The sequence below is a fragment of the Cynocephalus volans genome, chromosome X (assembly GCF_027409185.1).
Source record: "Cynocephalus volans isolate mCynVol1 chromosome X, mCynVol1.pri, whole genome shotgun sequence".
In the NCBI taxonomy this organism is placed as follows: domain Eukaryota; kingdom Metazoa; phylum Chordata; class Mammalia; order Dermoptera; family Cynocephalidae; genus Cynocephalus; species Cynocephalus volans.
Window position 1 is genome coordinate 102941806 of NC_084478.1, and position 144179 is coordinate 103085984.

At 37.0% G+C, this 144179-nt stretch overlaps 1 protein-coding gene across 1 annotated transcript; it reads right to left on the bottom strand.

Annotated features, from left to right (window-relative positions):
* Window positions 1–41440: 41440 nt before the first annotated feature.
* On the bottom strand, window positions 41441–93152 carry LOC134368150 (vigilin-like). Its single transcript, XM_063084700.1, is given in 6 exon segments — window positions 41441–41561; window positions 47650–47785; window positions 60007–62159; window positions 62161–62995; window positions 62998–63738; window positions 93149–93152. Coding segments are annotated over 6 exon segments (3990 nt in total).
* Between the last annotated feature and the right edge of the window lie 51027 nt (window positions 93153–144179).

Below are 144179 nucleotides of genomic sequence, written 5' to 3' on the forward strand. Positions count from 1 at the left end.
ACATGCCCCATGGCGCCAGCACACAAGCTAGCAGAAAGGCCTCACCACTGCAAGGCCTTATCCCCAGCATGGCTGAGTGCACACTGACCAGAGATGCACCTCCCCAGAGAGGCCCAAGACCTGAGGTGACCACGTGCCTGAAGCACCAATAGGTGACCGAGCAGACACTGAGTCAGCTGTGTCAAATTGCCAGCCCCAGAAGCATCCTAGCCAGATAATAGCATCAAAATAGTGAACTGTGAAATCCCTTGCCGTAATGACTAAACAACAAAGGAAAGATACAAGAAATATGAAAAATCAAGAAAGTACACCACCAAAGGGTAATAACTCTCAAGCTCTAGATCGTATAGAACAAGAAACTCTTGAAATATCTGACAAGGAATTTCAAGTGATAATTCTAAGGAAACAAAACGAGATACAGGCAAACTCAGCTAGACAGCACAATGAAACAAGGAAAAGTATACAGGACCTGAAAGAAGAAATGTACAAGAAAATCAACGCCATGAAAAAGAATGTAGCAGAGCTTGCTGAGCTGAAGAATTCATTCAATGGTATAAAAAACACAACAGAGAGTTTAACCAGCAGGCTTGCAGAAGCAGAAGAGAGAACTTCTGATCTTGAAGATGGGCTGTTTGAAATAACACAGGCAGACAAAAAAAAAAAAAGAAAGAAAGAAAGAAAAAGGAATTAAAAACATTGAAGAAAATCTAAGAGAGATATCAGACAACCTTCACCACTCAAATAGCTGAGTCTTGGGTATTTCAGAAGGGGAGGAAAAAGGAGATTGCATTGAAAACATATTCAACAAAATAGTGGCAGAAAACTTCCCAGGTATAGGAAAAGACACATATCTTCAGATTCAGGGAGCTCAAAGATACCCAACTGTATTCAACCCAAAAAGGTCTTCTCCAAGACATGTTATAGTCAAATTGGCAAAACACAAAGACAAAGAATCTTAAAAGCTGCAAGAGAGAAGTGTCAAATCACCTATAAGGGAGCCCCAATGAGACTAACATCAGACTTTTCATCACAAACCCTAAAATCCAGAAAGGAATAGGATGATATATTCAAAATACTAAAAGACAGAGATTGCCAGCCAAGAATACTCTACCCTGCAAGGCTATCCTTCTGAAATGAAGGGCAAATACTATATTTCTCAGACAAACAAAAACCGTGGGAGTTCACTACCACATGACCACCCTTACAAGAAATTCTCAAGGGAGTACTGGATTTTGTACCTGTAAAATAAGTACCACTGCCATAAAAACTGAAGAAAAATCAAAACCCACTAGTAAAATAAAAATGCCAACAATGAAGAGAGAAAAAAAAAAGTTTATCTACAACCCAAGAAACCAACAAATACAGAAGATAAACAGTAAATCAGAAAGAAAGAAACAAAAGACACTTAAGATATCCGAAAAAATCAATAAAATGCAAGGAGTAAATCAACACTTTTCAATAACAACTCGATGTAAAAGTATTAAATTCGCAATCAAAAGACACAGACTGGCTGACTGGATTAAAATGGAAGACGCAACTATATGCTGCCTTCCAGAGACCGACTTAACCTTTAAATACTCACATAGACTAAGAGTGAAAAGATGGAAAAAAGATTTACCATGCAAACAGAAGAAAAAATGAGCTTGGGTAGCTATTCTACTTGACAAAATAGACTTTAAACTAAAATCCATAAAAAGAGATAATAAGGACTGCTACATAATGACAAAAGAATTCATCCATCAAGAAGACATGACAATCATAAATATATATGAACCCAATGTCACGGCACAAAGATTTACAAAGCAAACTCTATTAGACCTAAAGAAGGAAATAGACACTAATATCATAATACAGGGGAACAGAACACTCCACTATCAATATTGGACAGATCATCTAGGAAAAGAATCATCAGAGAAACACAAGATCTAAACAACACTCTAGACCAGTTGGACTAGGCAGATATCTACAGAACATTCCATCCAACAACATCAGAATATTCATTCTTCTCATCAGCAGATGGATCATTCTCCAGGATAGATCACATATCAGGTCACAAATCAAATTGGAATTATCCCAGGTATTTTCTCAGACCACAATGGATTAAAATTAGAAAACAATAACAAATGAAATTCTGGAAACTATACAAACACATGGAAATTAAACAGCATTCTACTTAATGACATATGGGTCCAAGAAGAAATCAAACAGGAAATCAAAAAATTTATTGAAACTAATGAAAATAATGATACATCATACCAAAACCTGTGGGATACTGCAAAAGCAGTACTAAGGGGGGAATTTATTGCATTAAATGCTTACTTCAGAAGAATGGAAAGATGGAAAGTGAACAACCTAACACTTCACCTTAAAGAACTAGAAAAACAAAAACAATCCAAACCCAAAGTTAGCAGACAGAAAGAAATCATTAAGATCACAGCAGAACTTAATGAAATTGAAATCCCAAAAAACAATACAAAAGATCAATGAATCCAAAAGTTGGTTTTTTGAAAAGATAAATAAAATTGACAAACCATTAGCACGGCTAACTAAAAAAAAAGAAGAGAGTAGATCCAGATAACACAAATTAGAAATTAAAAAGGTGATATTACAACTGATACCTCTGAAGTACAAGGAATCATTCAAGACTACTACAAACAACTATACGGCAACAAATTTGAAAATCTGGAGGAAATGGATAAATTTCTGGACACACACAAGCTCCCAAAACTGAGCCAAGAAGACGTAGAAAATCTGAACAGACCAATAACAATAAAGGAGATTGAAGCTGTTATCAAAAGGCTACCAACAAAGAGAAGCCCAGGACCAGATGGATTCACAGCAGAATTCCACCAAACATTCAAAGAGGAATTGACACCAATTCTCTACAAACTATTCCAAAAGATTGAAACAGAGGCAATTCTCCCAAACTCATTCTATGAAGCAAACATCACCCTGATACCAAAACTAGGTAAAGATACAACAAAAAAAGAAAACTAATGGCCAATATCCTTCATGAATATAGACAAAAAATCCTCAATAAAATACTAGCTAACAGAATACAGCAACAGAAATGCAAAATTATACACCATGATAAAATGGGATTCAACCCAGTGATGCAAGGTTGGTTCATCATATGCAAATCAATACATGTGATACACCACATCAATAAAATCAAAGACAAAGACCATACAATCATCACTATAGATGCTAAAAACGTGTTTGATAAAATTCAACATTCGTTCATGATAAAGACCCTCTACAAGTTAGGTATAGATAGGAAGTATCTCAACATTATTAAAGGCGTAAATGATAAACCCACCACCAATATCACCTTGAATGGGACAAAGCTCAAAGTTTTTCCTTTAAGAACAGGAACTAGACAAGGATGCACACTCTCACCACTCCTATTCAACAGAGCACTGGAAGTACTAGCCAGAACAATCAGAGAAAAGAAGGAAATAAAAGGCATCCAGATTGGAAAACATGAAGTCAAAATCTCCGTTTTCAGATGACATGATCCTATATATTGAACAGCCTAAAGTCTCTACAAAATACCTCATGGAGTTGATAAATGATTTCAGCAAAGTTGCAGGATACAAAATCAACACACAAAAATCAGTAGCATTTCTATTCTCCAATAGTGAACATGCAGAAAGAGAAATCAAGAAAGCTAGCCTATTTACAAAAGCCACCAAAAAAATAAAATACTTAGGAATAGAGTTAATCAAGGTTGTGAAAAATTGCTATAATGAGGACTACAAACCACTGCTGAGAGAAATTAAAGAGGACACAAGAAGATGGAAAGATATCCCATGCTCTTGGATTGGAAGAATCAACATTGTGAAAATGTCCATACTACTCAAAGTGATATACCTATTCAATGCAATCCCCATCAAAATTCCAGTGACATTTTTCTCAGAAATGGAAAAAACTATCCAGACATTTATATGGAACAATAAAAGACCACACATAGCCAAAGCAATGCTGAGCAAAAAAAATAAAGCTGGAGGCATAACACTACCTGACTTTAAACTATACTACAAAGCTATAATAACCAAAACAGCATGGTACTGGCATAAAAACAGACATACTGATCAATGGAATAGAATAGAGAATCCATAAATCAACCCACACACCTACAGCCATCTGATCTTTGACAATGGCACCAAGCCTATACACTGGGGAAGAGACTGCCTCTTCAGCAAATGGTGCTGGGATAACTGGATATCCATATGCAGGAGAATGAAACTTGACCCATATCTCTCACCATATGCTAAAATCAACTCAAAATGGATTAAAGATTTAAGTATGCACCCTGAAACAATAAAACTTCTTAAAGAAAACATAGGAGAAACACTTCAGAAAGTAGGACTGGGCACTGATTTCATTAATATGACCCCAAAAGCATGGGAAACCAAAGGAAACATAGACAAATAAGATTATATCAAACTAAAAAGCTTCTGCACAGCAAAAGAAACAATTAACAGAGTTAAAAGACAGCCAACAGAGTGGGAGAAAATATTTGCAAAATAAACATCTGACAAAGGATTAATATCCAGAATATACAAGGAACTGACACAACTTTACACCAAAAGCAAGTAACCCAATTTAAAAAATGGGCTAAATAGCTAAATAGGCACTTCTCAAAGGAAGATATATGAATGGCCAACAGACATATGAAAAAATGCTCAACATCACTCAGCATTCGGGAAATGCAAATCAAAACCACACTGAGATACCATCTCACCCCTGTTAGGATGGCTAATATCCAGAAGACTGTGAATGAGAAATGCTGGCAAGGTTGCAGAGGAAAAGGAACTCTCATACATTGTTGGTGGGACTGCAAAATGGTGCAGCTTCCATGGGAAATAGTCTGGAGGTTCCTGAAGCAATTGCAGATAGATCTACCATACGACCCAGCTATCCCACTGCTGGGAATATGCCCAGAAGAACAGAAATCATCAAGTCGAAGGTATACCTGTTCCCCAATGTTCATTGCTGCACTCTTTACAATAGCTAAGAGTTGGAACCAGCCCAAATGTCCATTATCAGATGAGTGGATAAGGAAAATGTGGTACATCTACACAATGGAATACTACTCTGCTATAAAAAAGAATGAAATACTGCCATTTGCAATAACATGGATGGACCTAGAGAGAATTATATTAAGTGAAATGAGTCAGGCACAGAAAGAGAAATATCACATGTTCTCACTTATTTGTGGGAGCTAAAATAAATAAATAAATACACAAATAACCTGGGGGGAGAGGGAAGAAGAGACAATAATTACAATTCCTTGAAGTTGACACAACAAGCAAACAGATATGAGGTTGTTGGGAGGGAGGTGGGAGAGGCAGGAGGGAGGGAGGTTTCGGACATGGGCCTCAATAATCAACCACATTGTATATTGACAAAATTAAATTTAAAAAAATTCCAAATTTTCCACTTGTCATCTATGTTCGTCTATAAAAGCATTTCTCAACATATAATCAGAAGGACACTAATTCCTTGAAATGGTCTGAAAATGGAGAGGGAGAGGTAGATTCAAATACATTTGGAAAATTGAATAATATATACACATTTTGAAGATTAGAATGAACATTAGGATGTTAAATTTTCTTTGAAGATGAGAAATAGAGAAACCTGTGTAACTTTCCACTCTCACAAGTTATCAGATCACAGAACCTCTTTCTGTGTTACTGTTATTAGCATCCGAGGAACTAGCATTTCTGGAAATGCACTTTGTGCAATGCTGGGAAAAAGTAGCACTTCACAGTAATACTTACATTTACTTAGGGTGGCCTTTAAGAACTCAGTAATACATGGGAAAATGGCATGAAAGGAAAAAGAAATTCATTGTAAGTCATCACCTAGCTTAAGAACTTTTTTCTAAATAAGCACAAGCAACTTCACATGGCTCTACATGTAATTCTTTTTACGACCATTATTATTATAAGACCTACAATGAATGACCCAGTTATGACCACTTATTAACTGAGTATGATAGAAGAATTATATCAATTTCATAGGCAACACAAAGGTGTAATGCACAAAGTTCTTGCTAAAAATGTTGGATTTTGAAAATCATATTTACAAGAGCTTATAATGAGGATCCTATGAAAAAGAAAGATTAAAGGACCTATAAAGCAGAGTTGCCTTGTAAATTATTCCTCCTCCAAAATTGTCATTCAAATAATATCAGTTATTCACTGATATCTAAAATGGATGATCCCGATATCAAATGCACTTTTAAAGTCCTTGTGCAATCAAGAATGCCTGTGATTGCTTCAGGGCAAGAAGAAATCTTCTAACATTAGAATCTTATTTTCAAAAGCCTCAGTCAGTCAGAAAATAAATTTAGGAACGGAGAAGCTAAGATAAAAGCACTGGTTGTTACATTATTTCTACCCTTTCAGAGTTGGTTCTCAGTTGTTTCTAAACTTAAAAAAAAGTAGTAAAAAAGAAAATATAACAATTCCAACATTTTACAGATACTCATAATTTTTCGTAAGTTTAAAGAGGCCTCTTAGGAAACAGTACATGCTGTAATAACAAACCATATATCTTAAATTAGTCAAATAATTCAGTTACATATCATTTATTCGGCTATGCTTTTTTCAAAAATAAAAATAGATAAAATACTTTTGGGAAAAAAGCAGCTTTATAATTTGACTTAATTTAAAAATATTTCTATCTGGCTATCTCAGTAGTTTTTAACTGCATATATTAATAAAAGGATGCCTGGATGCATGTTTACAAATTTCAACATGCTAATTTCCAGGTGATGAAAATGCATTGTTGTATTATTTTAGCTATTTATTATAAGCATACATTATTTTTGCAGTTATAATTTTAAATAATTGTTTTTTTCAATGATAGTTACAGGTGCACATAGTTTTAAAATTCAAGAGGTTTACTAGGCTTCTTAAGAACAATAACATTTCTCTCATCTACACCTACATTTCCTGCTACCTAGAAATTCCCATTTTTCATACTTTGGCCATTTAATACAATATATTTAGAAAATATACAGGTATTGTTACCACTTTATGTTTCAGATTTAGGAAATAGTGATTACCTTCTAATTAGAGAAGATGAAGATTTAGCTATTTTTCACAGGTACCCTACTCCCACCCTGCCAAACTACAGATACACATACTTCCTCTTTTCCTTATCTTCTCCTCATATTTATATTGTAATTTATTGTAATTATTATCATTATGATTATGTGCTGGTATTAATATTAATTTTTGAAAGCATTCATTTGCATGAATTCATTTATCCGAAAATGTATTTATTTTACGCTCACATTTGATTGTGAATTTAGCCAGGTATAGAAGCCTAATTTGGAAATCTTTTGCCTTCACATTTTGAATGCATCACTCCACTGTCTTCTATCTTCCTCTGTTGTGTTAAGATATCTGAAACCATTCTAATTCCTGCTATACATATATATATATATGAACATGTGATATTTTTTCTCTCTGTTTCTGAAACTTTATAGGACCTCCTCTTTTCCCTAGTCTTCTGAAGCTTTACAATGATTTATGTTGGTTTGGGTCTATTTCTGTCCATTTGCTGGGTATGTACTAAGCCTTCTCTGTCTGCAAATTTATACCCTTCATTTCACGAAAAGTTCTGTGAATTATTTCTTCTATTCAACTTGTTTTTCTGTTCTCTCTCTTTCTCTATCTCTTTTTTTCTTCTCTCCTAGAACTTCTACTAGAACTCTGATTTCATAGCCTTTCATCTGTTTTTCACCTCTTTGTCTTATTGCTTTCCTTGAGAGGAAATTTTCTCTATTTTAACACTTAGAAAAAGTTCTCAAGGTTGCTTTTTTTTCCCCTAAGTGTTCCTTTCATGATTGCATCCTATTTTTATTCCCTGCATATAAACTTCTCTTGCATCTTCTCAGATATGAATGAAAAGTTTTGTTTTGTTTTAATTGTGGAAGAGCCAGGGATTCTTTTACATTGCATAAACTATCTTTCCCCTGAGTTAGTGTTCCTATTTTGGTCTTTGTCTTTCCTATAAGAGGTTTTCTTCACAAGTCTAGTAATTCTTGGCCATATGCCTTTCTTTTAAAATGATGCACTAGTAAATACAAAACTAACATAGAGAAATCAAGAATTTTCATACACACAAACAATAACTAGTTAGAAAAATAATGAAGGACCAGACATCATTGATAAATACCAAAATGTATGAGAAAATAACTAGACATAAACTTAAGAAACATATAAAACTTGCATGAGAAAAATTATAAAATGTTCCTAAACAACACAAAAGTAATATTGAATGATTATAAAGAAATACTTGTTATTATGTGGAATGAATAAACCTAATGAATTTATGAATTTATAAATTTAATGCAATCCCAAGAAAAATGTCATTAATTTTTTTTTTAATGCTAAAAGCATTGGTTGTCAAGTTTATTTGAAAGAATAAATAAGCAGAAATATCTAGGAAAATGCTCTGAAAGAGGAGCTAAAAGGAGGTAGATTTTGTGACTCGATATTGAAACATGAAGAATCTGTAGGTAAAAGATCATGTATTGGTGCAATACAAATGGAAATACACAGCAAATGCTAGAAATAGACTCTGGCACATATAAAAATTTAGTAGTTGGTAAAAGTAAAATCTCTAGTAAGTGAGAAAAAATACTACCTTTTTGATAAGTCATGTTGGGACAATTAAATAGACATATAAAAAAGATTAAAATTTAATAAATTCCGTACACCATTCTCTACAGTAAATTCTAAAAATATCAGAGAACAAAAGTAAATATGAAACTGTACATGTACAGAAGAATAATAGGTCAATACCTTTATAACCTGTGAGTAAACAAATTTTTTTCTAAATATGAAATCCAGACTCATTAACAAAAAGGATTGACAAATTCAACTAAGTTTTTTTAAACTTGCATAAAAGAACCATAAGCAAAGTAAAAAGACAAATTAAACACTGGAAAGTACTTGTATCTTATATTACAGTAAAAGGACTAATGTTTATAATACAAATACAGTCCACCCTTGAACAACATGCGTTTGAACTGCAGGGGTCCACTTATACAGAGCTTTGCATCTGCAGAATAATTAACTGCAAGTCCAAAATACAGTATCGGTGAGACACTGAACCCACATATACAGCAGGCCTGACTTCGTATATGTGGGTTCTGCAGGGCCAACTACAGGACTTGAGCTTACACAGCTTTGGGAATATGCCGGGGTCCTGCAACCAATACCCTGAGGATACTGTGGGATGACTGTATACATACACGTGCATTTGTGTGTGTATGTATGTATATATGTACGTGTGTGTATTTGTATATGTTTATATCATAATATAGAGACACGAGCACACTAAAAGACAGACTTAATCATAAGCCTGTAAAATGCTTGCTGTCCTCAGTCCTTGCCACCACCCCAATAAAGCTCTAGTACAGTAGTCCCCCATTATCTGTGATTTCATTTTCTGTGGTTTCAGTTACCTGCAGTCAACCACAGTCTGAAAATATTACATTGAAAATTCTAGAAATAAACAATTTGTAAGTTTTAAAATGCCTGCCATTCTGAGTAGCACGATGAAATCTTGTGCTGTTCTGCTTCATCCTGCTGGGGAAGTGAATTATCCCTTTGTCCAGAGAATCCACACTGTATAAAGTGCCCACCTGTTAGTCACTTAGCTATCTCAGTTATCAGATTAAAATATATATAATATATATAGGGTTTAGTACTATCTGCTATTTCAGGCATCTACTGGGGCTCTTGGAACATATCCCCCACAAATAAGCGAGGACTACAGGGTAATAAAAATGGGTTAAAGATGAAAGAGCTGCAAGACTCAGGCTCTGTTTAAAAATACTTCTCAAGAAAGCCCAGAGACAACAGGGAAGGGAAAAACAAGGATATGAGATAAATCTGGAGTTCTTGCTAACTACAGGTATAACAAAGATTAAACACAGCCCAATTGTTAGCTAGATTAACTAAAACCTCACACTAACGGCCAACTTACCTAAGCTCCTATTGCCCAATATACAATGTTTGCCTTTCAAAAAAATTAAAAAGCATATTAAAGGGCAAGATAAATCACACTCTGAATAGACAAAACAAGCACTGGCATCAGACTCAGATATGATGTAAATTTGGGGATTACCAGACAAAGAATTTAAAATTACTAGGATTAATACGTTAAGGCCTCTAGTGCAAAAAGTATGCAATATGTAAGAACAGATAGGTGATGAAAACTGCAAGAAACAATGAAAAAGAAACGCTATAAATCTAAAACATTGTAACAAAATGAAGGACTCATCAGTTGATACAGCCAAGGAAGGAATCAGTGAACTTAAAGACAGATCAGTATAAACTTCCCAAGCTGAAACACAAAAAGAAAAAAAAAAAAAGAGTAAAAACACCAGAACACAATTTCTTGAAACTATGGGACAGTTTCAAGAGTTGTAACATCTTTATATAGGGAATACTAGAAGTGAAAAGAGAGAATGAAGCAGAAAAAATATTTGAACTAAAAATGGCTGCAAATTTAACAAAACTAAGGGCAGACACCAAACCACAGATCCAGAAACTCAGAAAACTCCAAGAAAGATTAATTTGGAAAAAAAAAATACATCTAGGTGTATCATAGTCAAATTTCAGAAAGCAAAGACAAAGACTAGGTGTTAAAAGAAGCCAGCATGGGGGTGAGAAATCTAACCTATAGAGGAAGAAAGTATAAAAATTAGAGTGGGTTTTTCATCAGAAACCATGCAAGCAAGAAGAGAGTGAAATAAAATATTTAAACTGTTGAAAATCAAACCACCAACGTAGAATTTTTATAGGCTGTGAAATTGTCCTTCAAAAGTGAAGAAGAAATAAAGACTCTCAGACAAAAACCTAGGGAATTCATTGCCAGAAAGCCTGCCCTGTAAAAAATGTTAAAAGAAGATCTTTGAAGAGAAGAAATATGATATACTTCAGAAACAGGGTCTACATAAAGAAAGGAAAAACCTCAGAGAAAGAATAAATGAAGATAAAATTTTTTAATGCTTTTATTGTGAATTAATCAAATAGACAGATGTTTATTAAAAGCAATAATAGTAACAATGTATTGTTTGATTATACCACAGACAATGAAAGAGAGAACATAGCTACTGATGACATGAACTTCAAAAGGATAATAAGAAATACTATAAACACAACTCTGTACTAGACTGAGTAATGGCCATCCAAAGACATGTTAATACCTGGAACTATACTTTCTATGGTAAAGTTTTTGCAGGTGTAATTAAATTAAGGAACTTGAAAAAAGAAGATTATCCTGGATTACCCTGGATGCTCCCTAAATGCCATCACAAGTATCCTTACATGTGAGAGGAAGTGAGAGTTAACACAAATAAGAGGAGAAAGCAACAGGATCCTGGAACAGAACAAGACATTTGGTAAAAAAAAATGAGGAGAGTGACATCATCAAGATGGCAGAATAGATGATTCCCTGCATCTTGACCTCCCCAAAGTAACTATTTTACAATGATTAAAAAGCAAAGACTTTCAATCTCAAACTTCTGGAGCTAGGGGAAGAGAAAAGAAACATGTAACATTCAACAGAGCCCTACTACCTCTCTCACCATATTTCTCAGTAAAAACCTTACAGGCCAAAAGAGAATGGGATGATATATTCAAGATACCAAAGGAAACAGACGGTCAGCTAAGAATTCCCTATCCAGCAAAACTAACCTTCAAATACGAAGGAGAAATAAAGTCTTTCTCAGACAAGCAAAAGCTAAGGGAATTCAGTAACACTAGACCTGCCTTACAAGAAACGCTAAAGGGAGTTCCTCAGTCTGAAGGAAGACAATGCTAAAGAGCAGCAAGAAAACATTTGAAGGTACGTAACGCATTAGTAAGTTAAATTCAAAGACAAACAGACAACCCTAGAATACATCAGTGTCATAAAGGTGGTGAATAAACCACTTACATACCTAGTATGAAGAATAAAGGACAAACCAAACAAGACACTAACATCTACAGCAACCATATATGAGAAAGGCAATATCAAAAGGTGTGTCTTGTAACAACAACTGTCAAAAGGTGGGGGGGAGAATGATGCCAAAGCATAGAGTTGGCTTTTTTTTTTCATTTTTCTTAGATATCAAAGTTATTAGTCTAAAATAATTGCTTATAACTATAACATGTTTTTTGTAAGCCTCATTATAACCATAACACAAAAACTTAGAAGAGACACACTAAAAATAAACAGCAAGAAAGCAAAATGGAAAGCTGGAGAAAACCATTCAACCACAAAGGAAGATGGTAAAACCAGAAATAAAAAAAATAGGATCCACAAAACAACCAGAAAAAAATAGCAAAATGGCAGTAATGAGTCCCTATATATCAATAATAACCCTAAATGTAAATGGATTAAATACCCCAATTAAAAGACACAGAGTGGCTGAATGGATTAGAAAACAAGAACCAATAATATGCTGCCTACAAGAAACTCACTTCACCTATAAAGACACACACCAGCAGAAAGTAAAGGGATGGCAAAAGATATTTCATGCAAATGGAAATCAAAAAGAGCAGGAGTAGCTATACTTATATCAGGTAAAATACACTTCAAGCCAAAACAAGCCTCAAAAAAACTTAAAAAGTCAAAATCATGTCAACTACCTTATCCAACCACAATGGACTAAAACATGAAATCAAATACAAAAGGGACAATAGAAACCATACATAAACATGGAAATTAAGCAGTATGCTCCTAAACAGCAAATGGGTCAAAGAAGAAATCAAGAAGGAAATTAAAGAATTCCTGGAGACAAATGAAAATGAAAACAGACTATATCAGAATCTATGGAATACAGTGAAAGCAGTTCTAAGAGGCAAGTTTATAGCAATAAATGCCCACACTGAAAAACAAGAAAGACTCCAAATAAGAAACTAATGTTACACCTGAAGGATCTGGAAAAAAAAAAAAAAACAAGAACAAATTAAACTAAACCAAAAATAGTGGAAGGAGAGAATAATAAAGATTAGAGCAGAAATACATGCATTAGAGATTAAAAAAAGAGAAAATATCGATGAAACGAAGAGTTGGCTTTTCCAAAAGATGAACAAAATCAATAAAACATTAGCTAAACTAACAATGAAAAAAGAGAGAAGATTCAAATAAACAAAATAGAAATGAAAAAGGGGACATTGGAGCTGATAACACAGAAATACAAAGGATCATAAGAGACTACTACATAAAACGATAGGTGAACAGACTGGAATACCTAGAAGAAATGAATAAATTCCTGGACACATACAACTCTCACCAAACTTAAATCATGAAGAAATGGAAAACTTAAACAGATCAATAACAAATAATGAGATTAAGTACTAATGAAAAGCCTTCCGACAAAGAAAACCCCAGACCAGATGGTTTCACTGATGAATTCTACCAAACATTTGAAGAAGAACTAACACAAATTTTTCTCAAACCCTTTCAGAAAATTGAAGAGGAGGGAATACTTCCAAATTCATTCTATGATGCCAGCCTTACCCTCATACCCAAAATGGAAAACAACACAACAAAAAAAGAAAACTACAGACAAATATCCCCAATGAACACAGACATGAAAATCCTCAATGAAGTACTAGCAAACAGAATCCAGCAACACATTAAAAAGATCATAAACCATGATCAAGTGAGATTCATCCCAGTGATACCAGGATGGTTCAACATATGCAAATCTGTAAATATATATCACATCAATAGAATGAAGGAAAAAAACAAACCATATGATCGTTTCAGTAGACACAGAAAAAGCATTTGATAAAATCCAACACATCTTCATGATAAAAACACTCAACAAATTAGATAAAGGAGAAATGTACTTCAACACAGTAAAGGCCTTATGTGACAAACCCACGGCCGACATCATACAGAATAGAGAAAAATTCAAGGCTTTTTCTCTAAGAACAAGACAAAGATGCCCACTTTCTCCACTCTTCCTCAACATAGTGCTAGAAGTTCTAGCCTGTGCCATAAGGCTACTTTTGTATCTATTAGTGAAAAATAACAATAATTTAGTATTTAATTTTAGGAAGACTGTACGTGTTATTCTAGGTCTTTTGACTACATCAACATTTGCTTTCGTGTAGGAAGAGAAAAATTCACACTTCCAGATCTGATCACTAAGCTTAACAGAAATATTATTTGCATTTACAGCTGTTTAGATTTCAGTTACATCAAACTGCTTGGCTATTTGTTTTCCTTTCACTTTAAGTGATGCTATAGCAGAGTATGCAATAAATTTTTTTTTTGGTGCTCATGATATCCCCGATTTATTGCTTCTGGAAAAAGCAAAATTATTTTGCATCTGACATCACCTGTAAGTGTATGAAGCTAAAACTTTTCTACATCTTTCATTTTGTTGGTACGGTTTCAAAATTATAACTTTATTGACTTCCTTATGTAACAAGCATATAGTTAGGCAGCTACAGAAATACTAATGATAAATAAATGGAAGATAAGAGAAATAGTTTCCCCCAACTGTTCCTGTATCTAATGAGTGATGATACACATTAACTTTCATTCAATTGCTCTGTTTTGCCTTGATATTTCTGTACTACCAGACTGTCGTTATACTGTGAACATGTTCTAGTCCACTGGCATTATTGTTTAAATCAGTATTACTGGAAAGCATTTGATGTTTTTCTATATATGGGCTTGCATGGTTCAGAAGAGTGTGAAGGGACTGGAAAATAAGGAAATGAGAAATAAGATAGGATTAAGATCACGATCATTTTTCTCTAAAATATCTCAATCCTTGATGAACCTGTAACCCAAATGGGATCCGTTTGCTTGTTGTACAGAAAAAAACCCAAATGCTGAGACACCGGCTTTGCAGAAGAGAAAAGGTTTATTGCTGGGCACCAAGCATCGAGACAGGAGATATCTTTTTCAAAGCGGCCTTCCTGCTGGAGTGATGAACAGGATATTCATGGGAGAATTGTTAGGGGTGATGTAGGGTGTGAGGGAGGGTGATCTGTTAAAGAGCTTCAGGAAGTCTTTTATTCATCTGCCCAAGAGCAAAGCCTCTTCAAAACTTCATGTCTCTTCATGGGTCACATGTGCAGAAAACGATGGCATTAGCATGATCTGAGGGAGGAATTTAGGGCCCTCTGATGTCAAAAGTTCACCTATAGGTCACTGGTGCAGGCACAATCTCCAGGTAGGGGGTAATAGCTGGTTACAGCCAGTTTTGTCCACTCCAGCCTGGGTCCTTTGCCTCCTAAGAAAACAACTTCAAGACTCAGAGTCAAACTTAAGTTAGTCAGGTTAACTCTTTGGGGATTGATTTCAAACCTTATACTAAAGTGTCTTTATTCACTATGAACTCTGAGCTTAAATAAGAGGACCCACCCTACACACCTCAGGATAATACAACTAAACCATAAACTTGAAACTCTAAGGTCAAAATAGAGTTACAGGCAGAATTGGGGATATAGAAGCTACAGAGCTTGCACTGGCATAAATATGGTCTTGGAACTCCCAGAGTGTTTGTTATATTTATAATAGTAAGGCCTTTCCAATGTCCTGGGGAATGGGGTAAATAATCTTAATAATCCTATGGTTAGTGCTGGGAATAGACCACTGTAGTCAAGGTTGGTAAATTCAATGGTTAATGGGCAGTGTGCCTATCTCTGGCTTTATCACCTTTTATAATAAAACTGTGGTAGCATCTAGTCTTTTATTTGCGGGGCCAGGGGGCCGTTGTCAAGGATGTATTCTATAAAAGAAGTTACATAGGCAAAGCTTTATATTTGCTGAGTGATTTAATTCTTATGTTTGTACATGAAGAAATTGGCCATGGGCCAATAGTAACATGATGGAAAAGCCCTACTAGTGCAGTCTCACAACCAAACTTCCCAACTCCATTCTATATTTTTAAAAAGAGATGAGAGAGAGAGAGAGAGAGAGAAAGTACCTCCTTTCCTGCTTTAAAATCTACCCAGGAAAAAGTGAAGCATGTTATCTATGCTCAGTCACCTGCTTTCTCAGGATTCATGAAATCACTCATGGAATTTTTTTTTTTTTTTTTTTTTTTTAAACCAGGAACTAAGGAACAGATTCTCCAGGGAGAAAAATGCCTGCTTAAATCAGTCTGAGTGCCCAGAGCAGAATTATGAAGGGAAAGCCACCTCAAAGGAACAGCTGCTAGCTTGGGAATACTGGTTATATTATGGCTATGGGATTTTTTATTTAATTTATTTATTATAATTTTTTTGCATTCTAAGATTTTGCAGAGCAGTTGTAGGGGACAGGTAGAGGGGAAGGGGGAAGGAAATAGGGTGGGAGGAGTAGGAAGGAGGGGGGGGCTTGGTAGAGACCTGTGGCACGCCCTTTATTCCAGCAGGAGAGACCAGGAAGGTTCCACTGGCGACTAGGTGGTCATCACTGGGCTGGTTGTGGATGTTGGGGTGTGTGGCTGAGGCCGTCACCCCCACCACCACCCTGGCTCAGGAACCTGGGGAGCATCCTGTGGTGGCTCAGTGGTTGTCACTGGGTAGTCGTGGATGTCAGTGGGGGAAAGCTGAGGTCCTTGCCCCCTCCGCCCTGGCTCAGAAGCCCGGGTGCTTCCTGTGGCAGCTTGGTGGTCATTGCTCAGCTGCTTGAGGATGTCAGGGGGTGCATGGCTGAGGCCCTTGGCTCCCCACTGCCCCATCTCAGAAGCCCAGGATGCTTCCAGCAGTGGCCTAGTAGTCATCCCTGGGCTGGGCATGGTCACCAGGGGATTGTGGCTGAGGACCACAACCCTCCCCTCTCCCTGGCTTGGGAGCCCAGAGGGCTTCTGGTCCTTCTAGGTTTTATAGGTGTTCTTTGGTGGTGTTAGACCTTTACTTGCTAATATCAGACTTTGTCTCTGATCTGTGGGTATTTTGTTTTTTCTTTCAGTTCTGTCTTGGATTATTCACTGTTCCAACCACTTAAACTCTGCACTGGAACTAATTTGTTGTCCTTTGCTTACTTCTAAAATGGGGGAACTTCCTGTGGGGACCAGCACTTGAGCCCTGCAGTTGAGCTAAATTGTTGCTTTGCTGCTGATTCCTGGGGGAAGAATTTTTGTGCAGCTCAGGTTTTAATTGTTGAACTTGTATGTACTTCTGGGTCTTGTGAGGTCCAGTACACCTGGGTTGTGTGCAAATTCTTGTCTGGGCTAGAGTCTTTTCAGCAAACTGCGCCCCCTGTGGTTCTATATTCCTGACCAGTCTCCAATAAGTGGTCCTGTGCTGATTGGGGGGCCTAGCAGCTGTCCATGCTGTGCCCCATTGTTCCCCTGAGGGGCCCGTCTTCCCACTGCCCATGCTCCAAACACTTCCCATAGGACGGGCCTTGCGTCGGTCCCTTGCAATGACTCACCGGCCTCTGAGTGGCTCCATTTTCAGCTGTCTGTGGCTTCTTGCTCCTATGTGGGTCCATGAGAACCCTGTTAGTGATCTTGCTAGTCTGGAGGCCACCAAGGCCCTCTTCTCCCCTGCCACCTCCAAGCAACTTCATACAAAGGGCACCGCTGCGGCTTTTGCGAGCTCTTGCTCCTGTGCTCACCAACTCAAGGCTTGAAGCAGCTGGGGCTTGAAATGGTGGGAGTGATCTTTTCTGTCTCTCATTCTGGCTTCTCCTGCCTTCATGAACTCCACAGGTCTCTCCTCTTCTTCCAGTGAGCTCTAGTGACCCCAGGTTGGCTGTCGTTGCTTTTTAATAGTTGTAAATGGTTGATTTGTGGGAGAGAGTGATACCAGGGACTTTCTGTTCCATGAACTGTTCTATGAACTCTAAATTTTGGAACTAAGTAGTAAGGAAAGGGATTTTTTTAAATGTAGGGCTAGCGGAATATGTTTTAACAGAAAGCAGAAGGGGTATATCAAATTAATATTTTTAAGATTAGGTTATTACAACTATTCCAGTGAATTAAACTGGATGGTTATAAAAGCAAATTATGAGACAACATTGTTTTTATTTCAGATATAATAGAATGATATTAGCTTAGGCAAGTGAAAGATAGTTATATAAGTAGATAGGTTGACAGGTAGACAAGCCAGCAGACAAATGAATAAGCAGATCTCTCTAACAAGCTCCAAATGAGTATTTCAAATGGTCTCTTGCACATCTGTACCTGGATATCTCACAGAATCTCAAACATCATGCCCAAACCTGGACTTAATATATTCCATCCTCCCATATTAACTCCTTATTTTATATTCCCCTTCTCATTTAATGAGAAAAATATCCCTTTAACCTACAGTATGGAACCTTTAGTCACCCTTGTCGGCTTCTCTTTTTCAATCCCATATTCCTACACTGATTTCTGTCAGTTTGACTTCAGAAGTGTATCTCAAATGTGTCATTTTACTTTCACTTCCTACTACTACTACTTTTATTGAAATCACCATCATCTATTATCTAAATTACTGTACGAGCCTCCTAACTGATTTCCCTGCCTTCAATTTTTTTCCTGTCTCATGCCATACTCCAGTCTACTTCCAGATCAATCTTTCTGAGTGGAAATCTGATCCTATCATCAACTTGCTTAAAAACCTTTAATGTCTCTTTATAGCTTTCAGGATATAGTTCAAATTTTTTAGCATTGCTATATAAGGCCCTGATGATTTGCCCCCAGGCAAGTCATTTTCTTAGTTTTGCACCGTTCCAACACAATCATATACCGTGTTCCACCCACAATTGCATGCAACTTGCTAATTCATGCCTCTGTACTTTTGCATATACTACTCTATCTGCCTTGGATATTTCTCCCCTTGTGGCTTAGCTCAATATTACATCCTTTGGGGCTGGCCAGTTAGCTAAGTTTCTTTTTCTTTCTTTCTTTTTTTTTTAAAAATAGATGACCAGTAAGGGGATCTTAACCCTTGACTTGGTATTGTCAGCACCACGCTCTCCCGAGTAAGCTAATTGGCTATCCCTATATAGGGATCCAAACCCATGGCCTTGTTGTTATCAGCACCACACTCTCCCAAGTGAGCCACGGGCCAGCCCTGGTTAGCTAAGTTTCTTAGAGTGCAGCCTTATAACAGCAACGTCATGGGTTCGGGTTCCTGTACCAGCCAGACCCCCCCCAAAAATATATATATTACATCCTTCATGAAAATTTTCATGCCTCCTTTTGGTATGCATTTCTTTCCGTGTAATTCTGTAGCATATTGTTTATTCACTCATTTACTCATTCATTCATTCAACAAATATACATATAAGTGCTTATTATATTTTAGATACTGTATTGGGCACATGGGAAACAAGATTCAATTCCATATCATAAGGAAACAAAAGCCTGCATGACAGACCTAAAATTACAAGGCAATGTGATGATAAGTGCTATAATATAGATAACAATAAGATTTTATAAATACCCATAGGCATGACACCTATCCAATATTTGGTGTGGGAGTGGGAGATTATACGTCAAAAGAGTTTCCTTGAAAAGGTGATGGATGAGCTAAGCTTGAAAGAATAAATAGAAACTTCCTTTTAAAATTGTCCCTTTGTCTGGATAATGAGTAGATTTTGATGCCATTTACTGAGCTAAAGACCATGGGGAATGAATCAGGTATAGGTGTGTTTGGGGAGGCTGAAGTGATCATGTGTTTGCTTGAGAAAGATGACATAGATATATCCAGGTGGTGATGTCAGGTGGGTCTAAAATTTAAAAGCATAATCTGAGCTAGAAATACAACCTGTGAATTTTATGTGTTTGGGGAGGCTGAAGTGATCATGTGTTTGCTTGAGAAAGATGACATAGATATATCCAGGTGGTGATGTCAGGTGGGTCTAAAATTTAAAAGCATAATCTGAGCTAGAAATACAACCTGTGAATTTATAACCATGTAAATGATAATTGAATCCATGGGAAAAGATGAACTATCAAGGGAGAGTGTGTGGAGTGAGAATCAACTGTGAGTAACACTACCATATCAGAGATGTGTCATTCAGATGCCCCTTCAAGAAAAGATCTGCTGTCCAGATGCAAGGAATGAGGTTAGCTTCCTCATTGTTCACTTTAGTTTTTGATACATAGTCATGCTATCATCAGTGTGCCTCACTGGCCAATGACTAAGCAATATGGTAGTTCAAATACCTTGTAATTTCTCCTCAAAGTGGGACTTCTCTAATGAGCAATGCTTTTTTTGCAGCTCCCCATTGGACTGTCAGAAACCCTGTGACACTGGCATTATGAACTGACAGTTCTGCCTGCCTAACCCTACTCTTTCCCTTTTTCATTCATAGGTCTTACTCACAAATCCACCTTTTGCACTCCTAATCCCTCATACCATGCTCTTTCTGAAGAACCCAGTCTGCAGAATGGAGGCAAGTAAAAGAACAGTGAGTCATTGAAGCAGACTGAGAAGGATGAGCCAGAGATGTAGAAAGAAAAGCAAGAAAAAGTGGTAGAGTGAAAGGCAAGGAAAAAGTTTTTTAGACAGAAAGAAATGTTAATTAGTATTTATTGCTGAAGATGTAAGTTAAAATAAAGTCTGAAAATATATCCATATAATTTACCAACTAAGAGACCGTTCATCAACGACAGTGACAAAGTCATATTCGGTGGAGTAATGGTTGTAGCAAAACGAATGATGTGGATCCAGGAGTGGATGGATGGAGAGAAAGAAAATGTAGTGAGTAGTGAGTAGAATGCTAGTGAGTGGTAGCGCTAAGCTGTCTGATCTGTCTGCTGATATGCATTCATTAAAATCTTTCCCAGTAGAATATCTGACAATGTGTCAAATAAAAATTAAAAAGCATGGGTTAATTTTTTAAAATATTATTCCTCCTGTATATGACAGAGAGCTTGATGATCATCAGATCCATTTTAAGGACAACTCTTCCAAAGGATGTCAGTATATGTGTCTCCCTGAGAAAAAGGAGAATCAGGACATCTCCAAATGAACTTAAACTTGAATTGAAAATAACAATGAATTGGCCATAGCTTCCTCAGGTTTTCACTTCTGTCTTCTTGAAATAATTCATATAATCAGATTTTGAGACTGTGGATCTGTATATAGAGGACTTTTTTTTTGAAGCAGCACTTACATATGTATTATCAAGACACAACATAAACTGCTACAATTGTTTAGAACTTAGAGGAACAAGAGATTTGTTTAGGGAAGAGTATTTTATCCCTGACATGGTTTAGAATTGCTGAGTGCATGGCGATGATAAAACGCAAACCAACTTTTAGTAAGTTTAATTGTTTTTAAATTTTCTGATGTGTATCACCTTATTGCAGGCACCCAGCATGAACTACTCCCACCACCCTCAACACTGCCCCACCTTGCCCTTAGGATAAGTCTGCTTTTTTCTGAAGTTTAGTCCTTGCTGCAGATTTATTGAATCATGTCCCCCAAAGTTCATATACTGGAAGCTTAATTCCTACTGTAACTGTTGAGGGTAGGAAATCCTCTACCAGTAATTGAAACATGGGGCCTTGACGAGGTGATTAGATTTTAGGACCATGTTGTAGTGAATGGTCATGGGCATGATTCTGAGGACTTTAAGAGGACAGCACATGAGGAGCTCTCTCTCTCTCTGCTCTGACATTTTCTGCCATGTGAGATCCCTGCATTGCTGTAAAGCCATCACCAAAGAAGACCCTCAGCAGATGTGTTCCCTGGACTTTGGACTTCCCAGCCTCAGAAGCTGTAAGAAATGAATTTTGATTTCTTACAAATTACCCAGTTCTGTATATCTTGTTATAAGGTGTCAGGAACCAGATACAAATATCATCAAAAAATGATAATTTTTTGCATTGTGATTATGTATTTAAATATGTCTTACCAACTAGACTCATAGTGAGTTCCTATCATACACAAAGCTCTGGGCTAAGCACTTTATTCATGCAATCTCATTGGAGTTTCTACAAAAAAAACCCTGAGTTAAGTACTATTATTTGTCCCCATTTTACAGATGAGGAAACCAAAGATGAGGGAGACTAAATTACTTAGCTCAGTTCACATAACTAATGAGTGGTAGAGATGAGCTGTCTAATCTGTCTTCTGATATGCACTCATTAATTAATTGCTGAATAAATCAATGATCTAGACTTCTGAAAGTCCATAGTTTTCATGGTGATTTTTGTTCTATACCTGGCAAGTGTGTGTGTGTGCGCATGTGCATCTTTATCAGTTTAGTCAGATTTAACAGGCTTAAAACTTATGTTAAGGAAGATAAGTACTCAGCAAATAAAGGAATAAACAAGAGAATCTCAGCCCTCAAATCATTTTCATACCCTCCCCATATGTATTTAGAACTCAGTTTCAAAATGTTGAGTTTTGCCATGATAAAAGAAATTGTCCGGAACAAGTAGCTTTTTGTCTGACTGTTATAATTAAAATCCTACTTTGCTTTAAATTTTGCTACCACATAACCTCCAAATCCATGCAAACAGATAACACAGCAAGAAAATTTTAAAATGGAACACACTTCTAGAAATGTTTCTTTCACATTGAATCGGATTTATAGTCATTTACATTGTTGTCCTGATTGGATCAAATTGTACCCAACACTCTTCTTGCAACTTCAATTATGAACAAAGAGAGTGTAATCAAATTACAGCTGTGAATTTAAAACACACGCACGCACACACACACACGCGCGCACGCACACACACACACACACAAAAAAAAAAAAACCTCATGATATGCATCTGGCTTGAGGCTGAATTTTGAAAAATGTCTGGCTTGGGTTTCTGATCTTCTTCCATATGAATATGAGGTTCCTGAGAAGTTCCTCATATAGCACATAATTAGGCAAAGTAGGGAGAATGTATAATATTTCAGCCTCTGAGAAATCCAACAAAATAATCACCTAAATCTAAAATTCAGCAGGTATAAAATTTTAACATTAATTATATAATTTTAATCTTAAAAAGCAGCTATAAACTCAGGGAAGGTGAATATATAACTGAACTTCTGTGTAGGTGGGGAAAAAATGTTTTTATATCCATCTGTGAATCAAAATAAGAGGCAACATGCTGTTCTTTTAATTACCACAGTTGTTATGTTTGCTCCTTTAATGATTTATTTTGCCAAAAACTTCCATAACATGTTTGTCATGTTATGTTAATAACATTGACTGTCTTCCCCATTGATTTAGGATCTCTAGGCATGCAAATAATTAACATCATACTTAGTGTTTTAGTCAGGGTTCTATAGGAGATATATATAGAAATGTGAGAGGGGACTTATTAGGAAAATTGGTTCACATGAATATGAAGGCTGGGAAATCCCACAATAGGTCATTTACAAACTGGAGACCCTAAGATGCTAGTGGTGTGGCTCAGTCCAAGTTCAAACACCTCAGAACCAAGGAAGCTGATGGTGTAATTTTCAGTCTGAGGTTAAAGGCCTTAGAACCTGGAAGTGCTGCTGGTGTTAAGTCCTGGAATCCAAAGGCTGAAGAGCCTGGAATTCACATGTCCATGGACAGGAGAGTGTTTTCTAGCTCCAGCAAAGAGAGAGAGATCCTCCTTTTTCTCTGTTTTTGTTCTCTATGGGATCCCAGCAGATTGGATGGTGCCACCCATACGGAGGGTGGATCTTTCCCACCCAGTCCATTCAGGCTCAAACATTAGTGTTCTCTGGAAACTCCCTCACGAACACATCCAAACATAATGCTTTACTAGATTTCTAGGTATTTTTTAGTCGAGTTGAAACCTAAAATGAACCATCATACTTAGTAGGAGTAGAAATGCACTTTTTTAAGATAAAATTTTAGCACTGATATCAACACCACCAATGACTTAACCCTTAGAATTAGCGTAGCAATACTATTATGTAAATCAAGGCTCATTGACTTTGAAAAATGTTAGAATAAAAATGATTTTTCATAATACTAATGCTAATATCAATTGTGCTGTTAGTCACAGGGTTGCTAGCAGCACTAAACTTATATTACATTCTGATATGTGCAAATATTTCTGTCTACAAATGCATATATCCTAGAAGGTAAAATATTTGCCTATTCTTCTAGATCAGGAGCTTGCAAACTTTTTCTGGAAAGGGCCAGATAGTAAATATTTTAGGTTTTGCAGGCTATCAGTTATGTCACAATCACTTAACTCTGAAATTATAGCACAAAAGCAATGAGCAAACACATAAAGGTGGTTGTATTTTGACAAAACTTTATGTACAAAAACAGGCAATGTGCTGGGTTTGGAACTCAGGCTATAGTCCACTGACCCATGTTCTATATTATTTACACTGCTCTCTTTTCTCTTCTGATTAGTGACTCATTAATTTATCTAAATGTATTTGCCTTTGTGAAAGAGTAGATACATTTTAAATTCTCAAAACAGTTTTATAGTACATCTGTGAGCATGTGTGTATGTGTAATGTTTACTATTTCAGCAGAAGTAGCATCATCTAAATATTGATTTTGAGACTGAAGCCTCTGAGTTATGATTTCACATTGGCCAATGACTCTATTATATATTTATAAGAAGTGATAGCCTTTTAAAATAATGTTAAAAATCCACCAAATTATTGTACAATGTTGAGATCTAACTTGTATCATTTCACCACAAAAAAAAGAAAGAGCTCATCATAGTTCCTAAAATTGCATTTTTATATTTGAGACAAGAAATTGAGAAAAGTTTGTTTGACCTATGTTTATGGTACTTGCTGTTGTACCTGCACTGTGGCAAGTATAGGCAAGGGATTCATAAAGGGTGATAGAATCTATCAAATATTCAGTCTTGTTGGGAAAATAGAATAGTTTAATCCGATCTCCTTGCATCAGGTCTAGTTGGGTGTAGTGCAGCACATTCTTTGTAAACAAATTGTGTAGGGGGGGTGGAGTTAGTGCACATGCATGCCAATGTATCTTTTTAATTTTGTTGCTATTCCGGTATGTTCTCAGGAGTTGTGTAGAGCAGCAGCCCTGAACTGCTGGCCGACAGAGAGCTTGTATCTAAAAAGAGAGCATGTTTACTTTGCTGGCAGCTGCTCAGTTTTTCTTTGGACTTTGCTGGTAGCAGTTGAGTTTCTGAGTTTCTCTTTGGACTACCTAGCTCTGAGATGTGTGTGTGTACAGAAAAAAAAAAGACTACTCTTTTTTTCAACCAAGGCTCCAAGGACCTTTCTTCTGGCTACCTTCATAGACCTGCATGTGAAGGGTTTGTGACTCAGTCTGGACAACGGGCTTGAGGGGTCTGTGAGTTCCAGACCCAGCCCTAGCTCTACAAGTCTTCTGTACCAAGGAATGATATGGTATAGAGTTCTTTAGCAAAGATGTCTCCACAGAACCCACAAAAGGACTCCAGGAAAAAGAGAGCAAACATTTGGGCACCTAAAACAACAGAGGGCAAGGAGAATTGAAAACTATACTAGCCAAATCAAAAGCCTTTTGCTTCATTACCATCTACGCTTCTCAATACCAAAGCAGCAGAAATAGAGGGGGGAAAGAGGAGAAAAATGAACAAAGGAACAGAACATGCCCCTCCATCCTACATGCTAGACCCTGGGCAGCAAGTCAGAAAAATTGGTAGGAAAAGACTACGAATCACACAAAAGATAATAATTTTGGTGTCATATTGCACTATATTTTTGTTAAAACTTGAAAATTTCACTGTTAATATCTGAAAGTGACCTAAAAAACTGTGTGACCTCCCCAAGTTGCCATCAAGAAGCAAATAAGATAAATTGGACCGACTGTGTTTGAAAGCACTAGTGAATCAAGCTGTTACTTGATTTTATCCCATGGAAGTTAGCCTGTTTAATAAACAAGTGAAAAATGGATATTATTTTTTTCCAGCAATCCAACTCTTTAATATCTATCCTCTAACTGTCCTTCACATACTCCTTCATAATATTTTGCTTGTAAAACTTCCAGAGAGAGAAAATATTTAAAATTAAGTAGATAAAATGATAAAACCAATTATACAAGAAACTTTTCACAAATAAAATGAAACATGATTCTTAAATTTAAAAGGTGCTCTAATGGAAAGCAATATGGATAACTAGAAATATAATTGTAAAATTTCAGAGGAGAGAGAGAAAAGGAAAGAGCTTCACCTGCTTTTTGACTTCTGGGGTTCTTGTTTGTTTGTTTGTTTGTTTTTGACTTCCTATAAGCAACACTGGATTCCAGAAGAAAATGGAAAAGTTTCTTCAGAGATCTGAGGGAAAATGATTTTCGTCTTACAATATTATCCTATAATATCAAGTAAAAGAACAGAATAAGAGCATGTCAGAAAGAACAGTTACCTCTTATAAACCTATTGAGAAGAAACTTGAGGCTGTTTCTGAAATACAGAATGTAAACCCACAAACGGGAAAATATGGAATCCAGAAACAAGTAAATCTAACCCAGGAAAGAACTGCAGGCTTAGATATCAACTAGTTCAGTATGGGGAAGGAAGACACAGGGTTCCAGAAGGAAGTTATCTATGAAAAAACAAGATTCCATAGAAAGGATAATATGCTTGAGACATTGGAAGAATTTACTGATAAGATAAAATACAAAAATGCATGAAAACTAGAAATATCAGTAGATAACTCCTGCAAAGAAAAAAGTGTACAAGAGAGTAAATGAAACAAAACAGACTATCTGGCTATGAAACAGAGTTTGCCATGATTATGTGAACTATTAATTTCAGGGTTTTTTTGTTTTGAGTCAACCTGTAGATATATGATTACAGATTATAATATAAATGTAACCAGGTTTTAAATTAAGAAGCCTAATTTTTTTCAACTTGTTGAGGCCTAAACACAAAACGAAATTTATTGTTTTTTTTTTTTTTTTTTTTTTTTCCAATGACTGCTCCTGAGTAATCTTCCAGTTGTACTATATTTTTTTGTTTTTCAATTGTACTGTATTGAAACTCAGGATCCTGCTGGATATCAGTTATCTTAATAACATCTGGGTAGATTCTATAACTTTGTGTTCACTTTAATCAGCTTAAATATTCTCTTGTTTATATTAACATTTCAGTTCTACTCATTTGAAAGCTATATTCTCAAACTGACTTCAAAGTATTTATCCTACCACCAACCTCTAACGAACTAGTCTGGTCCAAACTTCAAGTGACTTGTAATGGCAAAGAAGTAAATTGTACTTTATACACGTATTCTTTTTCCTCTCAAACTATTTTCACCCTCCTATCTTCAGATTCTATGCTGCCAAATGCTTCTTACTTGACAATTAATAGTGAGGTTAGAAGGGAGGCCACACAACACCTTTGGAAGTGCAACAAACTTCCAAATGGGTAACAAGATGTTAATGGACATTTACTTCAGGCATTTCTAATCATTATGAAAAGTTCACTTGAATTGCCACCGTCATCTGACTGGCTGCAAAAACTGGAATGCACCCTTTCCTCTCCTCTATGATGGTTGGACGTGAGGTGGGGGAGGTGGGTAACTGGAGAATGTAGGCTAGTTATAGAACTTTCAGTAAGCTCTGTGGGGAGAAACTGGTCCTAAAATGTATTTGCAGCTGATGCCTTTGTAGCAGGACTTTGAACTTAGAATGAGAGATATTTAATGCATTTTGTGCTCAGTTTTACCTATAGTCAACATTTCCGCACAACAGGAAAAAACATTAATCAGTATCCTTTTTTGACTGTTATTAGTGATTTACAAAAGTGAAAATAGAGAAGACAGAAACTGTAGGTAGACAAGAAAAGGAAAAGAGTAGGATTGCTAAAATAATTATCTTAGAGCTGGGAGCAGTGGCATGCGCCTGTGGTCCCAACTACTCGGGAGGCTGAGGCTAGAGGATGACTTGAGCCCAAGAATTCTGGGCTGTAGTGCACTATGCCAATCAGACGTCCGCACTAAGTTTAGCATCAATATGGTGAACCTCCAGGAGCAGGGGACCACCAGGTTGCCTAAGAAGAGATGAACAGACCCAGGTTGGAAACAGAGTGGGTCAAAACTCCTGTGCTCATCAGTAGTGGGACTGAAACTGAATAGCCACTGCACCCAGCCAGGATCATGTAGCGATACCCCATTTCCAAAATAAAAAATCGAATAAAAAAAAATTATCTTAAAAAGTGCAGGGTCTAAAAATACAGATTTAAGTACATTATAAGTCTTAAAGGCTATAAATAAATTGACTAATATTAATAATTTAATTATCTTTGGAAGGGAGGTTGGGAGGAAATGTGGAGATATGTACATGAACTAAATCCTCATCCATTACAATGGAAAATAAATGGATCATGTTTCTGACGATGAACTAGGTAATATTGACATTAATATATTTTTAGAGTTATGAAATAACGTACCAAAGAAGCTAAAACACAAATAATTAAAAGTGGTTCTTTTTGCCCAAAAGTAGGACTTGTGGTGAAGAGGAGTGAGGTAGCTTTATTGCTTTTTATTGCAATCTTTTCTATATTGTTTCTGTAAGCCATATGTGCAAATATATTTTATTTAAATCCCAGGGTATATTCATCTTGGCAATGAGTTTATAACTCAGACACCATCATGCACTGATTTGGAAGTATATTATATTGGTATTACTTTGGGGAATTCTTTTTGTAATTTATCTAGAACTTTAAACATTTAACTCCTAGGAATAATTTCTTAAGTATAAATAAATAAATAGATAGATAGATAGATAGATAGATAGACAGACAGACAGATAGATAAATAAATAAATAAATAAATAAATAAATAAATAAATAAATAAATAAATAAATAAGATAGAGCACAGTGACATTTACAGTAGAAAAAACCTGAATAAATCCTAAAGAAAAATAATAAATGCAGGAAAACTGAGGTAATTGGGAGGTCCTAGTTTTATTCCTGTCTGTTACATTTGTTAAATGTTTCTCTCTTTTGAATTCCTAGATAAAAATTCCTGGACAAAACAATTAGTATCTCTTTGTCTCTGTTTGATGATCTTTGTGTTTAAGGACCTTCAGATTAACCTGATTCTCTCTGGGAATTTCTTCCAAATTGGACTTGACTTTAAGACAAATTTATTCTCAATTAGTCCCTTAGATCTGACCAGGTGAATGTACATATGGGAAGGGAAAGGAATTGCATTAAATCAGCATCACTGGTATCATTCTGTTTCAGAATCTTACTTGGTTTGATGAAAAAAAACAAGGATAAGCATTGAGGGGGTGCTCTACAAAAATAAAGTCCAAAGTAACTTTGAAGAATATGTTACATCTATATTCTAATGGTTACACAGTAGTAAACTCTATTACTTTCCAGGGTCCAAGAGTAAGTAATTGTTAGTGTAGGATCGGAGCTATTAATAAAATGACTTATTTATAAATTTGCCCACATTTTAATGAATTTAAATATACACCACAATATTCAAAAACTGAATAAGTACTATGTAATCAAGTTTTATGCAGACATTCAAAGAAATAGTATCACAGAAGCAAATATTTTTCAAATTTAGCACAGTATTTTCTTTATTTTATTTTTTTTTAAATTTTATTTTATTTTGTCAATATACGTTGTGGTTGATTATTGTGGCCAATTACCAATAACCTCCCTCCTTCCTCCCTCTCCCCCCTCCCTCCCAACAAGCTCATATCTCTTTGCTTCTCATATCAACTTCAAGGAATTGTAATTGTTGTGTCTCTTCCCTCTGCCCCCCCCCCACATTATTTGTGTATTTATTTATTTATTTTAGCTCCCACAGGTAAGTGAGAGCATGTGATATTTCTCTTTCTGTGCCTGACTTGTTTCACTTAATATAATTCCCTCTGGGTTCATCCATGTTGTTGCAAATGGCAGTATTTCATTCTTTTTTATAGCTGAGTAGTATTCCATTGTGTAGATATACCACATTTTCCGTATCCACTCATCTGATGATGGACATTTGGGCTGGTTCCAACTCTTAGCTATTGTAAAAACTGCTGCGATGAACATTGGGGAACAGGTATACCTTCGACTTGATGATTTCCATTCCTCCGGGTATATTCCCAACAGTGGGATAGCTGGGTCATATTGTAGATCTATCTGAAATTGTTTGAGGAACCTCCATACCATTTTCCATAGAGGCTGCACCATTTTGCAGTCCCACCAACAATGTATGAGAGTTCCTTTTTCTCTGCAACCTCGCCAACATTTATCATTCACAGTCTTTTGGATATTAGCCATCCTAACTGGACTGAGATGGTATCTCAGTGCGGTTTTGGTTTGCATTTCCCGAATGCTGAGTGATGTTGAACATTTTTTCATGTATCTGTTGTGCATTCATATATTTTCCTTTGAGAAATGCCTATTTAGCTCTTTTGCCCATTTTTTAACTGAGTTACTTGTTTTTTTCATGTAAAGTTATTTCAGTTCCATGTATATTCTGGATACTAATCCTTTGTCAGATGTATATTTGGCAAATATTTTCTCCCATTCTGTTGGTTGTCTTTTAACTCTGTTAATTGTTTCTTTTGCTGTGCAGAAGCTTTTTAGTTCGATATAATCCCATTTGTTTATTTTTCCTTTGGTTGCCTGTGCTTTGGGGGTCATATTCATGAAGTCTGTGCTCAGTCCTATTTCCTGAAGTGTTTCTCCTATGTTTTCTTTAAGAAGTTTTATTGTTTCAGGTGTATAATTAATTCTTTAATCCATTTTGAGTTGATTTTAGTGTATGGTGAGACGTATGGGTCAAGTTTCATTCTCCTGCATATTGATATCCAGTTATCCCAGCACCATTTGCTGAAGAGGCAGTCTCTTCCCCAGTGTATAGGCTTGGTGCCTTTTTCAAAGGTCAGACGGCTGTAGGTGTGTGCTTTGATTTCTGGATTCTCTATTCTATTCCTGTGATTGGTGTGTTTGTTTTTATGCCAGTACCATGCTGTTTTGGCTATTATAGCTTCATAGTATAGTTTAAAGTCAGGCAGTGTTATGCCTCCAGCTTTATTTTCTTTGCTCAGAATTGCTTTGGCTATGTGTGGCATTTTGTTATTCCATATAAATGTGTGGATAGATTTTTCCATTTATGAGAAAAATGTCATTGGAATTTTGATGGGGATTGCATTGAATTTGTATATCACTTTGGGTAGTATGGACATTTTCAAATTGTTGATTCTTCCAATCCAAGAGCATGGGGTATCTTTCCATTTTCTTGTGTCCTTTATAATTTCTTTCAGCAGTGCTTTGTAGTCCTCATTATAGAGATTTTTCACATCCTTGGTTAACTCTATTCCTAAGTATTTTATTTTTTTGGTGGCTATTGTAAATGGGCAAGCTTTCTTGATTTCTCTTTCTGCATGTTCACTATTGGAGAATAGAAGTGCTACTGATTTTTGTGTGTTAATTTTGTATCCTGCAACTATGCTGAAATCATTTATCAACTCCAAGAGGTTTTTTTTAGAGGTTTTAGGCTGCTTGATATATAGGATCATGTCATCTACAAACAGGGACAGCTTAAATTCATCTTTTCCAATCTGGATGCCCTTTATTTCCTTCTCTTCTCTTATTGCTCTGGTTAGAACTTCCAACACTCTGTTGAATAGGAGTGGTGAGAGTGGGCATCCTTGTCTAGTTCCGGTTCTTAAAGGAAAAGCTTTCAGGTATTCCCCATGTACGATGATACTGCCAGTTGGTTTATCATATATGACTTTAAATATGTTGAGATACTTTCCAACTATACCTAACTTTAGGAGAGTCTTTATGATGAATGAGTGTTGAATTTTATTATATGCTTTTTCAGCGACGATAGAGATGTTAATATGGTCCTTGTGTTTGATTTTATTAATATGGTGTATCACATTTATTGATTTGCATATGTTGAACAAACCTTGCATCCCTGGGATGAATCCCACTTGATCATGGTGCACAATTTTGTATACGTGTTGCTGTATTCTGTTAGCAAGTATTTTACTGAGGATTTTTGCATCTATATTCATGAAGGATATTGGCCTGTAGTTTTCTTTTTTAATTGTATCTTTACCTGGTTTTGGTATCAGGGTGATGTTTGCTTCATAGAATGAGTTTGGGAGAATTGCCTCTGTTTCAATTTTTTGGAATAGTTTGTAGAGAATTTGTGTCAATTCCTCTTTAAATGTTTGGCAGAATTCTGCCGTGAATCTATCTGGTCCTTGGCTTTTTTTTCATAGGGAGCCTTCTGTTAACAACTTCAATCTTTTTTTCTGTTATTGGTCTCTTCAGATTTTCTACATCTTCTTGGCTCAGTTTTGGTAGCTTGTGTGTGTCCAGAAATTTATCCATTTCCTCCAGATTTTCAAATTTGTTGGCATATAGTTGTTCATAGTAGTCTCTAATGATTCCTTGTATTTCAGAGGTATTAGTTGAAATATCACCTTTTTTCATTTCTAATTTTTGTTATTTGGGTCTTCTCTCTTCTTTTTTTAGTTAGCCAGGCTAATGGTTTGTCAATTTTATTTATCTTTTCAAAATAACAATTTTTTGATTCATTGATCTTTTGTATCATTTTTGGGTTTCAATTTCATTAAGTTCTGCTCTGATCTTAATGATTTCTTTCTGTCTGCTAAATTTGGGTTTGGATTGTTCTTGTTTTTCTCGTTCTTTAAGGTAAAGTACTAGGTTGTTCACTTGCCATCTTTACATTCTTCTGAAGTAAGCATTTAATGTAATAAATTTCCCCCTTAGTACTGCTTTTGCAGTATCCCACAAGTTTTGGTATGATGCATCATTGTTTTCATTAGTTTCAATAAATTTTTTGATTTCCTATTTGATTTTTTCTAGGACCCATATGTCATTAAGTAGAATGCTATCTAATTTCCATTTGTTTGTATAGTTTCCAGAATTTCGTTTGTTATTGATGTCTAATTTTATTCCATTGTGATCTGAAAAAATAGCTGGGATAATTCCAATTTTTTGAATTTGTTGAGACTTGATTTGTGAAATAACATGCGATCTGTCCTGGAGAATGATCCATGTGCTGATGAAAAGAACGAATATTCTGAGATTGTTGGATGGAATGTTCTGTAGTTATCAGCCATTCCAAACGGTCCAGAGTGTTGTTTAGATCTTGTGTTTCTCTGCTGATTCTTTGCCTAGATGATCTGTCCAATATTGACACCGGGGTGTTCAGGTCCCCTACTATTATGGTATTAGTGTCTATTTCCTTCTTAGGTCTAATAGAGTTTGCTTTATAAATGTGGCTGCTCTGACATTGGGTGCACATATATTCATGATTGCTATGTCTTCTTGATGGATCAATCCTTTTATCATTATGTAGTGGCCCTCATTATCTCTTTTTGTGGTGTTTAGTTTAAAGTCTATTTTATCAGATGTAAGAATAGCTACTCCAGCTCTTTTTCTTTTCTGTCTGCATGGTAAATCTTTTTCCATTCTTTCACTCTTAGTCTATGTGAGTCTTTATGGGTGAGGTGGGTCTCCTGAAGGCAGCATATAGTTGGGTCCTCCTTTTTAATGCAGTCAGCCATACTGTGTCTTTTTGGGGGGAATTTAATACTTTTACATTGAGTTGTTATTGAAAAGTGTTTATTTAATCCTAGCATTTTATTGATTTTTGTTTGGATGTTTTAAGTGTCTTTTGTTTCTCTCTTTCTGATTTACTGTTTGTCTTTTGTATTTGTTGGCTCCTTGGGTTGTAGATAAACTTTTTTTTCTCTTTATTGTTGCCATTTTTATTTTACTAGTGGGTTTTGATTTTTCTTCAGTTTTTATGGCAGTGGTACTTATTTTTCAGGTACAAAACCCAGTATTCCCTTGAGAATTTCTTGTAAGGGTCGTCATGTTGTAGTGAACTCCAGCGGTTTTTGTTTGTCTGAGAAATATACTATTCGCCCTTCATTTCAGAAGGATAGCCTTGCAGGGTAGAGTATTCTTGGCTGGCAATCTCTGTCTTTTAGTATTTTGAATATATCATCCCATTCCTTTCTGGATTTTAGGGTTTGTGATGAAAAGTCTGATGTTAGTCTGATTGGGGCTCCCTTATAGGTGATTTGACACTTCTCTCTTGCAGCTTTTAAGATTCTCTCTTTGTCTTTGTGTTTTGCCAATTTGACTATAACATGTCTTGGAGAAGACCTTTTTGGGTTTAATACAGTTGGGTATCTTTGAGCTCCCTGAATCTGAAGATATGTGTCTTTTCCTATACCTGGGAAGTTTTCTGCCACTATTTTGTTGACTATGTTTTCAATGCAATCTCCTTTTTCCTCCCCTTCTGGAATACCCATGACTCGTATCTTTGAGTGCTTAAGGCTGTCTGGTATCTCTCTTAGATTTTCTTCAATGTTTTTAATTCATTTTTTCTTTTTTCTTTTTCTTTGTCTGCCTGTGTTATTTCAAACAGCCCATCTTCAAGGTCAGAAGTTCTCTCTTCTGCTTCTGCAAGCCTGCTGGTTAAACTTGTTGTGTGTTTTATATCATTGAATGAATTCTTCAACTCAGCAAGCTCTGCTATTTTTCAGGGCATTGATTTCCCTGTACATTTCTTCTTTCAGGTCCTGTGTACTTTTCCTTGTTTCATTGTGTTGTCTAGCTGAGTTTTCTTGTATCTCATTTAGTTTCCTTAGAATTTTCACTTGAAATTCCTTGTCATTCATTTCATGGGCTTCTTGTTCTATAATTTTGGGAGCTTGAGAGTTATTACCCTTTGGTGGTGTACTTTCTTTATTTTTCATATTTCTGGTATCTTTCCTTTATGTTTAGTCATTGTGGCAGGGGATTTCACGGTCCACTGGTTCGACACTATTGTCTGGCTAGGATGCTCCTGGGGCTGCCAGTTGGGCATAGCTGCCTCAGTTTCTGCTTCGTTGCCCACAGGTGCCTCTAGTGCACAGTTGCCTTGGGTCTCAGGCCTGTCTGGGGAGGTGCCTCTCTAGTCACCACACCCTTGGATGGGCTGGGGATGGATTTTGGTGGCAGCAGCAAGGCCTACCTGCTGGGTCGTGTGCTGGCACTGCAGGGCATGTGGTCTCCATGGACCCTGGGCCCCTCCGGCTAGGTGCCTGTTCGATCGGTGCACACTCAGCCAGGCTGGGGATGGAGTCACACAGTGGCAGTGAGGCCTACCTGCTGGGTCCCATGCTGGCACTGCAGGGTGCATGTTCTGCAGGGTGTGGTGGTCTCTGTGGATCCTGGGCCCCTCCAGCTTGGTTCCTCTCTGATTAGCATGCACTCCTAGAACAGTCTTTATTAACAGTTCTAAAATAATACTACTATTTCCATTTAGTTGGAAATAAATATAAATATTGATACTCAATATTGCTTTATAATATTTAGAGAAGTAATTTTTAAATAAATGATCATAATAATGTTTTACAATATGAATTTATCAGGTCATGACTAGAGAGTTTTTTAAACATTGAAATTGAAAAAATAAAATGATAAAAATATTAGGGTTCACTTGCAAGCTTCACAAATGTTATTTCAGTAAGGTATATAAACACACATGCATATGTATATGATGAGTCATAGTATAAACTCTATTGTATCTGTGAGTCCCAGTCAAAACAGTGGAAACCTCCATATATAGAGGACAATGGTCTTTCAAATTTTGTGCAGGATCATGGTTTCTTTGTGTGTGCATGTTCACCAACATCTTTCAAGGAATCTATGCATGAAAATAATAAGAATATATACACCTTTGTTCTAAGAAAAATGTCCCCCAATACATACGACCAGCCTCCAGTCTATATAAAAATCCATAAACATTTTGTGGAGAATTCCATTTGATATTTGTTTTTGAATGCATAGCAGATGCCTTTTTGCTGGTTGCTGTGTGCCTGCCAGTGTACCATGTGGTGATTATTACACTTCATGCTGAGCATGCAGTCAGCTGGAGAAAAATGGCAAGGTAATGGGTACTTCATGAATAAGCATTTGCTTAAAGATTACATTATGTGTGACCACTTTTTGCAACTGCTGTGGTTAGTCCTTCATCATAAACTGAAACAAAACCAATGTGAAAAATGCAAGATCATTTTAGTGTTCATAGATGCTGAAATTTATGTAGCCTTTGGACATATTTGTACGGATAGTGTTATCAGAATACACTGTGATGGGAATGATATTGCATTCCTCTCAGATTTTTAGCTGCCTATCTTGGTTTCTAGGTCAAATTCTCAGGTGACAAATGCCAGAGAATTAAAAAGGAAAGGATAAATGAAAAGAAAAAAGTCAATGATAAAGCTATGGCTATCCTAAAACACTTCTACTCTGGAAGAGGTTTCTGAAGTTTAATTCTTGCTGGCAAGAGAACTGCTTTGGATTGCATTCATTTTGAGCGACTTTCAGCAAAGTAAAACATATAGATGCTCGCTGTTAAAGGAAAGTATAGTTTAGGACAACACAAAAAATGAGTGCATTTATATTCATGAATAAATTCATTTTTTCCTTCATATAATGGAAATTTTGATTATTTTTTCAATAACAGATGAGCTGGTATTATGGGCATGAGGAAGTATTACAAAAATGGCTTGAAATTTTGCATGCGACATCTCACTGTAATTTCTAGATACACTCAATTTCAGCTTTTACTACTGATTATTATATTTTTAAGTTCTCTTTAATCCAATGTTCACATCGGGCTGGGTTACAGACCCCACTGCTCCATCCTGTGCAGGTCCTGAGTCAGGTAAGTGAGAGAAAAACCAAATAGCCATAAGCAACGTGGATATGCTTTATTCTTCAGATGTGAGTTCCACCGACCAGCGGTTCAGAGCTGCTGCCTTCCGTAGGGAAAGTACACAATAGTGGTAATGAGCCAAGGGGTACACGGGTGTGCATGCGCACTAACTCTACTCTTACGTAACTTGTTTACAACGGATGTGCTGACTCATACCCAGCTGGATATGAGGCTACAGGGCCTGACTAAACTAACTCCATTTTCCTCACAGTTCACAATCTTAATCTTTTTTTCTTTCCTTTTGTTTCAATTTTGAGAAAAATTCCATTAGAGAGAAAATACGGTGATTTTAGTTCCCTTTTTCCTCTGCTTTATAAACATACTCACATAGCATCATTTTATTCTTCAGTACTAATAAATATGGATTTTCTAAGAATACCTCATATACAAATATTCTACTTGAAGAATAAAAAGCCGAAAAGGAAGTGTAGAAGAATGAGCATTTTTTTAAAGAAAATATTAATTGCAATATTATTATGTGTCGGTCCGCCACTGGCCGACCCGAACAGCTCTAGCCTCGTTATCAGTCTCTCTGTTGGTGTGCGAGCGAATTGACTGGATTCCTCTTTCCCTCCGGTCCATGTTGGGAGGAGACAGGGGAAGAAAGCTATGAGGAGAGGTGAGCACAGCTGCCGGCCCCAACCAGCCCATTAAAGGACACTCAGATGTGGCAGGGGTTCTGTCGAGCAGTTCCGTTTATTATCACACAAGCAAATGGGGAAGGGAGGTTTTTTACATCCTCCAATCAGCTTAAAGTTTACGAGAGCATGCATCCTGTCTCAATGCCTAGCTATTGCAATCATGCAGTGTTCACGAGCGTGGAAGCGCGCATTTGGCCAATAAGGGCTAAGGCAAGGTTCCTGCAGACACCCCCACCCTACTTCCTCCTGGTGCCGTGTTAGGCTGCCACATTAATACGCCCTTGTGGGCCCATAATGGCGCCGCTTGTAATGTCACTTAAGGTGGCGTTAGTTTTTAAGGCCCGACATCTCCCCGTTTTTGTTTTAATAAGGCAGGTGGAGGTGGCTAACCTTCCCAGCCTCGCCTCCATTCCCTCTGGAGGCTGTGCCTGTCTTAGGTTGTTTCTCTCTGGAAATCTTACCCGTCATTGACTATCCAGCCAAGTGGGGGCAGGGCAGAGCCTTACAGATTGGCATTGATTTTTTAAAGGGCCATATGGACCCAAGGGCTGTCAGGGCTTTCATTATGGGCCACCTCCTCTACCACCTGGGTGAGCATTACGAGAGAAGTTGTGCTGCGCCTTATAAGGGACACAACCTGGCATAAGGCCCCAAGATGATTAAGACAAGGAAAATGGCTAGGGGGCCCACCAGGGAGGACAGCAGGGTGGTGAGCCATGGGGAACTTGAAAGCCAGCCTTGGAACCAATTACTATTGGCTTCTCGCTCTTTTTTTCCCACTTTTCTAGCCCTTCTATAAGCTTAGCTAGGGAATCTTTGGCCACTCCAGAGTAGTCGGCATAGAAGCAGAACTCTTCTTTGAGGGCAGCGCATAATCCTCCTTGCTGTAAGAACAACAGGTCTAGTCCACGTCGATTCTGTAAAAGAACTTCAAAAAGTGATGTTAGCGATTTTTTAAAATGTGATACAAACACCTCCAAGGGGCCAAGATCTATGTCCACTGCCTCCCTAAGGGAAGCTACCTGTTGATGTGCCAAGGCTATTCCAGCGGTCCCAGTACATGCTCCAATAACTCCCAAGAGGGAGCTGATGGCCACTGCAGCTGCCCCTGCGGCCCCCTTGTTTCAGGTCTGCTTATTTCGGGTTTTGGGGGCAGTGAGATTTGCCACAGTGCTGCAAAAGGGTTTGTTGTCACCTACGCAGGAACCTTTGCCAAGGACCCGTGGGAAGGTGAGTCCGGGGTTGGTTTTATTGTGGTTACGTACACATTGGCTAGCGTTTACACCTAGCAGAGTGGCATTAGGCAACGCTACTGCTTGATTTATCTCTGCCTGCACATGGCACTCTTCTTTAAAGAAGGTGCAGAACTTGAAAAACAAGTTTGGAGGGAGGACAGCCTTACAGAGCATTTTCCACGGGCTGCAGATGGCTGGGGGTTCCCAGCGAGCCATAACAGGAAAAACCTGTGGCTCTGCCGGGGGATGTTTTTAAAGGTGGACTAGCCTCCTCCACTTCTTCAGGTGCCGCTTTCTCTCCTTCGGCTAAACTTTGGCAGGGTGAGTATGCCGGGATAGGAGGGTACAGGGTAGGGGCATAGGTATCACTCAATGGCTCAGGGCCTTGCATTGGCAGCTTTGTTTCCTTTTTTCTCTCCTCATCGAACTGCGCCCAATCCCTTTCTTCCCCTTCCTGATGCTCGGGATGGAAGCAAAGCTTTAGGGCAGAGATGGTTGGATAGAACCCTAAGGGGGGGGTCTAGCCCGTGACTAATCTCATTCTTTCTGGCCAGGGTCTGATCCCGGTCCCAAGTCTCATACGAGGACAAGTTGGACGAAGATGCCCAAGGGGCCACCGTCACCACATGACACCAGGCATTGGTGACCATGGAGTCAGATATTTCTAGGCCCCTGCTTTTTAACATGTACTTTAGAGCCTTGCAGGCTGTCTCATCATTCTTTACACTCACACCTCCCATATTGCCCCATGAGGAAGTGACAAAGGGAGCAACAGGGCAGAGAAGTGCAGGGACTTCCCCCTGTTATGGTACTCACCCTGACACACAGGCGGATTACTTCACAGTGACTACTGTGGTAGTGGGGGCCACTCCGTTGGTTGATCACCCTTCATTGACCTTCTTTCAGGACCAAGCAGCCGGGGACCTCACTCGCTCACCTTTCACCCAAGAGTTTTAAAAAATGCCTCACATGGGGTACCACTCTATCGGGTCTGCAGCCGGCCGACCCGAACAGCCCTAGAAAAAATCGCCTTGTTATCAGTCTTTCCCTAGGTGGGTGAGAGAATTGCCCAGATTCCTCTTTTCCTCTGATCCCCTTGGAAGGAGACGGGGGAAGAGAGCTGTGAAGAGAGGTGAGCACAGCCGCCGGCCCCAACCAGCCCGTTAAAGGACACTCAGACATGGCGGGGGTTCTGTTGAGCAGTTCCGTTTATTATCACACAAGCACTTGCTTTTAAAGACAAATGGGGAAGGAAGGTTTTTTACATCCTCCAATCACCTTAAAGGTTATGAGAGCATGCATCCTGTCTCAGTGCCTAACTATTGCAATCATGCAGTGTTCACAAGTGCAGAAGCACGTATTTGGCCAATAAGGACTAAGGCAAGGTTCCTGCAGACACTCCCACCCTACTTCCTCCCAGCGCCATCTTAGTCTGCCACATTAATACGCCCTTGTGGGCCCATAATGGCCCCGCTTGTAATGTCACTTAAGGTGACATTCGTTTTTAAGACCCAACAATTATGAACATGATTAATAAGTTCTGTAGGTTAAATAACCCAATTTTATTTAAATCATGAAGAAAGTCAATTTTCTCTTTAAATCAAGAAAAATCATATTATGAATAAGAGCATAAAACAAATCGTATTTAACATATGCTAGGCACATTTTTGAAAAATAAATACGAATACAAAATTATCAAGAAATGTCTGAATGACCCAGTCAAAATAAAACATGTTTAACATGAAAAAAATCTGAGAAGCATAGGATAGAATACAAGTTATTTTTTCTTTATATATATGTATATATAAAAACAGACATATATACACATATATCCAAATATTTGGTTTACTGTAGAGTTAAATTAAAATTTAAATAACACAGTCAAGTTAGTATATATTACTAAAAGAAACAAAAGTAAAAATGCCTCAATGAAATTCATTAGTAGCTAACTGAATTCCCAAATTGGTTAAAACACTAAGTTTCAACACTAGATTAAACTATATTAAATGGCAATGGTATCACTGGCATAAAACTTGTCAGATGTCCTTATTCTACAGGTTGTAGGTATGAAAGTTTAGATTTAAAATATTGAGATGGCAAGATATATGTATTTAAGACAGAATTCTGAAAGTGTGTATGGAGCTTCGCCTAATGATTTTTTTTTTCATGTAACTGTGTTGGTCTGAAAGAAAAAAAAACTAAATAAAATGTGTTTTTACTGATATGTACAATTCAAAAAAGGGCAATGCATTAGTAATTTCCTAGTTGTTTAAATAACAAGCACAATGTGTCACTTGTAAATTTTGATTTATGTACGTAAAGATATACTACTTCCATGACCACAAATATATGGAGTTTAGTTTTTCATAGTGTGGTTGGTTAGACTAGGTTCCCTAACTGACTTTCTTGCTAAAAACAAATCAAAATACTAGATACATTATTTTAAATGTGTGTGTGTGTGTGTGTGTGTGTGTGTGTGCACGTGTGCGTGTGTGTATATATACACATATATAAAATCTGGTAAGTTAGTAAGAAATAGAGGCCAAAAAGTAAATTAAAGCCTGAATCTAGTGAGATAATCAGAGCACTAAACCATCTTTAGACAAGAAAGATTTTGCTGAACCTAGTTGAACTTAGTGAATTAAAGCTTTCATCTTTGAGATCTCAAGCAACTCTGAGGATAATAAGAAAAGCTCTGGGTCTTTCCAAAGTGACACAGGAAATATCAACTCCACCATCACATGCATTTCAAGCTAGAGGATGATACACCCAGAGTGAAAGGGAATAGTAGAAATACACCTGCTCTCCTGATGGATTACAAGAAAAATTGTCTTCCTTGAGTTTGGGCAATGGGGCAGGGAGTAGGGGTTGGTGAAGAATTTCTTAAGAATGTTTCATCACACACTGGCCCAAATACTAGTTTGCAACCAAAATTTACATGACACAAGTGATCCAAAAACGTCTTTATGCAAGAATAATTTTAAAGTGTTTCCAAGCTGATAATGCTCCTGTATTCGTAGAAAAAGTAAGCACAAACTCTCTCTGAATGAATCCACCTTCCACAAAAGCCTGCTTAAATGATTTTCTGAAAACAAAATACAAAGAAATGTTATCTTAACATTCAAAAATTACAAAATTAACAAGGTGAAGTCGCTATGAATGGCAACCACTAAAAACAAAAGAGAGCACAATCAGACTTCATAATACTTCACAAATGGATTTACTAAATGCAGAATATATAATACATATGTTTGATATCTTCAGAAAAACAAAACATGTAAAAATATAAACAAATTTAAAAATATAATAAATCTCAATTGAGTTTTAAAGAATCACGTACAACTTATAAAATTAATTATAAAAAATTTTTACACTTAATGGATCGGTTTAGATTATAATAGGATGTGTTGACAGATTTTGATAGCCCAATGAATGCCCAGCAAAATAAATAAAGCTAAAATAATTAAAGTAAAATCCACATATTGAGATACCATCAGGATATTGTGGAACACAAAGGACAAAGATAAAAATTTTTAAGGGACTAAGAGGGAAAAGATAGACTACTTTCAAAAGAATAACAGTCACATGGAGAGCTGATTTACCAGCATCAACGATGGAACCCAGAAGCCAATAGATGCACTTTCAATGAACCGAGAGAAGATACTTGTCAATTTAAAATCCTATACTAAGTGAAAATATGTATCAATGTAATATGGTACAATTAATTTTAAAAACAGTTGACCTCACCTAATAAAATTTAATATACATTCATTGTACATTGTCAAGCACACCAAGACAGTAGGCAAGGTGAAGCAAAGCCAAAGCCTGACTGATTTGACCAATAATTATGAAAGAGCTACTTTAGATTCAGACCATTTATTATTTATATGTCAAAAGAAAGAGTAGCCAGATGTGGCAGATTCCCAAGGTCCTTGTCACACACCAAACAGAACACTGAAACAAAGGGGGTAGATGACTACCCTTTTCACTGAGGAGCCCATTCTAGATTGCAGCAAAGTAATTTTATAGTCTCCAAATCTATTCTGAGGTAGGCACGGCAGAGTGCCAAAAGTCTAATCAGAACCTGGGGGGTGATGGGAAACTGTCATACAAAACCTTCCCAGGGGAAATAAGGAGGTGAGTGAGAGATGGACTCAAGGCAACCCCTCCCCAGTCTCTTGCCTTCTGGTGTTCTTTGAGGATCACAAGTTGTTCTGCCAAGACTCAGATTAGCTGTGGTTTAAGCTTTTGCTTCTTGGTCCATGTGGATAGGTGTAAGGTAGTCGGGTATCTTGTTCCCCTACACAAACAATCCATTAATTTCACTCCTCATGTGTAGCCCAGAGAAATTTGCTAGCAAATACCAGGAGACATGTACAAGAATGATGACTGTATTATTATTTGTCATATAGCAACAAATTGGAAGCAATTCAAATGTCCATCAATAATAGAATGGGTAAATACATTGCAGTATATTCATACAAAGGAGTTCTACATAGAAAATAAAATGAAGATACAATAGTTACCTAGAATGTTATAAATGAATCTCAGAAACATAAAATAAAGAATAACAACAACAAAAGAAAACAAAAGATCTCATAGAATAGTGTACAGAGATATGTTCCATTTATAGAGTTCAAAACATGTAAAATTTAAGAATGCATTTGTTAGGGATAGAAATATATGTAATAAATCCATCATGAAAAACTAGAAAATTATAATAAAAATTTTAGGATAATGTTTACCACTGAGGGAATTGGGAATGAGATAGGACTGGTGAGAGCACACAGAAAATTTCTAAGCTAATGGGCAATATTTATTTCTTTTAACTGGGTATATGAATACATGTGTGTTTGTTGTATTATTGCTCATAGCATGCATAAATCTTAATCAATTATTACATTGGTGACTCAAAAATGTTGATTTTCAAATTTCATAATTTCCTCTGTATTTATTAGCTGCATTCTTCTGAAAGAACAGTTTTTTATCTTCTACCCTCCCTGCTTTTTAAGTATTACTGATGGACTCATGGATTCTTTTCTTAGTCAATGTGTTATGAACCATGACCATCATTCTTTTTTTTTTAACTTTTTAAAATATGCTTTAACTTTTAATTTGGAAATAATTTAAACTTACAAAGGAGTTGTAAAGGTAGCACAAAGGAGGACAATATATGCTTCATCCAGATTTCCCAAATATTAGCATCTATATAACCATAGTACTATTCTCAGAAATAAAATTAAAATTGATGAAGGAGTATTAACTAACCTACAAACCTCTTTCAAATATTGCCAGTTGTTCAACTTATGTTGTGGAGCCACGACTACTGTACAGAATCCTGTCAACATCACCAATTGAGCACTCTTATCCCGTTTGTGATGCCAATTGTAAAGCTACTCGACCATGCCAGTTATCGGGCTCTTTTACCTGCCAATAATCCTGCACCGACTGGGCTGACAGTTGACCTAAGGCTGGGTCTGGAGCCACAGACCCCTCAAGCCCATTCACAGACTGGGTCATAAACCCTTCACATGCCAGGCTGGGTCCTTCACACACCAGGCTGGGTCACCAGACCCCTTACATGCAGGTCTGTGAGCTAGGTAACTGACCAAAAGGTCCTTGGAAGCCATAGGTTGGAAAGCATGGCTGCACTGGGCTAATGCCCGAGGCAGATGCTTGCCCGCCTGCTTCACTAAAACTCCTCTCTTCTCTCTCTCTCTCTCTGAAGAAGAACACAAGAATAGCAATAAAACTAAAAAAATTAATTGGCACACATGCACACTAACTCCACACACACACTAAATCCACACACACACACACACACACACACACACACACACACACACACACACACACACACACAATTTGCTTACAATGGAAGTGCTGAACCACACCCAATGGGACCCAAAGCAAGGGCCCTGAACAAACTATTCTATTTTCCCAACATATGTCCTTTTATTCTTCTTCTTTTAGATGCTCAATTTTTTTTTTCACATTTTGCTAGTCAGAGCCTCTTCAAGCTTGCTGATATGTTCTTTCAGCATATTGCTATTAGTCTTTGAGCACTTCTTTGCTTTCCAAGCCATCAAGATGATCAAGGTTCATCTTGTACTTTACTTGCCCTAGACCTGGAATCAATTGTTTCTCCAATAAACCATACTTCTTTTTGATGGATGTAAAATTGAAAACAAAAATCTGAGTGCTAGTGATAGGTGTGCTCAATGATATTCGTATTTGTGGTAATGGCTTAATAATGCCATCCCCCCATCCGGCAAAAAAAGGTATCCTGTCCTAATCCTTGGAACCTGTGAATATTATCTTATATGGAAAAAGGGTGAATATTATCTTACATGGCAAAACATGTGATTAAGTTGAACTTGAGCTGAAAGATTATTTTGAATTATCCTTGAGCTCTAGCAGACCCAGCTTGGCTGTCTTTGCTTATTAATAGTTGTAAATTGGTTGATTTATGGGAGAGGGTGATGCTGGGGACTGTCTATTCTGCCATCCTGACCAGAAGCCTAGTTTCCATAACTTTTTTGCATGTCATAAATTAATTTGCAAAAAAAAAAAAAAAAGGAAATCTATAATATAATGTTAGGGTCTAAAATATTATAAATACGTACTTCTATTCAATTTAAAATCACTGAAATGACCCAAGAGACAGAGAAATGTACCAGCCCATGTTTCATTCATTCATTAACTAATTTACTTACTAATTAAATACTTATTGAGCTCTTGATATGTGCCAGAGAACCAGTCTAGATGCCTGGATGCAGTCAAAAAATATGATAGACATCATTTCTTCCTTTATGCAGTATATTCTTATAGGACCATATCTAAGTACAGTTGAATCACGAATTTAACTCACATTCCAATTCATAGCTGTAGAGAGTATGGAATGTCTTTACTTTGCTTGTAACTCATCTGTTCTTTCCTGTTACACTCCATACTCTAGTTACTTGTAGAGTCAGGTGGCCATGTTCAGAGTCAAATGCTCCATGCAAAGTGAAAAAGAAATATGAATTCTAGAAACAAGTTTGGAGTATCCAGGACCAGATAAAAGGCCAGTGTAGCTGGTACATAAAGAAAAACAAGCTGCAGTACAAGATCAGGGTGGAATGATAAACATCTAAAAATAACTATAAGTCTACTTAAGAAACTATCCTAACACAAACATCTTTTGTTACCAAACTGGCAGGAGTTCCTCATCTGACAACCAAATGAGCACAGAGTCTTTCATATCAAAGTTTGCAGTGCTAAAGATTAGTCTTTATTTGGATGGTCATTCAAAGGTGCCTGTGGTAGCTAAAAGATATTTTAGGACCCTGTTCTCCTTGAACACTTAAAATTACAAGAATTTATAGAGTAAAATCATGAGCAGACATCCCAGGAGTCATGTGTGAATCTGATTGGTGGGTGGTGAGGTCAGCATAATTATTTCTGGCATCCTGGCTAAGGTCTTCCCTGACTCCCTCCTGTCTGGAGGCATACAAACTTCAAAGTGGGCATGTAGCTTGTTATCTGCAAAGACAACTTGAGATTGGTGTTACAGGTGTTACCTTAAGCCATAAACCATTTATTTAAATAACAAACATTCTGACCTCCAGATGAAGTCTTAGCCTAAGAAAGTTTGTGTTTAATTAACTCTACTTTTATCTTGCTATTAACTGAATTTGTTGCTTCTAGGAATCCAGCCTGTCCTGCTTGATTGAGCAGATTTTCTTTTGCTACCTCTCCGTTACCCTCAGCCAAAACTTCCCATGGCTGGGGTCAGGGGAGATTGGGGTCTGTCCTCTGGTTTCACTTTCTCATATACACTATTATGCTATTGATACAATATCAATGAACACATTTCATTATACGTGCTTCCTAAATTTTTATATTGACATCCATAAAAATGTGGAAAAATTTTAGTAAAAATATATCTTTTTATGAACCCCATTTTGGTAATGTTGGTGGTGAAGCAGGGCTCATTTCAGTAACACTAATCAACAGTGGCAAAAGAGAGAAGTGAAGAAAGCAAAAAGAAAAGTGAACACTGTCAAAAAATAAAATGTTGGGCCGAGCCCGTGGCGCACTCGGGAGAGTGCGGCGCTGGGAGCAGGGCGACGCTCCCGCCACGGGTTCGGATCCTATATGGGAATGGCTGGTGCACTCACTGGTTGAGTGCTGGTCATGAAAAAGACAAAAAATAAATAAATAAATAAATAAATAAAATAAAATGTTGATGTAAAAAGAGTGCTAAATTTGAGATTTTAAAGAATCTAAATTTAAGATTAACTAATAAGTTCTCCAACTGAAACAGCACCTAATACAATGTAGTTGACATCCTTGAGGTAAGATGTCCTAAAGATTGTAACTATGGTGTTGACTTCTGAATAAAAGGTACATAAATTTTAAGGCCAAATATTCTGTAGAAACAGATGCAATGAGAATAAACTCTCTGAATAAATTACTTTATTTCCTTGATTTTATTTACATTTTAGTATCATTAGATAAATGAAATTCATTGCTTTTATAAACATGGTGCTCACTTCTCTGGCTCATTTACCTCTCCATATGAAAAATGATTGCCTTAAAGTGGTGATAGTAAATGCTCTCTAATAATGTGTGTTACCCCATAATAGAGAATCAGAAGTTTAAATCACAAAGTATAGACTTGAATACTTTGTTCCCTTTAAAACAGCTGACAGAGGTTTAATGGTATTTAGATATATAAGAAGTGAGACAAATACTATTTAAGAATTATAATCAAAATGAATATATAAAAATTTGCATAAGATAAAATATTTGTTATGGAAGTAAGCTTAAATATTCATTCAGTTCAAGCCTCTCCCCCCACCTCCTACTAGGCCCTTATTGAAATTCTTTCTCAGGAAGATGAGGAGCAAATTTTAAATCTCCCCTTCTTTCTCACATATAAAACCCTAAAAATAAGATTTTACAATATTCAGTGGCTATAAAATGTGAGGAAAATATTATATCAACGCTAAATTCCATATATTGCAATTTAAGACTCTCCTTGTCATGTCTTTCAATGAAAACAGCAGAGCTGGCCATTTGTTGGGAGTACAAATTGTGTGATATTTTTACTAGTTTGTGTTTGTTTTATAACAGAAATAGATTTAGTTAACTAGAAAACATGGAGGGACTTTGGTCAAGGGACTTACATTATAGGTGACATAATGGACTTGGCAAGCAAAGGGGGACACGGCTCACATGATGAGCTAATGACACACCCTGCCAGTTTCCGCCCTTTTGAGATATCACCATCTGGTCCTGGAGGGATCATCTGTGAGGCCACGACTAGGAGATAATCAGCCCAGGTCAAACCTCAAGCAAAGTATAAAGAAACAAAGGCAAAAGCCCCAAGCTGCTGCATCTGTCAGCTGTGGCAGGCTGCTGGCTAGCTACTAGGATCCTTGGTCCAGTGAACAGAAACAGACTGGAATTAACACTTGGTGTGGGCTACTCTCACACAGAGGTGGAAGCCAGGCTTGTTGAAACCCACAGGACCTCTAGCTCATAAGGGTAAGGGACCTTGAGTGCTGCCTCTGCTACACTGAGAAGGGACCCAGGTGTACGCTGCTCTCAAGCCACATTCTCAAGGATCATCAAGTGCACCCCATCAGACGTATTCAGTTCCTGGTGGATTTGAGTCAGGAAAGGACCTTGCACCAGAAACATAAGATCCCTGACCTGTTCCTGACAGGATAAAAGTAAGGAGTTGTGTGCAATGTGCCCTTAAGGGATCATTTTAGTTTAAGTTAGAAGTAGGCTAGGACAGAGTAATTGAAAATGAGTTGTGTGTGATATGTGTGATCAATAAACTGTGTGAGTGGAGCATTAATAATTTTGTCTCAAGTGGTCCTTGCCTACCAATAACGGTCTGCACAACACCATTATACATATAATAGTATTCAACTGACCCCTTAGCTTTTCCCTTTAATGTTTAGCAATTTCAGTTTCCTAAAGTTTTTTTTCATAAACAGTTTTGGATTTTTCATCAAAACAGTTAAGTAACAATTATCAGAGGCCATTGTTTTGGACTAAATTTCTACACTAGGCTCCAAAAGACCAGACTAAAAATCAAAATGGAGTCATGACTGCTAATTTCCACATCACTTAGACTGTGCTCTGACTTTCTAAGAAGTCAGGAGAAAGAAGAGCCAATTTCCGGAAAAGACAGTTTAAATCTTCAATAGGTATGATAATGAAGCTTAATCCTTACACAAAAGAGATAGCCTAAAGTAACCTGAAGTTAACTAATCAGTTACTTTCCTATTGTTCTGTCTCCTTGTCCCCACCTTACAAGGATAGTAACTTTGAAAGGACCAATCTGCTTTGTGTTCTTTGTTTCTGCTTTCTTTGGCCTTTTTTTTTTTTTTTTTTTTTTTTTGGTCTATAAAGCCTTTGTTATTTGTAATAAACTTTGGAGCACTTCTCTGGATGACATGTCCCTGGTCAATCCTCACATTTGGCTCCCAATAAACTTTATAAATTAATTCTGACTTCTGACAGCCTTAATTTTGGTCTAATAAGTTATTTCTGAGTTTTTCCAGGAGTTTCACAAATTCTTTTAGACATAAATAGCAACACAAGACATAATAAGGGTATCACCAGCATTGAAAATAACATTATTCAAATCATAGAATATCGAAGCTGGAAGAAACCATAGGGATCAATCAGTTTAATCATGACATTTAATGAAAAAGAATGAGAATCTTCTTTCATTTCTTCTTTTACTTATTTATTTTTTGTAAGTTAGATATTACATTGTAGTTGGCTTTTTTATTTAATAAATTATGGATATCTTCTGGCATACACACACATACACACACACACACACACACACACACAAATCTAGCTCATTTTTTCATTGTTGCATGATATTCTCATGTATAGAATTACCATAATAAATTCAACTCTTTCTACTGATGACCATTTTGATTACTTCCAGTCTTGCTTTTTTCTTATTAGCATGATTTTATAATAACAGGCAGGGCAGATATGAACCGCTTTATATATCTATCTTTATAACTAAGTACATTTTATTTTCACTCAGAATATATTACTAGACATAGGATTGCTATGTCAAAAAGAGTGCATATTTAATTTGTTGGGTGCAAACATTCTGTTTAATTTTGAAACATTTGCTATTTTACAGAAATATTGCAAGTACAATATAAATAGATTTTTACATTTTTATAATAAGTTACTGACATGATAGCCATTGTCCCTGGTACTTTAGTGTTTATTTCTTGCAAATAAAGTTATTCTATTATACGTTTACAATACAACTATCAAACCCCGTAAAATAGCATTGATATTTTACTGTGACCTCATCATCAAGCCCATTCAAGTATTAAAACATTTTCCAATAATGCTCTTTAAAGTAAAAGAACCTTTCCATAATCATGCATTGAATTTGTTGTGCCTCTTTAGTCTCCTTCAATGTAGAACATTTCTTTAATCTTTACTTAAATTGGGGGACTTTAACAATTTTGAAGATTATAGACTAATTCTTTGTAGAATGTTTTTCAGTTTGAGTTTGTCTAGTATTACTTCATACTTAGATACCAGTCTTTGGCAAATATAACTGAGAAATGATATTGTCTTACTCTGATGGATCTTGGACGTGACTGGCACCATTTTGCACAAAATAGCTGCCAGCATTTTCCTTATGAGAAACCTCATGGTTTCTGAGAAATAGAAACTCCTCTACTTCCGCATGGGTGCAACCTTCCACCTGATTGCATCTGCCAGCCTTATCTTCCACTCCAGCACTAAACCCCCTCCCTCATTACATCAGCCTTCCCTACAGTCTACATAAGCTCTCCCACCCCCAGGCCTGTTGCTGCCCTCCATTTTGAGTGCAGCCCGGCAGACTTTTTACTCGTTAATAATGCTTGATCGATACCCAGCATTTTGGCTCACTTTCTTTCATTATGGTGCCAAAACCCAGGAGAGGTCCTGGCTGAGACCTTTGGATGATCCCCTCTCTTGGGTTGATTGGCCCTCCCAGCCACCCTTCCCAGACCTACTGAACTGGGTGCCTCTGGGACTCTCTCCTTTTGCCGTTTCAGACCAATGCATCCACCATCGGCCTCAATTCGGGGTTAGTCAGTGAGTCTGCCCTACTTCTACAAGTTCCCCTGACTACTTTCTACAACTACTGTCTACTTGATATGAAGCCCAGGCACCTGGCTGAGGAAACGAACCCCTCTCATGCTCCCCAGCTATTGGAGGATGCTCCTCTAGCTGGTCAGTGGCTCCTCTCTATGTGCAAAAGAAGGTGTACAACAATGAGGATGCTCCTTGTTGGCACTCTTCTTCTACTAGGACTGCCTGTTTCCTTTCTCACCCTCTAAATGGGATCCACACAATCCAAACCTCCATGTTCTACACCTGTGGGCTGTCTCCTGGCCAACTTACCTCTTGGCCTCCAGGGAGACATTAAACCTAAACATCTCATTTTCTACTGCAATCTCTATGCCCTCTGGGCTTTCTCTTGGCCAACCTCTTGGCCTCCAGGGAGATATTAAACCCAAAGGCCTCATTTTCTACTGCAATCAGGTTTGGCCTAAGTACAAACTTGACAATGGATCCCAGTGGCCAGAAGATGGCACTCTCAGCTTAGATACACTTAGAGTTTTAGACTTTTGTCATTGAAATGAAAAAGTTGGAGAGATTCCTTATGTTCAAGCCTTCTTCTATGTTCAGTTGTGTCCTTCTCTCAGTCAAAACTGTCCTATGTCTCAAATTCTCCTAGCTGATCTTCAACCTCCCCTTCTGGACTCAGATCAATCTTTTGATCTGTCAGACCACTCTGCTCCCCGACCACCTTCTTGCATTCCAGATCCTTCACCAGCCCCTTCACTTTTTCCCTCTCTCTCCACACCTGGTCTTGAAATGCTCATCCTCAGCCACCCAACCCCTCCCCTTCTCCTACTTCATCAGGTGACAACCCCACCTCAGCTCTGGTTCCTTTATACCCTCTCTGTGAAGTGGCTGGGACAGAGGGAATTGTCTGGTTCCATATCCCCTTTACTCTTTCCTATCTCTCCCAGATCAAAAAAATGACTGGGATCTTTCCAGTCTGACCTGGACACATATTTTAAGGAATTCAGATATTTCACTCAGTCCTATGATCTCACCTGGTATGATATTTTTAAGACTCTCACTACTACTTTGTCCCCCAAGGACAGGGAGCAGTTCTGGACAATGGCCCAACAACAGGCAGATGAGGTACATGATCAAAATAATATGCAGCCTGGGGGAGCTGTTGCTGTCCCTCACATGGACCCAAATTGGGACTACCAGGCTGACCACGGGGATTGGGATCTCCAGGATAGCATGATCACGCACGTGATTTATGGCCTCCAAAAGGCTACTCACAAATTGGTCAATTATGATAAGCTTAGAGAAATCACACAGAGATCCACCAATAATCCCAGTGAGTTCCTAATCCACCTCTCTGAGGCTTTATGTAAATACACATGTATAGACCCAAACTCCCCTGCAGGCATGGCCCTCTTATGCTCTCATTTTATTACCCAGTCATCCCCTGATATTAAAAAAAAACTAAAAAACTTGAGGATGGTCCAAATACAACCCAACGAGACCTCCTCAATGCTGCTTTCAAGGTTGTCAATGATAGAGAGGAGTAGGAGAAGAAAGACCACTATAAAAGAGATCAGGCCAAATACCAGCTCTTGGCTAATGCCACATTCCAAAGCTGGTTGCCTCTAGGGGCAAGCCACCCAGGAACTCCTTCAAGTGCAGTCAATTGGACCACTGGGCATAGGCCTCTTCTAACCCCAGGGCCCTGTCCTCACTCCAAACAGCCTGATCACAGGGAGGGGGTTGACTATTCCACTTGCCAGAGAGGGAGTAGCCCAGTTTCCAACCCACAGCCTTTGGCTTCATGGCGATCCTTACCAGAGCTTCTCAGCTTTGCCCAAGAGGAGGATTGATGATGCACAGGGCCCGAGGCCCCCACGGAGATCACCACACATGAGCCCAGGGTAACTCTCCTCATAGCAGGTGAGCCAGTCTGTTTTGTTATTGATACAGGGGCTACTTACTCTACCCTTCCTGAATATGCAGGACAAACAACCTCATCCTCTATCACAATAGTAGGGGTCACAGGATCAGAATAGCACCCATGGATCACTCAACCCCTTTCCTGCACCCTACATCACACCCAATTCACACACAAATTTTTAATAATGCCTCAATGTCCAGCACCTTAACTGGGATGGGACATCCTTTCCAAATTTAAAGCTACCCTTACCCTAAACACTTTAACTACAGCTGCAATACTTCTGTTACAGGCCACCCAAGACCTCCCTGAGGCTTTCACCTTCCTTTTCCCATTGGACAAGGTTAATCCCATAGTATGGTACAATTCCTCTTCCATTGTTATGCACCATTCCCCTATCCTTGTTAAGTTGTGGAACCTCTCTTTGTTCCCTAATGTCCCACAGTACCCCATCGCTAACAAACACCTAACAAGCTTAAAACCCATCATACATAAACTCCTTTCTTCTTATATCTTACGGCCTACCAACTCGCCTTTTAATACACCCATCCTTCCAGTTATAAATCCTAATGGCTCATGCCATTTAGTTCAAGACCTCAGGGCCATTAATGTGGCTGTTTTACCCGTAACCCCAATCATTTCTAACCCCTGTTCTCTTCTATCCACAATCCCAACAACAACCCATTTCTTCTCTGTACTTGACCTCAAAGATGCCTTTTTTTCCTATCCCCTTACACCCTTCCTGTCAAAGCCAGTTTGCCTTCACTTGGACTGATCCTGATATGCATCATTCCCAACAACTCACCTGGACAGCACTACCTCAGGGGTTTGGGATAGCACCCACTTCTTCAGCCAGGCCTTAGTTCAAGACTTATCTGAACTTCCTCCAACCTCTAGCACTTTAATACAATATGTGGATGAACTCCTTCTTTGTAGCCCCTCCTATGAGGATTCACAGGCCCACACTGCTGCTCTCCTTAATTTCCTGGCCTCCAGGGGATATGGAGTGTCACCCAGCAAGGCCCAACTTTCTTTTCCTTCTGTTACCTATTTGGGAGTCCATCTCACCCCCAACACAAGAAAAATAATGGTGGATTGCAAGAGTTTAATTTCTGGACTCCCTACTCCTACCACCAAGGATGAAATCCTTTCTTTCTTGGGGCTTGCAGGGTATCTTTGCCTATGGATTCCTAACTTTGACGTGCTAGCAAAACCATTTTATGAGGCAGCCAAAGGGGATCCTGCCATTCCTTTAGATCCCACAAAGTCCATTCATTCTCCCTTCCAATAATTAAAAGTCACTCTCCTTGCAGCCCCAGCTCTATCCCTCCACCTATCTCATCCTTTTATCCTATACATCAGTAAAACCCAAGAATTGGTGGTCAGGGTTTTGGGACAAGAGGCAGGAGATATTTTCTACCTGGTTGCATACCTCTATAAACAACTAGACACCATAGCCTGGGGATGGGCTCTCTGTTTATGGGCTTTGGCGGCAGCTGCCCTTTTAGCACAATAAAGTTCCAAACTGACCTTTGGACAAGAAACAACTATTTATTCTCTCCATCATTTTCAAGATCTTCTCAGCTATAAGGTCATGTCAATTCTCTTTCCTTCCCACCTACAACTTATCCACCTTACCTTCATTTGAAAATTCCAAGTTCTCCTTTAAAACTTGCCCTCCCTTAAATCCAGCCATTCTCATCCCAAAACACTCATGACCCTTAGAACATAATTGCATGGAGGCTTTAGACCTCATTCTCAATCCCTTTTCACACATCTCCCTGCATCCCATTATGTGGCCCCAACATACGTGGTTCATAGATGGGAGTGCCACCTCCACACCTGCCCCCTGGTCAGGCTGTGCCATAGTAAATCTAACACAAACTAATGAGGCTGCCTCCCTCCCCACTAACACCACTTCCCAACAGGCAGAACTCATTCTGGCAAGTAACAAACGAGTAGATATTTACACTGACTCTAAGTATGCTTACCACATCCTAACTCCTGCATGGCCATGTGGAAGGAGAGAGGATACATGACCACTCAGGGAGGGCCCATAAAAAACAGACATCTTATCAAGATACTTTTTGAGGCTGCACAACTCCCAAAGGAGGTTTGGGTTATACACTGCAGAGGACACCAAACCTCCAATGACCCCATAGCCCACAGAAACAAACTGGTGGATCTAACTGCAAAACAGGCTGCTCAATCACCAGGTCCCCACTCTTCTCCTCTCCTGCTCATGTCCTTCTCATGGCCCCTATGCCATTATCCCAACACACACCTCCAAGTTCATTCCATTCCCACCCCGAGGCCAGAGGATACAATCCTGGCCAGGACTGGCAAATTGACTTTACTCACATGCCTCCCCACAAAAGTACATGCTATCTTCTAACCTTAGTAGATACCTTTTCAGGTTGGGTTGAGGCTTTTCCCTGCACTTCAGAGGATGCTACAGCAGTAACACATGCTCTCACCTCAGAAATCATCCCTCGTTTTGGCTTGCCCACCAGCCTCCAGTCTGATAATGGCCTGGCATTCATTTCCCAGATTACACAACTCACAGCACAGGCATTACATATCAAATGGGACTTTCATATACCATATTGGCCTCAGTCATCAGGCAAAGTAGAAAAAGCCAATCATCTCATAAAAACACACCTCACCAAGTTGTCCATGGAACTTCACCTCCCTTGGACCCAACTTCTCCCTCTAGCACTCACTGACTTGTGAGCTGCCCCCAGCAAACCCACTGGCCTCAGTCCCTTCGAACTTAAGTATGGTAAACCCTTCACTCTCACACCTCTCCCTTCCAGCTCATCGCGTTTAGGCCAGTATCTCCCTACTCTTTCTCTCATTAGGGATCTTCTTTGGGAACAGGCCAACCTTCTATTACCTTATCCTTTCCTCACTACCCCCTCAGACTTTAAACTGAGCCTGAGACAGCAAGTTTATATTAAAACCCGAATCCAAAAGTCCCTCTCACCATGTTGGGAAGGGCCTTATACAGTACTTCTCACCACCCCCACAGCAGCAAAAGTACTAGGAATGGCCCCTTGGTATCACCTATCCTTGGTAAAACTAGCACCTGAGACTTTACCCAAAGAATGTGTTAACACCAAGCTAGAGGGGTCCCTCTGCTCAACCCCCAACCCAACATCTCCTTACACTTTGTCCATTTTAGGACCCACAAAATTGAAAATCTCCAGAACCTCCACTCTTCCCCCAATCGCAGAAGAAGGATGATCTTCTCCCTGGCAATCATCCTCTCACTTTTGTAGGTGCTCCTCACGTCCTTCACACAGGAGCTGCTCCAAGACTGGTCCTGACCTGCCACCTCCAGTGTTGAAGACATCCTTGAGTGGGTAACTGAATTAGCCTAGCAGGGCGCCCTCTGCGATTACACCCCTGACAAGGTTACCCTCTACCCCTTTTTCCTACTATGCACTCTCTCAACCTCTCAGCCCCTGAACACTTGCCTTTTCTCTTCCTCTGGCTTCTTTTCCTAACAGAGATATATGCCTTGTTCACAATGTATAACCAAGGCCTTGGTGGGTGGAAGGACACTTCCCAACCTCCTGTGTCTGCTACCCAGAATCTTCAGGGGAACCCTACATGACACATTCACATCCCTGACATACATTCCCACAACATGCTATGACCAGACAACTGCGACATCATGTTCTTACAGGGGTAAAAACTACTGGATAGCCCCTTCCAAAGGGGGTTCTGCTGGAGTCCAGTGCCCCCCTCCTCAATAAAAACATTTCTGCTTCACCCAGACCACTCATCTAGGCTATAGTGATAGGGGAGGACTTCAGGGCGAAGCATGTCAGACCCCTGACCATGATGGGACTTATCCTTCTTCTTGGTTCCTGCCTCTTTCAGTGTTTCTCTAGTTTCTTACAGGAACATGTGCAGGCCTTCACCAATCAAAGTGTCACTGAATTCTCCATGGGGGGAGGATGTCAGCCCCTCAGAATCAGCGACCCTTCCCCAGAAGAATACAGCCTCCCCACATGGAACCAATACTCCACCACCTAATTGTTTTACCTGCCAACATAAATCTGTTATTTTTTCATATCTTCACCCATCTCCAGCAGGAAGTAGCTTCAGAAGAATGAGACCTTCACCTCTTTTCCCTTCTCCCTATACTTAAAAGGCAGGAATGATGGGTCTTGGACATGACTGGCACCATTTTACACACAATGAGAACAAAATAACTGCCAGCCTTTTCCTTATGAGAAACCTTGTGGTTTCTAAGAAATAGAAACTCCTCTACTTCTGCATGGGTGCAACCTTCCATCTGATTGCATCCACCAGCCTTACCTTCCACACCAGCACCAAACCCCCTCCCTGATTACGTTAGCCTTCCTTACAGCCTATATAAGCTCTCCCACCCCCAGGCCTGGTGCTGCCCTCCATTTTGATTGCAGCCTGGCAGACGTTTTTTTCCTTTAATAAAGCTTGATTGGTACCCAGCATTTCAGTTCACTTTCTTTCATATTCTAACTGCATCTAATCAGGTGACATGCATTTTAATATGTCTAGTTGCTGGTGTTTTTCTTATTGATCATTTGGTTAAGATGGTGACTTTCGGGCTTCTCTGTAGGGAAAATACTCTTGTCCTTTTGTAATAAATGAGTATGTTAGGTGAACACGAAAGAGATCCTGAAAGAGTGTTCATTAACCTTTTCCAGGAAGAAACAAGGAGCTGTGTTTCTGATCCCCTTCTCTGCACTGCTCCCAGGGGGAAAAGCCCATACAAAACTGCCACTTTTTCTTGTGATATAGAGAGTCTCCTGTATGTTTTATCCTTTCTGCTCCCAGAGTTTGTGACTTAAGAGTCAAACCATGGGAACCTTAGATTTAGGGAAGCTATATGTAAGGTTTAAACCTTCCTCTCCACAGGGAGAAGATGCATGTTGGGGATTCCTTTCCAAACAGTGTGATGCAGTGCTTGGGAGAGGGTCCATGCCTGAGTGTGCCTCAGCTTTTTCTACCCATTTGATGTGAATGTTTTCTCAGTTGCCCAGTGGGTAGGAGTTTCTCAACTGGTTTCTGACTTTCTCTCAGAGAGAATTGATCTATGAGTAGATGTTCATTCAATGGGTCTGTGGGAGGTCGAGCGAGAGTCAGGAGCTGCATGTTGCTGATGTCCTCTTAGACTTTAGACTTTTAACTCACAAAGGCAACAGGCTTTGATTTTGAACTTTAAACTATCGTGTAATTTAACTTTCAAGTGTATTTAATCTTTGAAGTTTAATTTGTCTTTGGGAATTTTATGAGAAGTTTCATTTTAAAATTTGTGTTCCTCTCTATAATATTGGTTTTGTTTTGTTATTGCTATTATCTTCTACAATTTTTAAATATCTTAATATTACATCTAATCTCATGACAGATACTCCAATAGCTTTCTTAAATAACATGGCTAGACATAATTTGAAATAAAAAATAGAATAGGACATTTTTTAGCCTTGGAGTAAATTTAATTAATGGCTCAATCTGATCAATTTCAGTGTCTTATGGTGCCAAAATTTAAATTGCTGTCCAGTGATTCTAGTAAGCAAATTTTGATAATGAGGATGCAGCTTATGAAGGTGGAACAGAAATATCTGCTGTGCCGATGGTAACCTTTGGTAAAGGTGGATAGCCATATCTCAGATTGACCCTAATAATAATGGCTAAACTTAATGTGCTAGGACAAAAAGCTAGGATATATGCCTGTAATCATTAAAGACAAACTCAGTGGTATAAAATCAATATTATTCTAAAATAACATGTACTGGGCCAGGCTAATAACACCAGTTGTTGAAGATGTGGATCATGTAGAACTCATATACTCCTTGTGGAAGTGAAGAAAAATTGTCAATGCCTACTTAAGTTGAAAATGCATATACCCTAACCTAGGGGTGCATATATACTACCTTTACCCAAGCATCCTTTCTCCCCAAATTGCTATCCAGCCCTATCCACTTTTGTAAGAAGAGCAGCCTGGAATGATAAGTTGAATGATGGTGTCAAAATTTGCACATTAGCATGCAAAGCCTCTAATTAAAAGTGTTATAGCAAAAACCAAAAAGCTAAAATTAAGAGCTATTAAATTACAGGTGGCCTTAGGCATTTGTTATGGTGTTCTGGAAAGGCAATATGCAGGCACAGAAACCTGACATTTAAAAGAAAATAAGCCACTCCTTAAGATCTAGACGTAATCACTAATAGTAAAGATTTGTCTCTATCTTCCCTTCCTTGACAAGTCCTCAGATCCTTTATAAGGATATTTCTCAGATCAATTCATCGTAATAATTACAACTGCATAAGGCCCTGAAACAAAGGCTTTGGATGCAGGAAGTTTACTGGGGAATGTTCTTAAGATAAATGCCTTTAGAGGAATGAACAAAATTGAGTTGGGCAGAAGAGTTAAGCTCTGATACAGTCACCACAAAGGACTCAGCTGAGCTCAGAGTGAGCTCTAGATTTGTGATGGTCATGCAGAGTTCTAAAATGTGAAAAGGGGGCTCACTATTTATGACCCCACACTGTCCAGTCAGTGGATTGAGACTGCTCCTGGGAAGGGGGCATAACCTTGGGCAAGGTGGCTCACTTCAGATAAGGAAAATACCGGGAGTGGATGTATGTAGATGCTAGACATCAGCTTTATAGCAGCAGCAGATTAGACAGTCAGTGCTTCAGTCCTGTGGGGTGTGTGTGTGTGTTGGGGAGGGGAGGGGGGTTTGATTACTGACCACAGCATCCACTAAAATAGCTTAGCACTAAAATAACACTTGACACCATTACATTAAAGCTTTACTGGACTTAGAAGATCACTGAAAAGAAGATTAAAACACAGTTTCTTCTTGAGTTTGACATTTTTCCCCAAGGAGGACTTCTGAAAGGTGTGCTTGGGGAATGAAAAAACCATAGAAGTCTCAAGCCCCCAAATGGTAGGACCATTTTCTGAAAACTAAAGCCATTCGCATTGATATTACATTCTTTAGGATTCTTTAGTCTTTCTTGTCCTCTCTAATGTCACTGCTTTGCCATTTTTGATATGCAAATATTCCAACACCATACACAGCACCTAATCACACTGGCCAACATTTGTTCTTTTATCTCTATTCTGTGAGCCATTATAGGTTGGCAAAAAGCTGGCTGTACTTTATAAAAGAGAATTGAAGTAATGCAAATAAGAAGGCATGAAGAAAAAAAGTAAAAAGCACAATCAGTTTTAGTTTTTGTGAAGTGAAAGAGATTTATACCTTGGGATGCTGACATAGATGTAGTCTCCTTGCCACAGTTGTTGAGTTCTCATAATGAAGGTTAAGTGAATAATGACATGCTGAGCAGAACATGAAATTTAGAAAGCATGTGGTATTTGTTTAATATTTTAATGAATCATGTTTAAAACAATGAAAAGTCTGTCCTATAAAAGAAATGTCAAGAACAGGTCCTGAGTGGAAATTAGAACTAAATTGGTAATTACCGCATGAATAAAAGATTGAGCACTTCACTTTCACTATAACATATCTTGAAGATCTAAGAAGAAATGTGTACATTGCTCTCTGCATCTCCAAGGGAGAGATTCCTGAGCTGGGAACGTCTTCAGAGCTGTTTATGTCATGGGTCTTTTGAATAGTGTTCATAGTACAGGGAACATATTTTATTGCCAAACTCTTGGATGCAGTAGTGGATACATCACACAGAGAAACACTCTTCATATGGTCCTGCTGAGATTCATGCTTTATGATAACAGACAGATAATGCTCCTCTAGAATGAGGATGTGATCAATTGCTTTTGTGACTTTATCAGGAAGTCCAGTCACAGTGTCAACATTTGGATCTGAGGCCCCTTTCGGAGTGAAACTGATGTCTACATGTAATTGATTCATGATTTTATCAATGGTTTTTCCATGGCATCCAATAATGTGTCTATGAACACGATGATTTATTGAGATTTGCTTAGTAACTATTTTTTCAAACTTATGCACCATTTTCATTATTGCATTCCGGGCAGCTAAAGTGTTTTTTTCACATCCAGTGATGACGATTTGGTCTTGTATCTCACTGCTCTCTTTACATGGAAAATGGATACTTACTTTATGTTCTAAGCAAATATGAGTAATTATTAACCCCTTTCGACCAATGATCTTGGGGTAATATTTGGGGTCTAGAGTGAACTTTAGTGTAAAATTTCTTGATGCTTGATCTTCTATTTCAGTTTGTAAAGCCTTGACTCATTCTTGTAATCTAGCCTTAGCTTGTTCCACATTTGCAGCAAGGCCAGTGATGAAAATGACATCCAACTCTAATCCAGGTGCTGGTACTTGTATATTCACTTCAAACTCATCCATTATTTTGTGTATCCCACTACCTTTCTGACCAATGATGTAACAGTGAAGGTCAGAGGGCACATTTACTTTACCAGTGATAGGAATTAAATCTTCAAGAGCTTCTGTGGCTGCTTCACACTTTTCCTTTTGTCCTGCTACAAATATGGTGTCACATTTCCTTGGGGAAATAGAAGCAGACACTTTAGTGCTCTTTTCTTCAATTTCTTTTCCATTTTCCTGAACAACAGGCTCTATATTATTAACTGGGCTCTCCTTTCTGTCTGGGACTTTGATTTGAACATTATAATCAGTGATTTGTTAGATTCCAGAACCCATTGGTCCCATGACAGAATGATGGAACTTCTGGGGAATAACACATGCTGTTGTGACTTGGGAATCTAAGCATACAATAATTTCCTGAATATGTTTCTTGGCTGCTTCTACACAAGGCTTTGATCCTTTGATTGTGACTCTGTTGCTCTGTTTTCCTGAACATGAGAAATTAATAATCACACCACCATATTCCTCAGTCATGTCCCGTAGAACCTGGCCCCTTTGCATAATAAAGTGATGGTGGTACTTTGGATTTACCAGTATTTTATCTTCTATCACATTATCTAGGCTTTTAACTAAATCCTCTAGTTTCTTTTGTACGTTTTTGACAGCCTCCTCTGTCCCTGAGATAGTTAGCAATTCTCGATCCTTTTCCTCAGGAGTAGGGAAATGAACATGCACTCCAGTCTCATCACTGACTTTGGGAACATTGCCACCAGTTTTACTCATGAGAAATTGTTGATACTGTGATTTGACATGGAGTGCCACAGCATAACTCTTGGTTTGCTTTTCTTCTGCTAGCTGCAGCAGCTTTTTCTTGGCCTTTTCAACACTTTGGGCAAGGCCCTTAATAATGACTCTTTGAAGGCCAGAGTTCTTTCTTGGAAAATGAATTTGGATCTTCCCACATTCTTTTAAGATTGAACCGATCAAACAGTCTTTGGAGTCAACAAGGGATTTGTGTAAATCAGAAGGAATACGAATTTCCACTTCTGATATGTTAGCTATATCTTTCTGAATTGAAAGAATCGATTTATAAGCTATTTCACAGTTTTCTGGCTTTCCCTTAATGACAATATTCTCTGAGTTGCTACTTGCTGGTGGAAGATTAATCTTGGTGTTGCTTGTTGCACAGATTCTCTTGATGTTTTCACCTCCTTTTCCAATGATATTTTTGTGAAGCTTTTTGAAGATGGGAATAGTTATGGAGTAGCTATTTTCTACAATGTCTGTCACCACGTTCTCCAAATAGTGTGCATTTTTCTAATTCATGTTTTGGCTCTCTAAGTTGGATGATGTCACTTTTTTGTGCTGGGTCTGGAAAATTAATCATAACTTCTGGGAATTTCTTACAGATGTCATGGATGCGTTCACCTTTCCACCCAATGATTGCACCATGAAATTTTTGCTCAATGATTAAGTCCTTGTTTTGATGATTTTCTACATTAGGAGCAAGTTCAAGAAGTTCTCTCTTGGCCTGTTGGACACCCAGAGATTCTCCGTCAATTCTGATCAAGTTATTTTTTTCATGTTCAGGTAAGATTAACACAGAAACCTTATTATTTTCTTCAATTCTGTTTATGACAGCACCATTCTTCCCTATCAGATGCTTGTGAAATTTATAGTCAATACTGATCTCTGCATAATCCATTCTGTTAAATAGATCTTTGACTATGATCTCAATTTGTTTTTGAGCATAATTCGCATCTTCTACTGGTCCTTTTAGGGTAATTTTATCTTCTCCAGTAAACTCTATACAAACTTTTGACATGCTGTGAATTATTTTGGATATAGTCTCACCTATCTTACCAATAATAAACCTATGAAGCCAGAAAGGTGCAGAGATGGAGGAAACAAGGTAACCTTTGGCCTTCCAATAGGCTTCAGTAAATGCCTCTCCTAAACTTTCAGGCTCATCTTGGTATGCCACAGAATCTGATGTGCTCTCTGAGTGTGAGGTCTCTACTGACACTCCAGTTCTTTCCAGGGCCTCCTGCACAGAATTGCTCTTGGGACATATGGTATATGTGTGCTGCAATTTCATGTCCACATTTATGTTTGTGGTTTTCTTTTGGGTATTCTCAAACCCTCTTTTACATAAGCCTCAGCCTGATGTAGTTGCTGCTGTCTTCCTGTAAAAACTATTTCTGTTTTACTGGCACTTGGTGGTGGAATATGGATCTGTGCCTCTCTTTCCTGTATAATGTCAATAGTTTTATTGTATGGCCCAATGATGATGGGATGACATACCTTTTCCACACCTAACCTCTCTACATCACACTTCTCTTGTTTAGCAGATATAAATAAGACTTCCTGTGGGGTTTTCTTCATGACCTCTTTTGTGTCAACATTGCTGTAGTTATCTGGGCATAAAATCTGGGCATTAGTTCCAACTTTTTGTTCCAAGCCTTTTCGTTTTCCTTCAGTCTTGCCTTTAACAAAATAATGATGTTCTTCAGGAATAGAAACTGTAGTTAAAACTTCTTCCTGAAACCACGCAAAAAGTTTGTCCTGAGCTTTTATGACGGCTTCTAGATTACCAGAGACCGTAATGTAGAGGCCATGGTCTTTGACAAAAGTTAATTGTAGGTTGGCACCAGTTCCTTGCATGATGTTTAGACAGAATTTTCCTTGCCTACCTTCTCCAAACTGTCTCACATACTTTTTCCTCTCTAGAGGCACATAAAATACTTCAGTGATGACCGAGGTTGTGGTAGGTTGAATATTATTGCTTGAGGATCCAGCAGGTTCCTGAGGATTTTCCAACAAATTTGTTTCCTCTAGTTGTTGGGTGAATTTATCTGTGTAAGCTGGAATAACAAGCTCCTGCTCTGAATTAAAAGTGGTAACATAATTTTCCTTCTGAACATACGTACCTTGATGTTGAGTTAAATTTTCTTTGGAGGACTTTCAAGATGGCGGTGGCTGCGGTGGCTGGCGCGGAGTAGCTGAGGTGGAAAAGGTGGCCACTGGGCCTCAGGCAGCCAGGAAACTTGTGGACCTTCCTCTTGCCATCTCTTAAGGGAGGACCGCTGCTACTGGCCGGTCGTGGGGGGTGACCGCCACTTTACCCCCGGCAGGAGAGGCTGCCTCATTTACAGGCAACAGCTTTGAAGTGTGGAGCAGGAAAAGAACTGTTTCTTAGCTGCAAAAGCAAGTCTCGAAACAGGGAACAGGGTGCCGGGGCTGCTGTGGATGCAGACAGGATCCCGGAGGCCGGGGCCGCGCTGAAGGCGGCCAGCTGCCCTATTCAGGATTCGAGGTTTCAGGCCGGCATTAAAGAAGATTCCTGGGAGCGCCCGAGCTGCGCCACGACTGAACAGCCCGAGGCGGCAGCAGCCGAGAACGGGGAAGGCGGCAAACCAGAGACAGAGAGTGAGCGCCCGACCTGGCACAGCACTGTGAGTGACCCCTGGACCAGTCCTGTGGGTGGCAGATGCCCACCCGACTCCCGCCTGCATCACCAGGCCACTCACCACCCCGGGGCTCCCTCCATTTTCCCAGGTCCGGGCAGCTCCGCCCGGCTCGGCCGCCACTGAGCCCTCCCACTTGCTTGGCCTGGCATGGGGCTTTCTGGAGCCTGCGGGCTGTCCTCCCCTCCCACTCCCTCCGTGGTTCTCTGGCGGGTTGGTGGCGTGGGGTGTCCCCGGCCAGTGTTGGGAGGGCAAGGAAGTATGGGCGGGCTGACTGTCACTCCACCACACCCTGGACTCCGGCCCCTGGTAAACTTCCTGTTACTGGGAGGCAGATACCATCTCTGCGGCCACCAGTTTGGAAAAAAAAAGCCTAACGAATTTCTGGTTGGGAATAGTGTGGTAGGAGAGTTCCCAGGTCCGCTTGAACCTGCCGGAGAGCAGGCTGCAGGCGGGCACTAGACTCGGTTTATACCGGGGGGATACAAAGGTGAACAAGTCCCGAGAAAGATCTACACAGTGCTACAAAGGCACCCAGAGCGACCGGTCGTCTGTGCCTAGCAGAAACCTGGTAGACTTCCTGGGCAAGGCGGTGAGGAGCAGGGTCTTGAAGGCCCAACTGATAGACGAGGATTGCAGAAGACAAGCCCCAGCCCAGCACAGTGCGCACAGAGTGGGGAGACATGTGACCAGGGAGGCGGAGACTCGACAGAAACCATACACCCGGTGGGGTCGCCACTGCATGATCAAACAGCCTGGGCCAGAGCACACGGAACAGGGAGAAGTCCTGCACAGGAAGTGAAAGCTCAACAGCGATCACACACCCTGTGGTATGTGATCCACCAGCCCAGCAGAGTCCAAGCTGACCAGAAAGGTGGCTCCCCGGAGAAGCCCCAGACCCAAGGCAACCACACACACAAGGCACTAGAGGCCAACTGAGCAGCCACGGAGGTAGCCATACGAAATTGGCAACCACAGCAACATCCTAGTTATTCATTAGTCTCAAGCCAGTGGACTGTGAAACCCCCTGCCACAATGAATAAACATCAAAAAAAGATACCAGAAATACAAAAAATCAAGAAAGTACACCACCAAAAGTTAATAAATCTCAAACTCTAGATCTTATACAACAAGAAGCCCTTGAAATGACTGACAAGGAATTTCGAGTGATAATTCTAAGGAAACTGAATGAGATACAAGAAAACACAGCTAGACATCATGATGAAATGAGGAAAAGTATACAGGATCTGAAAGAGGAAATGTACAAAGAAATCAATGTCCTGAAAAAAAATGTAGCAGAACTTACTGAACTGAAGAAGTTATTCAGCGAAATAAAAAACACAACGGAGAGTTTAACCAGCAGGCTTGTCGAAGTTGAAGAGAGAACCTCTGAACTTGAAGATGGGCTGTTTGAAATAACACAAGCAGACAAAAAGAAAGAAAAAAGAATCAAGGACATGGAAGAAAATCTGAGAGAGATATCAGACAACCTTAAGCGCTCAAATATCCGAGTCATGGGTATTCCAGAAGGGGAGGAAAATGGAGATTCTATTGAAAACATATTCAACAAAACAGTGGCAGAAAACTTCCCAGGTATAGGAAAAATCACAGATCTTCAGATCCAGGAAGCTCAACGATCTCCAAATGTATTCAACCCAAAAAGACCTTCTCCAAGACATGTCATAGTCAAATTGGCAAAACTCAGAGATAAAGAGAGAATCTTAAAAGCTGCAAGAGAGAAGTGTCAAATCACCTATAAGGGAGCCCCAATCAGGTTAACATCAGACTTTTCATCACAAACCCTAAAAGCTAGAAAGGAATGGGATGATATTTTCAAAATACTAAAAGACAAAGATTGCCAGCCAAGAATACTTTACCCTGCAAGGCTATCCTTCCGAAATGAAGGGCAAATAGTTTATTTCTCAGACAAACAAAAACTGTGGGAGTTCACTACCACACGACCACCCTTACAAGAAATCCTGAAGGGAGTACTGGGTTTGGTTCCTGAAAAATAACTACCACTGCCATAAAAACCCAAGAAAAATCAAAACCCACTAGTATAATAAAAATGGCATTCATGAAGAGAAAACAAGCAAACAAAAACTCTGTCTACAACCTAAGGAACCAACAAACACAGAAACCAAACAGTAAATCAGAAAGCAAGGAACAAAAGACACCTAAGACAACCAAACAACCAACAAAATGCTAGGAATAAATCAACACCTTTCAATAACAACTCTTAATGTAAAAGGCTTAAATTCCCCAATCAAAAGACACAGACTGGCTGACTGGATCAAAAAGGAGGACCCAACTATATGCTGCCTTCAAGAGACCCACCTCACCCATAAAGATTCACACAGACTAAGAGTGAAAGGATGGAAAAAGATTTACCATGCAAACAGAAAAGAAAAACGAGCTGGAGTAGCTATTCTTATATCTGACAAAATAGACTTTAAACTAAAAACCATAAAAAGAGACAATGAGGGACACTACTTAATGATAAAAGGACTGATCCATCAAGAAGACATAACAATCATAAATATGTACGCACCCAATGTTGGAGCAGCCAGATTTATAAAACAAACTCTATTAGACCTAAAGAAGGAAATAGACACTAATACCATAATAGCAGGGGACCTGAACACCCCACTGTCAATATTAGACAGATCATCTAGGCAAAGAATCAGTAGAGAAACACAAGATCTAAACAAGACTCTAGACCAATTGGAATTGGCAGATATCTACAGAACATTCCACCCAACAACCTCAGAATATTCATTCTTCTCATCAGCACATGGATCATTCTCCAGGATAGATCACATATTAGGTCACAAATCAAGTCTCAATAAATTCAAAAAAATTGGAATTATCCCATGTATCTTCTCAGACCACAATGGATTAAAACTAGAAAATAATAACAAACGAAACTCTGGAAACTATACAAACACATGGAAATTAAACAGCATTCTACTCAATGACATATGGGTCCAAGAAGAAACCAAGCAGGAAATCAAAAAATTTATTGAAACTAATGAAAACAATGATACATCATACCAAAACCTGTGGGATACTGCAAAAGCAGTATTGAGGGGGAAATTTATTGCATTAAACGCTCACTTCAGAAGAATGGAAAGATGGCAAGTGAACAACCTAACACTTCACCTTAAAGAACTAGAAAAACAAGAACAATCCAAACCTAAAGTTAGCAGACGGAAAGAAATCATTAAGATCAGAGCAGAACTGAATGAAATTGAAAACCAAAAAACAATTCAAAAGATCAATGAATCCAAAAGTTGGTTTTTTGAAAAGATAAATAAAATTGACAAACCATTAGCATGGCTAACAAAAAAAAGAAGAGAGAAGACTCAAATAACAAAAATTAGAAATGAAAAAGGTGAAATTACAACTGATTCATCTGAAATACAAGGAATCATTCGAGACTACTATAAACAACTATACGCCAACAAATTTGAAAATCTGGAGGAAATGGATAAATTCTGGACACACACAAGCTCCCAAAACTGAACCATGAAGACGTAGAAAATTTGAACAGACCAATAACAATAAAGGAGATTGAAGCTGTTATCAGAAGGCTCCCAACAAAGAAAAGCCCAGGACCAGATGGATTCACAGCAGAATTTTACCAAATATTCAAAGAGGAATTGACACCGATTCTTTACAAACTATTCCAAAAGATTGAAATGGACGCAAATCTCCCAAACTCATTCTACGAAACAAACATCATCCTGATACCAAAACCAGGTAAAGATATAACCAACAAAGAAAACTACAGGCCGATATCCTTGATGAATATAGATGCAAAAATCCTCACTAAAATACTAGCAAACAGAATACAGCAACACATACAAAAAATTATTCATCACGATCAAGTGGGATTCATTCCAGGGATGCAAGGTTGGTTCAACATACGCAAATCAATAAATGTGATACACCATATTAATAAACTCTAACACAAGGACCACATGATCATCTCTATAGATGCTGAAAAAGCATTTGATAAAGTTCAGCACTCATTCTTGACAAAGACCCTCTATAAGTTAGGTATAGAGGGAAAGTATCTCAACATAATTAAAGCCATATATGCCAAACTCACTGCCAATATCATCCTGAATGGGGAAAAGCTGAAAGATTTTCCTTTAAGAACAGGAACTAGACAAGGATGCCCACTCTCACCACTCCTATTCAACATAGTGTTGGAAGTACTAGCCAGAGCAATCAGAGAAGAGAAGGAAATAAAGGGCATCCAGATTGGAAAAGATGAAGTCAAACTGTCCCTGTTTGCAGATGACATGATCCTATATATCGAACAGCCTAAAACCTCTACAAAAAAACTGCTGGAATTGATAAATGATTTCAGCACAGTAGCAGGATACAAAATCAACACACAAAAATCAGTAGCATTTCTTTTCTCCAATAGTGAACATGCAGAAAGAGAAATCAAGAAAGCCTGCCCATTTACAATAGCCACCAAAAAAATAAAATACTTAGGAATTGAGTTAACCAAGGATGTGAAAAATCTCTATCATGAGAACTACAAACCACAGCTGAGAGAAATTAGACAGGATACAAGAAGATGGAAAGATATTCCATGCTCTTGGATTGGAAGAATCAACATAGTGAAAATGTCCATACTACCCAAAGTGATATACAAATTCAATGCAATCCCCATCAAAATTCCAAAGACATTTTTCTCAGAAATGGAAAAAACTATCCAGACATTTATATGGAACAATAAAAGACCACGCATAGCCAAAGCAATGCTGAGCAAAAAAAATAAAGCTGGAGGCATAACACTACCTGACTTTAAGCTATACTACAAAGCTATAATAACCAAAACAGTATGGCACTGGCATAAAAACAGACACACTGACCAATGGAATAGAATAGAGAATCCAGAAATCAACCCACACACTTACTGCCATCTGATCTTTGACAAGGGCACCAAGCCTATTCACTGGGGAAGGGACTGCCTCTTCAGCAAATGGTGCTGTGATAACTGTATATCCATATGCAGGAGAATGAAACTAGATCCATACCTCTCACCGTATACTAAAATCAACTCAAAATGGATTAAGGATTTAAATATACACCCTGAAACAATAAAACTTCTTAAAGAAAACATAGGAGAAACACTTCAGGAAATAGGACTGGACACAGACTTCATGAACACGACCCCAAAAGCACGGGCAACCAAAGGAAAAATAAACAAATGGGATTATATCAAACTAAAAAGCTTCTGCACAGCAAAAGAAACAATTAACAGAGTTAAAAGACAACCAACAGTGTGGGAGAAAATATTTGCAAAATATACATCTGACAAAGGATTAATATCCAGAATATACAAGAAACTCAAACAACTTTACAAGAAGAAAACAAGCAACCCAATTAAAAAATGGGCAAAAGAGCTAAGTAGGCATTTCTCTAAGGAAGATATACAAATGGCCAACAGACATATGAAAAAATGCTCAACATCACTCAGCATCCGGGAAATGCAAATCAAAACCACACTGAGATACCACCTAACCCCAGTTAGGATGGCTAAAATCCAAAAGACTATGAACGATAAATGCTGGCAAGGTTGCGGAGAAAAAGGAACTCTCATATATTGTTGGTGGACTGCAAAATGGTGCAGCCTCTATGGAAAATGGTATGGAGGTTCCTCAAACAACTGCAGATAGATCTACCATACGACCCAGCTATCCCACTGTTGGGAATATACCCAGAGGAATGGAAATCATCAAGTCAAAGGTATACCTGTTCCCCAATGTTCATCGCAGCACTCTTTACAATAGCCAAGAGTTGGAACCAGCCCAAATGTCCATCATCAGATGAGTGGATACGGAAAATGTGGTACATCTACACAATGGAATACTACTCAGCTATAAAAACGAATGAAACACTGCCATTTGCAACAACATGGATGGACCTCGAGAGAATTATATTAAGTGAAACAAGTCAGGCACAGAAAGAGAAATACCACATGTTCTCACTTATTGGTGGGAGCTAAAAATTAATATATAAATTCACACACACACACACACACACACACACACAACCGGGGGGGGGGAAGAAGATATAACAACCACAATTACTTGAAGTTGATACGACAAGCAAACAGAAAAGACATTGTTGGGGGGGCGGGGGGGAGGGAGAAGGGAGGGAGGTTTTGGTGATGGGGAGCAAAAATCAGCCACAATGTATATCGAGAAAATAAAATTTAAAATAAGTAAATAAATAAATAAATAAATAAATAAATTTTCTTTGGAGCTTATTGTTGATTTTCAAAGAGATACAATCCAGATGTGTTGCAGCAAAATTATCACCAGACAGAAAATTCCTCTTGTAGCTGCCTTTTTGCATATTACTGTATGGGAAGAATAAGCATTTTAAAAATGTAATTCCTTTCCAAATTAATCTGGAAACTAAATGCAGCAAAAAATGAAATTCTAATATTTATATAACTTGACAAAAAAGTTCAAGGTTCATCTATTCTACTCTTATATAAGTACCAAGAAGTGTCAAAGTGGAAAGACTGTGAGGAATCAGCCACCATTTTGCTAAAGGAAAGTTACTCTTTAAGAATTCTTATCACCATCGTAAACAATCCTTATTTACCAAGGCCAGTGTCATCATCATGTTTGGACCCTTAGCAACATCTGGCACTGTTGGCTGCAAATTACTTTTGGAAAAATGTAATTCTCTAGTCTCCAAGGATACTACATTTACCAAGGTTTGGTGTTTCCCTTAACAGCTTTATAGAAGAATAATTTATAAATTCACAAAGTTTGCACATACAATTCAATGATTTTTAGTAAATTTACAGTGCTGTGCAACCATCACACCAACTCAGTTTTAGAAGATTTCCATCATCCCAAAGAGATCCCTCATGCTCATTTTCAGGCAATCCCCATTTCCACCATCTCACCCAGGCAGAAACAAATTCATTTCTTTCTCTATAGACTTGCTTGATCTGGACATTTCATAAAAATAGTATCATACAGTCCACAGAGTCATTTGCACCTTGATTCTTTGCCTTAGAATAATGTTTTTGAGGTTCGTTCATATTATAGCACATGTCAGTAGTATGTTTCTTTTTATTGCTCAATAATGTTCCATTTCTATTCACTTTTACCTTAATAACAGTTGTGACTTAATCTCTTTTACTGGTTCCACCTCCTGCAGTGGAACTCTATATAATAAAGTATTACTGGATGCTTTTTTTTTTTTTTTTCTTTTTGGCAGCTGGCCAGTAAGAGGATCTGAGCCTTTGACCTTGGTGTTGTAACACTGCTCTCTAACCAACTGAGCTAACTGGCTAGCCCTTAAGGCTGCTCTTTTGTACCCATTCTTTCCCTCTACATTCTTTCCCTGTGTGGTATAATTTAGACTTACAACTTTGAATATCGTTGATACACTGATGATTCTCAAATCTAAACCTCAGACCTGAGCTGCAATGCGTATATGCATAAGCTTTCTCAATATCACCACTCAAATGTCTAATAATCCTTTAAAACTTAATTCATCCAATAAATTCTTAACTATATCCCCCTATTTTTTCCTCTTGGAATATTGTGGAGCTCAACAAATGGCACTTGACTTTTCTCCTATTGCTTAGGCCAAGTACTTGGTATCATCTTTGATTTCTCACTTTCTCTCACATGTGAAATAAGAGCATTTCTGTTAATTTGGGTATGATCTTTTCTCATCAATTCCAATCTACATTCCTGGTCTAAGCTGCCATGACACTAACGGAACAAGAATTGAAATGCTATTTCTGTTCCTACTGTTGGCCATCTATGGCATAATCTCCACAAAGCAGCCAGATACATTTTGATAAAGCTGAATAAATTACACTCTTTTCCTTAACAGCTTCCAGTGGATTCTCATTGCAATTAGAATAAAATGAACACTATTAACTGAAACTAAATGAAATTCCTAATAGTTGACTATTTTCTCCTAGAGAAAAGACACTTGAGCTAATTCTTTCTTTGGCCCCCTTAGGCCCTTTAGTACCTGATCCTTTTCCACCTCACTGGTCTCACATACCACCATTTTTCTCCTAGGCTACTACTAAGCTGCTCTATCTGTTGCTTGTCCATAGCATGTATTTTTCCTTGCAGGCTGTAGTACTTGCTACTCCATCTGTTTGAAAACCAATTTTTCCAGGTAGTTCTGTAGTTTCCTCCTTTCGTGTTCAAGTCAACTCAAATATCACCCTTCTGAGAAAGAACTTCTTTGTTTGATCTGCCTGAATAAACTCTCCCCTCTATCCCTTTGTTCTTTTCACTATTAACTTATTCTACTTTCTTTAAGTAACACAGTTAAGGTCTGTCTCTATGTCTCCTTACCCCTCTCTCCTACCCCACACATACACATCGGGATGTAAACTCCTCAATTTCAAAAATTTGGCTTGCTTATTGTCGTATTTGCTTTACCTAGTAAGATGTGTATCATGCTGCAAGCACCAAGAAAATATGTATTTTATGTATGTTTGATAACATTAAAAAAGAGAAGCAAAAGATCAGAAGAAAATGCTTACAACAAAAGATTATTCTTCTGAATATAAAATGGCACTAAAAATTAGTAACAATTAACATGGGTAGGAAAATGGATGTTGGATGTGAACAAAAGAGAAAACTCAGACTCTCTAATATATTTAAGAAAATGAAAATAAAATATCTAGAATATTATCATCTCCATGATATTAGCAAATATTAAAAAGTTTACTCATACTAAGCGTTGACTAGGACAATTCTTACTCTCAATTACTGTACTTATTTTGGTGCTGACCTGTACCAAACAGTTCATGGAGCTGCACTGGTCAGTGGACCACCCCTTGAGTAGCAATGGACTAGGATGTGGGGGAAGAGCAGTCTGCTAATGCAAGTGTCAATTGGTAAAATTAGTTTATAGAGCAATTTGTCAATGTGTAATAAATTGTGCATGCACTTTATTCCATGGTTAAATGTCCAACAGAAACACTTGTCTACTTCTTTCAGGAAACATTTACCAGGATGCTTGTATCAGAATTATTTACATTAACAAAAAATTTAAGACCACATACATAACTGTGAACAAATGTTTACATATTTGTGGTATGTTATTTCATTCAACAGAATAATGAATATGAGATGAAATAAAATATATTAACATGTATCAATATATATAAATACCAACAACCAAAATATCAAGTTAAAAATGTCTTATAATTTCTACAGCATCATATCATCTCTAAAGTCACATTTAAATACTGTGATGCTACACATTGTGACTATTTGGTGTGTGTATTTGTGGATATAATAAGAACACTTACAATATAAGTAGAAGAATACATAAAACTAATAGATTTGGAACTAGGGCTGGAACTTAATGATACTACACTTTTAAAATATCAAGTAGTGCATTATTCAGCCCAAGTGCCTGTATATAACAATACTTAATGGGAATTTTTATACTCAGAACATTATGAAGGAAATATAAATATTGATGAGAAATGACACGGGCTCATACATTCTTTAATGAGCCACTTACATTTCATTATATATGTTTATAAAAAATGAACTATAACAAATGGACTTACCCAAGGTTGTGAAATGTTACTCATTAAGAATTTTCAAATCTAAACTATAAATTTTCTTGATATAGGGCTTTTGAGACTCTACATAAAAGGAGACAAACTGGAGACACATATCAGGAAAGCCAGACTAACACAGAAATTTTTCTTATAACTGAAAATTCTTAGTAACATTTTATAATCCTGGGTAAGGCTATCTGTTATAATTCAGTTTTGTACTCTCTAGAAGAATATCCAGTCATCAAAAGGAATTAGCATCCTCTCTTTATCCCTGAGATAAACCTAAATGGTCATTTCTTCCCCTGAAGTTCTGTGTGGAGGGATATCTTACATGCTATCAGACTTTGAGCATGCTATTTATCCATTTTTTAAAAATGTAGTTAATATTACCTTTGTCATAGGTTTCTTTCTAGGATGAATTAGGTTATATTTGTAAAACATATGCAACTGTTTCTTGCCCATAGCACTCAGTAAATACTGGCACAAATCCAAAGACATAACGTTAAACTGTTAATATTTGTTAATTTTATCAGCACCAAACTCTCCCGAGTGAGTCAGGGCCAGCCCCTAATATTTGTTAATTTTCGATCACAGGTATACGCTGATATTCCTCTAAGATGAGAGTACTTTAAAAAGTTCATGGAAAGATTCATATTATGTTTTAATTCTATCTTTTCATGAATTTTTGAAAGTACCCTGGCTTTTTTATAAGTTTTTATGCTTAAAGTATTTTGTTTATAAAAATCTAGAAGTAAGTGAAAAAAAAAAGCAACAGATAAAAATGACAGAGAAAAAAGTATATAATCTTGGAAATTATTTGTTTTACATTTGACAAATAAAGGGCTAACAACATTACATAAAAATAGCTTCTATTCATCAAGAGAAAAAAAACTAAAAGCTAATGACAACAACAAAAACAAATATACAAATATGAAAAGGGAAAAAAGATATGAAGAACTAGTTCTTAGAAGAGGAAATCTACACAGTGGAATACGATTCCACCATTAAAAAGAATAAAATCCTGTCATGTGTAGCAATGTGGATAGAACTAGAGGTCATTTGGGGAAGCAAGGTGAGCCAGGCACAGAAAGACAAATACCACATGATCTCACTCATTTGTGGAATCTAAAAATGTTGATCTCGTAGAAGTAAAGAGTAGAGTTGTGGTTACCAGAGGCCAGGAAGGGTGAGGAGGAGGGGGTAGTGGGTAGAGAGGTTGTTCAATGGATACAAAGTTCCAGTTAGATAGGAGAAGTTTGTTCTAGTGTTCCAATACACAGTGAAGTGACTATGGATAACAATTATATATTGTATATTTCAAAATAGCAAGAAAAGAGGATTTTGAAAGTTTGGCCAATTACATGCACTGGAAAGTCACACTGTACCCCCTAAATATGTACAACATATTTGCATCAATTAAGATTTTTTACAAATCATGAACAAAATTAACAAAATCAAGAGCTTTTAGAAAAATTAATAGAATTGATAAACCCCTAGTCAGATTGGCCAATTAAAAAGAAGACACAAATTACCGATATCAACCATGAAAGAGAAGACATCAAAAGAAAACCTTTATTCACTAAAAAGATAAAGAGGGAATGTTTTAAAAGTCTCATTTAAAAAATAATGCTATTTAAGCCATACCTGCAGGAAGGCTACTTCCACAAGATGTTTTTTGTCATACCTAAAAAAATAATAATAGTAATAATAATTGATTAAATAAACTTAGAAAAAAATCAGTTTAACAAAATCGAACAAGTTGTTTCTTTGTAGATCTTTTCAAAGCATCCAAGAAAAGGATATAGTGAACATTATTTACCTAATTTACTAGACATTAGAACACTTATTGTACTGTAGTTTACCTAGTCATATTGACATACCATTGTCCCATGAAAAATTAGTTAAGAAATAATTCTTTTTAAGGATTTACCATAAGTAAAAATATGTGTTGGGGGAGGGGAAGGAGGCTACTCCAAGTACCTTGTTTTCCTTAATGAACACTAAGTCTCCAAATATTTAACATTTTTTCATAGTTAAAACACTGACAATACATTCATCATGGTCACTCAAAAATCCATTAAGTGGAGACAGGTATTGATATTCATTTTTTTTTTTTTTTTTAATTTTGTCGATATACATTGTGGCTGATTATTGCTCCCCATCAGCAAAACCTCCCTCCCTCCTCCCTCCCCCCCTCCCCCCAAACAATGTCTTTTCTGTTTGCTTGTCATATCAACTTCAAGTAATTGTGGTTGTTATATCTTCTTCCCCCCCCCCCGTTTGTGTGTGTGTGTGTGTGTGTGTGTGTGTGTGTGTGTGTCTCTGTGTATGTGTGTGAATTTATATATTAATTTTTAGCTCCCACCAATAAGTGAGAACATGTGGTATTTCTCTTTCTGTGCCTGACTTGTTTCACTTAATACAATTCTCTCGAGGTCCATCCATGTTGTTGCAAATGGCAGTATTTCATTCGTTTTTATAGCTGAGTAGTATTCCATTGTGTAGATGTACCACATTTTCCGTATCCACTCATCTGATGATGGACATTTGGGCTGGTTCCAACTCTTGGCTATTGTAAAGAGTGCTGCGATGAACATTGGGGAACAGGTATACCTTCGACTTGATGATTTCTATTCCTCTGGGTATATTCCCAATAGTGGGATAGCTGGGTCGTATGGTAGATCTATCTGCAATTGTTTGAGGAACCTCCATACCATTTTCCATAGAGGCTGCACCATTTTGCAGTCCCACCAACAATGTATGAGAGTTCCTTTTTCTCCGCAGCCTCGCCAGCATTTATCGTTCAGGGTCTTTTGGATTTTAGCCATCCTAACTGGGGTTACATGGTATCTCAGTGTGGTTTTGATTTGCATTTCCCGGATGCTGAGTGATGTTGAGCATTTTTTCATATGTCTGTTGGCCATTTGGATATCTTCCTTAGAGAAATGCCTACTTAGCTCTTTTGCCCATTTTGTAATTGGGTTGCTTGTTTTCTTCTTGTAAAGTTGTTTGAGTTCCTTATATATTATGGATATTAATCCTTTGTCAGATGTATATTTTGCAAATATTTTCTCCCACTCTGTTGGTTGTCTTTTAACTCTGTTAATTGTTTCTTTTGCTGTGCAGAAGCTTTTTAGTTTGATATAATCCCATTTGTTTATTTTTCCTTTGGTTGCCCGTGCATTTGGGGTCGTATTCATGAAGTCTGTGTGTCCAGTCCTATTTCCTGAAGTGTTTCTCCTATGTTTTCTTTAAGAAGTTTTATTGTTTCAGGGTGTATATTTAAATCCTTAATCCATTTTGAGTTGATTTTAGTGTATGGTGAGAGGTATGGATCTAGTTTCATTCTCCTGCATATTGATATCCAGTTATCCCAGCACCATTTGCTGAAGAGGCAGTCCCTTCCCCAGTGAATAGGCTTGATGCCTTTGTCAAAGACCAGCTGGCAGTAAGTGTGTGGGTTGATTTCTGGATTCTCTATTCTATTCCATTGGTCAGTGTGTCTGTTTTTATGCCAGTACCATACTGTTTTGGTTATTATAGCTTTGTAGTATAGCTTAAAGTCAGGTAGTGTTATGCCTCCAGCTTTATTTTTTTGCTCAGCATTGCTTTTAATTGAGACACACTGCCAAAAGTAATCAAGATTTTTCTAAGCACTTTCATGCAGAAATAAATTTTGAGCAGAACAATAACATTGAGCAGAACAATAACAAGAAGCTTATTTTAAAGTCTTTGATATGTTATTCTACCTTACCTTTTTTCCAAGTCCAGTTATCTGCAGTGTCTCTTTGGTTGGTAAATTTCTGAAAGTACAAACTTACCTTATATGTTTCCAGAACAATTTGAGATGACAACTTCATGGAACTGCTAATTTGCTTGGATATGAACTGGAAACCCGAAGGCATAAAATGTTAGCCTTCTATTATCTGAAACGTACAATGATTCTGTATTTAAAATACAATGTTCTTCATTTAAAAAATGCTATGAACTGAAATAAACAGATGCTGGAATGTGGTATATTTATATGGGCTTTCAGAGCAAAGAAAAGTCCTTTTCCAAATAAAGTCCACAATACATGGCAAATTGAGATACACAGACTCCTCCACAAAATACTATTGCCAGAAAAATTCAAAAGGATTGTCTTTAACCTGATCTAAAAATAAATAGATCAATTGTTACTTTCAGAATTCATATATCCTCTCATAAAATAAAGTTACAGTATGATATAAATTACCAAGCACAGACTAAGGTGCACCATCAGTGGAATTTCTAGGTACAGGTAATTTGAATTATTTAATAAAGAGTTCATTTACTTCCAATTCAGCAGGTGTGAAAAAAATATATTTTGCTTAGACCTGCAGACCTATAGAGATATAAGAGTATTTTGTTTTTTAATGATGGGCTTTGTCATAAGAATAAAAGATATGCGTGCACAGGTGCATGCACACGCACACACTCAGAAAGTCTTGCAACTATTTTAAAACCTGCTAATCTGGCAATTAAAAAAATGGCTTCCTTGCATCAAAAAGTGCTAAATAAATATGGGGTGTTGCTTACTATTGATTCAACTTAAGTGATTTTATATCCAAAAGACAGTGGCCTGTCTATTGCATTTTAAATGTTACCACCAATATATTGTCGTGTATATCTGCAAATACCCTCCTGTGTGTGTACATATCTTTTACCTGTAAATGGTGAATTATCAGACAAATTTAAGTTATCTCTGAAGTATTATGTAGCTAAAGTTTGCAGGGCAATTTTTGCATAATTTGAGCAAATATGCATCATAAAATATTCTACCCAAACAAGGTATACAAAAATATTTAGGATATATTCCATTCAACTGATAAATGAAAATTGAAAATCTAAAAGAGAAAATATGTTGTAAAATGATGGTAGTGAAATAAACCATATAAAAGATAAATTATGAGAGGCGATAAAAGAGTTGACATACACAGATGTTAGAAAAAAAATCTCTTCATCCAACATAAATAATAGGCAAATATCAAAACACAATCAATTAAAAATTTTAAATGTCAAAAAAAAAAGAGCACTGCAAAAATCTAGAAAGCAAAAATATGATAACTGCAGAGGCTGAATTATCCATCTGGGATGAGTAGGCTTTTAATCATTTTGCATACAAGGGATGCTAGGGCAATTTAGACAAAATTTTGACAGACTTTGTGACCTGACAAAGAAACCCAATAAAGTTGTAAACATGCTCAGAGTGGTGATGTTAGTCCCTGCTAGATCATTAAAGTTATCTTCCACTCAAGTAATAAAAATTAAATAACTACATAGAAACATACATATATAATATATTTATATGCTGAAATATATACATGATATTAATATACATATACAATATTAGTATGATTAGCAATTATAATTACTAATGTAAAGGTAATGTGTAAAGGTATGGTGGTCACAGCAATTAAAAATATGAATAAATTGTGAGGTCAGATTATAAATATTTACCAGAAGAGGAGTAATTAGAATATGACAATACATAGATTAATCTGGCACACTTTCAAAAGTCAAGAATAAAGAGAGAAATTTGTGATTTACCATGGCATGATTAAGTGGTCAGACTGGCCTGAGATAACTTTACCATTGTGTATCAGAAGTTTGCCTGGTCAACTTAGAATTTTGAGGGACTCTGTGACCTAAATTTGAAAAAGCCAGTCAAGCTGGCTACATACTCAGAGTACTAGGATTGGCCTAGGCAAGGATATTAAATATATACACAATTGCCAGATCAATTCAGAGCCATACACAAACAAACAAAAAGGCATGCCAGACATTATGAGATAAAATATATGGTGATTGAAGAGATAAGAAATAAATAATTTACAAGGATTTATAATAGAGCGACAATGGTATATAAGGGAGATTGCTGAAAAATAGACCACTGCAATTATATTTTTTTTAAAAGAAAAACATTCAGAACTGAAGATGTAACAAAACAAATATCATATAATATACCAGAATAATAGGAAATGAAAGAAACCAATATCTAGACATAATCTGCTGGAATATTCAAAGGATAAAGTTAGAAACACACAAAAATCCAGAAAAGGTCAAACTATGTTATCAGGAAAGAGTGAATAATTAGAATGGTTTAAGCTGGCTCTGAAACACTGCATACATAAAGGTTGACAGGACAACTTAGAATTTTAAGGAACATTCTGACTTCATAATGAAAAAATTAACTAGGTGGCCACACGGTCACAGTACTAGGCTTGGCCTAGGCTAGAATACTAAAGACATACGCAGTGATCAATATAAATATAAAGACAAAAGCAAAAAAACATTATGGGATACCATACATAATGATTGAAGAGATAAGATATAAATACTTTGCAAGGAGTGATAATGGAGTAACGAGGGTATATAAGGAGTTGCTAAAAAACAGACTATTACAATTAGACTTTTTTTAAAAGAAGAAAAAGGAAGACATACCTAAACATAATCTATTAGAACTTTCAAAGATCAAGGATAATATTAGAAAACTACAAAATCCAGAAAAGGTAAAAAATATATTACCTGGAAAGAATGAATTATCAGCCTGGCTTAAGCTGGCGCTGAAACTCTGTGTACATGAAGGTTGACAGGACAAATCAGCATTCTGAGAGAGTTGCTTCTGACCTCACAATGAAAAAGCCAACCAAGACGGCCACATGGTCACAATGCTAGGATTGGCCTGGACTAGCATATTAAAGACATACACAAGTGGTAGATATAAATTCAAAGACAAAGACAGAATATAAAAAAAAAGACATTTAAATATTATGGTATATTTACACAAGTGATAGATACTAAAAATTCAAATACAAAATCAAGAAATAAAAAAGGCATTGAGGTATTATGGCATAAAATATATTGTGATTAAAGAGAAAAATAAATAAATAATTTGGAAGGAGCAATACTAGAGTGACAAGCACATGTAAGAGAAGCTGCTGAGAAAAAGACCAAAACATTAAAAAAGGGAAAAAAATTCCAGCAGACATAAATTTAAAAAAATAGCACAGCACATATGAAAATAATCATAAAGGAAACATGTTAATGTCTAGACATTAATCTCCTGAAACTTTCAAAAGTCAAGGATAAAGTTAAAATCCCACAAAAATTCAGAAAAGGTAAAAAATACACTACCTGGATAAAAGGTAAATTATCATACTGTTCTAACGTGGCTGTGAAACACCATGTGCATGAAGGTTGCCAAGACAATTTAGATAAAATTTTGAGGGAGTTTCTGACTTCATAATGAAAAAGCCAACCAAGATGGCCACGTGCCCATAGTGCTAAGATTGGCCTAAGCTAGGATATTAAAGTTACACTGTATTCAGCTGCGGGATAAAAATTGGATATTTTTAAAAGCAAAATAAAACTTGAAAATTTATGACAAAAGTTTTGATGTTGAAAGATTAGAAAACATAAATAACTTATGTGAATTAATAGTATACTCAACATTCATAATGTTTTTTTTTTTTTTTTAAAAAAATATACTGTTACAAATAAATTGGGTGGGAGTGGGAAATGAACAAAATAAAATTTTCCAGAGCTGAACACATAAATCAAGTTAAAATTTTACTATTTAAAATGTTAATAATAATTACCATTATAAATAATACTGGAAACAGGCCAACATATAAACAGAATCAAGCAAAATGTTTGGTGGCAAAGATGAAAAGAGACTCACACCAATATCTAGAAAAAAAAATACTATCTGCAAAGGATGAATTATCACACTGGTCTGAAATTCTCTAAAAGTATAGTCCCAATACTAGCTGGGAATTTATACAAAATTTTGAGAGATTCTGTGACATAAAAATGTAAAATTCAACCAAATTATCTTAGGATATTGAAAAATGTACTCCACTTATCTGGTAAATGAATTTTTTTTTTCAAAAGATGACTGGTAAGGGGATCTTAACCCTTGACTTGGTGAGCAACCGGCCATCCCTATGTGGGATCCGAACCCGTGGCCTTGGTGTTATCAGCACCACACTCTCCCGAGTGAGCCACAGGCCGGCCCGTAAATGAACATTTTTAAAAAATTAAAAATGTTTTATTATGTAAAAGGAATTATTCTATAAAAAGGATTGGTGGTAAAGGCAACCAGAAAAGACAAATTGTAAGAAGAGAAAATAGTCACCATACACGAGTTTGCTGAAAAAGCAAAAATTTTCCGCAGCTGAAGAAATACCTGAATTCAAAAATTATCCCACAATTTAACAGTATAATAGAGTACAATATTGAGCCTCACTATAGGGAAAATTGCAAATGCCAAGGATAAAGAAAATTCTACAAGAATTCAGAAGGGAAAAAATGTCACTGGTCACAGGTTAATTATCAGAATGTGCCACTGAAGATTGGCAGGGCAATTTGAAATCTTGAGGAACTCTATAATCCCACAATGAAACTCAAATAAGCTGGAAATACGTTCATATTAGCATTCACATGCACTCTAGTTTTACCTTTAATTCCACTCATATTCTGAGGTAATGTGACCAAAGAGTTTGAAAAGACCATATTTTAGTACAGTATTACTGGAAGATTTACACTACATTATTTGAGAATAGACACTTGATGGTCTAGACCAGTACAATCCAGGCAAAAAATAATGGAAGCCATACATATACACCTCATATGTAATTTGTAATTTTCTAATAGCACCTTAAAAAAGGTTATATTGATTATAGTCATATAATCTAACATAATATGTTCCAAATATCATTTTAACAGGTAATTATATAGAATACTAATTATGTATTTTTTAAAATTTTTATTATTCATTATTTGAAAAGTGGTATGTATTTTAGCCATACAATATTTCTTAATTTGAATTGCTGTATTTCAACTGTCCATAATCATATTAATGGCTATTATATTGGAGAGTGTAGCTCTAGACCAATGTGTAATCTGAAAACCAGAACAGTACACTGTGTGTTATTACTTCTCAGTGAGTTTTATGTTGAAATTAAGAACAAACATTAGAAACTTTTATAGCAATTTGGTATTTCTGTGGCATCTAATTTAAAGTTAAAAAGCAGGCTTGTACTTTGTCGGTTCTCTTTTGATTTCACTTCTCTAATAATTAATTTTAACTTAATTATATTTTACAAACTATCAATCTACAGTGAACTGGGATAAAAATGGTCCTTCAGCACAGATGGTTTGAGAAGCACTGGGCTAGCAGCGGTCTAGAAAACATCATTCAAAAATTTCATTTACATGATAAAGAACATAAGAATTTCATTAATTGAATAAGAAATTTATTCTAAAGATCAGGGCCCACAAGCTTTCTAATTATACCCAAAAACTGGTTCCTCAGAGAGCAAACAAATATGTGTATTATTTATTATATTTTACATTTTCTTTTCTGTATTTGCTTATTGTATCAGGGTTCTCCAGAGAGAGATTGGCATTAGCAAGTGCAATTGCCTTTACTTAAAGACAATTGATTGTAGATGTTAATCACATCTGCAAAGTCTTTTCATAGCACCATCTGCAATAACATTTGTCCAAAGAACTCATCACCATAGCTCAGCTAAGTTGACCCTAAAATTAATTATTACAATCGACTCGTTGTCAATATGGCATCATACACATCTTCTTTTTTTTTTTTTAATTTTATTTTGTCGATATACATTGTAGCTGATTATTGCTACCCATCACCAAAACCTCCCTCCATTCTCCCTCCCCCCCTCCCCCCCAACAATGTCCTTTCTGTTTGCTTGTTGTATCAACTTCAAATAATTGTGGTTGTTATATCTTCTTCGCCCCCCCCCCGGTTTGTGTGTGTGTGTGTGTGTGTGTGTGTGTGTGTGTGTGTGAATTTATATATTAATTTTTAGCTCCCACCAATAAGTGAGAACATGTGGTATCTCTCTTTCTGTGCCTGACTTGTTTCACTTAATATAATTCTCTCAAGGTCCATCCAGGTTGTTGCAAATGGCAGTATTTCATTCGTTTTTATAGCTGAGTAGTATTCCATTGTGTAAATGTACCACATTTTCCGTATCCACTCATCTGATGATGGACATTTGGGCTGGTTCCAACTCTTGGCTATTGTAAAGAGTGCTGCGATGAACATTGGGGAACAGGTATACCTTCGACTTGATGATTTCTATTCCTCTGGGTATATTCCCAATAGTGGGATAGCTGGGTCGTATGGTAGATCTATCTGCAATTGTTTGAGGAACCTCCATACCATTTTCCATAGAGGCTGCACCATTTTGCAGACCCACCAACAATGTATGAGAGTTCCTTTTTCTACGCAGCCTCGCCAGCATTTATCGTTCATAGTCTTTTGGATTTTAGCCATCCTAACTGGGGTTAGATGGTATCTCAATGTGGTTTTGATTTGCATTTCCCGGATGCTGAGTGATGTTGAGCATTTTTTCATATGTCTGTTGGCCATTTGTATATCTTCCTTAGAGAAATGCCTACTTAGCTCTTTTGCCCATTTTTTAATTGGGTTGTTTGTTTTCTTCTTGTACAGTTGTTTGAGTTCCTTATATATTCTGGATATTAATCCTTTGTCAGATATATATTTTGCAAATATTTTCTCCCACTCTGTTGGTTGTCTTTTAACTCTGTTAATTGTTTCTTTTGCTGTGCAGAAGCTTTTTAGTTTCATATAATCCCATTTGTTTATTTTTCCTTTGGTTGCCCGTGCTTTTGGGGTCGTATTCATGAAGTCTGTGCCCAGTCCTATTTCCTGGAGTGTTTCTCCTATGTTTTCTTTAAGAAGTTTTATTGTTTCAGGGTGTATATTTAAGTCCTTAATCCATTTTGAGTTGATTTTAGTATACGGCGAGAGGTATGGATCTAGTTTCATTCTCCTGCATATGGATATCCAGTTATCCCAGCACCATTTGCTGAAGAGGCAGTCCCTTCGCCACTGAATAGGCTTGGTGCCTTTGTCAAACATCAGCTGACAGTAAGTGTGTGGGTTGATTGCTGGGTTCTCTATTCTATTCCATTGGTCAGTGTGTCTGTTTTTATGCCAGTACCATACTGTTTTGGTTATTATAGCTTTGCAGTATAGCTTAAAGTCACGTAGTGTTATGCCTCCAGCTTTATTTTTTTTGCTCAGCATTGCTTTGGCTATGCGTGGTCTTTTATTGTTCCATATAAATGTCTGGATAGTTTTTTCCATTTCTGAGAAAAATGTCTTTGGAATTTTGATGGGGATTGCATTGAATTTGTATATCACTTTGGGTAGTATGGACATTTTCACTATGTTGATTCTTCCAATCCAAGAGCATGGGATATCTTTCCATCTTCTTGTATCCTCTCTAATTTCTCTCAGCAGTGGTTTGTAGTTCTCATTATAGAGATTTTTCACCTCCTTGGTTAACTCAATTCCTAAGTATTTTATTTTTTTGGTGGCTATTGTAAATGGGCAGGCTTTCTTGATTTCTCTTTCTGCATGTTCACTATTGGAGAAAAGAAATGCTATTGATTTTTGTGTGTTGATTTTGTATCCTGCTACAGTGCTGAAATCATTTATCAATTCCAGCAGTTTTTTTGTAGAGGTTTTAGGCTGTTCGATATATAGGATCATGTCATCTGCAAACAGGGACAGTTTGACTTCATCTTTTCCAATCTGAATGCCCTTTATTTCCTTCTCTTCTCTGATTGCTCTGGCTAGTACTTCCAACACTATGTTGAATAGGAGTGGTGAGAGTGGGCATCCTTGTCTAGTTCCTGTTCTTAAAGGAAAAGCTTTCAGCTTTTCCCCATTCAGGATGATATTGGCTGTGTGTTTGGCATATATGGCTTTAATTATGTTGAGATACTTTCCCTCTATACCTAACTTATAGAGGGTCTTTATCATGAATGAGTGCTGAACTTTATCAAATGCTTTTTCAGCATCTATAGAGATGATCATATGGTCCTTGTGTTTGAGTTTATTAATATGGTGTATCACATTTATTGATTTGCGTATGTTGAACCAACCTTGCATCCCTGGGATGAATCCCACTTGATCGTGATGAATAATTTTTCGTATGTGTTGCTGTATTCTGTTTGCTAGTAATTTAGTGAGGATTTTTGCATCTATATTCATCAAGGATATTGGCCTGTAGTTTTCTTTTTTGGTTATATCTTTACCTGGTTTTGGTATCAGGATGATGTTTGCTTCATGGAATGAGTTCGGGAGATTTGCATCCGTTTCAATCTTTTGGAATAGTTTGTAAAGAATCGGTGTCAATTCCTGTTTGAATGTTTGGTAAAATTCTGCTATGAATCCATCTGGTCCTGGGCTTTTCTTTGTTGGGAGCCTTCTGATAACAGCTTCAATCTCCTTTATTGTTATTGGTCTGTTCAAATTTTCTACGTCTTCACGGTTCAGTTTTGGGAGCTTGTGTGTGTCCAGAAATTTATCCATTTCCTCCAGATTTTCAAATTTGTTGGCGTATAGTTGTTTATAGTAGTCTCGAATGATTCCTTGTATTTCAGATGAATCAGTTGTAATATCGCCTTTTTCATTTCTAATTTTTGTTATTTGAGTCTTCTCTCTTCTTTTTTTTGTTAGCCATGCTAATGGTTTGTCAATTTTATTTATCTTTTCAAAAAACCAACTTTTTGATTCGTTGATCTTTTGAATTGTTTTTTGGTTTTCAATTTCATTCAGTTCTGCTCTGATCTTAATGATTTCTTTCCGTCTGCTAACTTTAGGTTTGGGTTGTTCTTGTTTTTCTAGTTCTTTAAGGTGAAGTGTTAGGTTGTTCACTTGCCATCTTTCTATTCTTCTGAAGTGAGCGTTTAATGCAATAAATTTTCGCCTCAATACTGCTTTTGCACTATCCCACAGGTTTTGGTATGATGTATCATTGTTTTCATTAGATTCAATAAATTTTTTGATTTCCTGCTTGATTTCTTCTTGGACACATATGTCATTAAGTAGAATGCTGTTTAATTTCCATGTGTTTGTATAGTTTCCAGAGTTTCGCTTGTTATTAATTTCTAGTTTTAATCCATTGTGGTCTGAGAAGATATATGGGATAATTCCAATTTTTTTGAATTTATTGAGACTTGATTTGTGACCTAATATGTGATCTATCCTGGAGAATGATCCATGTGCTGATGAGAAAAATGTATATTCTGAGGTTGTTGGGTGGAATGTTCTGTAGATATCTGCCAATTCCAATTGGTCTAGAGTCTTGTTTAGATCTTGTGTTTCTCTACTGATTCTTTGCCTAGATGATCTGTCTAATATTGACAGTGGGGTGCTCAGGTCCCCTGCTATTATGGTATTAGTGTCAATTTCCTTCTTTAGGTCTAATAGAGTTTGTTTTATAAATCTGGCTGCTCCAACATTGGGTGCATACATATTTATGATTGTTATGTCTTCTTGATGGATCAGTCCTTTTATCATTAAGTAGTGTCCCTCATTGTCTCTTTTTACGGTTTTTAGTTTAAAGTCTATTTTGTCAGATATAAGAATAGCTACTCCAGCTCGTTTTTCTTTTCTGTTTGCATGGTAAATCTTTTTCCATTCTTTCACTCTTAGTCTGTGTGAATCTTTATGGGTGAGGTGGGTCTCTTGTAGGCAGCATATAGTTGGGTCCTGCTTTTTGATCCAGTCAGCCAGTCTGTGTCTTTTAATTGGGGAATTTAAGCCTTTTACATTAAGAGTTGTTATTGAAAGGTGTTGATTTATTCCTAGCATTTTATTGGTTGTTTGGTTGTCTTAGGTGTCTTTTGTTCCTTGCTTTCTAATTTACTGTTTATTTTCTGTGTTTGTTGGTTCTTTAGGTTGTAGATAGTGTTTTTGTTAGCTTGTTTTCTCTTCGTGAATGCCATTTTTATTATACTAGCAGGTTTAGATTTTTCTTGGGTTTTTATGGCAGTGGTAGTTATTTTTCAGGAACCAAACCCAGTACTCCCTTGAGGATTTCTTGTAAGAGTGGTCTTTTGGTAGTGAACTCCGGCAGTTTTTGTTTGTCTGAGAAATATACTATTTGCCCTTCATTTCGGAAGGATAGCCTTGCAGGGTAGAGTATTCTTGGCTGGCAATCTCTGTCTTTTATTATTTTGAAAATATCATCCCATTCCTTTCTAGCTTTTAGGGTTTGTGATGAAAAGTCTGATGTTAACCTGATTGGGGCTCCCTTATAGGTGATTTGACACTTCTCTCTTGCAGCATTTAAGATTCTCTCTTTATCTCTGAGTTTTGCCAATTTGACTATGACATGTCTTGGAGAAGGTCTTTTTGGGTTGAATACATTTGGAGATCGTTGAGCTTCCTGGATCTGAAGATCTGTGATTTTTCCTATACCTGGGAAGTTTTCTGCCACTATTTTGTTGAATATGTTTTCAATGGAATCTCCATTTTCTTCCCCTTCTGGAATACCCATGACTCGGATATTTGAGCGCTTATGGTTGTCTGATATCTCTCTCAGATTTTCTTCAATGTCCTTGATTCTTTTTTCGTTCTTTTTGTCTGTTTGTGTTATTTCAAACAGCCCATCTTCAAGTTCAGAGGTTCTCTCTTCAACTTCGACAAGCCTGTTGGTTAAACTCTCCGTTGTGTTTTTTATTTCGTTGAATAACTTCTTCAGTTCAGCAAGTTCTGCTACATTTTTTTTCAGGACATTTATTTCCTTGTACATTTCCTCTTTCAGATCCTGTATACTTTTCCTCATTTCATCGTGATGTCTAGCTGTGTTTTCTTGTATCTCATTCAGTTTCCTTAGAATTATCACTTGAAATTCCTTGTCAGTCATTTCAAGGGCTTCTTGTTCTATAGGATCTAGAGTTTGAGATTTATTAACTTTTGTTGGTGTACTTTCTTGATTTTTTGTATTTCTGGTATCTTTTTTTTGGTGTTTATTCATTGTGGCCGGGGGTTTTACAGTTCACCGGTTTGAGACTAATGACTAACTAGGATGTTGCTGTGGTTGCCAATTTCGTATGGCTCCCTCCGTGACTGCTCAGTTGGCCTCTAGTGCCTTGTGTGTGTGGTTGCCTCAGGTCTTGGGCTTCTCCGGGGAGCCACCTTTCTGGTCAGCTTGGACTCTGCTGGGCTGGTGGATCACGTACCACAGGGTGTGTGATCTCTGTTGAGCTTTCACTTCCTGTGCAGGACTTCTTCCTGTTCCGTGTGCTCTGGTCCAGGCTGTTAGATCGTGCAGTGGCGACCCCACCAGGTGTGTGGTTTCTGTCGAGTCTCCGCCTCCCTGGCTGCACGTCTCCCCACTCTGTGCGCACTGTGCTGGGCTGGGGCGTGTCTTCTGCACCCCTCGTCTATCAGCTGGGCCTTCAAGACCCTGCTCGGCATTGCCTCGCCCAGGTAGTCTACCAGGTTTCTGCTGGGCACAGACGACCGGTTTCTCTGGGTGCCTTTGTAGCACTACATAGATCTTTCTTGGGTCTTCTTCACCTTTGTATCCCCCCAGTATATACTGAGTCTAGCGCCCACCTGCAGCCTGGTCTCTGGCAGGTTCAAGCGGACCTGGGAACTCTCCTACCACACTATTCCCAACCAGAAATTCGTTAGGCTTTTTTCCAAACTGGTGGCCGCAGAGATGGTATCTGCCTCCCAGTAACAGGGAGTTTACTTGGGGCCGGAGTGCAGGGTATGGTGGAGTGACAGTCGGCCCGCCCGTACTTCCTTGCCCTCCCAACACTGGCCCGGGACGCCCCCCGCCACCAGCCCCGCCAGAGAACCGCGGAGGGAGTGGGAGCAGAGGCCGGTCCGCAGGCTCCGGAAAGCCCAGCGCCAGGCCCAGCAAGTGGGAGGGCTCAGTGATGGCCGAGCAGGGCGGAGCTGCCCGTACCTGGGAAAATGGAGGCAGCACCGGGGCGGTGAGTGGCCTGGTGGTGCAGGCGGGAGCCGCGTGGGCATCCACCCCCCGAACAGAGCTGTGCCAGGGATCACTCACTGTGCTGTGCCAGGTCGGGTGCTCGCTCTCTGTCTCTGGTTTGCCGCCTTTCCCAGTTCTCGGCCGCTGCCGCCTCGGGCTGTTCAGTCGCGGTGCGGCTCGGGCGCTCCCAGGAATCTTCTTTAATGCTGTCCTGAAACCTCGAATCCTGAATAGGGCAGCTGGCCGCCTTCAGCACGGCCCCGGCCTCCGGGATCCTGGCTGCATCCACAGTAGCCCTGGGGCCGCATTCCCTGTTTCGAGACTCGCTTTTGCAGCTAAGAAACAGTTCTTTTCCTGCTCCACACTTCAAAGCTGTTGCCTGTAAATGAGGCAGCCTTTCCAGCCGGGGGCAAAGTGGCGGTCACCCCCCACGACCGGTCAGCAGCAGCAGACCTCCCTTAAGATATGGCGAGAGGAAGGCCCACAAGTTTCCCGGCTGCCTGAGGCCCAGTGGCCACCTTTTCCACCTCAGCTACTCCGCACCAGCCGCCACAGCCGCCGCAGTCGCCGCCATCTTGAAAAGCCCATATGATCTTTTAATTATATTTGTCTCAAGAACTTTTTGAAGTACCTTTGTACATTTGAATATGTACTTATAATCTTATGTATAATGCCAATACCTAAACTATGCCTAGTACATAATTGGAGCTCAATGAATATTTATTTAGTAAATGAATATAGGAGATAAGTATTTTCAGGTTTTTAAAAAAGGAAAATGCAAGTTTTATAGGAAGGAAAATTATTGATCAACCACGTGCACCATGAATGTAAGAGTTGGTGACAAATTTAATGCCCTGCATAGCCATGGAATTGTTTTCTTCATTTCTGTTTCAGATAGTTTTTTACTAAATGTATAGAGACATTATTAATTTTTGAGTATTGATTTTATTTTCTGAAACATTACTGTATTTGTGTATTAGTTCTAACAGTTTTTTGGTGGAGTCTTTTAGGGTTTTTTATATATAAGGACATGTAATAAGCAAACAGCAACAATTTCACTTCTTCCTTTTTTATTTGGATGCCTTTTATTTGTTTATCTTGCCTAATTGTTCTGGCAAGGACTTCCCATACTATGCTGAATAGAGTGGAAAGAGCGGGCATCTTTGTCTTGGTCCTGATATTAGAAAAAAAGCTTTCAACTTTTTACCAAATCTGTTGAGTATTTACCATGAAAAAGTGTTGCATTTTGTCAAATGCTTTTTCTAAACCTATTGAAATGATGACATGGTTTTTGCCTTTTATTCTTTTAATGTAGTGTATCACATTTATAGACTTGCATATGTTGAACCATCCTTATATTGCTAGGATAAATCCCACTTGATGATGAAAAATGATTATTTTAATGTGCTGTTGAATTTGGTTTGCTAGTATTCTTCTAAGGAAGTTTGCATCTATTATTATCAAAGATATTGACCTGTAATTTTTCTTGTAATGCCTTTGTCTGACTTTAGTATCTGGTTAATGATAGCCTCATAAAAAAATGTTTGGAGGTATTTCTTTCTCTTTGCTTTTTGGAAAAGTTTGAAAATAATTGGTATAAGTTGTTTCTTTAAATGTTTCTTAGAATTCAGCAGTTTAACCAGCAGGTCTTTGGCTTTTCTTCAATGGGAGACATTTTATTACTGACCCAATCTCTTTACTCATTGTTGTTTTGTTCAGATTTTCTATTTCTTCATGATTTAGTCTTGATAGGTTGTATGTGTCTATAAATTTATCTATTCCTTCTAAGTTTTCTAACTTGTTAGTGTGTAATTATTCATAGCAATCTTTTATGATCCTTTGTATTTCTGTGGTATCAGCTATAATTTCTTCTCTTTTGTTTTTTATTTTATTTATAGTCTTCTCTCTTTTATTCTTATTTAGTTTAGCTAATGAAAGGCTTTAAAAATGTCTATGCTACCCACAACAATGTAGAGATTCAGAGCAAACTCTGTCAAAATCCCAATGCCATTTTTACAGAAATGAAAAACAATTCTAAAATTTATATAGAACCACAAAATACCCAAAATAGTCAAAGCAATTTTGAGAAATAAGAAGAAAGCTGATTATATCACACTTCCTCAATTCAAATGTATTTTAAAGCTACAGTAATTAAAATAGTATGGTACTAGCAAAAAAACAGACATATAGGCCAATGGAAAAGAAACCAGAGTTCAAAAATAAACCCATGCATATAAGGTCAACCAGCCTTCCACGAGGGTGCCAGTAATACACACTGGGGGAAGGATAGTCACTTCAATAAATGATACTGGGAAAACTGAATATTCAAGTGCAGAAGAATAAAATTGGGCCCCTATCTAACATCATACACAAAAATAAACTCAAAATACATTAAAGACTTAAATGTAAAACCTGAAACCATAAATCTCCTAGAAGAAAACATAAAGCAAAACTTCATGACTTTTTTTTGCTTGTGATTTCTTGGATATCACACCAAAAGCACAAACAATTGGGACTGTATCAAACTAAAAAGCTTCAGCAGAGAAAAGGAAATAATCAAGTGAGAAGAAAACCTATAAAAAAGAAGAAAATATTTGTAAACCATTTATTTGAGAAAAGGTTTATCTCTAAAACATGTAGGAGACTCTTACAACTTAATAGTTAAAACAAACAAACAAGTAAATAAAAACTAATAATGGGATTAAAGAAATGGACTCAGAATTTAAATAGATATTTGTCCAAAGAAGACATACAAACAGCCAACAGGTACATGAAAAATGCTCAACATCACTAATCATAAGGGAAATGCAAATCAAAACTACAATAACTTATCATCTCACATCAGTCAGGATGACTGTTATTTAAAAAATAAAACATTACAAGTGTTTAGTGAAGTTGTGGAGAAATTGGAATCATTGTGCATTTTTAGTTGGGATGTAAAATGGTGCTTTTGTTAAGGGATGCCCCAACCCCTACTGACTTTAACATATGCATTCTGCTTCTGTACAAATCGCTTGCTAAAATAAATGGGGAATCCAGGATAGGGAGGGGCTACAGGGCTAACCACAAAATTAGCTTATGCACCACTGGCTTGCTTGCATTGGCTAGATTGTGTCAGGCGTGAAAAATTCCCACCTAGCTAAAAATAAAAGCTGCGAGAGGTTTCAACTCGGGGCTGCACTTCTCCATTGGCCTGTGTAGCCCTGGCTGCCAGAAATAAACCCTTTTCCTTTTCCTATCACCCGGTTCTCATGGGCAAATTTCTTTTACCTGTCAGATGTTGGCCATAACATTTGGGGGCTCGTCTGGGATCCCTTAAGCCTCTCGAGAACCATCCTTTTGGCCCTGGGACTTTTTGGATCTCTAGGGGAGAATTCCTGAAAAGACGTTCTTCAGCCCCACAGAGACAAACCCATGGCAGGCGCCATCAAATTTGATGAGTCGACTCCTTGGTTGGGAAAAAGGCTAGGCTGGACGCAGCCATAGATGCCTCTTTCCCTGGATCAAATGAGATGTCATTCTGATCCATTGGGACATTTTTTAGGTTGTTGGGACTTTCATTTTGATTTTTAAATCTTTTATTATATGTGTATTGTTTGTTAATTTCAGTCTGTGTTTAAGTCCTTTTGTTCGTCTAGTTTTCTTTTGTGTCATCTGCTATAAGTGTAGCTTGGCCATTTCAGCTCCACAGGACATCGTGGGACAAGGATCCTCCAGACCAACTGTCCTCCAATGTTTTCTTATGAACTTTAACACCTTCCGAGAGAAGGCTGCAGACTTTGGGGCCTCTGTGGACCCCGAAGTCTTGCGAGTCCTTTGTGAAATTGATTGGCCAGCCTTCAATGTCACTGGCCATCAGAGGGCTCTCATAGCCACCCTTAGCTCAGGCTGTCAGACGGGTCATCTTCAGAAAACCCAGACACCCCGATCAGATACCTTATATTCTCATTTGGATTGAAATTCTGTCTTACCCTCCTCCTTGGTTAAAAAGATGTTTTCCAGGGTTAAAGAAAAATGCTCGCCACCGAGAGACCGCCGCCATTCTCCTGACAAAGCCGCGCCCTGATTCTGCCCCTAAGCAAGTTTTATCAACCGCTCCAGAGGAGCTGGACCTGATCTGCTGCTCTCCATCTTATGCAGAGGACCCCACCCAAGTGTCTAACCCACTTATCTCTCCCCCACACACCCACTCTGGGGCCTCTTATCGTCTCCAGAGTCCCACCCCACCAGTGTCCCCTCCTTCCTCTGCTTCCCCTTCTTCACTTTCCTCAATTGGTTCCCTTCCTGGACTTTTCCCCTTGCATGAGGCAGCAGGGGCAAATGGCCCTTTTATGGTATATGTTCCCTTTTCCACCAGTGATCTTTATAACTGGAAAAACCAGAACCCTTACTTTTCTGCCAATCCACACAGTCTCATTTCTCTGCTTGAGTCTGTCTTTTATACTCACCAGCCCACCTGGGATGATCGCCAACAACTGTTATGGACTCTGTTCACTTCTGAGGAACGTGAATGAATCTGCCAAGAGGCCCAACGGGCTGTCCTGGGCCCCAATGGTCTCCCCACGGATGACCCTAAGTGATTGGCTGCTGTTTTCCTCACCCGCCATCCTGATTGGGACCAAATAGTAATACAGGTAAGGAGGCTCTCGATCGGTTTTGCCAGGTCCTGTTACAAGGGGTTCAAGCTGCAGCCCCAAAACCCACAAACCTATCGAAGGTTAGTGAAGTAACCCAACAGCCCGCCCAATCTCCAAGTGCATTCTTAGAGCGCCTCCTAGAGGCGTACCAGATCTATACACCCATAGACCTGGAAGCACCTGAAAATCGAAGGTCAATTAATTTGGCCTTTGTAACTCAATCTGCACCCGATATAAAACAGAAGTTGCAGAGATTAGAGGGATTTGAGGGCAAGGTTCTTTCAGAGTTGGTAGAAATAGCCCAAAAGGTTTTCGCAAATCATGACCCACCTGAAGATAAGCAGCTTAAAAGACTAACTAAGGTTCTGCTGGCCACACAAGGCCAACCCAAGAAACCTCAGGCCCCTAAAGGAGCAGTCAACATGGGCAAAAAAATGCCCACCATCGGATAAAGACCAATGTGCCTACTATAAGGAAAACCAGTATCATTACTGGTGGACATGGGTGCTACATACTCTGCACTGAAAAAACCAGAATTGCCTATCAATAAGCCCCCCATTGCCATTCAAGGGGCCACAGGAAAAACTAAATTTTGTTCATGGACAGAAGGGCGACTCACCGACTTAGGCAAGAACACAGTCACTCATTCGTTCATTTTAATGCCTGACTGTCCAGTGCCTTTATTGGGCAGAGATTTACTCCACAAACTGGGAGCAAAACTATCACTTTTAGGTCACAGACTGCTCCACTAAGCTTGGAGCAACCTGCCACCCTTTTGGTGGCACTGCCTTTGTCCAAAGAATATAAGCTCTTGCCAGAACAATTGCAGGAGGATAAAACCTCCAACTATCCAAGAATTGCTAGCTTATTACATGAAACTTGTGCCCCAGGTCTGGGCTGAATCTAATCCCCCTGGGCTAGCAAGGCACCAACCTCCAATAGTGGTCCAGCTCATGGCAACTGCCACCCCCATCAGAGTGAAACAATACTCTCTTCCATTAAAGGCATGACAAGGGATAGAACCTCACATCAATAAATTAAAACAAGAAGAAATACTAGTGCCTTGCAAGTCTAGCTGGAATACTCCCCTGTTACTGGTCCAAAAACCAGGGACAAATGACTACAGGCCTGTCCAAGACCTCTGGGAAGTCAATAAGAGGGTCAAAACTATCCATGCAATTGTACCAAATCCCTATACGTTGCTGAGCCTGGTTAATCCCCTACATCAGGTTTATACAGTGTTGGATTTAAAGGATGCCTTCTTCAGTCTGCCCCTAGCCAAAATCAGCCAGCCTCTGTTAGCCTTCGAATGGGGAGCCCCAGATGGAAGCTACTCTGTTCAACTAACATGGACTAGACTGCCCCAAGGATTTAAAAACTCACCTATGCTGTTTGATGAAGTGCTGAGCCGTGACCTCCAAGATTTCAAGGTAAAGTGGGGATCAAATATAACACTGTTACAATATGTCAATGACTTGCTATTGGCTGCACCCACCCTGGAGATTTGTAAACAAGCCACAGGGGATTTATTAAAGACCTTACAATACCAAGGATATGGGTATCCATTAAAAAGGCCCAACTTTGCTCCCTGATGGTGACATATTTGGGATATATCTTAAGTGCAGGGGAAAGGAAATTGTCTCCTGACTGCATAACAGCCATCCTAAATATACCAGAGCCAAAGACTAAAAGGCAAATTCGAGAATTCCTAGGAGCCGCAGGATACTGTCGCTTATGGATTCTCAACTTTGCTGAAATGGCTCAGCCCTTCTATGAGGCTACTAAGGCACCAGGGGATCAAATTACTTGGACTGAGAGACTCTGATTGGCATTCAACAACATAAGGCTGCTCTTACGCAGGCCCCAGCCCTGGCACTGCCCAATCTAGAAAAGCCTTTTACCTTATTTGTGGCCAAAAACAAGGGCATCACAAAGGGGGTGCTAACCCAAGATCTAGGGCCATGGAAATGACCGGTGGCTTACCTGTCACGCAAGCTGGACCCAGTGGCCACTGGCTGGCCCACATGCTTATGAGCTACAGCTGCAACTGCACTCCTAGTAAAAGAAACTAATAAGTTAACCTTGGGCCAGCCCCTAAATATTGTTACCTCTCATAGGGTAGAGACTATACTAAAAACCCCACCAGAAAAATGGATTTTGGATGCAAGGTTAACTCATTACCAGACCCAACTTCTTGGACCCAAACATATTACATTCTCCAACCCAGTTGCCCTAAATCCAGCCACCTTGCTCCCTAACAGTGACCCTGACCGCTGCAAAGTCGCACACGATTGCCTTGAAATCTTAGCCGCCTTCCAGGGCACCCGACCAGGGTTGTAAGACACTCCTCTCAAGGAGGCGGAGCTAACTCTTTTCACAGATGGCAGCAGCTACATGGTTGATGGAGTCAGGTATGCAGGTGCCACAGTGGCTACTCCTGAATGAGTACTATGGGCAGAAGCACTCGGGTCCCAGACCTCAGCCCAGTGGGCAGAACTTATCGCTCTCACAAAGGCCCTTCAGCTTAGTGAAGGTAAGACTGTAAATATCTACACTGACAGTAGATATGCCTTTGCTACTGTACATGTACATGGGGCCCTCTACAAAGAAAGAGGGTTACTCACTTCAGAAGGAAAGACAATTAAAAATGTTCCTGAAATTTTGGCACTATTAGAAGCTATTTGGCTTCCAACCAAGGTTGTAGTTATTCATTGCAAGGCACACCAAAAGGGAACAACTGTAGAAACTCAAGGAAATAACTTTGCTGATAAGACTGCTAATACAGTGGCACCCCAACCAACCGGGACATCAATCATAGCACCTTTGCTACCACAACCTCATTTGCCACTAAAACCTGAGTACTCTCCAGAAGATGAGGAAAAGGCTGAAACATTGGGATACCAAAAAAACATAACCACTGGGTGGTATGAATCAAAGGACAAAGCCATATGGCTACCAGAAAAAAATGGGTCAACGCTTGGCTCATGAAATTCTCCAAGCCACCCATTTAGGGAAAACAAAGCTATTAGAATTAATTAGACAATCATTTAATTTTAATAACGCATCAAAAATTGTTGAATCATTAACTAACCGATGCCTTGTATGTACTCAAGTAAACTCTAAACAGGTCACTCATTGATGGTCTGGAGTTCGACAAACAGGTAATACTCCAGGAGAACATTGGGAAGTTAATTTCACTGAAGTTATGCCTGGAAGGAATGGATACAAATGCCTGCTTGTATTAGTAGACACATATTCTGGATGGGTCGAGGCATTTCCTACCAAGTCTGAAACAGCCTCTATAGTAGTAAAAAAATTAATCAATGAAATTTTCCCCGGTTTGAGCTACCCACAATCCTCGGGTCAGATAATGGACCTGCCTTTATGGCACAAATATCCCAACAATTGGCCAAATGTTTGGGAATAGAATGGAAGTTACATTGCGCCTACCGCCCTCAAAGTTCAGGACAGGTTGAGCGCATGAACAGAACTTTAAAAGAAACCTTGACTAAGCTTCATTTAGAAACTGGCGAAAACTGGGTAGACCTCCTTCCCTTTGCACTATTAAGGGTACGAAATTCCCCGTATAAACAGGGATATACACCTTATGAAATTCTTTTCAGTCGCCCCCTACCCCTATTACCCAGGGTGCCAATGGAGGTTGAGCCCCAAAAGCTGCCTGCCCCTATTTTGGAGGAACTTCAAACCCTACAACAGATTTGTTCACAAATCAGAAACAAACTAAATGCTAACGCTTCCCTTCCAAAGCAGGAGCCACCCGGACCCATCCCTCAATCTGGGAACTTGGTGTACATAAAGAAGTTACCTGCCTCGTCCCTCCAGCCCCGCTGGACTGGACCATACCCGGTGATCCTCAGCACGCCCACAGCTGTAAAGGTGGCCGGAAAGGACGCTTGGATACACTGGACTCATGTCAAACAGGCACCGAACTCAAACCCCAACACCCACTGCTGGAGCATCCAGACCACCAACCGCCCAACTAAGATAAGACTAGAGAGACTTTAACATGCTTTTTAAAATTCAACCCCTAAGATAGCAATGATTTGCTATAGCTACAACAACAGGGGGGAATGTTAAGGGACGCCCCAACCCCTACTGACCTTAACATATACATTCTGCTTCTGTACAAGTCGCTTGCTAAAATAATCCAATCCAGTCCTGGGAATCCAGGATGGGGATGGGCTACAGGGCTAACTGCAAAATTAGCTTATGTACCACTGGCTTGCTTGCATTGGCTAGATTGTGTCAGGCGTGAAAAATTTCTGCCTAGCTAAAAATAAAAGCTGCGAGAGGTTTCAACTTGGGGCTGCACTTCTCCATTGGCCTGCGTAGCCCTGGCTGCCAGAAATAAACTCTTTTCCTTTTCCTATCACCCGGTTCTCATGGGCAAATTTCTTTTGCCCGTCGGACATTGGCCATAACACTTTGGCTATGGAAAATAGTGTGGAGATTCCTCAAAAATTTGGAATAAACTACCATATGATCTAGCAATCCCACTTCTGGGTATATATCTAAATAAACTGAAGCCAGGATCTTGGAGAGACCATCTGCACTTTCACATTTATTGCAGCATTATTCCCAATAGCCAAGATATGGAAACAACCTAAATGTCTATCAATGGATGAATGGATAAAGAAGATGTGGTATATGCGTACAATGGAATATTATGGTCTTAAAAAAGAAAGTAAATCCTGCCACATGTGACAACATGGATGAAGGTAAAAGATATTATGCTATGTGAAATAAAACAGTCACAGATGGCCAAATACTACATGATCCCAGTTATATGAGGCATGTAAAATAGTTAAACTGAGAGAAGCAGAGAGTGGAATGGTTGTGACTGGGAGTTGGAGGAAGGGGTAAATGAGAATTATTTTGCAACTTGTATAAAATTTCATATTAGAACAGAGATTAATGAAATAGGAAACTGAAAACAATAAAGAAAATTAGTGAAACCAAATCTGGTTCTCCATAAAGATAAACAAAATTGACAAAACTTTAGCGAGATTGACCAAGACAAAAAGATCCAAATTACTAAAATCAAAATGAAAGAAGCATTATTAAAGACCTCAAAGAAATAAAAAGAATTACAAGGGACTTTTATGAATAATTTTATGTCAGGCAACTTGATAATTTTGATGCAATGGTCAAATTCCTACAAAGACATAGATTGCTAAAATTAAGGCAAGAAAAATAGAAAATAATAACTGATATACAACAAGTAAAGATATTGAATTATTAACCCAAAAAAGACTTCCTACAAAAAACTTTTGCAGAAGTATTAATACCAATCCTCATAATATCATCTAAAAATAGGAAGAAACACTTTGCAACCCATTCTATGAGTACAGTATTAAAGGGAAACCAAAACCAGGCAAAGGCTTCACAAAAAAACTACAGATAATTATTTTTATTAACACAAATAAAAAAATTTGCAGCAAAATACAAGCAAATATATAAATTAAAAAAAATGTATGAAGAATGATGCACCATGAAACTGGGATTCATCCTAGGAATGCAGAATTGCTTCAAAATAAGAAAATTATTTAAAGTAACATACCAGATTAATAGAATGATGAAAAAAAAATCTCACATGATCATCTCAACAAAGACAGAAAAAAACACTGACAAAATTCAAAGCCCTTCATAACAAAGTTGCCAAGATTTAATGGGTAACAAGAGATCTTTCCAACAAGTGGTAGTGGAACAACTAGATATCCACATGCAGTCGTATGAATTTGAACTTTTGCCTCACATCTTGTACAAAGATCAACTCAAAATTTATCAAAGATCTAAATTTATGAGCTAAAACTCTTAGAAGAAAACATAAACATAGGTTTATATTGTCATTACCGTGGATACAGCAACAGTTTCTTAGACACGACACAAAAAGCACACTCAGAAAAAAAGAAAACGAAAAAAAAAAGAAAAAAGAAAAAAATGGACTTCATCAAAATGTTCAAAAACTTTAATGCTTCAAAAGTTACTGTATTATTCAGGGTTCTCTAGAGAAACTGAGCCAACAGAAGTTTTGTTTCTTTATTTAACGGAATTAGTTCATATTTTTAGTTATAAGGTCTAGTATATCAAATATATAAAAAATTCTTACAACTCAATAATAAAAAGATAACCCAATTAAACATGGGAAATGGTTTTAATAAGCATTTTTTTTTAAAAAATGATATGAACATGTCAATAAGAACCTGAAAAGATACTTGACATCATTAGCCATTAGGGAAATGCAAATTAAACCCACAATGTGATAACACTTCACATTACTAAGATAGTTATAATAAAAATGATGGACAATAACAAACCTTGGCAAGGACTTAGAAACACTGGAACTCACATACATGCTGTTGGGAATAAAATGATGCAGTCAATTTGGAAAATATCTTGGCAGTTCCTCAAAAGGTTTAACATAGAGGTAAGATAGGACTCAGCAACTCCACTCCTAGGTAGATGTAAAAAAGAATTAAAAACATATTTACACAAAATCTTGTATGAGAGGTCTTCGAAACATTCATGGGAAATACATCTTATAAAAAAAGTATGTATGGATTTCAAGATGTTTTTGCACCAAAATAAACTCATACTAACTCGATGTAACATGTATGAACAGGATCAGATCTAGTTTGAAGCACTAAGAAGGGTAAGACTCAGTGTGAAAAGAGCCCTTATCAGAACAATATAAATTCTGTCAAAATTGAAGCAAGAACAAATATCATATTTATGGGGAAGCTTTGGTGGAAGAATGGTGGAATCATTGATGCTTTATGAAAGTTTATGGGGACATGACCCAAAGAAATCAACAGTTTACAAATAGATAATTTGTTGTAAGATGGTATGAAATGATGTTGAAGATGAAGCCTGCAGTGGCAGACCATCCACATCAATTTGTGAGTAAAAAAAATTCATCTTGTTCATGCTCTAACTGAAGAGGACTCTTGACTAACAGCAGAAACAATAGCCAATACCACAGACATCTCAATTGACGCACCTTGTACAATTTTGATGGAAAAACTAAAGTTGAGCACATTTTCAACTCAATGGATGCCAAAATTCTTGTGCTGCAGACAAGAGAAGAGCTTTCAATGGAAATTTTTTTTTAAATGTAATTAAGATCCTGCAGCATTTCTATAAAGAATTGCAACTGGAGATGAAACGTGGCTTTACCAGTACAATTCTGAAGACAAAGCACAATCAAAACCATGGCTACCAAGAGACAGTTGCAGGCCAGTCAAAGCAGAGGTGAACCAGTCAAGAGCAAAGGTTATGACAACATTTCTTTGGAATATTCAAGGTGTTTTGCTTGTTGACTTTCTGAAGGGCCAAAGTGTCATAACATCTGCTTATTATGAAAGTGTTTTGAGAAAGTTAGCCAAAGCTTTAGCAGAAAAACACCTGGAATAGCTTTACTAGGAAGTCCTTCCTCACCAGGTCAATGCTCCTGCTCATTTCTCTCATCAAATGAGGGCACTTTTGTGAGAGTTTGTTTGTTAGTTTTGTTCTTTGTTTTTAACATCATCATTTATTTATTTATTTATTCCTAACATGAATTCAAAGCAAGCATGCAGTTTCTATTACACTAGAGCAAATCAGGAAATTAAGATACAGCTGCCATCATCAAGTCTTAATCCTCAGAGAACAACATCTCCATGAGATTGTCCTGAAGACACTCAGATTCTACCAGTTTTTGAGGTGTTCCATATTTATGTAGTGTAAGCACTGCAGTTACTTTCAAGATTTTTTCTATGGAATATCATTAGACATCTATCTTACAGTCTTGATTTGGTTCCTTCTGACTTCTTTTTGTTTCCTAATCTCAAATTTTTTTTTAATTTTTAATTTTTTAAAAATTTATCATTATACAATGTAGTTGATCTCAAAAAAACTTTGAAGGGCACCCATTTATCTTCAGTTAGTAATGTAAAAAAAAGACTGCATTGACATGGTTAAATTACAAGGACCCTCAGTTCTTTAGAGATGAACTAAATGGCTGGTATCATTGTTTACTAAAGTGCCTTGAACTTGATGGAGCTTATGTTGAGAAATAAAATTTATATTTTTTATTTTTATCTTTTAATTCCTTTTCTCCATGAACTTTTTGAAGGCCTCTCATATATGAATGTTTATACGGCATTAGTCATAATAGCCAAAAAGTGGAAAAAAAACAAATGTGCATCAATTGATGCATGAATAAACAAAGTGTGCTATAGCCATATGATGGAACATTATTTAGACATAAAAATCATGTACTAATACATGATACAACATGTATAAACATTGAAAACTTTTTGCTAAGTGAAAAAAGGCAGACACAAAATATCATATATTGCATGATTCCAGTTATATTAAATATCTAGAATAGTCATAGAGATGGAAAGCAGATTAGTGGTTTTCTGAGCCTGGGAGGAGTGAACAATAGGGACCGATTGCTAACGGATAGGAAGTTTGTTTGTTTATGGAGGTGGAGATGGGAATGGTTATGAAATTGTTTTGGAATGAAATAGTTGTTTTGGTTGCACAACGTTTTGAAAAAAAACAAAAAAAAAGAATTGTACACCTTAAAATGATAAATTTTATAGTATGTGAATTATATCTAAATAAAAAGTGGGCAAAATATTTCAATGGACATGTCACCGAAGAAATTTTCCAAATGACTATTAAGCACAGCTAAAGGTGTTCAAACTAATTATGTCTTCTGAAACTACAAATTAAAACAATAATAAGATACCATCTCTCACACCTCAGAATTGTTATAATAAAATTCAGTTTTAGGGTTTTGTCTTTCAAAAGTGCTTCCGCCCCTCCTTTCAGCTGTAGTACTGAGCCTAACACATTGTTTTAAAATGTAGGTTTTATTATTATTCAAGTATGGTGTGGTCAACAGGTTAGTATACAATTGCTGTTGAAAAGATAGCTTATTATACACACAGATCTCAAGAGTAAGTTACATGCCATGCCAAGGTGTGTGGGGGGCAGGCATGGATAAGTGCTAGTGTCAGGCAGGAGACAGAAGAGACAGGAACTGCAGGTAATAGGCTTTACTGTGGTTTTCATGGGAAGGAATAGACAAGGCAGGGTAGGGAGGGCAAGCAAGTTTAGGACTGGCTAATTTGAATAATTTCCATGGAGATCTGGGGTATAGAGTCTGGTTGTTCCTAGTTTTCTGATACCTGGCCTGAAATGTGAAACCCCTATAAAGAAGGCAGATGGAGGGTGTGGGCTCTTCATTGGTTAGTTTGCGTAGAAAGTTGCACTCACAGGCCAGTTTTTTGCTATCTCAAGGAATCAGCTAATCCTGAGAGGGGAAGTCCCTCCCTGGTCAGCAAGCCTCTAGATGTATCATAATATAGGAAAATTTTAAAAAATGGTTACCACTATTCTACTCTCTACTTCGATGACATCAACTTTTTTAGATTCCACATACAAGTGAGACATATGTGGTTTTTGTCTTTCTGTGCCTGGCTTATTTCAGTTAACATAATGTCCTCCAGGCTCACCCACGTTGCTGCACATGGCAAAATTTCATTCTTTTCTATGGCTGAATGGCACAATTATTCTGTGTCAACTAAAACTAAATGAATAGAAACAATGGTTAATATATAAAATCTATGTGGCTTCCCCCCAAAACAGAGTTGTGATTTTTGTTTTTGTTTTTTACCTAATCCCCCTTTCTTCTCCCTGATGCAATTATTTTACACCAGTGCTCTAATATGACAGTTTTTGTTGTTCATCTCTCTGTAAATTAATGCTTCCCCCAGCCCAGGGGAGATGGGGACATGGATCTGGGCTTAACTTCAGCAGGGGACTCTGCTCTTCCCCTTCCCCAGACAGCACCACAAGGTAAATCTTCACAGGTTTCTCCCTGATCTTTCTTATGAAGGACTGGCAGGATTTTGGGGGGGAAAGCCTGCAGGTGGTTACAACTGCTGCTTTGTCTGAAACCTCCATGGGCTTTACATGCCCACAGTAGCACACAGATGATCTTTAGTAAATCGTTAAAAATGTTTATCTAAATCTTCCTGGCTTACATGTCATGTCAGGATCATGTATGCTTCAGGTAAGGAAATGCTCAGTTCTCTAAAGTCTTCAAGAAAAAAATCACAAATTTGTAGTTTGTTCATCTTTTCTCTGGTTGTTCACTGCACATCTGTGAAGTGAAAGCATATTTTGGAAGGTTTTTAACTACACATTTAATTTCTCTCATAAATATAGCACTATTCAGTTTATCTATTCCTCCTTGAGTTGTCTTGTTAGTTTGTGTCTTTCAAATAATTTGTCTATTTCAAGTAAGCTGTCATTTTTAGCAGAAATTTGTTCATCATATTATCTTATATGTTTAATATCCTTAGAACACATAGCAGTATTATTTCTCTCAGTCCTTGATATTGGTAAATCATGTCCTCTGAATTTTTTCTCTAACAAATCTTGTTATAGATTGATCAAATTTATTGATCTTTTTAAAAATAACTTCTTGTTTTATTGAGTTTCTATATTGCATTTCTGTTTTTATTTTATTGGTTTCCATAGTGATCCATGTTATTTCCTTTCTTCTGTTTACTTTGTGTTTAGTTTGTTCTCCTTTCTCTAGTTTAAGATTGAAGCTCCACCTACTTTTAATTTTAAAATTTTTATCTTTCAAATGAGTAAACATTTAAAATTCCATCACTGACAAATTCTACCACTGTAAGCATGTTTCCAGCTTGCCCATTTTTTTTTTTTTATTTTGCATCACAGAATCCGTCAAAATTATGTCTAAATTTTTCTGACAACTTTTCTTTTTGCAGTGGTTCAGAGCCAATTAGACCAGTCTGATAATTCATCCTTGGCAGGTAAATGTTTTTCTGTCTCTGGATATTTATGGGATTCTTTTTTTTTATCTTGACATTTGATAGATATGGTATATTAGTACAACCACATGACTCTGTTTTACTTAGAAAAAGACATTTAGTATTTTTGCAAAAAAAAAAAAAATAATATATATATATATATATACATATGTATTGTATTGTTTTGGTGGCTGACCAGTACAGGGATCTAAACCCTTAACCTTGGTTTTATCAGCACCACACTCTAATCAACTGAGCTAACCAGCTAGTCCTGCAAAAATATTTTTGAAAATAGTATTCTTTTCTTTTAATATGGAAAGTTATATCAATGCATTGTTTTTATTGAATTTATTCAATATATTTTTATTTTTTCCTTGGGCTTTAGTGAGAATAATGTGTCTCATAATAAGGCTGTTTGAATAAATTTCTATTTGATTTCCAAAAACTAAATATTGCCATTTTTTGGTTGGTGTGTAAATTTCACCAACCCTCTTTTTGGATTATGTCTCCATCCCTTCATTTCCACTGCCACTTCATTGGTAGGCACTCACATTCTTTATCATGCTATTTCAGTTTGACACCTTACTTCAGTTAAGGAATATATTTGCTATATTTTAAGTACAACTGTGAACTGAACCTATTTCAAGGAGGATGTGCGATCCTATTTGCAAAATTTAATTGGCATCCTATATAACTGTTTTCACTGTTAACATTTTTGGAATGCCTTTCATTATTAAATGTATTCTATTGCCAAACGCTAATTTATGTATATTCCAGGGAACAGCTGGCTTTATTTCATAACCCAGTTTGATGTTCTTTGTCAATCATATGCCTCATCATTCTGTCACTTCTGACAGCTCAAAGGCGTGAGACAAAATACTTTATATTTTCCTCCTTAGTTGCTGAATTTGGTAGGATGAAATTTCTCCTGAAATTGGATTCCCATTTGAGTCCTAATGGTTCGGTTTGTTCCAACCTTCTGATAATCCTATGTTTTGTATGTATGCCTAAATTTCTGCTCACACGGCACAATATGTTTTTTTTTTTTTTTTTTTTTTTTTTTGCTTTTTGACTTTCAGCAGCGTTACTTAATGTGACTCCTCCTGAAGAGTACAATAGCACGTAGTCCTGGTTGGGAATATCTTCTAATAAATATAAAAGACTTATTAATTCATTCTGATTAGATAAGTATTCAGTGTTGTTTATAAACTAGATAAGCTTGACAGAAAAATAAATCCTCTCTGTGAGGAGTTATAATGATCTTGATATGAGTGAACAGCTTCCTTCTCTGCTATTTTATGTTTCCTGGCCCAGTAGCCTATAATATCATCATTGCTATGTGTGGAATTTTTACTTACAGTTATCACACATAAAAAGAAAAATCATTATTTCGTGTCTATTAAATCAGAACCAGTCAAAATAATCTGGAAATATATGTTATGCAGTGGAATATGAAAGATGATTTTAAAATTGTTCTTATGAAATTTGCTAGTTTTGAAGTCTGCATTTTTAGTATCTGTCCTCACTTTTATAAACATTTAGTTTTGGTGGGAAATTCTGCATCCACTAATTTTTAGGTTTTCAAGTCCATTCACAACTGCATTCTGGTATGCTTTCAGGAAGAACAGATATCTGACTAAATGATCAGATATGTTGTCTCATGTGTGTGTTGTATTAAAGAATATATTATACAGCAGTGAGAAAGTTGTAAAGTATGAGAAACTATCCTAAAGTAAAAATCAGAGTACTATGTCTTAAGTTATAAGACAAACAATGCCTTGAAATTTTGGTGAAACTCAAAAAATGAAATATGGGCAAAGACATTATGGAGAAAGCACATGCTGATATTAGTTGTGAAATTTAGACTATAATTGATGTATATAGAATCACTTGTTAAAGCAAAAGAAAACATCACCCAATATCTATTCAATACTTCTTTAAGGCAAATATTAATTATTTTTAAATTTCCAGGTTTTAAAATAATTGGATAATTATTTGAGAGTTTCAAATTATCTTGGTCAAACACAGAGACTCACAAACATACATATATCCATATATACATATGTATGTTTGTGTTTATGTAAATACACACACACACAATCCATAGCATATATGATGTCTGATTGAGATGCAAAATATTTAGGAATATAGTTAACCGAGGAGATGAAAGATCTGTACACTGAAAATTACAAAAGTTTGATTAAAGAAATTGAAAACAAAAATACATGCAAAGCTGTTTTGTGTTTATGCATTGGAAGAATTAAATTGTTAAAATGTTCATACTACCCAAAGAAATCTACAGATTGAATGCAGTCCTTATCAAAATTCCAAAGTCACTTTCTACAGAAACAGAAAAAAATTCTAAAATTCATATTGAACCACAAGAACCCTAAATAGCCAAGGCAATCTTTAGCAAAAAGCATAAAACTTGAGGCATCACACTACCTGACTTGAAACTTTATTACAAAGCTCTAATAATCAAAACTGACATAAAAATGTACATATCAACAAATGGAATGGAATAGAAAGCTCAAAAATAATCCCATGCATTTATGTTCAATTGCTTTTTGACAAAGTTGTCAAGAGTACACATTGGGAAAAGGACAATCTTTTCAGTAAAGGGTGTTGGGAAAATTGGACATCCACATACAGAAAAATAAACTTGGACCCTTTTTTCACTCCATACACAGAACTTAACTCAAAATGGATTAAATGCCTTAATATAAGACTAAAAACTATAAAAGTACTAAAAGAAAACATAAGGTAAAAACTATATAATATTAGTCTGGGAAATTATATTTTTGGATTTGACCCCAAAAGCTCAGCCAACAACAACAACAACAAAAATACACAAATGAGATCACATCAATCTAAAAGTTTCTGCACAGCAAAATAAAAAAAAAATTAACAGAGTAAAGAGACAACACACAAAAGAGGAGAAAATATTTTCAAGCCATACATCTGATAAGGGTTTTGCTATTGTTTGAATGGTTATTCCCTCCAAAATTCATCCCGAATTTTAATTGCCATTGTAAAAGTATTAAGAGGTGAGAGCTTCACCCTCATGGGTGGGATTGGTGCCATTATATAATAATTATATATCATGAATAATTATATAATTATAATACATTTATTATACATAATTTTAATTATAATAATTATATAATTATAAAACATTCATTATATAAAAATTTTATAATAATTATAATAAGTAATTATTATATTCTACTATATATAATTATATATTATATAAATAAAGGCAAATCCGGCCCTGTCTTGTTCTGTCTTGCCCTTCTGCCTCTGCTAAGCAGTGATGTAGCAAGAAGCTCTTACCAGATGCTGGCCCCTTGATTTTGGACTTTCCAGCCTCCAGAACTGTGAGCCAATAAATTTATATTTATTATAAATTACCCAACCTTAGGTATTTTCTTATAGCAGCAAACAATGTTCTAAGATAAAAAATTGGTAACAGAGAAGTAAGGTGTTGCTATAACAAACTCCTGAAAATGTGTAAGCAGCTTTGGAACTAGCTAATGAGTCGAGGCTGAAACAGTTTTTAAGTGAATGTTAGAAAAAAAACCTGTATTGCTGTGAATGGAGCATTAAGGGTGATTCTTGTGAGCAGCAAAGCATTCAGGTTGCTGCGTTGACTTCTTTTAACTGCATATAATAAGATATGAGAAAAGATAAATAATTTAAAGATAAAATGTACAATTTAAATCTGACCCAGAATGCAGAGATTTAAAGAATTTTTAGTTTTGCCATGTGGCAGAGAAAAAAAGAGGTTCAGGACAAGAAACCAAAGGTGTGGCCAAGTGACCACTTGATAAGGACGTTAGTATGGCTAGAGCAAAATCAAAAGCTGTTCATCAGGACAGCAGGAGAATGACCTTAAACGTACTTTGGAGTGCTGTCCCTCCAATTACATGTGAAAAGCTCCAAGGTCTGGGGGAAAAAATATGTCAAAAGAAAGGCCTAGGGTACCTTCCAGTCCTTGGGACTCACTGCTCAGGGCCACCTTAAGTCTCCACTCCTTGGCTGACTCAACCATGGCTCATGTGCAACTTGACTTTCTGCTCTGAAAAGGACAAGCTGAGAACCTTGACAGCTTCCAGGTGGTGCTAATTCTGCAGTGCACAGAATGCAGAAGCTGTGGGGGTATGGCTTCCCCCACCTAGATATTTAAGGATGTCTCAGGCAACTTGGGGGCCTAGGCAGAGACTTGTAGCAGGGGTAGAGCCACCACAAAGAGACCCACTAGGGCAATTCCCAGTGAAACTGTGGGGTTGGAGTTCTGCAGAGAGATACCACTAGGCTTAGCAGAGCTGTGGGGGCGAAGCCACACCCCAGACCCCAGAACTGTAGAGCTACCAGTGTGCAATGCCAGCCTGGGAGATCTGCAGGCACAAGACTCCAACCCATGAGAGCTACTGCATGGGCTCAGTCCATCAAAGTTACAAAGGTAGGAATGCCTGAAACCATTGGGACTCAACACCTGTCCCAATGTCTATGGAATTCAGGATAAGGAGTCAAAGAAAATCATTCACAAGCCTTAGGATTTAGTATTGTTCACCCTGATATACTTTAAACTAGCTTGGAACCCATTACTCTTTTCCTCTTTCCTATTTCTCCCTTTTGAAATGGAAATGTCTATCCTGTTCTTATTCCACCATTGTACTATAAAAGCATATAACTTGATTTGATTTTATAGGTTCACAGCTGAAGGGGAATTTTCCTCAGAATGAATCATTCCTTGAGTCTCACACATATCTGTTTTAGATGAAATTTTGGACTTTGGACTTTTGAGTTAATGCTGGAATGAGTTGAGATTTTTAGGAACATTGAGAAACAACAAATATATTTTTTACATGAGAAGGACATGAGTTTGGGGGGACAAAGGGCAGAATGCTATGGTTTAAATGTTTCCAAAACTCATGCTGAAATTTCATTGCCATTATTATGAGGCAAAACCTTTAAGAGGTGATTAGGCCATGAGGGCTCCACCCACATGGGTAGTATTAGTGCTGGTATAAAAAACAAGTTTGACCCCCTCTTGCTTTCTCTTGATTTTCACTTTCTGCCATGGGAAGATGAAGCAAGAGGGCCCTTGTTAGATGCTGGCCCCTCAATCTTACACTTCTTAGTTTTCAGAATTGTAAGCCAATAAATTTCTGTTCATTATAAATTAAACAGTCTCCGGTATTCTGTTACAGCAGCAAAAAAAAAAAAAAAAAAAAAAAATCTGAGACAGGATTAATATAGAAAATATATAAGAGACTCAAACAACTCAACAGCTAGAAAACAAATAATTTGATTAAAAATGAGCAAAGAACCTGAATAGACATTTCTCTAAAGAAAATATACAAATGGCCAACAGATACATGAAAAATACTCAACATCACTAACCATTAGGGAAATGAAAATTAAAACCATGATATCACCTTAAACTTGTCAGAATGACTATTACCAAAAAGGCCAAAGATAACAAGTGTTGGCAAAAATATGGAGAAAAGGGAATCTTAGTACACTGTTGGTGGAAATGTAAATGCAAATTAATATAGCCATTATGGGAAACAATATGAAGGTTCCTCAAAAAATAAAAATAAAATTACCATATGATTGAGCAATTCCACTTCTGGGTACATATCCTAAGGATTTAAAATCAGTGTGTCAAAGAGCTATCTGCACTTCCATGTTTACTGAAGTATTATTCACAACAGCCAAGTTATGAAATCAACCTAAGTGTCCATCAATGGAGGAATGGATAAAGGAAATGTCATATGTATGCACAATGGAATACCATTTAGCCTCTGAAAAAAAAAGGAAATCCCATCATTTATGACAAAATGGGTGAACCTGGAGGACATTTTGCTAAGTGAAATAAGAGGCACAGAAAGACAAACACCTTGTGGTCTCAATTATATGTGGAATCTAAAAAAATCAAACACATGGAATCAGAGAACAGAATGTTGGTTACCAGAGGCTGGGAAGTGGGGAGAAAGGAGAGAAGTCAGTCAAAGGGTATAATGTTTTAGTTAGACAGGAACAATAAATTATAAGCATTTGCAGTGATGAATATGTTAATTAGCTTGAGTCAATCATTCCACATTATATGCATATAACATAATTTTGGACCCCATAAATATATACAATTATACTTTGTCAATGTCCAATAAAAAAAATAAAATAAATACAAATATTGTATTCTAATCAATGAGCACAAATGTCTTTCCATTTATTTGTTTCTTCTATAATTTTTTTCATTGGCTTTGTAGTTTTCAGTAAACAAAACTTTCACCTCCTTAGTTAAGATTATTCCTAGATATTTTACTCTTTTTGGTGCTATTGTAAAGAGAATTGATTTCCAAATTTCCTTTTCAGATAGTTTATTGGTAGTGTATGGAAACACAACTGTTTCTTTTATGTTGATTATCTTTCAACTTTACTGAATTTGTTTGTTAGTTCTAACAGTTTTGGGGTGGAGTCTTTAGAGTTGTCTACATACAAGCTTTGGCCATTTGCAAAATTATGATGAATAGATTTGTTGAGAGTTGCTCTTTTCTTAATCTTAGAAAAAAATCTTTCAGATTTTCATCAAGAAAAATGTTTGCTGTGGGCTTAACATATATGGCTTTCCTTATATTGTGATACATCCATTCTATATCTAAATCGTTGAGAGTTTTTATTATGAAAAATATCGATAAATGTGATATATCATATTAACAGAATAAAGGACAAAACCATATGACTATCTCAATAGATGCAGAAAAAGGATTCAATAAAACTCAACATTTTTTAATAATAAAAACTTTCAACCAATTGCATATAAAAGAAATGTACCTCAATCCAATAAAGGCCATATGTGACAAACCCACAGCTGACATAATCATCAGTAGTGAAAAACTGAAAGGTTTCCTTCTAAATTCAGGAACATGGCAAGGATGCCCATTCTCACCACTTCTATTCAGCATAGTACTTAAGTCCTAGACAGAGCAATCAGCGCTACTTTAGTTCCATCTCATAAATTTTGATCTATTGTGCTTTTATTTCTATTGTTTTGTGTATTTTTACAATTTCCTTTTGAGATTTCCTATTTGATATATGGGCAATTTGGAAGTGTGTTGTTTAATTGCCAAGTGTCTGGAGGTTTTCCTGTTGTTTTACTGTTATGATTTCTAGTGTGATTCCATTGTGTCAAAAGAACACACTTGTATTATTTCAATTTTTAAATATGTTAAGGTCTTTTTATGACCTGCAATATGGTTTATCATGCTGTTGTTAAGTGGTATATTAGTCGGTTTTGTGTTGCTGTAACAGAATACCTGCAAATGCGCGATTTATAAAGAAAACAAAATTTATTGCTTACAGTTTCTGAGGCTGGAAAGCCCAAAGTCCATCTGATTGTGGCAACAGTGAACCAGGCGTCTCACACTGCAAGACGGTGGAAGCAGAGAGAGCAAGAGAGAGTGAGACTGAGACAGACTCTCCTCTCTCCTCTTTTAAAGTCCTCAGAACCACATCCCTAACCACCACTTTTAATCCATTCACCACCACATGGCCTTATAATCTAACCAACTCTTCAAGGCTCCACCTTTCAATTACCATAATAGGGTTTCCCACCCTCTTTACAGTCACAGTGGGGGCCAAGTTTCTAATACATAAAACTTGAGAGACACAATTCAAGCTTCAATGAGTTTTGGGGAGACATAATTCAATCCACTACATTCCACCCCTGGCCCTCCAAAACTCATGTCTTTTCAAAAGCAAATACATTCATTTTATCCCCAAAATCTTTACTTGTTCCAGCTCAAAAGTCCAAAGTTCAAAGTCCCATCTATGAAATCAATACAAGTTGCCTACTTCCAAGACACAATGGTGGGACAAACATAGGGTACATATTCCCATTCCAAAAGGGAGAAATAGGCCAAAAGAAAGGTGTAACAGGTCCCAAACAAGTCTGAAATCCAGCAGGGCAGGCGTTAAATCTCAAAGCCAGTGAATTGAGTACCTTGACTCCATGTTCGGTGTCCTCTACAACCTGGTGTGGGGGTTGGGTCCCCAGGTCCTCTGGCAGCTCTGTCCCTATGACTTTCCTGGTCTTAGGTGATGCTTTGGCTCTCACAGGCTGGCATTGCACCCTGGTAGCTCCACAGATCTGTGGTCTCCATAGCCGTCCTGCTCTCACAGCTCCATTACGCATGGCACTGTTGGCGTTTCTCTGCTGCAACTCTGACCCCACGTTTCTACTCAGCATTACTCTAGTGAAGGCTGTCTGCAGTGACTCTGCTCCTGTGACAGGTCTCTTCCTGGGCCCCCAGACTTTTCCATACATCCTTTGAAATCTGGGTGGGGGCTCCCAAGCCTCCATAGCTCTGGCATTCTGTGAGCCTGCAGACCTAACACCACATGGACAACACCAACATCTGGCTTGTATTTTCCAAAGCTGCAGGTCCAGCCACACCTGGGGCCAATTTACCCACAGCTGGAGCAGCCAGCGCGGCTGAGATGCTGGTGCTGGAAGCAGCTTCCCAAGGTGGTCCTGAGCACGGAGGCCTGTTCTCCAAGACCGTTTTGTCTCTCTAGGTCTTTGGGCCTGAAATGGAAGGATTGGCCCCAGAGCCTTTTGCAGTGCCTTCAGGGCCCTTTCCCCCTTCTCTTGATAATCTCTTTTCTTTGTACTAATCCTCTCAGCTAATGGTTGCTGTGCCACATCATTGCATACTCTCTGCTTCTCTACCACATGGTCAGGCTGCAAATTTTCTAAAGTTTTACACTCTGCTTCCTTTTTAAATTCTGGCTTTATGTCATGCCTTTGCCACCATAACTCAGTGTAGGCTGTTACAAGTAACCATGCAGCTTTCTTAATGCTTTGCTGCTTAGAAATTTCTTTGGCCAAATACTCTGGTTCACAACTCCTAAGTTCTAGCTTCCACAAAGTCTTAGGGTGTGGACACAATGCAGCCAAGTTCCTTTCCAGTTCACAGCAAGGGTGATCTTTGCTCAAGTTTCCAATAAACACCTTCTGATTTCTGTCTAAGATCTCCTTAGAGTGGTCTTCACAGTCCATATTTCTATCAGCATTCTGCTCGCCACCACATAACTGGTCTCAAAGACATTCCAAACTTTCCCTGGTCTTTTTGTCTTCTTCTGAGTCTTCCAAACTCCTCCCACATTTTCTCAACACCCAGTTCCAAAGCTGTTTACACATTTTCCAGTATCTCTTATAAGCAACACCCCACTTCTCTGGTACCAATTTTCTTTATTAGTCCGTTTTGTGTTGCTTATGACAAAATATGTAGAACTGGGTATTTTATAAGAAAACAAAATTTATTGCTTACAGTTTCTGAGGCTGGGAAGTCCAAAGTCCATCTGATGGTGGCAATACTGAACCAGGGGTCTCACATTGCGAGATGGTGGAAGCAGAGAGAACAGAGAGAGAGAGAGAGACAAACTCTCCTCCCTCTTCTTTTAAAGTCCTCAGAACCACACTCCTGACCACCATTTTTAATCCATTCACCACTACATGGTCCTACAATCCAATCACCTCTTCAAGGCTCCACCTTTCAATTACCATAATAGGATTTCCCAACCTCTTTACAGTCACAGTGGGGGCCAAGTTTCTAATACATAAAACTTGGGGGACACAATTCAAGCTTCAGTGAGTTTGGGCAGGATGTAATTCAATCCACTACAGGAGGCATCCTATAAATATCAATTAGATTTTGTTGGTTGATGGTGTTGTTCATTTCTTCTGTATCCCCACCAGTTTTATAGAATAGTTCTATCAGTTGCTAAGAGAGGAGTTTAGAGGTTCTCAACTCTTTAAGCCCTATCAGTTTTTGTTTCATGTATTTTGAAGATCTGTTATTTAGTCTATACATATTTCAGTTTTCTATAACTTCTTGGTATATTGATTTTTTTATCATTATGTAATGTCCCTCTGTGTCTCTAGTAAGTTTATTTTTTCTGAAGTATAGTTTGTCTGAATTAATATAGCAAGTTATGCTTATTTTGTATTTATTTTATTTTATTTTACTTCTCAAAATACATTTTACTTGATTTTCACGCCCATTTACCCATTCCTCTCCACACTCTACCAAAACCACCCCACATCATATCTCTGCACTTGACTTAAATAGTTCAAGGAATTTTTGTGGTTATTCTATTTTCTTTCCCCCACCCTTTATTTGCTTTTGTGTTTATTTATTTATTAATTTTTAGCTCCCACAAGTGAGTGAGAACATGTGGTATTTCTCTTTCTGTGCCTGACTTGTTTCACTTAATATAATTTTTCTAAGTCCATCCATGTTGTTGCAAATGGTAGTATTTTATTCTTTTCTATAGCAGAGTAGTATTCTATTGTGTAGCTGTACCAAAGTTTCCTTATCCACTCATCAGATGATGGATATTTGGGCTGGTTTCACTTTATGGCTATTGTATATACAGCTGCAATAAACATTGGAGTACAGGTATCCCTTTGGCATGATGATTTCCATTCCTCTGGGTATATTCCCAGCAGTGGAATCACTGGGCCATATGGTAGATCTATCTGCAATTGTTTGAGGAACCTCCATACCGTTTTCCATAGAGGCTGCACCATTTTGCAGTCCCACCAACAATGTATTAGAGTTCCTTCTTCTCCACAACCTCACCAGCATTTATCGTTCCCAGTCTTTTGGATATTAGCCATCCTAACTGGGGTGAGATGCTATCTCATTGCGGTTTTGATTTGCATTTCCCGGATGTTGACTGATATTGAGCACTTTTTCATGTGTCTGTTGGCCATTTGCATATCTTCCTTTGATAAATGTCTGTTCAGCTCCTTTGCCAATTTGTAAATTGGGTTATTTGTTTTTTTGTTGTAAAGTTGTTTGAGTTCCTTGTATATTCTGGATATTAATCCTCTGTCAGAGGTATATTTATCAAATATTTTCTCCCACTCTGTAGGTTGTTTTTTTTTTTTACTCTGTTGATTGTTTCTTTTGCAGTGCAGAAGCTTTTTATTTTGATATAATTCCATTTGTTTACTTTACCTTTAGTCGCCTGTGCTTTTTGGGTCCTATTCATGAATTCTGTACCCACTCTTACTTCCTGGAGTGTTTCCCCTATGTTTTCTTTAAGGAGTTTCATTGGTTTTATTGTTTTGGGATGTATATTTAATTCTTTAATCCATTTTGAGTTGATTTTGGTATATTGTGAAAGATACAGGTCTAGTTTCATTCTCCTACATATGAATATCCAGTTTTCCCAGCACCACTTGTTGAAAAGGCAGTCTCTTTCCCCGTATGTAGCTTTGCTGCCTTTCTCAAAGATCAGATGACTTGTAGGTGTGTGGATTGATTTCTGGGTTCTCTATTCTATTCCATTGGTCTGTGTGTCTATTTTATGCCAGTACCATGCTATTTTGGTTATTATAGCTATGTAATATAATTTAAAGTCAGATAGTATTATGCCTCCAGCTTTATTTATTTATTTATTTATTTATTTATTTATTTATTTATTTATTTTGCTCGGTATTGCTTTGGCTATGTGTGGTCTTTTGTTGTTCCATATAAATGTCTGGATAGCTTTTTCCATCTCAGAGAAAAATGCAATTGGAATTTTGATTGGGATTGTACTGAATCTGTAGACCACTTTGGGTAATATGGACATTTTCACAATGTTAATTCTTCCAATTCAAGAGCATGGGATATCTTTCCATCTCCTTGTGTCCTCTTTGATTTCTCTCAACAGTGGTTTGTAGTTCTATTCGTAGAGATTTTTCACATCCTTGGTCAGCTTTATTCGTAAATATTTTATTTTTTTGGTGGCTATTGTAAATGGGCTACCTCTCTTGATTTCTTTTTCTGCATGTTCACTGGTGGAGTATAGAAATGCTACTGGTATTTTTGTCTTGATTTTGTAACCTGCAACACTGCTGAAATCATTTATCAACTCTAGGAATTTTTTTTATAGAAGCTTTATGCTGTTCAATGTATAGGATCATATCATCTGTAAAAAGGGACAGCTTGACTTCATCTTTCTAATGTTGATGCTCTTTATTTCCTTCTCTTCTCTGATTGCTCTGGCTAGTACTTCCAACACTATGTAGAATAGGAGTGGTGAGAGTGGGCATCCTTGTCTAGTTCTTGTTTGATGATATTGGCAGTGAGCTTATCGTATATGGCTTTAATTATGTTGAGATACTTTTCGTCTATGCCTAACTTGCAGAGACTCTTTATCATGAAAGGATGTTGAATTTTGTCAAATGCTTTTTCAGTGTCTATAGAGATGATCATGTGGTTTTTGTCTTTGCTTTTATTAACATGGTGTATCACATTTATTGATTTGTGTATGTTGAACCAACCTTGCATCACTGGGATGAATCCCACTTGATCATGGTGTATAATTTTCTGTATGTGTTGCTGTATTCTGTTAGCTAGCATTTACTGAGGATTTTTACATCTATATTCATCAAGGATATTGGCCTGTAGTTTTTTATTATTATTATTTTTGATGCATCTTTGTCTGGTTTTGGTATGAGGGTGATATTTGCCTCATAAAATGGGTTTGGGAGAATGGCCTCTGTTTCAGTCTTCGGGAACAGTTTGTAGAGAATTGATATCAGTTCCTCTTTGAAGATTTGGTAGAACTCTGCAGTGAGCCCACCCAGTCCTGGGCCTTTCTTTGTTGGGAGGTGTCTGATAACAGTTTCAATCACTTTTATTGTTATTGGTCTGTTCAGGTATTCTGTATCTTCTTGGCTTAGTTTTGGTAATTTGTATGCATCTAGAAATTTATCCATTTCCTACAGATTTTCAAATTTGTTGGCATATAGATGTTTACAGTAGTCTCTAATGATTCCTTGTATTTCTGAGGTGTCAGTTTTAATATCACCTTTTTCATTTCTAATTTTTGTTATTTGGGTCTTCTCTCTTCTTTTCTTAGTCTTGCTAAAAGTTTGTCAATTCTGTTAATCTTTTCAAAAAAGCGACTTTTTGTTTCATTGATCTTTTTTATTGTTTTTCGTGTTTCTATTTCATTTAGTTCTGCTCTGACCTTAATTATTTCTTACCATCTACTAACTTTATGTATGGCTTGTTCTTGTTTTTCTAGATCTTTAAGGTGAGGTGTTAGGTTATTTATTTGCCTTCTTCCCATTCTTCTGAAGTAAAGACTTAATGCAAGAAATTTTCCCCTTAAAACTGCTTTTGCAGTATCCCACAGGTTTTCATATGATGTGTCATTATTTTCATTAGTTTCAAGAAATTTTTTGATTTCCTGTTTAATTTCTTCTTGGACCCACATCTCATTAAGTAGAATGTTGTTTAATTTCCATGAATTCGTATAGCTTTCAGAGTTTTGTTTATTATTGATTTCTGATTTTAATCCATTGTGATCAGAAAAAAATACATGGAATAATTCCAATTTTTTTGAATTTGTTAAGACTTACTTTGTGACCTAACATGTGGTCTATCCTGGAGAATGTTCCATGTGCTGATGAGAAGAATGAATATTCTAAGGATGCTGGGTGGAATGTTCTGTAGATATCTGCCCAATCCAATTGTTCTAAAGTATTGTTTAGACCTTGTGTTTCTCTGTTGATTTTTTGCCTAGGTGATCTTCCCAATGAGAGCGGGGTGTTCAGGTCCCCCGCTTTTATGGTGTTGGTGTCTTTTTCTTTCTTTAGATCTAATAACATTTGCTTTGTAAATCTGTCTGCTCTGACATTAGATGTGTATATATTTGTGATTGTTATGTCTTCTTGATGGATAGGTCCTTTTATCATTATATATTGGCCATCTGTATCTCTTTTAATGGTTTTTGCTTTAAAGTCTATTTTATCTGATATAAGAATAGCTATTCCAGCTCGTTTTTCATTTCTACTTGCATGATATATCTTTTTCCATCCTTTCACTCTTAGTCTGTGTGCATCTTTACAGGTCAAGTGTGTCTCTTGGAGACAGCATATTGTTGGGTTCTCTTTTTAATCCATTCAGTCAGTCTGTGTCTTCTGAATGGGGAATTTAGTCCCTTTACATTCAGAGTTATTATTGAAAGGTGTTGATTGACTCCTAGCATTATACTGATTTTTGTTTCGATGTCTTAAGTATCTTCTGCTCCTTTCTTTCAAATTTTCTGTTTGTGTTCTCTATTTGTTGGTTTCTTGGAGTGATAGATAAACTATGTTTTTCTCTTTTGTTAGCATTTTTGTTTTGCTGGTAGGTATTGCTCTTTCTTGTGTATTCATTGCAGTGATAGTTGTTTTTGTGGTATCAAACCCAGTACTTCCTTGAGAATTTCTTGTAGGGCTGGTCATGTGGTAGTGAACTCCTGCAGTTTTTGTTTGTCTGAGAAATATACTATTTGTCTTTCATTTTTCATGGATAGTCTTGCTGGGTAAAGTATTCTTGGCTGGCAACTTTTGTCTTTAATATTTTGAATATATCATCCCATACTTTTCTGGCTTTTAGGGTTTCTGATGAAAAGTCTGATGTTATTCTGATTGTGGGTCCCTTATAGGTGACTTGCCACTTCTCTCTTGCAGTTTTTAAGATTCTCTCTTTGCCTTTGAATTTTGTCAGTTTGTTTATCACATGTCTTGGAGAGGACCTTTTTGGGTTGAATGTATTTGGTGATCTTTGGGCTTCCTGAGTCTGGGGATCTGTGACTTTCCCTATACCTGGGAAGTTTTCTGCTATTATCTCATTGAATATGTTTTCAATGCCATTTCCTTTTTCCTCCCCTTCTGGAATACCCATGATTTGGATATTTGAGTGCTTAAGGTTGTCAGTTCTTTCTTTTACAATTTCTTCAATTTTTTTTATTCTTTTTTCTTTTTTCTGGTCTGCCTGTGATAATTCAAAAAGCCTGTCTTCAAGGTCAGAAATTATCTCTTCTGCTTGTTCAAGTGAGCTAGCTATACTCTCTGTTGTGTTTTTTTATTTTGTTGAATGAATCCTTCACCTCCACAAGCTCAGGTACATTCTTTTTCAAGGCATTGATTTCTTTGAATAATTCTTCTTTCAGATCCTGCACTGTGTTGTTTCACTTAGTTTTCTTGTATCTCATTTAGTTTCCTTAGAATAGTCACTCTAAATTCCTTTAAAGTCATTTCAAAGACTTCCTGTTCTATAGAATCTAGCACTTGAAAGTTACTAATTTCCTTTGGTGGCAATGTTCTTTCTTGATTTTTCATATTTCTGGATTTTTCCTTTGGTGTTTTGTCATTGTGCCTGGGGGTATCACAGTCCACTTGTTTCACCCTGATGTCTGGCTTGGATCCTGAAGGGACTACTGCTTCTGGACAGCAGAAACTAGCCTGGACTGGAATTCCCACCCCACCTGCCTTCACTGGCTGGTTGGGCTCAGGATGTGGGAGCACTCACAGAGACAGGATGGCTTAGGCTGGAAGTCCTGCCCCACCTGCCTTCGCAGGGAGCCCAGAGCCTGTCAAGTCACTCACAGATATGGGACAGCCTTGTTTGCCTTTTCTGGTCGGAAGGCTCGGGGTGTTTGGGCACAGAAGCTCTAAAGTCTCTCTACAGAATGGGGAGCAACCTGAACTGGGGTCTTGCAGTGGGCGGCTCCTGTCAACTCCAGCACAGATTTTGGGTCCTCTGTTGCTGCTCCTCAAAAGCTGCAAATTGGTTGCTCTTTGGGAGAGAGTGACACCAGGATCCAACTACTCCACCAGCTTGACTGGAACTCTCCAGTTGTGCTTATTTTGGTTTGAGGTTTCCATGATATATCTTCTTCCATTCCTTTACTTTCAATTACTTATGTCCTTAAGCTTGAAGTAAATTTGATATAGATGGCATGTAGTTTGATCATTATCTTTAATCCACTCTGCCAATCTTTGTTTCTTAATTGATCTATTTGAACTATTTTCATGTAAAATAATGATTATTATTATATTAAGGCTTATGACTACTATCTAACATTTTTCTCTTTCTTCCCTCTCTATCTCATTCCTATGTTTCTTTCCTTCCTGTGAGTTATTTGAACATTAATTAGGATTCCATTTTTATTTATATATGATGTTTTTTAGTATATTGCATTGCGTAATCTTAGTTGTTGCTCTTGTTATCATCATATACATATGTAACTTATGAAAGCCCACTTGTGTTGACATTTTACCACTATGAGAGAGTATAGTAAGCTTACTTTCATTTAGCTCCCTTTACACTTCCCACTTTTTATATACAATGGTTTTAAGTAATTCCTCTACATTCATAAAGCACCTCATCATATTTCAACCAAAAGTATGATTGAAGAAAATTATGAGGTGAAGAAAGTTCTATTAATGTTTACTTTTATCTTTACCCATTTCGTATTTCTGCTTTCCTCTGTCTCATCATTTTCCTCTTGTTTAGAGGGCTTCCTTTACTGTTTTTAAGTGTGGGTCTGGCAGCAACAATTTTTTTGTTTTACTTTGTCTTTATTTTCCCTTCATCTCTGAAGGATAATTTTGATGGATACAGGTGTCAGGCTTGACAGTTGTTTTTTTGTTTGTTTTTGTTTTTGTTTTTGTTTTTATTTCAGCTCTTAAAAAATGTTAGGCTTATTCCTTCTGGCTTCCATGGTTTCAAAGAAAAATTCACTGTCATTGGAATTGATAGCCTCCTATAAACTATGCATCATGTTTCTATGGTCATATTTAAGATTTTTCTTTGTCTTTAATATTTATAAATTAAATTATAATGTGTTAATATGGATATTTTTTGATTTATCATATTTGGGGTTTACTTAGGTTTTTAAATCTGTAGGCTTACGTATTTCCCCACATTTAGGAAGTTTACAGCTATTACTTTTTTGACTACCTTTTAAATACCAAACTTTGTTTTCCTCTTCTTCTGAGACCCTAGTGATAAGAATGTTAGATCTTTTATTATTGATCCTCAGATCCCTAAGGCTCTATTTTTTAAAATTCTACTTTCTTGTTTTTCAGATTGACTGTATTGGTTTGTCATTATAGTCACTGATTCATGACTTTATCATGTACACCTACTATTGAGCCCATTTAGCCAGTTTTTCAAATTTTGGTTATTGTATTTTTCAGAACTATAATTTCCATTTGGTTCTTTAAAACTTCTATTTCTTTGCTGAGGTTTTCTTTCCTTTTTTCTTTTTCTTTTATTTGTTTCAAGTGAATTTGTAATTGATTTTTGAAGCATTTTTATGATAGCTGCTTTAAAATCTTATCATGTAATTCCAGTAACTGATTTATCTTGGCATTGACATCAGTTGGTTTTCTATTTTTATTCTAATTGTGGTTTTCCTGCTTCTTGGTATGATCAATTACTTTATATTGTACCCTAGATGCTTTGATTATTAAGTGAGGAAACACCTAATACTGTTTAAATCATCTATTTTAATGTGTATCTATCCTATTTAAATTTAACATGTAGGTTCTGACCTACTTGTGTGAGCTTCAGTCTTAATGACAGTTTCTTATTCACAGCCCAGACAATACTATGCTGATTTGCTTAATTCTTCTGTTACTCCCAAGGCTTCTACTCAAACACTTAACAGTACCATCTGGGGAGACAGAAGCCTTTCCCTTGGGCCACCTTCTGTCACTGGGAAACTCCCTGGAAGGGACTAGAAGACACTGGGCCTATGACACCCTGTGTCACTGAGTGGAAAGTTGAGAGATACAAATCTTTGCTTCTGCTGCTTTTGTGGACAAATAGGATCAGCTTGTTTAAAATAGGGACTATGATGACCTGGAGATTTCTCCTTGCTGTTATAGAAAGAATGTATTAACCAGTTGGGCTGTTTGTGGAGCTCTGGTTGGAATGGTCAGTCTTTGCTGATACTGCTGTTCCAAACAGATTAGACTCATTCCCGGGGCCACAGTTGTGGAGCGAGGGTTTCAGCTCCCCACAAAGCCTCTGATGGGTTTTCCTGCTCCTAGCCTTTTAGCTAGAGAAATCGGGGTTTTCTTATTCTCTCTCTCTCTCTTCCTCTCTTTCTTTTTTCTCCTTTTTTATGTCTATGCCTAATGCCAGTTCTGGATTTCAATCCTCCCTCATACCCAGTCTGATAGGTAAATAGGAGATTAAAAAACACACAAGCAAAAACCAGAATTCACCATGTTTTCATCTCTCAACTCCTGAGGTCCCTAGCCAGTCAACTTTCTTCTTTCTGGCTATAAGAGACTCTCATTATTGTCTGTTGAATAATTTCTGGAGTAGTTAGTTATATTAAGAGGGTAAAACCAGGGGAAAATAAGTCTATATAATCTTGTTCCAGAACTTGAAGTCCCTGTGTCTTTTTTTGACATGCCTCTGTCACTTTTATTATAGCTCTTTCTTATTTTCTAACACTGTAAGTTATTCAAGGTTTGTCTTGTAGTTTCTTTGCCCCAGGCTTTGGATTAGTCATTTCTCCAGGGAGCAATGATACCTTTTATTGGATAATCATATATAGAAACTAAGAAAAGTGTGCCAGATATGTTGGTTGTTACTGGGATGCCACTGCTTTTAGGCCTTCTCAATAGTAAGAGCTAGGAAATGTATGTAATTTACTAACATGTGTATACCAAATATTTATATTGGAGCAAACATTAAACACAACTTAACCTGTAGCCAGATAGATAGACAAAAATCCTCACACTCAAAGCTCATTTTACCTCAGTTCCTTTTACTCAGCACATCACATTCAGTTTTCAACAAAAAATAACATGGCATAACAAACAGACAAAAACGCAGATTGAAGAGAAAGAGCAAGTGTCAGAACCAGTCTCAGATATGTCAGGGATATTGGAATTATTAAACTAGTAATATGAAACAACTATGTTTAATATAGAACTGCAATGGAAAAAGTAAACAGCATGCAAGAACAGATGGGTAATATAAGCACGGAGATGGAAACTCTCAGAAAGAATCAAAAGAAATGCTAGAAAGTAAAAACACTCTATCAGAAACAAAAAAATCCATTTGATTGGCTCATCTTCAGAACATGGCTGAGGAAAGAATTAGTGTGTTTAAAAACATGTTAATAGAAACTGCCAAAAATAAATGCAAAGAAAAAATAATATAAAAGAACAGAATATTCAAGAACCATGGAAATATTACAAAAGATATAGCATATTCATAATGGGAATACCGAAAGGAGAAGAGGAAAAAAGAACAAATACAATATTTTAAGCAATAATAACTGAGAATTCACAAAAAGTAATAATAGATGTCAAACCACAGATCCAGGAAATTCAGAGAATACCACAGAGTATAAATACAAAATATATATATATTGAGCTTATTATATTAAAACTTCTGAAAATCAAATACAAGGAAAAAAAAAAAAAAAAAAAAAAAGCCTTGAAAGAATTCAAGGGTTGGTGAGTTGGATTCTTTACCTATAGTGGAGCAAGAATAAGAAGTTCATTGGACTTCTCTTCAGAAACCATGCTAGCAAGAAGAGAGTGGAGTACAATATTTAAAATGTTAAAAGAAAAGAAAACCCTCATCAAGGTAGAATTGTCTACCTAGAAAAAGTATTCTCCATAAGTAAAGGAGAAATAATCACTTTCTCAAACAGATTGAGGGAATTTGCTGTCAGTAGACCTGCTTTGAAAGAAAGTTTAAAAATTTTTTTCAGAAAGAAGAAAAATAATATAGGTCAGAAATTTAGATCTACATAATGAAAGGAAGAAAATTAAAGAAGGAATAATGGAAGGAAAAATAAAATATTTTGATTTTCTTATTCTTAATTAATATAATAGTAACAATTCATTAACAATAGCAATAGAAGCAATGTATTTGGTAATTATACCTTATGGATAGGTAAAATGAGTAATAGTAATGTTAAGAGATATTGGAGGGAGAAATTAGGAATATTCTGTTGTATGGTACCAGCAGTACTCATAAAGCAGTACAGTGTTATTTGAAAGTGAACTTGGAATAGTTGCAAATGGATATTGCAAAGGTAAAAGTAAAAGAAAAAATACATACTTAATATTCTAAGAGAGGAGAAAAATGTAATAATGTAAGATCTTCAAAGCAAGAGAATGGGAAGTATGGATGATGAAAAAAGAAACAAAAATCAAAGGCAATGTATAAAAAACAGAACAAATATGGTAGATATAATTCCAAATATATAAATAATTACTTTTAATGTTAATGGTCTAAATACACCAATTTAAAGGTCAAGATTCTCAGAATGAATAAAAAAACAAGAACTAGCTATTTAGGTTGTCTACAGGAAACCAACTTTACATATAGAGAGAGACACAGATAAAGTAAAAGTAAAGTGATGTAGAAAAAAATACCATGTTCACACAGATCAGAAGAAAGTTGGAATAGCTATATTAATGTCAGACAAAGCAAACTTCAGAACAAGGAAAACTATTAGTAATATAGTTGGACATTTATTAATGAATAAGGGCTCAGTTCATGAAGGATTCAATGTGTGTGTGCCTGACAACAAAGGGTCAAAGTACATGAGGCAAAAACCAATAGAACAGCAATGAAAAAAAAAAAAAATGAATTCACTATTATGGTTGGAGACTTCAAAATGCCATGATGAACCATTGACTGATACAGCCACCAGAAAACCAGCATGATATAGTTGAACTAAATAACAACAGTAATCAACTGAATATAATTGACATTTACAGAATACCTCATCCAATAACTGAAGAATACACATTTTTCTCGAGCTCATATGGAACACTAATCAAGACAGACGACATTCTGGGACATAAAACACACATTACCAAATATAAATGAATAGAAGTTGTAGGAAATATGCTCTCAGATCACAATGAAGCTAAAAACCAATAACAGAAATATATCTGGGAAACCCTAAATACTTAGAGATTAAACAAGACACCATTATATAATACATGGATCAAAGAAGTCTCAAGAGAAATAAAAAAAGATCAAACTAATGAAAACTAAAATACACCTTATCAAAATGAATGGAATGTAGTGAAAACAGTATTTAAAGGGAAATCTGTGTTATTGAATGTATATATTATGGGCTAAGTAGTGTTCTGAAAAAAATTCATATGTTAAAGTCCTAACCTCCAGTACTTCAGAATGTGATTGTATTTGGAGATAAGGTCTTTAGTGATAATTAAGTTAAAATAAGATCATTGGGAATGGCCCTAATCCAATAAGACTGATGTCATTATAAGAAGAGGAAATTTGGATACAGACAGGTACAGAGGGAATACCATGTGAAGACATAAGAAGAAGGCGACCATTTATAAGCCAAGGAGAAAGGCTTCAGAAGAAGCTAACACTGATGACACTTTAATCCTGGTCTTCTAGCCTCCAGGACTGATACTTTGTTATAGGAGCATTTGCAAACTAATGCAGTTCGTATTAGAAAAAAAGTATCTAAAACCAATGATCTAAGCTTTCACTAAACCCAAAGTAAGTGGAAGAGAAGAAATAAAAATTAGAACAGAAATTGACAAAATTTTTTAAAAAAGAAAGAAAAACAGGAAATCACAGAGAAAATCAACACCACCAAAAGCTGGTTCTTCAAAAATTTGAAGAAAAAATAAATAAATAAACATCTAGCAGGAATTAGCTAAAAAAAAAAAGAGAGAGAGAGAGAAGGAAGAAATTACTAATATCAGATATGAAAGAGGAGCCACTACTACTAATCTTACGAACAGTAAAAGGATACTAAAGGAACACTATGGCCATAAATTTGATAACCTGGATGAAATGAACTAATTCCATGAAAGACACATCTACCAAAACTTTGAAAAGGAGAAATAGATCATTTAATAGGCCTATATCTATTAAAGGATTTGAATCAATAATTAATAACTTTCCAAAATACAAAGAATCAGGCCTAGATGGCTTCACTCATGAATTTTACCAAACATTTAGGAAAGAAAATATACCTACTCTCTATAATTTCCAGAAAATAGAAGCAGAAGAAATACTTTCTAACTCACTTTATAAGGCCAACATAAACCTAAAACCAAAAACAAATAAAGACATTACAAGAAAGAAAAATGACAGGCTAATAACTCTCATGTAGGGCCGGCCCATGGCTCACTTGGGAGAGTGTGGTGCTGATAATACCAAGGCCACAGGTTCGGATTCCTATATAGGGATGGCCGGTTAGCTCACTTGGTAGAGTGTGGTGCTGACAACCCCAGGTCAAGGGTTAAGATCCCCTTACCAGTCATCTTTAAAAAAAAAATAATAATAATAATAATAAAAACTCTCATGTACCTAAATGCAAAAGTCCTGAAAAGAATATTAGCATATATAATCCAACTTTGTATAAAAAACAATTATGTACCATGGTCAAGTTAAATTTATTCCAGGGATGCAAGGTTGTTTCTACATTTGAAAATTAATTAATTTAATCCATTGTATCATTAGGCTAAAGAAGAGTAATCACATAATCATATCAATAAACAAAAAACAAAAATCATTTGACAAAATCTAGCACCAATTTATCATAAAAATTCTCAGCAAACCAGAAACAGGGAAATTTCTTCAAATTAATAAACAACACCTACAAAAAACCTATATCTAACATCATACTTAATGGTGAGAACCTTTCTTTTTTGCTACAATCAAGACAAAGCAAAGATTTTTATTCTCACCACTTCTATTTAACATAGTAGTGGATGGCCTAGCTAATGCTATATAACAAAAAAAGCAAAATAAAAGGAATACAGATTAGTAAGGAAGAAACAAATCTGTCTTTGTTCACAGCAGACATAATGATCTATGTAGAAAATCCCAGAGTCAACAACAAAAAATTCCTGGAACTAAAAAGCAAATATAGCAAGGTTGTGGGATACAAGGTTAACATAAAAAATCAATTGCTTTCTTATACCGGTACTAAACCACCAGTGAAATTTGAGATTAAAAAACACAACACCACAGCATCAGGGGAGGGATGCCAGAAAAATGGGAGAATAGGAAGTTCTAGGCCCTTATTTTTCCACAGAGACATTAAAAACAAGAAAAAACAAAAAACAAAAACAGAGATTGGCTAAAATAACTTACAGAAGATCTGAAAAACAGTCTACAGAAACCAAACGAACACCCAGTCAAAAAGAACTACGTTCAAAATGGTAGAGAAGTTTATGGCATTGTCATTTATTCTTACCACACACCTTCCCTTATGTGTTATAATATTGTTCTGGAGAAAGTGGTGGCCCAATTCTCAATTTCTTTCCTCAAACCAGAGGTATTAGAACAGGCCTTATGTGTAATGTTCTAAGCTGTCTTGAGGAGAGTGTGGTTACCATAATGGACAGTGGAGTCAAAGGAGTAATCAGAGTAATCTGACTTATATTGGCTTACGGCATTGGATAGTTGATCATAATGTCTGTAGAAAGAAAAAGAGATGTAAAATATACTAAATTCTTACTTGATCTTAATCAGTAAATGAATTCTTGGTTGAGTGAATAAAAACCTAACTTCAATCACTAATATGTCATGGCCCCTCAATCAACCCAAACTTGATCCAATTTATAGATCATGAACCACTTGAATGAGGGGAGGCAAGATCCCCTTGAGGAGAGACTCTGCTACATGCCCAAAAGTAATACTGTTACTCTTTCTTACGACATTCTCCAAAGGGAATGACGGCCATTTACCAGGGTGGCTTGCATTAGTTAAAGTAAAACAATCAGACTTCTTAAAAAAAATAAATCTGACAAAAATTCAAAGATCTTCTACCTCAGTGAAATAAATTTCTAGGGGTCTAGTCATCGGGGGCATGTCGAGACACCCTGCTAAGATGAATTATAAATTGTTGCATCTGGCCTCTCCTACAACCAAAAAGGAGGCACAATGCCTAGTGGGCTTCTTCGGATTTTGGTGGCAACATATTCCTCATCTGGGTCTGCTACTCCAGCCCATTACTGAATAACTTGAAAAGCTGCTAGTTTTCAGTGGGGCCCAATATGAAAGAACACTCCTCTGCAACAGATTCAATCTACTGTTGCTAACTGCTTTACCACTTGGAACATAAGATCCAGCATATCCAATAGTACTTGCAGGGTAAGTGGCAGATAGAGGTGTGTTTAGAGCCTTTGGCAGGCCCCTATAAACAAATCAAAGCTCAGATCCTTAGGGTTTTGTAGCAATGCTCTGTCATCCTCTGAAGATAACTATTCTTATCTTGAGAAACAGCTTTTGTGTTGCCATGTGCCTTAGTAGAAACTGAATGTGTTAACCATGTACCACCAAGTTACCATGCAACTTTAGCTGTGCAACATGAACAAGATATTGTATAACATATCAAAAACATAATATTTGTGCACAGCAGCACTCCATTATCATATAGAATTTGTATATATGAGAAAAGTCTCAAGCAGACCTGGAAAGCACAGGTAATTTACAGGAAGAAGTGGCTCAAATGTCAATGACCTCTACTTCTGCTACATAACCTTCTCCCTTCTAGCTCACACACATCGCCTCATATGTAGTTCTTTATAACCAATGACTGAGGAAGAAAAATTCGGGGTAGTTTACTGATGCAAGCACTACCTGAAAGTAGAAGGCTTCAGCACTACTCTCTCTTTCTGAGACATCCCTGAAGGACACTGATGAAAGAAAATCCTCCCAGTTGGCAGAATTTAGAGAAATGTACCTGATCGCTCATTTTGCTCGGAAGGAGAAATGGCCAGAGGCTATGGCTAGTGATTTGGCTGGGTGGTCAGAGACTTGAAAGGAATATACTTAGAAAATTGGTGGCAAGGAGGTCCGGGGAAAAGCATGTGTACAGACCTCTCGGAATGGGAAAACAATGTGAAGATATTAGTGTGCCATGTGAATGCTCATCAAAGGGTGACCTCAGCAGAGGAATACTGTAATAATCAAATGGATGGGATGATTCATTCTGTGAATAGCAGACAGCCTCTTTCCCCAGCCACTCCTGTCATTGCCTAATGAGCTCATGAACAAAGTGGCCAACATGGCAAAGATGGAGGTTACACATGGGCTCAAAACATGTGATTCCACTCACCAAGGTTGAACTAATTACCTCCACTGCTGAGTGCTCAATCAGCCCACACCAGAGACAAATACTGAGTATTCAACACGGCAACATTGCCAGGTCATCAGCCAGCTAACTAGTTGAAGATTTATTATATTGGACTGCTTCTGTTCAATGAGAAGTACAGTGCTTTGTTCTCACTGGATACGGATTTGCTTTCTCTGCACGGAATGTTTCTTCCCAATCAACCATCCATGGATTTATCAAATGCCTTATCAGTTGTCATTGTATTCTACACAGAATTGCTTCTGACTAAGGAACTCACTTCATAGCAAATAAAGTGACAGTGAACCAATGCTCATGGAATTCACTGGCCAGACATGTTGTATCAGACATTAGATACTGAGTTAAAAATTTTTATGCTGGAGGTGAATACTCTCTTCTTTCTTGTGGACCATTAATTAGGAGTCAGACTAGGTTTTAGTTTGCTCTTTGCTTGGGCCTGGGTTCTCCCTTTACATGTCTTCCGTTTTTCTGTTTCTTGCATATATCTTAGGTGTACTCAGCTGTAAATATTTCTCAACATATGTGAACATGATAGCGTTGTGCATGTGGTGTGGAGTGGGGGGAGTTCAGAAAGGCAGTCTCTATTTTTCTGTTTAAGCTGCAATCTTCAGCAGAGACTGTAAACCTGCATCTTGGGAGCGTGTTCATCACAATATATCTTTGCCTGTCCTCCAGAAGGAATGTTGGATGTAACAGATATTATTGCTCATTCCAAAAGAGAGCATTTTCTTTCTTCTTTTGGCGGGGGTGGGGGGCGTCACATTTGTTCTGATCTTCCACTAAAGCAACAATTAAAGTGTCAAACTGTCAAAACCTACTTTATTTGAACCCCAGAATCTAATCAGGAATCTGGAATTTAAAAAAAAATAGCTTACAGCATTCAAGGGAGTGTTTAATTTTTTAAAAAGCTGCAAATTGTAGTAAGAGTTGTGTTGTGGCTTTTTTGTTTATGCACCTACTATCTCCTGTTTTCCAGCTTTGGAAAATATTGCTATCGTAATAATGTAAAGCTGTTCAATTCATAAACATGGCATGTCTCTCCATTTATTTAGATATTTAATTTCTCCAAGCAATGTTCAGCAATGTTTTGTAGTTCAGTGAAGTCTCGCACCTATTTAGTAAAATGTATTCCTAAGTATTTTATTCTTTTTGATGCTATCGTTAATAAAATTGTTTTCTGCTTTCCTTCTCAGATCGTCCATTGCTATTGTATAGAAAAACATCTGATCTTTGCATATTAATCTTGTATCCTGCAACTTTGCTGAATCTGTTCCCTCTAGTAGTTTATTTGGGGTTACTTTAGTATTTTCTATTTTCTATATAAAAGATCACGTCATCTGCAAATAGAAATAGTTTTGCTTCTTCTTTTCTAATTTTGATGTCTTTTATTTCCCTTTCTTGCCTGATTGCTCTGGCTAGGACACTCAGTACAATGTTGAATAGCAGTGGTGAAAGTGGTCATCCTTGTCTTGTTCCTTATATTAGAGATACTGCTATGGGATTTTCCTAAATGCCCTTTATCATATTGAAAAACTTTTCTTCTATTCCTACTTTTCCAAATGTTTTAATCCTTAAAGGGTGTTGGACTTTGTCAAATTATCTTTCCACAACAATTGAGATGATCATGTGTTTTTCCTCTTCATTCCATTAATGTGGTATATTACATGGACTAATTTTCATGTGAGGAATCACCTTTTACAGAAATTAAGTTCCTCTTGCTCATGGTATATAATCCTTTTAAAATGCTGCTGGATTCAATTTTCAAGCACTTTGTGGAGGAAGTTTGCATCTATACTCATGAGGGATATTTGTCTTTAGTTCTCTTGTGATATCTTTGTCTGGCTGAGGTATCAGGGTAAGGCTGATATCACAGAATGTATTAGGAAATGTTCCCTCCTCTTTCAGTTTTTGGAAGAGGTTGAGTAGGATTGGTGTTAATTCTTTAAATATTTGCTAGAATGTTACACTGAAGCCATTTAGTCCTGGACTTTCTTTTATTAAACAGGGAAGTTTTGGATTACTAATGCAATGTTTTTAGTGGTTATAGGTCTGTTCATATTTCCTTCTTCAGTCAATGTTGATAGTTTGTGTCCTTTTATGAATTTGTTTCAATTACATTATCTAATTTGCAGGTGTACATTTGTTCATAATGTTCTCTTTTATTCCTTTATGGTCAGTAGTAATGTCTCCTTTTCATTTCTGATTTTATTCATTTGAATCTTCTCTCTTCCTTAGTCTACTTGATGATTTGTCAATTTTGTTCACCTTTTCTAAAAACCAACTTTTGGTTTTGTTAATTTTCTCTAGTGTTTTTGCAGTCTGTGTTTTATTTATCTTTGCTCTAATTTTCATTTTCTTTATACTGATAGATTTGTGTTTAGTTTGCTATTCTTTTGCTAGTTCTTTTAAGTGTAAAGTTACTAATTTGAATTCTTTTTTTAATGTTAGTGATTTTCTGCTATAAATTTTTCTATGATCACTGCTTTCACTGTATTCCACTACTTTGGGTATATGTGCATTTATTTTTATTTATCTCCAAGTTTGTAAGAGTATGTTGTCTAATTTCCACATATTTATTATTGATTTCTAATTTTGTTCCATTTAGTCAGATAATTTGTTTGATTTAAATATTTTTATTTTTATTTTATTTTATTTTATTTTTTTTTTTTATTTTTTTTTTTGTCGTTTTTTCGTGACCAGCACTCAGCCAGTGAGTGCACCGGTCATTCCTATATAGGATCCGAACCCGCGGCGGGAGCGCCACCGCGCTCCCAGTGCAGCACTCTACCGAGTGCGCCACGGGCTCGGCCCTGATTTAAATATTTTTAAATGTGCTGAACTTGTTTTGTCCTTTCTGGAGAATGTTTTATGTGCATATGAAAAGAATATATATTCTGCTCTTGTTTGTTGAAGTGTTCTGTCAATGTCTCTTAGGTCTACTTGATTTATAGTGCTGTTCAAATACTCTACTTTCTTATGTTCTGTATAATATCAATAGTGGGGTATGATATCTCTAATTATTATTGTAGAACTATCTATTTCTCCTTTAGTTCTGTCAATGTTTGCTTTATGTGTTTCAGGACTCTGTTACTTGATGCATAAACTTTTTATAATGTGTTCTTTATGAATTGACTTTTTTATGAACTATGTCCTACTATTTCACATGTAACAGTTTTTGACTTAAAGTCTATTTTTTTCTTATATTAGTATAGCCAACCCAGGTCTTTTTTGGTTATTCTTTACGTGGAATATCCTTTTTCTATATTTTAGTTTTTAACCTATTTGTGTCTTTGATTCCAAAATAAGTCTCTGTAGACAGAATATCATACCTTTCTACCCATTCTTCTAGTCTCTGTCTTTTAATCGTTGAGTTTATTTCATTTGCATTTAAAGTGATTATTGAAAGGGACAGATTTCTAGCATTTTGCTCCTTGGTTTCTAAATGCTTTCTATATATATTTTTTTGATTTTGTTCAATTCCTCAAATATCACCTTCTTTTGTGTTTGATGTTTGACAAATTATTTTTCTAGTATGCCTTTTCTACTCCTTCCTCATTTTGTTATTTCTACATTTGTAAGTTACTTTCAATTAAGTAATTACCATTGTCATCTTAAATTTGTTATAAACTAGTTTGAATTTATACCAATTTATATTAAGTAGTATACAAACACGCTGCTCTAATAGAGTTCTGTCCTTCCCCTTTATGTTGCTATTATCACAAATTATGTCTTTATATATTGTGTGTTCACTATCATGATATATAATTATTGGTTTTTGCATTTTCTTAATATATAGGGAAAAAAGAGGAACTACAAACCAAAAATATTATAATACTTCCTCTAGTATTTATCTAGGTAGTTATTTATAATGGAGGGTTTTTTTATTATTATTATTTTTGTATGCTCCAAGTTATCGCATAGCGTTTCTTTGCTTCAGTATGAATGACTTAGCACTTCTTGTACGTCAGGTCTATTAGTGAGAAAATCTCTCACATTTGTTTAATTGGACATGTCTTAATTTTTCTTCAGTTTTTAATATTTTTGCTGGATATACAATTCTTGGCTAAAAAATTTTTTTTAGCTTTTAAATATAGTCATGCACTGCAAAATGAAGGGCTGCACATATGATAATTGTCCCTTAAGGTTATAATGGCTAGACCATGTAGCATAGGTGTGTGATAAGCTATACCATCTAGGTTTGTGTAAGTACACTTTATGCTGTTCCCACAATGATTAAATCACCCAATGATGCATTTCTTAAATATATCCCTGTCAGTAAGTGACACATGACTCTATATCATTCTACTGCCTTCTGGCCTCCATAGGTTCTGATGAGAAATTAGTAGTTAAGGTTGTTAAGGATCCCTTTTAAGTGTTGAATCACTTATCTTTTGTTGCTTTCAATATGTTCTCTTTGTCTTTTGCTTTCTTCTTAGGCTTATTGTTTTGGGTACTGCTTATCCTATCTGTTATCCCTTGATCCAATCAGTTTCTGCTAGTATATATCTTGAAATGCTTTCAAGGTATCATGTTTAGAATGCCTCTCCAGCTAGCCTTGAGAGAATTTGTAAGGGTATGAAACAAAGGTAAGCTACTTAGCTGGTTCCTCAGGAGCTACCGGGCAGGCAAAAATGTACAACTACAAATCTCTGAGAATGAGGTTTTCATTCCCTTTTTGGCACCAGCAAGCTACATTAGAAATATGAGTTGCTATCTGCATGGCTGCCTCGGAGCTGGAGAATGGGAACTAGTAACAAAAATGTGACAACACACTCTTACTAAAATTTAACAACTTTTTTAAAATTAAGCATTCCTCAGAATTCTGTAAGCTGGAGGGTTTTCTGTTTGTTTATTTTTTATTATTTCAGATTCCTAATTAGATTCCATGGTTCCAAAAAAGTACATCTTGACAGTTTTTGAGAGCTTAATTGTTGATTTAGTGGAGGGCCAGATCCTTGAAATGCTCTACTCTGCCATTCTCAGTCTTAAATGCCTTTTTAAATCCCATCTCTCAGTTGTATTTTCTATGTTTGCAAACCCCAGATTTCTAGATTTTCTAGATGTCCTTTTATTCCTGCTTTTCCAGCTTTCTATTTATTCCCAACATAATCTCCTTCTAATAAAACATTCTTAAACACAGCCAGTAATACCTAATGGTCTAATAATAGCTAAAAGACTAATGTTCTGATTCCTTCCAAACTCTTAGCCTAAAGCTGTAAGCACATTAAGCACTTTGTAAGCCTTTATTGTTAAACTGAGTGACAGTTTTACAAAATGTTCTGCCCATAGTACAGGATGACCTCCATGTTTCCAGCATCAGATATTAGTTTCCACATTTCCCACTGCCCAAACACTAAGACAATGACACATAGTTTAAGGTTTTATTACAGAAACAGCCTACTTGAAGATTCAGATTTTTGTATTAGTGAGGGTAATTAACTTCAGCAGCTACAATAAGCTATACAGAAATCTCAGTACCTTAACAAACAAAAGTTTATGTATAATTCATACAAGTTTTATGTATAATTCACATAAATAGCTGCAGATATGGCAGCTATCCAGAAGAGCTCTTTCCTAAGGGAGGTTCAGGATTACAGTCTACTTTCATATTTGGTTTTGCACTCTCAGTAATTTTCTTCCAGTTTTAGAAATATGAGAAAAAGACTGAGACAATAATATCTCAAGTGATTTTAAAATCTAGGCATTAAAATAAAATGGAGTACTTCTACCCACAATCCTTTGGCAAGAGCTAGTTAGATGCCCTCAATTTAAATTCAAGGGAGAGTGGGAAATGTGATATTCCTGTGAGATCAGGAAAAGTAAATGTGATAGATCATTATCTAACCAGTCTCTGTAACAAATTATATGTAGAGCTTAAAAATGTATGTCTAGTAATTAAAATATCTGAAGTTTTTGGGTCTTTCTCTGGTCTCTATTTGTTCAGTCTTGTTCATGTTGTCTTATTTTCATATTTGTCTGTTGACTTGTTTCCCTTTAATAAGTGTAAGAATTTCCTAGAGTCTAGGTTAGATTTATTTTTCTTCAAGGTGCTTCAATATCCTCCTTACCTTTCTTGTTGAAGGCTAGCTTTCAAAAATATGTCTGAAAGATCCTGTTTATCCTTTAAAATATTCAATATTTTAAATAATTTTTATTTTAAATGTTATGTTTAGATTTATTTTTATTCTATTTCAGTGATAATGTTTATCTGAGTAATCTAGGCTGCTTTATCAGAAAATGGAAATAGAGTCAAACTTTGAAGTAAGAATAAATCCAAGAAATGTCTTCACTTTCAAATCAACCAATCCTTAAGACACTGTAAAGTAAATTTTCCAGACATTTCTGGCTGTAAAATCCAATCAGTGAATTTTCCTCAGATTACATGATTATATCAGACACACCCTAACGTGACCCTCAATGAGTCATCACTTTGAATAAGCCCCTTCTCTTGATTACAGACAAATCCTGTGACTTGCTTCTAGCCAATAGAATACGAAAGTTAATGAAATTGTCACTCTTGTGACTGCATTACATAATACATGACTCTGTTTTAGCAGACTAGAATAAGAGATTCTTCTTCTGGCATTGAAGAAGTTAGTTCATATGTTGTGAGGAATCCCGAGAGCACCTGTGGAAGCTGAGAGCAGCCCTCAGCTGACAGCCAGTAAGAAAATATGAATCTCAGTACTACAATACAAAGGCACTGAGTAATATCACCAGTCTGAGGGAGATTAGGAGATGGACCCAAGCTCCAGAAAGGAACACAGTCTGGCTAACACTTTGATTGCAGCCTTGTGAGTTCCTGATCAGAGGACTCAGCTAAGACATTTCAGGAACCCTGGCCCAAGGAAACTTTGGGATAATATATGTATGCTGTTTTAAACTACTAAGTTTGTGGTAATTTGTTAGGCTTCAATAACAACAAAAAATGACATAATGTCCTCTTTGAAACTTTTTATAATGTTTACTTTAGTATTTTTATACATATATGCAATGTACAAATTAAAATGTAATTATATTTTGTATGCTGTTTTCTGTTTCTTTCAGAGAAGTCTACATATTATTTGCTTGTTTTGTTTTCTCTTTTACTGGGTACCTCCCCGTCACTCCCCTTCATCAGTCTACATTAACCCCACTCCAACAGATGCAATTCTAATGAATTATTTTAGTAACTGTATAATGTTGACAATATGAAAATAACGTATTCAGCAATTCCTCTGTTACTGAACATTCACTTTGTTTCAAGGCTTTTGCCTCTATGAACAGTGCTACAATAAATACATTTATACATAAGTCCATATAGTCTATTGATTTTATTTCCATTGTTGGTTTCTGAAAACTGGGATTATTGGGTCAAAATGTGTATTCATTTTAATTTTAATACATCCTTTTAGGTGACTCTCAAAAATGACTGCAGCAGTTTTTATTTCTACTAGCAATTTATAAGAATAAACATTTATCAATATGTCCAGTTACAACAGGTGCTATATTTCTTTTGAGTTTTGGGAGAGAGAGAGACCTTACTTCTCATTTAACTTGCATTTTTCTGGATATTAGTCAGTTTGAGCATCTTTTTATGTGTTTTTCTAGCCATTTAGATTTTTTCATCTACAAAATTTTCATTCATGAAATTTATTTTCTATAAAATGAAGTTTTCCTTGTGAATCTCTAAAAGCTCATTTTTAAAATAATTTTACTACTAAGTCTGCATTTTATTTTATTTTATTTTTTATTGTTTATTGAAATATATTGATTGTACATATTTATGGGGTAGAGAGTTATATATCAATACATGTATGCAATGTGTGATGATCTAATCAGGGAAATTAGCATATGCATCTTTATAAAATAATCCTTTCTTTGTGGTGTGCACATTTGATCTTATCTCCTTTAGCCATTTAATAACATGCAGTAAACAAGCTCTTTTTTCATAGACATTAAACATTTGCCATCTGCATTACAAATATATTCTCACAAATCCAATGTTTACTTATTAACAATGGTAGCATTTGATACACAATAGTTTTAATATTTATATATGTACTTAAATATGTCTGGGTTTTTCTGAAGCTTCAATTCCAGTATTGATAAGAAATCTCTCCATCTCTTCCAGTTTGTACATATGTATTACATTTATTATTAATAACATTTAGGTTTGTACTCCATCTATTATTTATTTGAATATTACATATTCACTAACAGCATTACCACAATGTTAAATAATACTGGTAAGCTTTGGCATCTTCATGCTAGTACTAGTGTTATAACTAAATAGTTTAATGTCTTTTCCTATTTACAGTAATTAGGAATGGCTATTGCATTTTTTCATACACCCTTCAACAATATTGACGAGTTTATATAGATATATGTATGGATGGATATATATATATTTCAGATTTACTAATATGTCGTGATATTTTTTTTTTTTACCTCTGTATTTCTTTTTTTTTTTTTATTTATTTATTTATTTATTTATTTTTTTTAAATTTTATTTTGTCGATATACATTGTAGCTGATTAATGCTCCCCAACACCAAAACCTCCCTCCCTTCTCCCTCCCCCCCTCCCCCCCAACCATGTCCTTTCTGTTTGTTTGTTGTATCAACTTCAAATAATTGTGGTTGTTATATCTTCTTCCCCCCCCCCCCCCCGGTTTGTGTGTGTATGTGTGTATGTGTGTGTGTGAATTTATATATTAATTTTTAGCTCCCACCAATAAGTGAGAACATGTGGTATTTCTCTTTCTGTGCCTGACTTGTTTCACTTAATATAATTCTCTCGAGGTCCATCCATGTTGTTGCAAATGGCAGTATTTCATTCGTTTTTATAGCTGAGTAGTATTCCATTGTGTAGATGTACCACATTTTCCGTATCCACTCATCTGATGATGGGCATTTGGGCTGGTTCCAACTCTTGGCTATTGTAAAGAGTGCTGCGATGAACATTGGGGAACAGGTATACCTTCGACTTGATGATTTCCATTCCTCTGGGTATATTCCCAACAGTGGGATGGCTGGGTCGTATGGTAGATCTATCTGCAATTGTTTAAGGAACCTCCATATCATTTTCCATAGAGGCTGCACCATTTTGCAGTCCCACCAACAATGTATGAGAGTTCCTTTTTCTCCGCAACCTCGCCAGCATTTATCGTTCATAGTCTTTTGGATTTTAGCCATCCTAACTGGGGTTAGACGGTATCTCAATGTGGTTTTGATTTGCATTTCCCGGATGCTGAGTGATGTTGAGCATTTTTTCATATGTCTGCTGGCCATTTGGATATCTTCCTTAGAGAAATGCCTACTTAGCTCTTTTGCCCATTTTTTAATTGGGTTGCTTGTTTTCTTCTTGTAAAGTTGTTTGAGTTCCTTATATATTCTGGATATTAATCCTTTGTCAGATGTATATTTTGCAAATATTTTCTCCCACTCTGTTGGTTGTCTTTTAACTCTTTTAATAGTTTCTTTTGCTGTGCAGAAGTTTTAAGTTTGATATAATCCCATTTGTTTATTTTTCCTTTGGTTGCCCGTGCTTTTGGGGTTGTATTCATGAAGTCTGTGCCCAGTCCTATTTCCTGAAGTGTTTCCCCTATGTTTTCTTTAAGAAGTTTTATTGTCTCAGGGTGTATATTTAAATCCTTAATCCATTTTGAGTTGATTTTAGTATACGGTGAGAGGTATGGATCTAGTTTCATTCTCCTGCATATCGATATCCAGTTATCCCAGCACCACTTGCTGAAGAGGCAGTCCCTTCCCCAGTGAATAGGCTTGGTGCCTTTGTCAAAGATCAGATGGCAGTAAGTGTGTGGGTTGATTTCTGGATTCTCTATTCTATTCCATTGGTCAGTGTGTCTGTTTTTATGCCAGTACCATACTGTTTTGGTTATTATAGCTTTGTAGTATAGCTTAAAGTCAGGTAGTGTTATGCCTCCAGCTTTATTTTTTTTGCTGAGCATTGCTTTGGCTATTCGTGGTCTTTTATTGTTCCATATAAATGTCTGAATAGTTTTTTCCATTTCTGAGAAAAATGTCTTTGGAATTTTGATGGGGATTGCATTGAATTTGTATATCACTTTGGGTAGTATGGACATTTTCACTATGTTGATTCTTCCAATCCAAGAGCATGGAATATCTTTCCATCTTCTTGTATCCTCTCTAATTTCTCTCAGCAGTGGTTTGTAGTTCTCATTATAGAGATTTTTCACCTCCTTGGTTAACTCAATTCCTAAGTATTTTATTTTTTTGGTGGCTATTGTAAATGGGCAGGCTTTCTTGATTTCTACTTCTGCATGTTCACTATTGGAGAAAAGAAATGCTACTGATTTTTGTGTGTTGATTTTGTATCCTGCTACTGTGCTGAAATCATTTATCAATTCCAACAGTTTTTTTGTAGAGGTTTTAGGCTGTTCAATATATAGGATCATGTCATCTGCAAACAGGGACAGTTTGACTTCATCTTTTCCAATCTGGATGCCCTTTATTTCCTTCTCTTCTCTGATTGCTCTGGCTAGTACTTCCAACACTATGTTGAATAGGAGTGGTGAGAGTGGGCATCCTTGTCTAGTTCCTGTTCTTAAAGGAAAAGCTTTCAGCTTTTCCCCATTCAGGATGATATTGGCAGTGGGTTTGGCATATATGGCTTTAATTATGTTGAGATACTTTCCCTCTATACCTAACTTATAGAGGGTCTTTGTCATGAATGAGTGCTGAACTTTATCAAATGCTTTTTCAGCATCTATAGAGATGATCATATGGTCCTTGTGTTTGAGTTTATTAATATGGTGTATCACATTTATTGATTTGCGTATGTTGAACCAACCTTGCATCCCTGGGATGAATCCCACTTGATCGTGATGAATAATTTTTCGTATGTGTTGCTGTATTCTGTTTGCTAGTATTTTAGTGAGGATTTTTGCATCTATATTCATCAAGGATATCGGCCTGTAGTTTTCTTTTTTGGTTATATCTTTACCTGGTTTTGGTATCAGGATGATGTTTGCTTCATAGAATGAGTTTGGGAGATTTGCGTCCGTTTCAATCTTTTGGAATAGTTTGTAAAGAATCGGTGTCAATTCCTCTTTGAATGTTTGGTAAAATTCTGCTGTGAATCCATCTGGTCCTGGGCTTTTCTTTGTTGGGAGCCTTCTGATAACAGCTTCAATCTCCTTTATTGTTATTGGTCTGTTCAAATTTTCTACGTCTTCACGGTTCAGTTTTGGGAGCTTGTGTGTGTCCAGAAATTTATCCATTTCCTCCAGATTTTCAAATTTGTTGGCGTATAGTTGTTTATAGTAGTCTCGAATGATTCCTTGTATTTCAGATGAATCAGTTGTAATATCGCCTTTTTCATTTCTAATTTTTGTTATTTGAGTCTTCTCTCTTCTTTTTTTTGTTAGCCATGCTAATGGTTTGTCAATTTTATTTATCTTTTCAAAAAACCAACTTTTTGATTCGTTGATCTTTTGAATTATTTTTTGGTTTTCAATTTCATTCAGTTCTGCTCTGATCTTAATGATTTCTTTCCGTCTGCTAACTTTAGGATTGGATTGTTCTTGTTTTTCTAGTTCTTTAAGGTGAAGTGTTAGGTTCTTCACTTGCCATCTTTCCATTCTTCTGAAGTGAGCATTTAATGCAATAAATTTTCCCCTCAATACTGCTTTTGCAGTATCCCACAGGTTTTGGTATGATGTATCATTGTTTTCATTGAATCTTAAAAGCTGCAAGAGAGAAGCGTCAAATCACCTATAAGGGAGCCCCAATCAGGTTAACATCAGACTTTTCATCACAAACCCTAAAAGCTAGAAAGGAATGGGATGATATTTTCAAAATACTAAAAGACAAAGATTGCCAACCAAGAATACTCTACCCTGCAAGGCTATCCTTCCGAAATGAGGGGCAAATAGTATATTTCTCAGACAAACAAAAACTGCGGGAGTTCACTACCACAAGACCACCCTTACAAGAAATCCTCAAGGGAGTACTGGGTTTGGTTCCTGAAAAATAACTACCACTGCCATAAAAACCTAAGAAAAATCTAAACCCGCTAGTACAATAAAAATGGCATTCATGAAGAGAAAACAAGCTAACAAAAACACTATCTACAACCTAAGGAACCAACAAACAAAGAAACCAAACAGTAAATCAGAAAGCAAGGAACAAAAGACACCTAAGACAACCAAACAACCAATAAAATGCTAAGAATAAATCAACACCTTTCAATAACAACTCTTAATGTTAAAGGCTTAAATTCCCCAATTAAAAGACACAGACTGGCTGACTGGATCAAAAAGCAGGACCCAACTATATGCTGCCTACAAGAGACCCACCTCACCCATAAAGATTCACACAGACTAAGAGTGAAAGGATGGAAAAAGATTTACCATGCAAACAGAAAAGAAAAACGAGCTGGAGTGGCTATTCTTATATCTGACAAAATAGACTTTAAACTAAAAACCATAAAAAGAGACAATGAGGGACACTACTTAATGATAAAAGGACTGATCCATCAAGAAGACATAACAATCATAAATATGTACGCACCCAATGTTGGAGCAGCCAGATTTATAAAACAAACTCTATTAGCCCTAAAGAAGGAAATAGACACTAATACCATAATAGCAGGGGACCTGAACACTCCACTGTCAATATTAGACAGATCATCTAGGCAAAGAATCAGTAGAGAAACACAAGATCTAAACAAGACTCTAGACCAATTGGAATTGGCAGATATCTACAGAACATTCCACCCAACAACCTCAGAATATTCATTCTTCTCATCAGCACATGGATCATTCTCCAAGATAGATCACATATTAGGTCACAAATCAAGTCTCAATAAATTCAAAAAAATTGGAATTATCCCATGTATCTTCTCAGACCACAATGGATTAAAACTAGAAATTAATAACAAACAAAACTCTGGAAACTATACAAACACATGGAAATTAAACAGCATTCTACTTAATGACATATGGGTCCAAGAAGAAATCAAGCAGGAAATCAATATGTCATGATATTGAACATCCCTTCTATACCCAGGGGAAGGTGGGAGAGGTCTACTTAACCTGAGTGAATTGTTCTTTTAATATACTGGTGGAGTCTATTTGCTACTCTTTTATATGTAAGTTTTGCTTCTGCATTCATAAATAAGAGGTACTTTCAGGTTTTTAAAACATTTTAATGTTTCATTTTTAATGTTAGTTTGGCTTCATACACTGACTTGTAGAAAATTCTATTTTATTTTTTGTTCTTTTGTCAGAACATTTTTAATAACATTAAAATTATTTTCTCTTTAAAGATTATGTAAAACTCTATGTGGAATCCACCTGATCTTGATGTTTTTTTAAGTGGCAGATACTCAAATTCCTTTTAAATTTATTTTGTGATAATGGATCTAAACAAATATTTTACATCTTCTTGGACAATTTTAGAAGATTATTTATTGGTAGGACATAATCTATTTTCTCTAGATTTTCTGGTTTATTTATATACAGTACCATGTGGTATTTTCTTGTCATTATTTTTATCTTTCTAGGTAAATGTGTTATGGCCCTTTTTAAATTGTTTATTCATATATTAAGCTCTCTTATTTTATTAATCAGGTTCATAAGGAGTTTATATTTTTGAATGTATAAATGAGTATTCCCTCTTATTTTGAGGGTATCTCATCACAATCACACCGCCAAAAGTAAATAATTTCAGTTGTCATAGCTGCCAAATAAGCTCTAATGTATAATAACTGCGAATATTATAAGGTGAAAAATGAAATTCAATTTTAAATTGTATAATTAGTGAATGCATATTTAGAAGGTATCAGAAAAAAATATGCTGTTAATCAAAATGCCCAACTCTGTATCTAGAACCACATAGTCCCCATAAGAAACTCATATTCAATGTGTCTTTTCCCATTTAAATTTGTTTCTCAATTTTATATGAGTCCCTAAAGAAATATTGAGGGCAATACTGTCCACTCCCTCC